The following is a 144,179-nucleotide window of genomic DNA, read 5'->3' as shown; positions in this document are numbered from 1 at the left end:
TTTTTTCCTTCAAACTACAAAATTTTCTTTAACAAGTGAAAAAAATTAATTATGTCTAATAAATTTTCTTGAATTTGTCGAAAAATATTTACTTATTTTTGTGATATCGGCGTGATGGCAGCGTTTGTAATATCCGAAATTTTCTAAAATTAACCAAAAGTTTTCTTCCTGGTTGGTTTACTGTTTTTCAACCTAAAAATGGGTATCTTTACATGAAGGAAAATTTTGTTATGCTAGGGTTAATTCTGAAAAATAATGAAATAGTCTTTAAATTTGTGGAGTTTTTGTATCTTGACCACAAACCAAAAAATAGAAGAGGTTTTTCAACACTTCATTTTAAAGGCGTATTTTACTTGATACATAGAATAATTTCTACTTAAAGTCGAGTCTAAATTTGGAAATGTAAGTTGTCGTTTGCACGTTTTTAACGTTGATGGCTCATGAAGAAAAAGCTGGTACACTGTTAGAAAAATGTGTTTTTCATATGTTACGATATAAACAAAATGTGTTTCGGGCACAATTTTTAAACACAATATATTTAAGTGCAAACATGTAATGTTCCTAAACTAACATTAAATGTTTGGGACACATATGTTAATATGTTAGAATATATTATGTTTGGGGCATGAATGTTTCATGAAAATAATATGTGTGAATGTAGAGAATGAAATAGAGATGGAAACCGGGAGGGTTGACGAAATATATCAGCATAACCCAGCGAGAGAATCAAAAGAGAGCAATTTCTGTGAAACCGCTTGTATGTTTTTTTCGGAAAACTGTTTTATGATAATACCAAAAATTTGATATGCTTAAGTCTAAATATTATTTAATTTGAATATTAGAATGACTATTCGGAGTAAAGAGAATGGACATTCGGAACCAAGAGAATAGACCATTATTTATTCAACCGTCGAACTGAACGGACGTGTTTTTTTAATTGCTTTAAAGCTGCTATGATACAAATTGGTGAAGTTGGGGAGGGAGCCGCTTTGGAGTTAGTCGATAAAAACGACATACCGGCTAAGCCTAGAGCACATGCATGGATACCTGCAAACCCTCCTGATCCTGAGTCAATACTAAACAGAATAAAGGAATGTAACCCAGATCTTCCAACCGCCGATTGGAAGGTTGGTCGTTTGGATGAGGTGGATGGACCCAGGCGACATGCGGTATTTATATTGAACATTGAGTCACTGCCACATCTAGAACACGCCAAGGACGTGTAAGTCATGACTTTCATGATATCCATATGAAGGTATACAAAAGCGATTAGCCAAATGATTCCGAAACGGACAAGCCTCCGGTAGAGTCAGAAGTGAAAAAATCTTGCGAAACCGAAGGAGGCAAAAAAACTGCAGACATTGGCGAACATCGTATGCGGGTAGTTCCTACAGGCTTAACCCTCACCAAAGATGAATCGCGGATTGTTGCGAGAGTCACCGAGATCTGTGAAGTGGAAGCCCTTGATGACTCAATTGAAGCGGCTGATGTTATGGTAGTTGAAAATTTGGATGGTTCTACGGTTCCTCCAGATAAATTTTCACCATTGCACTATGGGGGAAATCACGATTTTGCGGCAAAAAGTCATTTTTTCAACTTTAAATTTTTAAAATTTTCTAGATGCTGTTTACTAGCCAACATATTGATAAGAAAAAATCAAAACAAATTGGTACAGTTGGCAACTCTGTTTGTGTACAAACAGCTGTTAATGTTTGCAAAATTTTTAACAGGTGTAAACAAGATTGAAGCAACGCATTATTTATAAAATTAAATAGGGGTTTTTAACTTAATATTTTTATAAAAAAATCAATGTAAATATGAGTTTTAATTCTCGAGGCATGCATTTTTACTGTATATAAAAAAATTTTGTGAAATGTTTGTATTTCGTACTTATTTTCATGTTTTTTGTGTGTACTTTTTTGTGAAATTTTGAACAGTTTTTCGTGGAGTAAAACTAAAAATGTTTTGAAGTGGCATGGTAAATTGTTACCATCTCACGTTTTATGTCATGGTAAAACTGTCTGCATTTGACTGCTAATGAATGAATTATAAATGTTTTTTCAGAAACACCCAGGTTTAAAAATTCTGAAATATTTGAGTTTTGGTTGGGAAACAACAGAAATGTTGTGAATTACATAAAAGGAAAGATTCCATATGACCTACACACTAATTAAGTACATTAATATGTACTAAAGCTCGGAGCTTATCGAATTTCATTAAAATAAAATGGGAAAAACAATCCAGAAATGAACAAGCATTCAGAAAATATAACGAGGAGTGGTTGAATCTAGGCACAGTTTTTGTTATACCGAAAGTAAGTAACGCTACTGGGAGACCAAAAACAACTTATGTTAACAGCAGAGAAAGAAATAAAAGGTGCTTAGCTTCCGAATTAGCTTCCCAGCAGGGAGGTAATGCACAATTATTGGTTCATGCTGCCTCTACATCGGCCAAAAACTCCAACGAAACGGATTTGAAATTTGTCCTTAACCAAGTTGCTATGTCTCCAAACCGGCCATCTAAAATTTGGAAACTTCTTAATACTAGTTGTAAAGAAGTTACACCAGTTTCACCTGACGAAGCTCTAATGTTTTTGTTAGAAAACGGATTAACTAAACAGCAGTACTGCAATATGCGCCAATTAAACATAAAACACAATAGTGGTATTTTTCCGAGTTATGATAAAGTATATAAGAGAAAATTAAAATGTAGACCGGATGAAATTAAAGCGAATGAAAGTTCTGTCGAAGTATCGTTGCAAAATTTGGTAGACCACACAGCTAAAAGAATTTTTGCATATCAAGACGAAGTATTGTGTACAATGGATATTGAAGAATCAACCCTAATTTTGAGCTATGGGTTTGATGGTTCTACTGGACACAGCTTGTTCAAACAAACATTTGTGGAAAATACCTCAGAAAGTTTCGATCAGTCCCTGTTTGTCACATCAGTCATTCCAATTAAAATAATTTCATCAACTGGTGATAATATTTGGGTAAACCGTACACCTCAATCAGTACGCTTGTGGAGTTTGTTAAAGAAACAAAGGAGCACATTTTAACTGAAAACCCCAACATAAACGAGCAGATTGAGAAGCTGAAATCATTGCAATACACGCTAAGTAATGGGAGACAAATTAGAGTAACATATGATTTATATATGACGTTAATAGATGGTAAAGTGTTAAACGTGTTGACGGAAACTAAAAGTGCACAGCAATGTCCCATCTGTCACTCTAGTCCAAATCAATTTCGAACTATAATAAACTTTGATTCTCCTCAGTTTGAAGCAAAATCTGACGCCTTGAAGTTTGGAATAAGCCCTTTGCATGTGTGGATTCGTAGTTTTGAGTTTGTTTTAAAAGTATCATATAAGCTAGACTTAAAAAAATGGCAAGTTCGAGGAAAAGAAGAGAAAGAAGTTTTAGCGGAAAAGAAACAACAAATTCAGAAACAGTTTTTGCTTCAAATGGGCCTCCATGTCGATAAGCCTAAAGCAAATGGCAGCGGCAACACTAATGATGAGAACACAGCGAGAAGAGCATTTTCTCGGGCAGAACTTTTAGCATCTATTACTTCTGTAAATATTGACTTTTTGAAACATTTACACACAATTTTAATTGCTCTATCTTCCGAATTCGAAATCGATGCTCAAAGGTTTCGTGCTCATTGCATTAAAACCAGTAAAATATATTTCAAATACTACGAATGGTACCCGATGTCTGCCACAATGCATTCAAGATACTAGATTCAAGACACAAGATACTAGTGCATTCATCTCAAATAATTGAGGTTTCTATCGTACCCGTGTGTTGTCTTGCAGAAAATGCATCTGAGGCCCGAAACAAATATTATAAAAAAGATCGAATAGGACACGCTCGAAAGGATTCAAGAGTGCATAATATACTTGACATGTATCATAGGGCTATGGAAAGCTCTGATCGATATATATCACGTTTTTGTTTGCGAGAACGTACAAATAATTCAAAAAAACTTCCATTTCCTCGAGAAGTCATACACCTTTTCAAAATGCCTGAACTCCCACCAAAATTATTACAACCTTCAACATCTAAAGAAGCCTCCAATTGTAACTATAGCTCTGATTCTGATTATAGTCTAGAGTCTTTAAATAATTATTCACTGGAGCTAGAAGCAGATGAAAACGAAGAAATATAATGTGATTAATTAAATCTTTTATATAGATTAGTAACGTTTTTCTTTTATTTAAATTAATAACTTCTTTAAAAATATTTATAAATTATCTAAAAATAAATTAATTTGTTTGTAGAACTCAATATTTTTTATAGTGCGCGTGGTCCGCCCACTTTTCTTAATTAGCTTTTCACATTTTAGTAAGCCTAACTAGCTAAAACGTATTTCAGCCATTACTTTAAAAAAAGTGGGCGTGGCCCGCCCATTTTTTCTGAAATCTTTTTTTTGTAACTACAACCATACTCACCAAATTTTGTGAAGTTAGCTTGTTGGGAAGTACCTTTTGCCGCTAAAATCGTGATTTCGCCCATAGTGCATTGTAAGGCCGCTTGTGCTGCCTTAAAAGTTCTTCTGATGAAAGGAGACATAAATATAGTTCTTATTCAAGAAACATACATATATAAGAACAAGATCTGTAAATTAAGCACTCTGGGTTTCAAACTTTTGCATAATACCGATAAAGATATAAATCGAGCATGTATAATTGCTAAAAACGAAAAAAAACTTGTTTCTGCTTCCTTCATTGAGCAATGCAGACACTGTCGTAGCCAGTCTAGAGATATCTAAATCTTCGGTCTACATGGGACATGATAGAGAGATGCCTCCATGTGTCGTTAAGACCTTAGTTGAGGAGTCACTGAAAACAAAGACAAAACTCATTATGGGATGCGATGCAAATGCACATCATAGTATTTGGGGAAGTAGTGATACTAATGCAAGAAGAGAGTCGCTAATAGTTTATTTTGCGTACTAACCTGGTAGTTTGAAATAAAACAGGCAAGAGGTTTTGGACGTCATATTGGCCTCTCCGGAACTGAATGATAAGATATCTAAGTGGCAAGTTTTGAGGGAACATAGCTTCTCAGATCATCGCTACATGAGTTTCAGATTGGCTGTTCGTACTTCAAAGACCACATTTCCTCCAAATGTTAGGAAAGCTAATTGGAATAGGTATAGGAAATCGTTCAATATGATGATACCGGAAATACCAGAGGCAAATATGAGCACTGTGCAAGATATCGAACACGCACTGGAGCGGATTATTAAGGACTTCAACATCTCACTGAAAGATGCATGCCCTAGAGAAAAGCGAAGAGAAAAAAAAATCGACCGCCATGGCGGTCTACGGAGTTAAGTAATATGAGGAAATCCTGCAGGAAGCCCTTTAACAAAGCAAAGTCCACAAGAGCTCCGGAGGATTGGGACACTTACAAGATGAATCTTAGAGAATATAAACGAGAACTGAGAAGGGCTCAACATAACTCTTGGAATGATTACTGTAGCAGTATTGAGAATACGTCAGAGGCTTCCAGACTACGGAAGGTACTAGCATCCACTAACTCGGCTCTAGGTTTCAGTAAAACATCTGAGGGCAATTGGACAACGTCCAGTGAGGAGACGCTGGAGGTACTATTGGAGACACATTTTCCTGGAAATCAGACGATTGAACAAAGTTCTGGCGGTGCCACATTTCCTATCGAGGAAATTGCATCGGAATCTAGAATAAAATGGGCGTTAAATAGCTTTGGGCCATTAATATCCCCCCGGACTTGATGGAATTACTCCGGCGGAGTTACAAGCAGTGACTGAAAAAATTATCCCCTGGTTGACGGTGATATATAAAGGATGTACAAACTTAGCATATTTTCCGGAAAAGTTGAGGGAAACAAAAGTCGTTTTCATACGTTTGCTCTCGAAACGACAGCATGCGTACTCGAAGGGCAGGTCTACTGAGACCGCATTGCATGAACTAGTCAGCTTTATTGAAAGCTCACAATCTGTCAATGAATACACAATCGAGGCATTTACAGATATCGAAGGGGCATTCAATAGCGTCCATCCGAGCTCGGTATTAAATGGCAACTCTGAATGTTGATCCAGGTATACTTAGGCTGTTAGACGAACTTCTAATGAGGACACGTATTTCAGCCACACTAGGACAAGCAAACATACAAAGTTATGTGAACAGAGGCACTCCCCAAGGAGGAGTTATATCACCTCTTCTTTGGAATGTTGCTATAAACAACCTTCTGGTTTCCCTAGAAAAAGAAAGGATAAAAGTGGTGGCATACTCAGACGATGTGGCTCTAGCAGTCGGGGGAAAATTCCCATCCACATCAGAGATGTTATACAGAGAGCCCTCCGTATGGCTGAGAAATGGGAGAAAGAGAATGGTCTTGGAGTAAATCCTGCAAAGACAGAATTAGTCATGTACAAAGATCGAAGAACTCCCACTTAAGCCCATATCCTTAGGGGGGTTTTGAAGTGTGCAAGACAGGAACAGATTCCCTTAATGTCATGCTGCATCTATTGCCTTTAGACATTTTGGCCAAACAGTCTGCTGCAACAACGGTTGTGCGGTTGAGCGAGCTATCGCAGTGGTCGGAAAAAATATACGGTTACAGTTCGGTCCTCAAAATAATGCCAGATGTGGCTAACATAGTGAATTACACTCTGGCGAAACCACTTTTCGACAAAAAGTTTGAAACTCTAAATCCCAACAGTGAGGCGTTGTGTACACAGATCCCGGGGAATAAAAGATATATAGATTTCTACACTGATGGCTCCAAACTGGATGCAAGGCCGTATTCAGGGGGGGGGGGGGATGAGGGGTATCAAACCCCCCCGAAATGAATGAATATTTTTATATAAATAAATATATATTTTTAGCTGCATAGAAAAATCTTAACGAAGATGTTGAAGAAAAGCTGGAGGTTTTATTTTGAAAAAACGCTTACCTATAAAACTTGCACAAATCATAGAATATTTGTTGAAAAGCCCGTCAAACGACGGTCGAAAAAAAAAACAACTTGTTTTTGTTCTCGCACCACAAATTTCATTTTTGGAAAATGCATTTCTGCTTTTTATGTGTGTTTGTTGTTCTTGTTGTGAACATGACTTACTATGTTTGGCCATAGCAACAACAACGAAACAGCCAAACACACATGTGTAAATGAAATGGCGCAAAACCTGCGAAGAGAACCTGCATAATTCAGCGATGGAAGCAATAAAGAGATATTTCCAAACGTGCATATTCTTTTAAAAATGTTGGTCACTTTGCCAGTTACTCAGGGATTAAGAAAGTACAAAAATGGTATTTTTTGAGCGGAAAGGTACATTTTACTAAATTTCAACAAAAATTTCACTGGAAAATTATTGTCAAGAGACTGAATTTTAAAGAAAATAAAATTTTGACAAAATTTTCTATATAAATAAAATTTTGCAAAAATGTTCTATAGAAAAAAAATTTTGCAAAATTTTTTCTATATAAATAAAATTTTGCAAAAATTTCCTATAGAAATAAAATTTTTACAAAATTTTCAATTGAAATAAAATTTGACAAAATTTTCTATAAAAATAAAATTTTGCAAAAATTCTATATAGAAATAAAATTTTGACATTTTCTACCGAAATAAAAAATCGATTGACTATGTCTTTTACAAAATCGAGATTTTCTTCCCACATGAACATGTCTGTTTTGCCATATTTGTAAAAGACTATTAGCAAATAAGGTTGATAAAGACTTTCTCAAAATATTAAAATATTTTGTCAAAGCTATTGTAGCATAAATCTGATATCGACTCAAAAATGTATACAAAAAAGGTACTAAATCATTCGCGGGGGTACTACGGTACTGACCGGGGTGAAAACGTTTTGAAAAAAGTACTATAGTACTGCATTTTCCATCCCTGCAGTTACTACGTGCTCATCCGAACGTTCATTTTCAACAATGAAGAGATTAAAGACGTATCTTAGAAATTCGACTAGCGAGAGTAGACAAAAGGATTGGCATTAATGTCGGTTCATCGCCGAATAAATGTGCCGACTGAAGAAGTCATTGATTTATTTGCTGCCCAAAAAGCCCGTCGGCTCAATTTAATATTATAAAAATATTGTATACATACCTATGCATAAATAAAATTTTCTACACATGAGATTATATGAATATTTTTTTTTAAAGTTGAACCACCCCCCCCCCCCCCCCCCACCGAATTAAAATCCTGGCTACGGCCTTGACTGGATGGACGAGTGGGTGTAGGAGTATATTCTAAAGATCTGGAACTTCGAATAGCGAAAAGATTACCAAATCACTGTAGTGTTTTCAGGCTGAAATATTAGCAATAAGAGAGGTGGCGAATTGGCTGAGAAGTAATATTCCAAAAAATGTTGGCATTAATATATACTCAGACAGGCAACCTGCAATAAAATCCTTGGGCTCTGTGTTCCTTAACTGGAAAACGGCCATCGACTGCCGCAAATCTCTCAACGAGATGGCTGTGCAGTAGAATATTCGTCTAATATGGGTGCCAAAGGAACATACCGGGGAACTGCGAAGCAGATGAGTTAGCAAGGCTAGGAACTACCTTACACACAGATAAAAATAAGTTTGAGAACCAATAACTTTTGTTGGAAAACCAATAACAAAATTTGTTAATTTTCCCGCAACAAACTAATTTGCACTTTTAATAACCATTATTACAAAAAAGTTGTTAGCAATCGTCACCATCAGAAGGCAACAAATAATTTGTGTTCTCAATAACATAATTTGTAAGTAATTTGTTGAGCATCCAACAGTACAAAATATTTGTTGTTGAACGTTACGTTTAATCCTCAACAAATATTTTTGAATTTGAACGAAAAAATTTGATTGTGGTTTGTTGGAGTTTATCAATGACCTGTAACAAATTTATTGGTGTATTGATAAAAAATTAAATTGAAATTAAAATTGACAGAATTTTGCTATGAATTGCACCAAAATTGCAAAATTGCCGGAACAATTTTTGAGATATTTTGTTAAGTACACACAGAGAAGGAATATGACCAAAATGTTATTTTTGGACGGGGAACATGTAACATTTTTGTGTCGAAAATCCTATACTCAGTTTTGTAAATGTTTGACAATTTTAAATTTGAGTAGTCCCGGGTCTAGCAAGCATTTTGACAAATTTTTTCCCAGTGCTATATATTCTAGTTAATTAGAATTGTAATAACTCTAATCCCGATATTAATATGGTTTTATTATTTATCTCATACAAAAACACATTTAAGAAACTACCATATTGAAAAATATACAAATAATATATAAAATATATAAATATAGCTTTCGTACATATTCTCAGCGATGTGTGCGTAACCTGTCTTGTATTTTTGTTTTCATATCGATAGCAGTCAACTATTTTCGCAACAAAGCAATTTGTTGAAAATTCAGAATATTTCTATTATTTCCTCTGTGAAGCATCTACAAACACATTTCAACAACAAATGCCTCATGTTCAATAGACAAATTTGTTGAGCATAAGGAGATTCTACATACAAATAAAGTTGTTAATATTTATTTGCAGTTATTTTTTTGTGTGCATATTCCAGGGGAACTAGAAACTGTTTGTATGTCTCTGGCTACCTGCAAACGCTTGAGAAGGCTGTCATGATGTTCGATGGGAGAATTGCAAGGGTTGTAACGACACCAAGCAAATATGGCCCCATTTAAACTTGAACCGCACACTAGATATTTGCTAGTGTTCTCAAGACGTCAGATATCACTCCTGATATCTGCTATAACGGGTCGCTGCCTGATAGGCGAATTTGCAAAAACTATTTGTGCGAAGTATAATGACTACTGTATGAGCTGTCATTATGCGGGGGGAAAAGAAATCAGGACACTCACACCTCTTGTGTGAGTGTCCTGCATTTTGTGTAAGGCGTAAGCGAATTTTAGGGGCATATAGCTTTAGATTACTGCGGATATGGAAAACGTTAACTTAACAATTTGGTTGGTTCAACAAAAGAAAATAATAGAGAAGGTTCAGTGGTTAAAACTAGAAGTGCCCATATGTAATAGGTACTTTTAGTTAATGTGGTATCACAATGGACTGAATAGTCTAAGCGAGCCTGAAACTTAATCGGGCTGCCACTTTAACCTAACCTAAGAGAATAGGTTAGGTTAGGTTAGGTTAAAGTGGCAGCCCGATTAAGATTCAGGCTCACTTAGACTATTCAGTCCATTGTGATACCACATTAACTAAAAGTACCTATTACATATGGGCACTTCTAGTTTTAACCGCTGAACCTTCTTGATTATTTTTCTTTGTTGAACCAACCAGATTGTTCCAAAAATATTAGCAGACTGCTTAAGTTAACGTTTTCCAGATCCGCCAGTAATCTGAAGCTATATGCTCCTAAAAGTTGCTTGCGCTTTACACAAAATGCAGGACACTCACACAAGAGGTGTTTAATTGATTCTTTTTCCTCCGCATCATGACAGCTCATACAATAGTCATTATACTTCGCGCCAATAGTTTTTGCAAAATCTCCTATCAGGCAGCGACCCGTTATAGCAGATATCAGGAGTGATACCTGACGTCTCGAGAACATTAGCATATCTAGTGTGCGGTTTAAGTTGAAATGGGGCCATATTTGCTTGGTGTCGTTACAACCCTTGCAATTCTCCCATCGAACATTTGCCATCATAACAGCCTTCTCACGCAGCATGAGCTTGCAGGTAGCTAGGGGCATACCAACAAATTCTAGTTCCCCTGGAATATGTAAGGTAGTCCCTAGCCTTGCCAACTCATCCGCTTCGCAGTTCCCCGGTATGTTCCTATGGCCAGGCACCCATATTAGGTGAATATTGTACTGCTCAGCCATCTCATTGAGAGATTTGCGGCAATCGATGGCCGTTTTCGAGTTGAGGAACACAGAGTCCAAGGATTTTATTGCAGGTTGACTGTCTGAGTATATATTAATGCCCACATTTTTTGGAACATTACTTCTCAGCCAATTCGCCACCTCTCTTATTGCTAATATTTCAGCCTGAAAAACACTACAGTGATTAGGTAATCTTTTCGCTATTTGAAGTTCCAGATCATTAGAATATACTCCGAAACCCACTTGTCCATCCAATTTGGAGCCATCAGTGTAGAAATCTATATATTCTTTATTCCCCGGGGTATGTGTGCACCACGCCTCACTGTTGGGGATTAGAGTCTCAAACTTTTTGTCGAAAAGTGGACTCGCCAAAGTGTAATCCACTACGTTAGGCACATCTGACATTATTTTGAGGACAGAACTGTGACCGTAACCATTTTCCGACCACAGCGATAGTTCGCGCAACCGCACAGCCGTTGTTGCAGCTGACTGTTTGGCCAAAATGTCTAAAGGCAATAGATGCATCATGACATTAAGGGAATTTGTTCCTGTCTTGCTGAATGCGCCTGAAATACACAAACACGCCATACGCTGAACTTTATCTAAACCAGTCGGTTTCTGAAGTGCCGGCCACCAGACTACAACACCATATAGCATTATAGGTCTAACCACTGCCGTGTATAGCCAATGCACAATTTTTGGTTTTAGTCCCCACTTTTTTCCTATTGCCTTTTTGCACGAGTACAAAGCTACAGTTGCCTTCCTCGCCCTTTCTTCAATATTAAGCTTAAAGTTCAGCTTCCTGTCCAAAATAACGCCAAGGTATTTTGCACAATCACCAAAGGGAATTTCAATACCTCCTAAGGAAATAGGCCTAACCGTGGGAGTTTTGCGATCTTTGCAGTACATGACTAATTCTGTCTTTGCAGGATTTATCCCAAGACCATTGTCTTTCGCCCATTGTTCAGTCATCCGGAGGGCCCTCTGAATAATATCTCTGATTGTGGATGGGAATTTTCCCCTGACTGCCAGAGCTACATCATCTGCGTATGCCACCACTTTTATCCTTTCTTTTTCTAGAGTAACCAGAAGGCTATTTATAGCAACATTCCAAAGAAGAGGTGATAGAACTCCTCCTTGGGGAGTGCCTCTGTTCACATACTTTTGTATGTTTGCTTGTCCTAGTGTGGCTGAAATACGTCTCTTCATTAGCAGTTCGTCTAACAGCCTGAGTATACATGGATCAACATTCAGAGTTGTCAGTCCATTTAATATCGAGCTCGGATGGACATTATTGAACGCCCCTTCGATGTCTAGAAACGCCACGATTGTGTATTCTTTGACAGATAGTGAGCTTTCAATAAAGCTGACTAGTTCATGTAGTGCGGTCTCAGTAGACCTGCCTTTCGAGTATGCATGCTGTCGTTTCGAGAACAAACTTGAATCGATGCTAGTTCTAAGATAAATATCTATCATCCTCTCCAGAGTCTTAAGTAGGAATGAGGATAAACTGATTGGTCGGAAATCTTTCGCCCTCGAGTGAGAGGCTTTTCCCGCTTTAGGTATGAAAACGACTTTTGTTTCCCTCCACTTTCCTGGGATATATGATAAGTTGATACATCCTTTATATATCACCGACAACCAGGGGATAATTTTGTCAGTTACAGCTTGTAACTCCGCCGGAGTAATTCCATCAGGTCCAGGGGATTTGAATGGTCCAAAGCTATTTAGCGCCCATCTTATTCTAGTTTCCGATACAATGTCCTCGACAGGAAACGACCGCTGAGCAACTGTGGCACCGCCAGTACATGGTTCAACCGTCTGATTTCCAGGAAAATGTGTGTCCAATAGTACCTCCAGCGTCTCCTCACTGGACGTTGTCCAATTGCCCTCCGATGTTTTAATGAAACCTGGAGCGGAGTTGGTGGATGCTAGAACCTTCCGTAGTCTGGAAGCCTCGGACGTATTCTCAATACTGCTGCAGTAAGCATTCCAAGAGTTATGCTGAGCCTTTCTCAGTTCTCGCTTGTATCCTCTCAGATTCTTCTTGTAAGCGTCCCAGTCCTCAGGGGCTCTGGTGGACTTTGCCTTGTTAAAGAGCTTCCTGCAGGATTTCCTCATATTACTTATTTCCGTAGACCACCATGGTGGTCGATGTTTCCCCCTTGGCTTTCCTCTAGGGCATGCAGCTTTCAGTGAGATGTTGAAGGCCTTAGTAATCCGCTCCACTGCGTGTTCGATATCTTGCACATTCCTCATATTTGTCTCTGTTATTTCCGGTATCATCATATTGAACGATTCCCTATACCTATTCCAGTCAGCTTTCCTAACATTTGGCGGAAATATGATCTTGGTGATATGAACATCAAATTTGAAACTGATGTAGCGATGATCTGAGAAGCTGTGTTCACTTAAAACCTGCCACTCAGATATCATTTCATTCAGTTCTTGCGAGGCCAAGGTGATGTCCAAAACCTCTTGCCTGTTTTTAGTGACAAAGGATGGGACATCTCCCTTGTTGCAAACTACCAGATTAGTACGCAAAATAAACTCTATTAGCGACTCTCCCCTTGCATTAGTATCACTACTTCCCCATATACTATGATGTGCATTCGCATCGCATCCCATAATGAGTTTCGTCTTTGTTTTCAGTGACTCCTCCACTAAGGTCTTAACGGCATATGGAGGCATCTCCCTGTCATGTCCCATGTAGACCGAAGATACCCAATATTTGCATTTGGCTATTTCTAAACTTGCAACGACAGTGTCTGTATTGCACATTGAAGGAAGCAGAAACAAGTTGAGCTCGTTTTTAGCAATTATACAGGCTCGATTTACATCATTACCAGTATACTGCAATAGTTTGAACCCCGGAGTACTTAATTCACATATTTTGTTTCTATAAACATATGGTTCTTGAATAAGAACTATGTCTATGTCCTCTTTCATCAGGAGAACTTTTAAGGCAGCACATGCAGCCTTACAATGATGAAGATTTATCTGGAGGATCCGTAGGACCATCGAGATTTTCAACAACCGTCACATCAGCCGTTTCAATCGAGTCATCAAGAATGTCCTCTTCAGAGATATCGGTGACTCTCGCAATAACCATAGGTTCAACTTTGGTGAGTTCTGAGGCAGTAGAAGCCTCCTCACGCATACGGTATCTATCCATGTCTTCAAATGTCTTGGTATCCCCCTCGACTTCGCAAGAGGATCCGCTTACTTCTGATTCAGACAGAGGCTTGTCCATTTCTGAATCCTTTAGCTGATCGTTTTTATACACCTTCATTTGGATATAATGAAAGCCATAACATACACGGCCCTGGGACTTTGCTAGATGTGGCAAAGACTGAGTGTTCAATATAAACACTGCATGCCGTCTTGGCCCATCCACTTCATCCAAACGGCCAACCTTCCAATCAGCTGTTGGAAGATCTGGATTGCATTGTTTCAGTCTATTTAAAATAGATTCAGGGTCAGGAGGGTTTGCAGGTATCCACGCATGTGCTCTTGGTCTAGCCGGTATGTCTTTCTTCTCGACTAACTCTAGAGCAGCTCCTTCCCAAACTTCACCAATTAGTATCAGAGCAGCTTTAAAACATTCTATAGACCTCTGGTCCTCAAATGCGACTAGCTTAAATCGTCCTTGATACCAACCAGCCTCTTGGTGTCGAGGATCTGGGCCGGGAAGCATTCTCAATTTCCCCCCATTTTTGCTTTGGAACCATACCGATGCTCCTTTATTTATGATAGCCATCACAAGGCTGTCTTTAGCAACTGAGGCAAACGATCGTTGATCCCTTTTGGAGGATGGCAGCTCATCCGGTGATCGTTTCCTTTTTCCAGCCTCAAGAATTCCTTGAGCCCATTTTAAGGAATCGCTTTGTTTAGCCGACAACGTGCTTGGGTCGACTGATCCTAATTTCTTTAGGATAAACAAAGCATTTCTGCGTACTTTGAATCTCTTTCGTGAGGGATTACCTGCTTTTGATGCCGTTACCTTGGAAAAGGTCCGACTTGTCAAATTGTCGCCACCTGTCGACCCGTCTACAGGTCGACTAATTGGGCCTAACTCTTGGTCATTGCCCAAATTTATAACTCCAGTCGATACCCGTCCACTGGGCCCTGAAGTTAGCAACCCAGTGGATGTCTTTGAATTTCTCTGCATGGTGGCCTAATGTCCCACCACACTTGAAATTCGTAGTAGGTACTTATTACGATGATTTTATCCGCTATTAAAAAACACGTCCGTTCCGTTCGACGGTTGAAATAAACCTAAGAGAATAGACATTTGAAAAAAAACAGCATGTGTTTTCGCCTTGAGAGTAGCATTTTATGTATGTGTGGACATGTGTTTTGTTTATCATTTTAGCATTATGGGCACAATTTTTTTTCTTGGTTCGTTAAAAGAAACCGGCACGTACGAGAAGTAAGGCACAATATTCAGGCAAAGGAAATAAAAAAAACGGCGGAAAATATACAAAAAATAAAAAGGGATCTTCATAAAAATAACGAAAGGGCACTATACTCTTTTTAGAGTTGCGACAGTAAAATGAAAAAAGGAGGAAATAGTGAAAAATTAAACAGTAAAATATATAAAAAAAAGTTTAGTTCCTCTTTATTAACCCTGGAAAGTCATCCATATTTTTTGTACACTAACGTCATCCTTCGTCATTTTGACTACGGCTTATTTCAAGATGCTATAATTTGCATCGTGAGCAAAAATGAGAACCAAAATTGAGTTTATTTTCATATTCAATTTGTTTTCAATTAATATAAAACTAAAATTCATAAAATGATTGAATTAATATAACTTAAACGATCGAAAATGAAATTACGCGTCGTTATTTTGACGAAGGATGACTGTCTAGGGTTAATAAGTAGTTCAAGAGGGGTTGACGGACACCTTCAAATATAAAAGCGGGCATTAAGTTCGAGTTTTGCAGCTAAAACAATTGAAAAAGTTTATTTTCATTATTGTTGTTTTTGATCTCAGCTTAAAACATAAAACCTTAAACTACAAGTGTGGCTTAACCAACAGAGGAAAAGTATGCTTGTCAAATTTATTTGGGCAAAGCCTTATAGACTGCAAGATGGTTGGATGTATTTTCTTTAAAATGAATTATTAAAGAAGTAAAAGGCAAAACAGGGTAATTTTAGAGCGATAATGCCAACTTAATATCGGCCTTAAAGGTAAAAATGAAATTAAGTACAAAACACGATAAGTTTTGAATGCATTTAAAATGGTGTTAAATGCTAGTAAAAAACTTTTCACGCCTAAATAAATGTATGTGTATATTATAAAATTATTCATGTATGTTTATAATCGATTCGACGTTCTTCTTTTGTTAGAGTTTTTGAATTCCAAATTAATGGTTCTTCAAGCTCGAGGTCTTTTTAAAATATTTTATTTATTATTCCCAATATTTCGCGATTACGATATTGAATCGCTTCCTCAGGGGTCTACAATAGATTTATAGAAATTACATTTCATAAATATCACAGTATTAAACATTTAATAATTTAAATAAGTGTAAATCTTAATTACTTTTAGTTAATAATCTCAAATGGTATTATAGGATAATATAATTATACAAAAAATCGGACAGACATATCTTAATCTCATTTTTCAAGTATCAGGCGAACAGAAAAATTAAAACAGCAACACAACCAATGACTTACATGTATAGTATCCACAACACAAAATACTTAAAGCTACTGTAGATTCACTACCCTCGTCAGCTGTCTTTATTGCACTGAGTTGTGTTTACTATTGCACGATGATCACTACCATGTATTTGTTGTTTCCTTTTCCGAAGCAAATGCCTGTAACAGTGAGCGATGTTTTCTGCATCAACTTTGAAGTTCATTCGTTTGCTTGCAGGTACATTGTTTATGTGAAGTGTTTCTAGTGTAAACCTTTTGCTGTAATTATTCTCTCTTTCTAATATTCTTACGTCGTCAAAGTTTGGGGTATGATTGTTTCTCGCACAGTGGTCTGCTAGTGCTGTTTTTGTGGTATTCCTTCCAAAATTTCACACTTTTATAACAAACACAGTTTCTTTGTTACAAAATTGTTATTTTTGCAATAAAAAAATAATATTTTATCCAAAATCTCAATCCATTTCGTTTATATCAAGCACTGTTTCTGACTGTAAATCTTTAATAACCCACGTTTCGAAGTTTCATTATAAAAATTGAAAATAGTATAAATATAAATGTTTAAATTAAAAAAAATTGGTGTTCGGTGGGAGCAGGGATTGAACGGACATTCTAACCATTGCTCCACGTGACAAACAAATGTATATTTCTGTTAAATAATGTTTCGTTTGCATCGGCTCGTGGGCGCCGCAGACTATGTTATATAAATATAACATATAACGATAATTGTCTATTGATGACCATAACAGCTACGTAACCCAGTGGATAGTGTGTGGGCTTACAAACTGTATGGTCCTCGGTTCTATTCTCCGTCCAGGCGAAAGGTAAAATTTAAAAAAAAAATATAAAGTTGAATAATTTCTTCATTATTTGTATTACAGATAATGATGCCAAGAACTAAAACATTTCGTGGAAGTGAAAATTATGTGAGGGAATGAGCATAATCTTCTTTGGGGAAAATGCTTCCAAGCATATAATATTTTTGGGCTCTAATTGCTTCCAAACAAATAATATGTTCACATAAAACAAACATATTAACGCTTCGGCAGTATCCAATAATATATGTGCTTCCCTCAAAATATGTTTGGAACATATGTTAGAGAAGTCTATTCTCTTTACACAGAATACTTATTATAATGTCCAAATTATATAATATTTAGACTTACGCATACCATTTGTTTTTTGCGAAGCCTCATTAACTTGCACCCAGAGAAGGAATATGATCACCTCAAACATGTTTTGAGAGCAAAATGTTATTTTTGGGTGGTGACCGTGTAACATGGTTTTCGCAACTATATTATTTTCTCGGAAATCATATATCTGATTCCGGCAAGCAGGTTATATTTGACGAGAAAATAACATTTTAGTGACAAACATGTTACATGGTCACCATACAAAACCGAAAACAGTTATGTTAGTATGGCTTTACCGATTCGAGTTTTGCCCCTAAAATGAGAAATAATTTTAGTGGCAAAACTCGAACTCAATGTCCGCTTTTATTTTCGAAAGTATCCATCAACTCCTCTTGGACTACTTATTAATAAAGAGGAACTAAACTTTGTTTTTATAGATCTTACTGTTTAATTTTTCACTGTTTCCCTATGTTTTCATTTTACTGTCACAACTCTTAAAAGAGTACACTGAAGAAAATATTGTCGTGAGGCCAAAGATTTCATGTCCTTAAAATAAGAATACAAGTTTTGCTTAGCTTAGAAGACGCATTTCTCTAATACAAAGTTTTTTTCCATGCTCAAAAGTTGATAAACTTTTCAATGAAGTCGTGTTGTCCTTATAATTAAGTGATTTCACTTGAAAATGGATATCATAACATGAAAGAAAAAATTTTTGGGTATCATAACATGAAAGAAAAAATGCATTTTTGCATCTTGATTACAAAGCAAAATTTGTTAAAAAATAAAACAAGTTTTTCAACACTTTATTTTAATGACGTTTTTTACTTGAAACAAAGCATATTTTCTAGTGGGAGTCTTGTTTTTAACGGACTTTTTATAGCATATGAAAAAAGCTGAAAAAGCGAAAAATTAAAATTTGCTTCATAGAGTCAAATACACAAAACCCACATTTAAAAGAGAATTTTGTCTTAAAAGTATCCTTACTTGAATTCTCCGCTTCATTGGCTCGGAATCAATACCAAAATTGTTAAAGTAGAGACACAATCTTTGGAACCGGACAAGCTTTTTTTCAGTGTATAGTGCACTTTCGTTAGTTTTTATGAAGATCCCTTTAATTACCTTTGTTTGAATATTTTGACTTACTCGTCCTACGTTCCGATTTGTTTTGACGAAACAAAAAAAAATTGTGCCCCTAATGCGAAAATGATAAACAAAACTCTTGCTCTTTTTTCAAATGTCTTTTCTCTTGCTTCCGAATGAATTTTCTCTCCGAATACTCATTTTAATATTTTTACTTAAGCATATACAATTTTTGACGAAGTCTTATATCACAACATATATATGTTTACTCCAAATTTGTAAATTTATACTTTTTGTGAATATAAAAAAGTATAAATTTACAAATTTGTAATAGTATTTTCCAATCGTTAATGAAATTTTCTCTGTGTATATATATTTTTAAGGCGTCAATTGGTTACTTTCATTATTTTACTTCCAGCATACACTTTATGTCTCTCTTTCTATATATATGTTTATAGTATATTTCTAAATTAATATATGTTTGCATCCAAGCATATTAAATTTACAAACATTTTATGTCCCAAACATAATATGTTCTAACATATTAACATATAGGTCCCAAGCATGTTATGCTAGTTTATGAACATTATATGCTTGCACTTAAAAATATTGTGTTTAAAAATTTGAGTTCCAAACATATAATTTTTACACCCAAACATATGAAAAACAGTATTTTTGGTCCGTGTATTTAGAATGGTATTTTTCCAAACAGTTTTTTTTTGCCAAACAAAGGGCTACTTGACACTTCTTACACCTTCCTCGCGATCGGCTTCTACAATTATTACATCCTTGTGGACCATCAGAAAATTCGGGCCAAATTGGCCAAACCTTATGTCATCAGGGGCATCATGAGGCTGATATTTAGTACCGTAAAAGTCTTCTGTAAGCTGACTTTTTCCTTCAAATTTAGGGGGTTTAAATGAAGCAGCTAAAACAGTATTAAGCTCCATTTTAAAAGCTAAAAGGGACTTCGTTTTCTCGTTATGCGTCGTACGTACTATAAGTTATTTCGGACGGGATGTCTGTTTTTGAAAATAATCTTACAGTGTGGCCAATCGATACGAATTGTCGGTCGATTTCATCGATCTCATAAACAAGCAGCAGTGTCGATTATACCTTCGGACTTTACTTATAATCAGGCCTGTTCCCATAATCATAATCGCAAAAAATTTGCGATTTCTCCAATTAGACTTGTTCCGGTCATCGCAAATCGCAAAAATTTTCCGATTTCAAATCGATGAGACTTGCCTCTGCGAATTCAAAATAAATTGATCATTTTTCAAAGATATTGTGAAGCTTGTATAGAACATGCTTAACAATAAATTGATATATGTCTTGGCAGAAAATCTAAAATATCGAAATAATGTACTTGTAAAGTAATAATCGCGTATATTTTGGAGCGACCCCATTTTGACACAATCTGCTTAAGGGAAGTTTTGCGATTCGCATATCGTGTTCCAAATATTACGATTTTATTTAGAAACTGGTGGGAGCTGAGTAGCGTGGCGCCATAATTATTTTGTAATTTTCGCTAATTTTGCGGCGTCGATGTATTTCGAAACAGACAATTGCATTCAAAAAAGCCATTCGTTGTAACTTACAGATTCATTTATTGTTTTCGGGACAAGCACGATTTTATTTTCGATATAAATCGCAAAATTTTGTGAAATTGGGAACAGGCCTGAATGTGTCCAATATATGGGATATGTTCGACACGAGCACTATCGTCCGGACGGCACATTAGGCAGTTTTGCAAATTCTGCACCCATTCTATATTCCATGCGACAATTATATATCCAGATCGAGAAAGTGAAAGAATACTTTGACAATCCACTTTTTCGTTTTCGTTTTAATTCTGTAATATTCTAACATTTGGTCACGGAAATCAATGCCACACCCATGCAGGAATTGTAGCCTTGTATAACTGCAGGCACTTCTACCGAACAACGACGTTTCAAATTTCTATTCCATCTGTCAATTTCACCTACAGGATCTTTTCCACGAACAATGGAAGCGACGACAACAGCTTTTGTTTCTTTCCATTTAACAATTGATACAATTTTCGTATTATATTTTCATCTAGGGGAAACTTAACGCTTTTTGATATTCGGTTTGCCATTATCGTGCCTGATAAGAAGTCCATTTCATATAGGCGTTCCATCAATGAAGTTGTGGTAACAAATCTGTCGAAATATATATATGATTGCCGTTTGCAATATTTGTTAAAAGTCTTATTACTATAGATGGTCAATGTCCTAGACCACAATCCATATATGTTCTAGCTCCTTGGAATAGTTCAAAATCTACTACTAAACCTCGAGAAGTCATTTGTTCGTCAAATGGATATTGCTGGTTGTGCTGCTAAAGAAGTCGATGGACCAATATTTCCATCATTTACTTTAAAAGCTGTCCATGATTCATCAAAATCTTCGTCATCACTAAAGTCGACATCAAAGTGTTCTAGCAGGCCCAGAACTGCTTCTAAGTTTGTGTTACTTCGGAGATCAAACAATTTTCCTGCAATAATCGACAAATATCACAAACGTGAGAATGAAAAAGAATTACATTTACTGAATTACATTTACAATTACTGATCAACACAATTGTGATAACTGTGTTTTTAGCACTCAGATAATTGCTGATTTTCAAAAAAATGCTTGATTTTACTGCAAAATATTTAGTATCATACACCCTATAGTTGGTATCATATGATACAATTATTTTTAAATATATATTTAGTTCAAAATAGCCAGATCGCACAATTGATATGGCTAGGTCTGAAAGGGATATAATCCTATGTAGGAACAATATAGTAATAATATTATTGTAAACAATATTCAATTTCCGCTTGCTTTCAGCATCGCATCTGGCAAAAAGTTCGCAAACATATAGTAAACCTGGTATTAAAGCATTCTTCGCTAAGAGTGTACGTATACTAAGACGAGTAAGATGCTGTGTATACCACAGAGTCCTTAATGTTAAAACCACGTCTGCATAAGAGTAAGCATTTCGTTTTCGCCGGATTCAGGATTAGACCATTCGCCGTCACCCAATCTTGGATTATTGAGTCTCTCCATATTTTCTTTAAGTGTCCCCAAATCACTACTTAGGTAAATTTGGACATCGTCTGCATACATGTGGATATTAAATTCAGGTAGAAAACGAGGGAGATCATTTATGTATAAAGAAAACAGCAATGGACCGAGAACGGATCACTTGCGGCACTCCCTTGCAACATCGAAGTACATTGGAGATATTTGCACTACTATGAACAGATTGTGTCCGACCATTTAGATACGACGGACCGAAGTAGAAGAAAAACCATAAATATTCCCTAGTTTGTAGCACAACAGCGAGTGATCAAATGCCTGTGAATGATCCAAGAGTACCAAGAAACTAACAGGTTGGCTGATAAGTCCCCGGTGTGACACATAGATGGCGTCGCTAGTATTAAATGCATATTATTTTTATATAGTACCAACCTTCAAATGATTCGTGTCAAAATTTGACGTCTGTAAGTCAATTAGCTTGTGAGATAGAGCGTCTTTTATTATTGCGAAAAAATGGAAAAAAAGGAAGGAATGTTTTGATAAAATACTGTTTTCTGAAGGGGAAAAAAGCGGTGGAAGCAAAAACTTGGCTTGATAATGAGTTTCCGGACTCTGCCCCAGGGAAATCAACAATAATTGATTGGTATGCAAAATTCAAGCGTGGTGAAATGATCACGGAGGACGCCCGAAAGAGGTGGTTACCGACGAAAACATCAAAAAATCCACAAAATGATTTTGAATGACCGTAAAATGAAGTTGATCGAGATAGCAGAGGCCTTAAAGATATCAAAGGAACGTGTTAGGTTAGGTTAGTGTGGCAGCCCGATGTATCAGGCTCACTTAGACTATTCAGTCCATTGTGATACCACAGTGGTGAACTTCTCTCTTATCACTGAGTGCTGCCCGATTCCATGTTAAGCTCAATGACAAAGGAACGTGTTGGTCATATCATTCATCAATATTTGGATATGCGGAAGCTCTGTGCAAAATGGGTGCCGCGCGAGCTCACACTTGACCAAAAACAACAACGTGTTGATGATTCTGAGCGGTGTTTGCAGCTGTTAACTCGTAATACACCCGAGTTTTTCCGTCGATATGTGACAATGGATGAAACATGGCTCCATCACTACACTCCTGAGTCCAATCGACAGTCGGCTGAGTGGACAGCGACCGGTGAACCGTCTCCGAAGCGTGAAAAGACTCAAAAGTCCGCTGGCAAAGTAATGGCCTCTGTGTTTTGGGATGCGCATGGAATAATTTTTATCGATTATCTTGAGAAGGGAAAAACCATCAACAGTGACTATGGCTATGGCGTTTGAAGGTCGAAATAGCTGCAAGAAGAAAAAAGTGTTGTTCCACCAAGACAACGCACCGTGCCACAAGTCATTGAGAACGATGGCAAAAATTCATGAATTGGGCTTCGAATTGCTTCCCCACCCACCGCATTCTCCAGATCTGGCCCCAGCGACTTTTTCTTGTTCTCAGACCTCAAAAGGATGCTCGCAGGGAAAAAATTTGGCTGCAATGAAGAGGTGATCGCCGAAACTGAGGCCTATTTTGAGGCAAAACGGAAGGAGTACTACCCAAATGGTATCAAAATATTGGAAGGTCGTTATAATCGTTGTATCGCTCTTGAAGGGAACTATGTTGAATAATAAAAACGAATTTTGACAAAAAAAATGTGTTTTTCTTTGTTAGACCGGGGACTTATCAGCCCACCTCTTAAGTGAATGATCCAAGAGTACCAAGAAACTAAGTTTCTCATCGTCTAATTCTTCCCAAATCCTCACAGATGTCAGTTAAGGCAGTAATGCAACCATGACCTGGAAATCAAGGAAAAATTAGGAAAGTACTTTGACATCTGTTTATACATCACCTTCTCAAAGACCTTCGAAAGAAAAGGTAGAATCGCGATAGGCCTGTCTGTCTGTCTGTCTGTCTGGCTGTCTATCCGTCTGTCTGTTGTAATCACGCTACAGTCTTCAATCATGAAGCAATCGTGCTGAAATAAAATGTTGACAAATTTTTCTACAGGAATAAAGTCTACCACACATTGTTAAAGATCAAGCCTTGTCGGATTCTAATTTCATCTTCTAGAGCAACCAAAATGTAAAAATTATTACAAATTGTGTTGAGTGAAAATGTCCTACATTGTGGCCCTACGTCCCTACAAGACGCTTAATATTAGAAAAACCCTACATATAGGGAATTTCCCCTACTTCTAGCAACACTGGCTGTGTTGATATTGCACCTACGGAGTTAGTATGCCACTAATATTGAGCCCATTATTAAAAAAGAGAAAATCGTTAAATTAGTGTGGGTAATAAATACAAATTTGTAAAAATCGAGCAATATTCTTATGTAAGAGCTACAAGTACGTATAGGTACGATCGGCTAGTACATCAAAATTTGAAATTTGAGTAACATTGGTTAATAAATATGAGTACTATGGCCAAATTTGGGAAAATCGAGCGATGCATATATATGGAAGCTATATCTAAATCTGAACCAATTTGCATAATATTTTGCGGGTTTGATTAATACCTCAAAAGGTTACCTTGTGCAAGATTTGAGTAAGATCAGTTAAGAAATTAGGCCTGTATGGTCAAACATAAGGTTATTAGGGGCGAATTTTTCAAAATCGGGTGATACATATATGGGAGCTATATCTACATCTGAACAGATTTCGATGAAATTTTGCACATATAGTTAGTACTATAGAGGACTGGATCTAGCCAACTTTTAGTAAGATCGGTTAATAAATTAGGGTTCTATGGCCAAATTTGGGAAAATCGGGCTATACATATATATGGGAGCTATATCTAAATCTGAACCGATTTCGATGTTTTTTGCACATATAGTTAGTGCTATAGAAGACTACTTTTAGCCAAACTTGAGTAAGATCGGTTGATAAATAAGGGTTTTATGGCCAAATTTAGAAAAATCGGGTGGTACATATATATGGGAGCTATAGCTAAATCTGAACCGATTTCGATGATTTTTTGCACATATAGTTAGTGCTATAGAAGATTATATTTAGCCCACTTTGAGTAAGATCGGTTGATAAATAAAGGTTTTGTGGCCAATTTTGGGAAAATCGGGCGATACATATATATGAGAGCTATATCTAAATCTGAACTGATTTGGATGAAATTTTGGAGACTTGAAGGGCGATGGAAAAGATTACCTTTTGCCAAATTTGGTGACGATCCGTTTGAAAAAAAGCGCAACGTAACCCGATTTGTCGAAATCGCGCGATACATATATATGGGAGCTATATCTAAATTTGATCCGATTTCTTCCAAATTCAATAGCGTTCGTCCTTGTGCCCAAAAAACTCCCTGTACCAAATTTCATCAAAATCGGTTAATAATTGCGACCGGAATCCTGTGAACAACAAATACATGGACAGACGGACGACGGACACCAAGCGCTAGATCGACTCAGGAGGTGATTCTGATCGGTATATATTTTATAGTATATATTTTATAGGGTCTAAAATCAATATTTCTGGTAGGCACATTTTTTGGCCGATCAAACTTATTATACCCTGACCACTATGTGGTTTAGGGTATAAAAATTGGAAGGTCGTTATAATCGTTGTATCGCTCTTGAAGGGAACTATGTTGAATAATAAAAACGAATTTTGACAAAAAATGTGTTTTTCTTTGTTAGACCAGGGACTTATCAGCCCACCTCTTATGTGAATGATCCAAGAGTACCAAGAAACTAAGTTTCTCATCGCCTAATTCTTCCCAAATCCTCACAGATGTCAGTTAAGGCAGTAATGCAACCATGACCTGGAAATCAAGGAAAAATCAGGAAAGTACTTTGACATCTGTTTATACATCACCTTCTCAAAGACCTTCGAAAGAAAAGGTAGAATCGCGATAGGCCTGTCTGTCTTTCTGGCTGTCTATCCGTCTGTCTGTTGTAATCACGCTATAGTCTTCAATCATGAAGCAATCGTGCTGAAATTTTGCACAAACTCCTCTTTTGTCTGCAGGCAGGTCAAGTTCGAAGATGGGCTATATCGGGTCAGGCTTTAATACAGTCCCCGTATAAACCGACCTCCCGATTTGGGATCTCGGGCTTATAGAAATCGTAGTTTTTATCCAATTTGCCTGAAATTGGAAATCTAGAGGTATTTTAGGACCATAAAGAGGTGTGCCGAAAATGGTGAGTATCGGTCCATGTTTTCGTATAGCCCCCATATAGACCGATTTCCCGATTTTACTTCTTGGGCTTCTAGAAATCGTAGTTTTTATCTAATTTGCCTGAAATTTAAATTTAAAATCTAGAGGTATTTTCGGGCCATAAAGAGGTGTCCTAAAACGGTGAGTATGGGTCCATATTTTAGTATAGCTCCCGATTTAATTCCTTGGGTTTCTAGAAACCGTAGTTTTTATCCGATTTACCTGAAATGGTAAATAGTCTGATATTTTAGGTTCACAAAAACGTGTATGTGATTAAGTTTTTATCGGTCCATTTCGTAATGCCTCCATATAGACCTATATTTAAACTTAAACCGCACACTAGATATGCTAGTGTTCTCGAGACGTCAGATACCACTCCTGATATCTGCTATAACGGGTCGCTGCCTGATAGGCGATTTTGCAAAAACTATTGGTGCGAAGTATAATGACTATTGTATGAGCTGTCATGATGCGGAGGAAAAGGAATCAATAAAACACCTCTTGTGTGAGTGTCCTGCATTTTGTGTAAATCGCAAGCAACTTTTAGGAGCATATAGCTTCAGATTACTGGCGGATCTGGAAAACGTTAACTTAAGCAGTCTGCTAATGTTTATGGAACAATCTGGTTGGTTCAACAAAGAAAAATAATCAAGAAGGTTCAGCGGTTAAAACTAGAAGTGCCCATATGTAATACGTACTTTTAGTTAATGTGGTATCACAATGGACTGAATAGTCTAAGTGAGCCTGAATCTTAATCGGGCTGCCACTTTAACCTAACCTAACCTAACCTTAATAAATATTCATATTTATTTGTATTTCTAAATACGATAAATTTTAAATGGTAGTAAAAAGTAGTTCACGCCTAAATAAATTTATGTTTATATTGTAAAACTATTTATGTTTAAAAGTGGGGTTTCTTCTTTTGTTAGAGTGTTTGAAAAACATTTCCTGTTACAAAATTGTTATTCGTACAATAAAAAAACAATATTTTTATGCAAAAGCTCAGTCAATTTCGTTTATATCAAGCACTGTTCTTTTCTGACTGTAAATCTTTAATAACATACATTTCGAAAATATAAATATATAAATTAAAACAAGTATATACGACCGTAAGTTCGGCCAGGCCGAAGCTTATGTACCCTCCACCATGGATTGCGTAGAAACTTCTACTGAAGCCGATAGCAAGGTATCTTAAAACTTCCTAATACCGTAATATATACCACATAGTCCATACGTGGTATATATTAAACTAGAAAAGGCCGATTAAATACGTATATAATTAAGTTTAAAGTTTCTATAAAAATAAAATTTTGACAAAATAAAATTTTGACAACATTTTCTATAGAAGTAAAATTTGGAAAAAAAATCTATAGAAATAAATTTTCTATAGAAATAAAATTTTGATAAAATTTTCTATAGAAATAAAATTTTGGCAAAATTTTGTATAGAAATAAAATTTTGACAAAATTTTCTATACAAATAAAATTTTGACAACATTTTCTATAGAAGTAAAATTTTGACAAAATTTTCTATAGAAATAAAATTTGGAAAAAAATTTCTATAGAAATAAAATTTTGACAAAATTTTCTATTGAAATAAAATTTTGACAAAATTTTCTATAGAAATAAAATTTTGACAAAATTTTCTATAAAAATAACATTTTGACAATGTTTTCTATAAAAATAAAATTTTGGTAGATTATTTTTGACTCGAGTGGCAACCATGATTATGAACCGATATGGACCAATTTTTGTGTGATTGGGGATCGGCTATATATAACTATAGACCGATATGGACCAATTTTGGCATGGTTATTAGCGGCCTTATACTAACACCACGTTGCAAATTTCAACCGGATCGGATGAATTTTGCTCCTCCAAGAGGCTCCGGAGATCAAAACTGGGGAACGGTTTATATGGGGGCTATATATAATTATGGACCGATATCGACCAATTCTTATATGGGGGCTATATATAGTTATGGGTTGATGTGGACCAATTTTTGCATGGTCATTAGAGAACATATACCAACACCATGTACCAAATTTCAGCCGGATCGGATGAAATTTGCTTCTCTTAGAGGCTCCGCAAGCCAAATCGGGGGATCGGTTTATATGGGGGTTATATATAATTATGGACCGATGTGGACCATTTTTTGCATGGTTGTTAGAGACCATATACTTACACCATGTACCAAATTTCAGCCTGATCGGATGAAATGTGCTTCTCTTAGAGCAATCGCCAAGTTTCAAGTCGATAGCTTGTTTCGTTCGGAAGTTAGCGTGATTTCAACAGACGGACGGACGGACATGCTCAGATCGACTCAGAATTTCACCACGACCCAGAATATATATACTTTATGGGGTCTTAGAGCAATATTTCGATGTGTTACAAACGGAATGACAAAGTTAATATACCCCCATCCTATGGTGGAGGGTATAAAAATGGTGTTCGGTCGGAGCAGGGATTGAACCCAGGACCCTTTGCATGCAAGGCGGACATGCTAACCATTGCTCCACGTGGCCAACAAATATATCTTTCTGTTTACTAATGTTTTGTTTGCATTGGCTCGTGGGCGCTGCTTTATAAATGTAACATATAACGATGATTGTCTATTGAGGACAATGACAGCTACGTAGCCCAGTGGATAGTGTGTTGGCTTACAAACTGTATGGTCCTCGGTTCGATTATCCGTCCAGGCGAAAGGTAAAATTTGACAAATTTATAAAATTGAATAATTTCTTCAGCATTGTTTGCATTACAGAACCTTTTCTGTCCTAAGAAAAAAATCTTGTGGAAGTGAGAAAGATATGCAATTAATGTTTATGCTTCCTGCTATATATATGTTAGAGAAGCATTTTTTTTAGGGTGTATAAACCATAAATTGAAATGTCACTGTGACGTGTCAGTTGTCATACGATCGGTTTAGAAATATTAGCAACCTGAAGTTGGTTGCAATACATATCAGCAACACCGTATATATCCCAAACAGTCTATACTACGTTAGAATATTATATGCTTGAACTTAAAAAATAATGTGCTAAAAATTTAACTCTCAAATATATTTTTATTACACCGAAACATATAAAATACATTGTTCTTTGTCCGTGTAGAATTAAAGCTAGTTAGCACCAGTGATGCCAAGTTGGTGCGTTTAGCACCAAATTTAGTGCTTTTTGATTTAAAGGGTGATTCTTTTGAGGTTAGGATTTTCATGCATTAGTATTTGACAGATCACGTGGGATTTCAGACATGGTGTCAAAGAGAAAGATGCTCAGTATGCTTTGACATTTCATCATGAATAGACTTACTAACGAGCCACAACGTCGAATTTTCAGTGAATGGGCCCTAGAAAAGTTGGCAGAAAATCCGCTTTTTTTATCGACAAATTTTGTTCAGCGATGAGGCTCATTTCTGGTTGAATGGCTACGTAAATAAGCAAAATTGCCGCATTTGGAGTGAAGAGCAACCAGAAGCCGTTCAAGAACTGCCCATGCATCCCGAAAAATGCACTGTTTGGTGTGGTTTGTACGCTGGTGGAATCATTGGACCGTATTTTTTCAAAGATGCTGTTGGACGCAACGTTACGGTGAATGGCGATCGCTATCGTTCGATGCTAACAAACTTTTTGTTGCCAAAAATGGAAGAACTGAACTTGGTTGACATGTGGTTTCAACAAGATGGCGCTACATGCCACACAGCTCGCGATTCTATGGCCATTTTGAAGGAAAACTTCGGAGAACAATTCATCTCAAGAAATGGACCGGTAAGTTGGCCACCAAGATCATGCGATTTGACGCCTTTAGACTATTTTTTGTGGGGCTACGTCAAGTCTAAAGTCTACAGAAATAAGCCAGCAACTATTCCAGCTTTGGAAGACAACATTTCCGAAGAAATTCGGGCTATTCCGGCCGAAATGCTCGAAAAAGTTGCCCAAAATTGGACTTTCCGAATGGACCACCTAAGACGCAGCCGCGGTCAACATTTAAATGAAATTATCTTCAAAAAGTAAATGTCATGGACCAATCTAACGTTTCAAATAAAGAACCGATGAGATTTTGCAAATTTTATGCGTTTTTTTAAAAAAAAAAAGTTATCAAGCTCTTAACAAATCACCCTTTACAAACAGCACCAATTTGGATTTTTAGTGTATTTTCAATAAAAGCACAAACGTGGTGCTTTCGGGCGTTTTCTTTTAGTGCTTTGGTGCTTTTTTAATTTGAGACCATTAAATGGTCGGGAAAATCATATACCTGACCATTCAATTTTTTGACTTTTTTGCAGGGAAAAAAGTGTTTCATAGATTACGTATAGACATGTCTAGAACCATTACATGGCCATAAAGACCATTTGCATTTTTTTCCTGACCATTTAATTTTATAACTTTTTTTGCAGCGAAAAGAATTTTATAAAAACATTGAACAGGTACACACGATTTTCATTTTGCGCGTCAGTTGTGTGTTGATTGTTGCTTGGAATGGACTGAGAATACGGAATTACAGTTTTGAGTTCATTTATTTATTCAGAAGTGGCACGTGGTTTTATGTGCACACAAAAAAGGGAAGTGTAATTGAAAAACGCACCTGTTTTTTTGTTCTGCATTTTGCTATATGGTATCATTTATTTTTATTTGCAGTTACATGATGTCTGCGTTTGTACATGACTTCTTGTTGAAATTGTACAAAAATAGAGTGTTAGAAATATGTAATGTTTATTTGCACAACATTATAAATACAAATAGACAATGAATTAGGTTATAAATAAAGTTAATTTTTATCTTTTCTTTTTCGACGACAAAAAAAGTGTTTTTCATAAAGATCAAAACATTTCAAGTGGAAGAAACACATTTTTGACGAATACCATAACATTTTAGAGCGTGACCATTGATTTTTGATTCAAACAAAATTCTTTTTATCAATATAATAACATTTTAGATGAGAACAATTTTATTTTTCTTAGAACTAGTTCACTGAGCCAACATGTTTGCATGCGAATAGCTCCTATCATATTATGTTGCTCTTCGAATATGATTGTGACAATCATGTTTCTTCTCTGCGTGTAATACAAAAAGATGTATATCATATAATTATTAGAATCGTTATTGTTACACAAGTAAGCAAAAAGTTAATTCTAACATAAAAATAGACAAATTGTGAATTTTATCGAATAAAGGTAATAGTGTGAACATTATATAAAAATATATAAAATTAAGAATACATACATTACGGTATTAAATAATTTTTTTATTAAATTGTTAGATTTGGATAGGTAATTATTTGGAGTTCATTTGGATGCTGATTCCAGAGACGAATCCATAAATAGAAAATTGCCGCTTTGATAACAGACTTTCTGTGCGTAACTTGTATTAAATTGTTACCTCGGTTGGATCTCTAGAAAATTAAAGCGTTCTTGAAAAAATATCAGAGTTTTGTGAAGTACGTATTTGTCAAACGTCTTGTGAACTTTGTATTGGGAATAGGATTTGTTTGCTTGCAGCAAAATGTGTTAAGTATAAAACAAATGAAAACATATGTTAGTACACTGACGAAAAATACTATATGTTTGGGTGTAAACATTATATGTTTGGAACTCAAATTTTTTAACACAATATTTATAGTGCAAGCACACGCACCGAAAAACATGCCGCAAACGTGTTCTACTATTTAAATGATAGAATTTGAGACCATTACATGGTTAGGAAAATCATGTAACTGTCCACTCAATTTTTCGACTTTTTTGCAGGGTCAAAAATAATTTTTTTAGGTTAGGTATAGACATGTCTAGCATACAACGTTCATAAACTAGCATAACATATTTGGGACATAGATGTTAATATGTTGGAACATATTATGTTTGGGACCAGGGCTGTGGATTCGAGTCAATTTTGCTCGACTCCAGCATTTCTTATTAGCCTCGACTCCAGGTGGTGTACCTAAATCTCATTTTAACAGTATTCCAATTGTAATTTTAAGTTGTAGTGTTCCAACAATAGGCCGATATAAGTATTCTATTTTGCCATATGTGTTTATATGTGCAAAAAAACTCTAATTTTAATCTTTGATCCGACTCGACGACAAATCTCAGCATTTTAGGGATGTAAAGAACTCTACATCTTAATTTCAGGCCAATAAATTAAAATACGACACAATACTATATAGAGACCACATAAAAATATTTGTAGATAACAACAATCTCCAGCATATGAATTTATAAAAACACAAAATTTTAAAAAATAATTAGTCTTCCAGAAGTAAAATCGTGGTATTGGTCTATATAGGCATTTTATAAAAATTAAATCTACACAGTCTCACATAAGTTTACATACCCTTGAGGCTTTTACCTTATAACTAAACATGTTTCTTGTTGTTGTTTATAATCCAGACTAAAAAAATCTTCTTGAAAATTGACAAATACTTTGTTTTTTAAATTAATTTACAAAATCTAAAGCATATATATGCATATTTTATTATATTTTATTAATTAAAGAAAGTACAATTTCTTAAGTCGTATGTAAACTTGTGTAAGACTGTGTATATAAAAAAGAAAAATACACAAAAATCAAAATATCGGGCTAATCAGATAGAAAGTTTAGATGTTAAAAATGTAATGTGTCGGATATATAAAACAAACATAAACTGCCATAAATTAGGACGGGCGAAATTTTAAATAACCACTATCATACAACAGATGACAGGATTAGCTGGAGAGTTACGAATATTGTTTCTATAGAAGTAAAATGGTGAAACATCAATTTATAAATGGTCTATCAGTTATGGACATTAGAGGCCATTAATTTAACGTAAAGAATTTCGAGTGGCTTTGATGAAACAAACTTTCTCCCGAAAGACCCCCTCAGATGGTACGTTGGCCGAGGTTTAATTTAAAATTCAGCTTCCAAGGACATCGGGTGTATATGGAGATTTCTCAAGTAATTATCTCAATATACAAAATCTGGGCCGACGGGAAATTTCCGAATTTATTTATGGATCTCAAATAACTCAAAATTTCTGACAAATCATATGAAAATTTTAGACTGGGAGAAATTTCTCAAAACAAATCGGAGATGGGTTTATATGTAGGTGCTATATCACAAAATTGTTCGGTATGACCCATTTTCGTACTCGACATGCCTGCCAAAAATTCAGAACGTTATGTTCTACCGCTATAATGCCTTAAAATTGTACCTTTATCAAGAGCATATATACACCCTCAAAAATAATCGCTTCTTTAACATATGTTCCAAACATATTTTGCAGGAAGCACATATATTATTGGATACTGCCGAAACATTAATATGATTGTTTTATGTGAACATATTATATGTTTCGAAGCATTTTGAGCCGAAAAATATTATATGCTTGGAAGAATTTTTCCCAAAGACGATTGTGCTCATTCCCTAACATACTCGGTATTTTCACTTCCACGAAATATTTTAATTCTTGGAACCTTTTTCTGTAATACAAATAATGTTGAATAAATTATTCACTTTTATAAATTGTTTAAATTTTACCTTTCGCCTGCACGGAGAATCGAACCGAGGACCATACAGTTTGTAAGCCAACACACTATCCACTGGGCTACGTAGCTGTTATGGTCACCAACAGATAATTATCGTTATAAGCTACAATTATATAGCATAGTTTGCAGCGCCCACGAGCCCATGCAAACATAACATTATTGAACAGAAACATACATTTGTTTGCCACGTGGAGCAGTGGTTAGCATGTCTGCCTTGCATGCAAAGGGTCGTGGGTTCAATCCCTGATCCGACCGAACCATTTTTATACCCTCCATCAAAGGATGGGGGTATATTAACTTTGTCATTCCGTTTGTAACACATCGAAATATTGGTCTAAGACCACAGAAAGTATATATATTCTTGGTCGTGGTGAAATTCTGAGTCGATCTAAGCATGTCCGTCTGTCCGTCCGTCTGTTGAAATCACGCTAACTTCCGAACGAAACAAGCTATCGACTTGAAACTTGGCACAAGTAGTTGCTATTGATGTAGGTCGGATGGTATTGAAAATGGGCCATATCGGTCCACTTTTACGTATAGCCCCCATATAAAGGGACCCTCAGAATTGGCTTGTGGAGCCTCTAACAGAAGCATATTTCATCCGATCCGGCTGAAATTTGGTATATGGTGTTGGTATATGGTCTCTAACAACCATGCAAAAATTGGTCCACATCGGTCCATAATTATATATAGCCCCCATATAAACCGATCCCCCGATTTGGCTTGTGGACCCTCTAAGAGAAGCATATTTCATCCAATCCGGCTGAAATTTGGTACATGGTGTTGGTATATGGTATCTAACAATCGTGCAAAAATTGGTCCACATCGGTCCATAATTATATATAGCCCCCATATAAACCGATCCCCAGATTTTGCTTGCGGAGCCTCAAAGAGAAGCAAATTTCATCCGATCCGGCTGAAATTTGGTACATGATGTTGGTATATGGTCTCTAACAACCATGCAAAAATTGGTCCACATCGGTCCATAATTATATATAGCCCCCATATAAACCGATCCCCAGATTTGGCTTGCGAAGTCTCCAAGAGAAGCAAATTTCATCCAATCCGGTTGTAATTTGGAACATGGTGTTAGTATATGATTTTTAACAACCGTGCCAGAATTGGTCCATATCGGTCCATAATTATATATAGTCCCCATATAAAACGTTCTCCAGATTTGACCTCCGGAGCCTCTTGGAGGAGCAAAATTCATCCGATCCGGTTCAAATTAGGAACGTGGTGTTAGTATATGGTCGCTAACAACCATACCAAAATTGGTCCAATCACTCAAAAATTGGTCCATATCTGTTCATAATCATGGTTGCCACTAGAGCCAAAAATAATATACCAAAAGTTTATTTCTATAGAAAATTTTGTTAAAATTTTATTTCTATAGAAAATTTTGTCAAAATTTTATTTCTAGAGAAAATTTTGTTAAAATTTTATTCGGTTCATAATAAAATTTTCATCATTGTCAAAATTTTATTTCTATAGAAAATTTTGTCAAAATTTTATTTCTATAGAAAATTGTGTTCAAATTTTATTCGGTTCATAATCATGATTGCCACTCGAGCCAAAAATAATCTACCACGATTTTATTTCTATAGAAAAGTGTATTTCTATAGAAAATTTTGTTAAAATTTTATTTCTGTAGAAATTTTTGTCAAAATTTTTTTTCTATAGAAAATTTTGTCAAAATTTTTATTTCTATAGAAAATTTTGTGAAAATTTTATTTCTATAGAAAATTTTGTTAAAATTTTATTTCTGTAAAAAATTTTGTCAAAATGTTATGTCTACTTTGTCAAACTGAATTATATACGTATTGGATCGATCTTTTCTGATTTAATATATACCACGTATGGACTTACATACAATTTAGAAGATGGTGTTAGGAAGTTTTAAGATACACAGAAAAAAAAGTGTCTCGTAAATTTAAGAAGATTTTTACAATAATTTATTACAAGAATTTTCCAGAATTTTAGTTCATTTTTCGTATCTTCAACGAAAATTAACTACTCTAACCTAACAATCGTTTAGTTCATGGCCTACAAAATACGATGGAAATTTCCTTAAAAAATTTCTTAACTGGTAGTTAAAAATTCGTTTGTCATGCTATAAAACTACTTGTGAAATGTAAAGTATTTTCTAAATAATAAGTGCAATTTACTATAAGATTTTTTTGTACAAGAAAATATTTTTTTACGAAAAATTAACTTGAAAGTGGATAGAAATTTCTTACTGACAATTCCTATAGTTAATAATTGTTGGTAAAAAATTACCCAATGAAATATTTTTAGTTCACATGTAATTAAATTTATAGACATTTTCGTCAAAAATGGTAGATAACATTTCATGAAAATTTTGCAAATTTTAAGTTAAACGTTTCATCGTTCATAAACTGGTGTGCCTTTACGAATATTATTCTTAGAGTAAATTGTCAGCAGATGCGATGAACTAATGCATAGTACGGAGATCTTTATCGACATAGTGGAATGTTATTAATGTAAAGATGATGTTACTTGAGTTTTGTTGTGTATACATGAGCGTGGGGTTGTTTTTATTTTTGTTCATTTAGTGGTTTGTGTGTGTGTGTTTGTTATTCGTGGATGGTTTATTTGGCTGGATGAGGTGTTGTTTTCAATAAAGGCACATGTGTTTTTGTTGTTGTAGGAATGTTTTGGCTTTGCTTGGTTTTGTTTGGCATGCTTCAGTTGTATAGTTGGCGTTGGCGTGGGCTGTTGCACCTTTAAAGCATGTATGCAACAGGGGAATATAAAGGCATGGAATATTTTGGATTTTTGAGACATATATTGGTGTTTGTTTATTAAACCTTTTATAATATTTTATCGGTAGTTTAAAAAAAAGTTATTAAGAATATTTAGGAAAATATGTTGAAATTGAAAGTGTATTGAAATTTTTATTATTCTATGTAAAAAATTAATATTCAATTCCAGATGAATTTGGAAAATTTTTGTTATATTTTATCGTATAGATATTCATAAATTGGTAAGTATTGTTTTTTTTAATATGGCTTTCTTTTAAAAATAATATTTTTTATGTATATTATTATTTGTTAATTAATTTTTTTGGAAACCAGTTTAATTTTTTCTTTGTTGTAAAAACAATATTTAATTTCAGAGCAACTCCAGATGGATTCGAACAAATTTAAAAAATAGAGAATTGGTATATGTTAATCATTGAAAGAACATATAATATTTCGAAATATTGTTTTATTTTCGTTAAATACAATGTTTACTAGTCAACAATATAATAATGATACAAAAAACCATTTTTTTACAGAAAAAATATTAATGTAAAAGAGGGGGTAAAATTTACCACACGTCGCAAATTACGCAAAAAAATTTCACCTCACCGGTTAAAGGTTAAACCTTTTATAATATTTTATCGGTAGTTTAAAAAAAAAGTTATTAAGAATATTTAGGAAAATATGTTGAAATTGAAAGTGTATTGAAATTTTTATTATTCTATGTAAAAAAATAATATTCAATTCCAGATGAATTTGGAAAATTTTTGTTATATTTTATCGTATAGATATTCATAAATTGGTAAGTATTTTTTTAATATGGCTTTCTTTTAAAAATAGTATTTTTTATGTATATTATTATTTGTTAATTAATTTTTTTGGAAACCAGTTTAATTTTTTCTTTGTTGTAAAAACAATATTTAATTTCAGAGCAACTCCAGATGGATTCGAACAAATTTAAAAAATAGAGAATTGGTAAGTTTTTTTTTTTTAAATTGGCTTTATTTCAACTAGAATATTTACGTTTTTGTGACCTTTTTATCATCAAAATTACAGGTTTTTAATACCTTATTTTAGTATTTCTTTAATCAAATGTTTTGGAAACCTATGTAATATTTTTAATGTAAAAACAAATATTTAATTTCAGAATAACCTTTAAAAATTTTGACATATTTTTAGTACTCCTTTGCCTGTAATTTAATAGTGAATTGGTAAGGATTCTTTAACTTTCTTTTAACCCTCGACAGTCATCCTTATTTTTTGTACATTAACGTCATCCTTTGTCATTTTGACTACGGCTGATTTCAAGACGCTATAATTTTCATCGTGAGCGAAAAAGAGAACCAAACTTGAATTTATTTTCTTATTCAATTTGGTTTTAAGTAGTACAAAACAAAAATTCATAAAACGAATTAGTATAACTTAAATTTACCATTTCCCAATAGACTAAAATGCATTTTAAATCGAAAATGAAATTACGTGTCGTCATTTTGACGAATGATGACTGTCTAGGGATATCAAGAATATTTGGTTTTTATGCATATTATTATTTTTTTCATTAGATTTTTTGAAAACTTATTTAATAATTTTATTTAATGTAAAAAATAAATATTTAATTTCAGAGTAACCCAAATAAATTTGGACAACTTTTTATATTTCCCTCAGCGTACAATTTAATAGAGAATTGGTAAGTTTCATATTAAAACTTTGGCTTTCTTTCAACTAGAATATTTATTTTATTATATCTTTCACATCGATAACAACACAGTTTTATGAGTTTATTTAGAATACTTCATTATTTCTCTAATTGTTTCAGGTACAATTTTTATGAGATACGTTTTCCAAAGAAAATTTAAATTCCTTACACCATTTGATAAAATGCCCCAAATATTGTAAATTACAAGCTAAAATGAAGAATTAAAAATTATATTTCATTACATGGTGTTAATTTTTAACAATTTTCATTATTGTTTCCATTTTTTCCAGCAAGATATGTGAAAAAATTACCTACGATAAATAAAAGAAGGATAAGTCAAAATGTCCAAACAGCGAGTTCAAATGAACTACTCTCTGTTCCACGTGGTCATAATTTTTATTCACAAAAAACATTGTATTAAGAACTTTCATCATACGTTTTTATAATAAAGTACTTTTGCTTAAAGAAAGTTTAATTTTAATGTATGAAAATTTTCATAATAGTAAAACGGTTTGTTGTTCCTCTAATTATTTAATTTCTCTGTACTGTGGAATGATTGATTTAAAAATAGTTTAGTCGTCGACATTTTAAAGAGACTGTTAACCAATTTTTATTATCGGGTTTCCCAAAAAATAAGCAAGTAAACCAAAATAATACTGACTTGTTAACTTGGTAGGAGTATATAAATCTTATGGCGTTGTAAAAATGAACTAAAATACAATGTTACAGATGAACTAAAATTTAAGAGAATTATAAACTAGACAAGTTGAAAAAATCTTAAGGGCTAAATCATGGTCAATATTACTACAGTTTAGTTCATTTTGCAATGGAAAAGGGTTCACTGTTTTTTCAGTGTACCTTGCCATCGGCTAGCGTTACCGCAACTTAAGTAATTCGATTGTGGATGGCAGTGTTTAGAAGAAGTTTCTACGCAATCCATGATGGAGGGTACATAAGCTTCGGCCTGGCCGAACTTACGGCCGTATATACTTGTTTTTTTTTTTAATTTACACATTTATATTTATACTATATTAAATTTTTATAATGAAACTTCGAAATGTGGGTTATTAAAGATTTATAGTCAGTAACATTGCTTGATATAAACGAAATTTACTGATTTTTGGATAAAATATTATTTTTTTATTGCAAAAATAACAATTTTGTAACAAAAAACTGTTTTTGGTACAAAACTTTAAAATTTGGAAGGATTTCAAAAACTCTAACAAAAGAAGAACGTGGAGTCGAGTATAAACATACATAAATAATTTTATAATATAAACATAAATTTATTTAGGTGTGAACAGTTTTTTACTAGCATTTAACAACACATTTAACACATCGGTCTAAAATGCCTTTAATTTTTCTTTAATAATTCATTTTAAGGAAAATAAACTTTTTGAACTGTTTTAGCTGCAAAACTCGAATTTAATACCCGCTTTTATATTTGAAGGTGTCCGTTAACTCCTCTTGGACTACTTATTAATAAAGGGGAACTAAACTTTGTTTTTATACAGTTTACTGTGTAATTGTTCACTATTTCCTCCTTATTTCATTTTACTGTCTCAACTCTAAGAAAGAGTGATTTCTTTTAACGAACTAAGAAAAAAATTGTGCCATAATGCCAAAATGATAAACAAAACACATGTCCACACATACATAAAATGTTGCTCTCAAGGCGAAAACATATGTTGTATGTTTTTCAAATGTCTATTCTCTTGGTTCCGAATGTCTATTCTCTTTATTCAAATTAAATAATATTTAGACTTAAGCATATCAAATTTTTGGCCTTATCATAAAACAGTTTTCCGAAACAACATACCAGCGGTTTCACAGAAATTGTTCTCTTCTGATTCTTTCGCTGTGTTATGATGATATCTTTCGTCAACTCTCCCGGTTTCCATCTTTATTTCTTTCTCTCTGTTGCTTTGAATAAAATATCACAACATATGTATGTTTAGTCGAAATTTGTAAATTTATATATGTTTACATTCACACATATGATTTTTATGAAACATTCATGCCCCACACATAATATATTCTAACATATTAACATAGATGTCCCAAACATTTAGTGTTAGTTTAGGAACATTACATGTTTGCACTTAAATATATTGTATTTAAAAATTGTGCCCGAAACACATTTTGTTTATATCGGAACATATGAAAAACATATTTTTATAACAGTGTAGGTTAAAAATCTATAATTTAATATGTTCAAAATGGACTATATATAAGTGATCAATTCAGTCCATATTCTTGTAAAACCTACTTGTTAAATCACCGTGAAATTTCACCCATATAAATACACTTTGAATGGTCTGAAATCCAGTACTTCGTTTTTTGTTGTTCGATTAAAAATCCCAATAGAATCTAATTTGTCGAAATATTTCTTTAGTTACAAAGATATGAAGTGTTTTTCAAATTTGGTTTCGCCGGAGTCGGAGTCGAAAAAAATTTATACGACCCCGCTCCGACTACAGAAAAATCTTCAAACTCCGGCTCCGACTCCACAGCCCTGTTTGGGACATACAATTTTTGTAATAATAATATGCTTGGATGCAAATATATATTAATTTAGAAATAGCCTATAAAGCCACATATGTATTTCGAAAGAGAGACCTAAAGAGTATGCTGCAAGTAAAAGAATGGAAACCAATTGGCGTCTTAAAAATATATATACACAAAGAAAATGTCATTAAAATTTTTTCTACCATTGTATGTCTAATGTGAAACATAATAAGTTTGAACAATGCAAACAATATTTTGTTTGGACCAATCCTGAAAATATATATGCTTGAAGCAAAATGTTTTTGGGGTATATGTTACAGAAGATATTTTTCTTTTTTTGGAGGGTGTAATATATTTGAATATTACACCCTAAATATTTATTCATATACAAAATATTTAAGTTGATATGCAATCATGAACGTTCACTCAGCAACCTAAATTTATATTTGCTGTAATTAAACTTACACGGAGACCTTCCAACATGTTCTGGGGTACACACGTACAATTTCCAAATGTTTTCGTAGCATCTCTCGATGTGACAAACGCACATTTCAGTTGTAGACAAAGAAACAATATTTAGTCGGTGCTCTGCGACTAAACTGAATTTTCGTTATCTTTGGCATTGCAGCTAAAGAAAAATAGATGAAAACACTGCCGCAGAGGTGAGAGGCGAATCTTGTAAAGGATACTGGTATGTTTAAACATTTCTTTTGATATGTGACTGTTAATGTTGATGTCTGGTAGCTAAGTTACAAATGCATAATGAAATATTTCAATATTTATGATAAAGTCACGACACAAACTATCCAAAGTGTCCATTAGCCACATCGTTGGAAATTTTTTGTTTCCTTAATCAAGCAATGGACTGAATTGGGTTTAGGCGAGTGAGTGAGTGAGTGTGTGTGTGTGTGTGTGTATGGTGCACTCAGGCCATAATTATGGAAACTACTCTCTTCCATACCGAATTCATTTTATGACCCCATCGATTGATAATCCCCCTCTTTCACCCACAACCCGCATATTTGCACATATACAAATGTATGCATTTGTTCATGTACGGGTATGTTGCTGAAGTGAATCCGCCAGTGGCAGTGGCATCATTCGCCATTTTCAGTATTCGCTGCAGTCCATTGGGGGGATACTACTGGCTGCTGTTCAATATCAATTTTGGGATAATGTACAATCGTGCATTGTTGCACTTTGGTGGATTTGAGCCATAGTTACTTATGCTCTGTCGGAGTACCTTATTAAGGATGTGGCATAAATGCATTGCCTCCAAGAGAACTCGTGCAATGCCTGAGGTCGCATATTACTGCTGCTTATTTCGAACACGAACGGTTTGAAATGAGTGCTTTGGGTTTTGTCTTGTAATTGTTTTATTTCAATCTCAGTGTTTGGTTCTGTATATTCGCATTTCTTCCTTGGTTGGATGGATGTAAGGATGCAATCAGTCTTTCGTTTGGAATGGACATTTTGCGCAAGTTTCCATTTGAAAAAGGTTTTAAACTTTAGTTATTGCGAAATAGCCGACGCTGCATCCAGTTCAAGATTTTGCATAAAGTAAGTCAACATTTGCATCTCTCTCTCTTTGCGTAACTACTTCAACAAAAAGGGAAGAACTCATATTAAATGCTCCCAAATGATTCAACTAATTTCTCCCGCGTTTCAATTGATACCACAGTTGAGGATATTGACTTTAGTATTAAAACTAATCTTGAACAAAAAAATTAACTCAATTCTGTATTATCTGTGGGATAGGTAAGTCTAGGTAAGGTATAGTGACAGCCCGATACACTCTCAAACAAAATCGCATCTGCAACAACCAGCGTTCATGATCTAAAAACTTAATAGCTATAAAAAATTTGCTATCGTGATTCGAACCTGGATTGTCTACTTCATTCGCGTCGTCTTAGCACATTGTAGCACTGACGAAGTTGCCATAAGGACGTCTAACGAATATTTTAAACGAAACGAAACCGTTAATGAAATCATGAACGCCGGTGTACATTTTGATTTTTCGTGAACGTTTCAGTTTCATTTTTTTGCGGTCCGTTCATGTTTTTGGAATGTGTTTGTTTCTACTAGTGTGCGTAAATAAAAGTGAAGTGAAAATTAAGTCCGCGTATGCTGCAAACAAATTTCATTTGTTTTCAGTGTAAAAATATCGCCAATGGTGGGTTTACGAGGATTACCTTTTATACTTCGGAATTAAGGAGAAAACAACAAATCATCGCAAAACGCTTTATACTTTTTCAAAATATTCCCCATTAAGATATCCCAATGCACTGAATAGTCTAAGTGAGTCTGATACATCGGGCTGCCACCTTACCTTACCCCATTAAGATCAATACAGTTGTCTTTGTACTAGTGGTGCAATTGCGACATGTCCAGTTTTCCGAAAAAATAGGAGACCATTTGCTTGCTTTGTGCGAACTACTTTTATTGGATGTGGCTCATCTTTAAACACCCATATAGTCGATCGCTGTTTACTTTCGGGCTCATAGACATAAATCCACGATTAATTACCTCTCACTATATGAAAAACGAGTTTCGAAGACACTATATGTTATACTTTTAACGACTTTCTGCCACTTTTCCAATAATGCGTGCCACTTTTCCAAAAGTGTAAATTTAATGAAGAGTTAGCGTCATAAGAAGATACGTTTTTCTGAAAACTGATTATTGTTCATCAACGATAATACCAATAGTCCAAATTTAATCTGTAAGTTGTCCTAAAGTTAGACTTCATTGGAACCAACGAATTGCAAAAGAAGTCACATGTAATTTCCCAAATGGATAAGTAAGTGAAGCGTTATTAAATATCATTTCTATGATAATGATGAACATTTTTTAGATTTTGATCCCTTGGAGGATAGTTTAAGAAAAAAACGTTGAAATCACTCTTGAAGACTGATAGTACCAGTTCGACAGACTATAATTCTTAAACTAATGAAAGCACATAAAAGCGAGCTCCAAAGGTAGGAAATGTCCTTGATACTACATTAAAGAATGGGGTTGTGGTACAAATTGGTTGGTAAAAACAAGGAGACAAAAAGGCCTACTTCCATTGATTTAATAAATCTAATTTTAAATACATAATTTAATAAAAAGAATATGCCACTTTTTTGTGCAACTTTTAAAGAATAATTGTACCACTATTTGAAAATTCCTAACGGTAACGCTGGTGGTATCCAACGCGAATAATTTTTTTAATGGCTAATCCACGTCGAAAGTTGTAAAACATGATCACGAAAATGTTCACGATTTAATTCCACTTTTTGGGCATGATGTATTTTGTAAGCGTTTGTATGTCTAAACGTTCTGAGTACGTACACTGTTAGAAAAATATGTTTTTCATATGTTCCGATGTAAACAAAATGTGTTTCGGGCACAATTTTAAAACACAATATATTTAAGTGCAAACATGTAATGTTCCTAAACTAACACTAAATGTTTGGGACATCTATGTTAATATGTTAGAATATATTATGTGTGGGGCATGAATGTTTCATAAAAATCATATGTGTGAATGCAAACATATATAAATTTACAAATTTCGACTAAACATACATATGTTGTGATATTTTATTCAAAGCGACAGAGAGAGTATAGAGAAAGAAATAGAGATAGAAACCGGGAGAGTTGACGAAAGATATCAACATAACACAGCGAAAGAATCAAAAGAGAACAATTTCTGTGAAACGGCTTGTATGTTGTTTCGGAAATCTCTTTTATGATAAGGCAAAAAATTTGATATGCTTAAGTCTAAATATTATTTAATTTGAATAAAGAGAATAGACATTCGGAACCAAGAGAATAGACATTTGAAAAACAAACAGCATATGTTTTCTCCTTGAGAGCAGCATTTTATGTATGTGTGGACATGTGTTTTGTTTATCATTTTGGCATTATGGGCACAATTTTTTTCTTGGTTCATTAAAAGAAATCAGGGGTCTTCATAAAAATAACGAAAGGGCACTATACTCTTTTTAGAGTTGGGACAGTAAAATTAAATAAGGAGGAAATAGTGAAAAATTACACAGTAAAATTTATAAAAACAAAGTTTAGTTTCTCTTTATTAATAAGTAGTCCACGAGGAGTTGACGGACACCTTCAAATATAAAAGCGGGCATTAAGTTCGAGTTTTGCAGATAAAACAATTTAAAAAGTTTATTTTCTTTAAAATGAATTATTAAAGAAAAACAAAAGGCATTTTAGAGAGATGGTGTCAAATGCTAGTGAAAAACTGTTCACGCCTAAATAAATTTATGTGTATATTATAAAATTATTTATGTATGTTTATACTCGACTCCACGTTCTTCTTTTGTTAGAGTTTTTGAATTCCTTCCAAATTTTAAAGTTTTGTACCAAAAACAGTTTTTTGTTACAAAATTGTTATTTTTGCAATAAAAAAATACTATTTTATCAAAAAATCAGTCAATTTCGTTTATATCAAGCACTGTTACTGACTATAAATCTTTAATAACCCACATTTCGACGTTTCATTATAAAAATTTAATATAGTATAAATATAAATGTGTAAATTAAAAAAAAAGTGTTCGGTCCGAGCCGGGATTGAACCCACGACCCTTTGCATGCAAGGCAGACATGCTAACCACTGCTCCACGTGGCAAACAAATGTATGTTTCTTTTAAATAATGTTATGTTTGCATGGGCTCGTGGGCGCTGCAAACTATGCTATATAAATGTAACTTATAACGATAATTATCTACAGGTGACTATAGCAGCTACGTAGCCCAGTGTATAGTGTGTTGGCTTACAAACTGTATGGTCCTCGGTTCGATTCTCCGTGCAGGCGAAAGGTAAAATTTAAAAAAAATTATAAAAGTGAATAATTTCTTCAACATTATTTGTATTACAGAAAATGGTGCCAAGAACTGAAATATTTCGTGGAAGTGAAAATTACGAGTATGTTAGGGAATGAGCACAATGGTCTTTGGGAAAAATTCTTCCAAGCATATAATATTTTTGGGCTCAAACTGCTTCCAAACATATAACATATTCACATAAAACAAACATATTAATATTTCGGCAGTATCCAATAATATATGTGCTTCCTGCAAAATATGTTTGGATCATATGTTAAAGAAGCGATTTTGTTTGAGGGTGTATATTCTAAAAAATTCCAAGCTTTACGATAGGGCTGTCAGTTGGCAGATTACAACACTAATGTTGCCCAATTCTGAAATAACCTACATTAACATTTGGCCCTTTCACCACTTTCGTTTCCTTGCCCTTTCCGTGTATTGCTTTTGGAATCGCTTTGTTCTTAATTCTATCTTTCCTTGTGAATGGTTAAAATGCTCTAAACAAAACAGTTTGCTAATATAATCTGGAATTATAAAGTACACTTTGATAGGATAATAGGTAATGAAGAGCAAATAATAGCATGACCATTTCTTGTCTCTTAATTAGCACAATCATATTTAGAGGTAGAACAAATAGCATTGCTATAATTAATTTAGAGGATTGTAGCCTTAAAATGGATGTCTAGCCTTCAATATTCGTTCGCTAACGAATTGACAACCTGTCGGTTCCCAGGGCCACCCACACAGCAGATGAAATTTGAATTTCCCTATGGCACTGTAGAGGCGGCAATTTCCATAGGTTGTCCCCTTCTCACGTAATTCAATTGTTTACCAGATAATTCCATAAAAAGTCGCACAAACCGCATTTGAACTAACAATTCCAAATTGGATAATTGAATTCCTTTGTCCACCTTGGCCCTGTGTATGTTAGCTTTTAAAACAAGCGACCATGGTATTATTTACATAATTCGTAGTTAAATATTTGAATATCACAAACGTCTAAGTTTGGAGAAGACTTAATAGAAGATTCGAAAATAGGGATTAACATATAATTCAATTGAAATCTATGTTAAATTCAAAGTTAAAGAGTAGCATTAACAAATCAAGGCGATTCAAATTGGTTGTAGAATTTTCATAGCGACTGTGAAGGGGAATGTAACGTATTTATCATTCTCTTTGTATGACATCGAATTATCGATTACTCGATCCTATAGACGATATGGTGCACGGACGAAAAATACTGTATGTTTGGATGTAAAAATTATATGTTTGGAACTCAAATTTTTAGCACATTATTTTTAAGTGCAGACATACAATGTTCATAAACTAATATAATATGTTTGGGACATGTATGTTAATATGTTAGAACATATTATGTTTTTGACATTATATATAATATCTCTGGATGGAAACATATATAAGTTTGGAAATTTCGTATAAAGATATATATGTTTGGAAACGTTAGAGAGAGACTAGTTTAGAAAGTTAAGTTAAAGTGGCAGCAGGATTTATTTTCAGGTTCACTTAGACTATTCTGTCCATTGTGATACGTACATAAAAATGCAAATTTAATTATAACATAAGTGTTGCTGAGTACTCGTTCATGATTGCTTATCGACTTACATCTTTTAAGCAATTACAAACATACGTGCTTATTTGTATTCTAACACAATTATATTTAACACAATTTGCTGCAAGAAAACAAATGTTTAGAAACTGGAATTTGGAGCCTTAAACAAAGATATGCTTAGGGTGACACATAACATGTTTGCGTAGTACAAACATTTGTTTGTTTGAACAAATTCTGAATATATATATATATATAAAGGGTGATTTGTTAAGAGCTTGATAACTTTAAAAAAAAAAAAACGCATAAAATTTGCAAAATCTCATCGGTTCTTTATTTGAAACGTTAGATTGGTCCATGACATTTACTTTTTGAAGATAATTTCATTTAAATGTTGACCGCGGCTGCGTCTTAGGTGGTCCATTCGGAAAGTCCAATTTTGGGCAACTTTTTCGAGCATTTCGGCCGGAATAGCCCGAATTTCTTCGGAAATGTTGTCTTCCAAAGCTGGAATAGTTGCTGGCTTATTTCTGTAGACTTTAGACTTGACGTAGCCCCACAAAAAATAGTCTAAAGGCGTCAAATCGCATGATCTTGGTGGCCAACTTACCGGTCCATTTCTTGAGATGAATTGTTCTCCGAAGTTTTCCCTCAAAATGGCCATAGAATCGCGAGCTGTGTGGCATGTAGCGCCATCTTGTTGAAACCACATGTCAACCAAGTTCAGTTCTTCCATTTTTGGCAACAAAAAGTTTGTTAGCATCGAACGATAGCGATCGCCATTCACCGTAACGTTGTGTCCAACAGCATCTTTGAAAAAATACGGTCCAATGATTCCACCAGCGTACAAACCACACCAAACAGTGCATTTTTCGGGATGCATGGGCAGTTCTTGAACGGCTTCTGGTTGCTCTTCACTCCAAATGCGGCAATTTTGCTTATTTACGTAGCCATTCAACCAGAAATGAGCCTCATCGCTGAACAAAATTTGTCGATAAAAAAGCGGATTTTCTGCCACTGATTTTGGTAATAAAATTCAATGATTTGCAAGCGTTGCTCGTTAGTAAGTCTATTCATGATGAAATGTCAAAGCATACTGAGCATCTTTCTCTTTGACACCATGTCTGAAATCCCACGTGATCTGTCAAATACTAATGCATGAAAATCCTAACCTCAAAAGAATCACCCTTTACAAGGATGCTTCTTCTTTTGAGAGGCATGTTCGAACAAAACATTTATCTAATAAAGAAGAAGCGCCTGCGTTACAAGAAAAAATAGAAAATTAATTCGTTACTATTTTGAAGAACACAATGGAGTGTTCTAGCGAAGATAACAAGTGCAATTTTAAATTTATTTCGAACAATTTATTGTTTTACAAACATTTATATGTTATTTGTTTATGGAAGTATTTCTAAATTTACAGATAATTGCCGCAACATTTTTCGTTCTGTGAAAACCGAATATGGGTTTAAACTGAAATTAAAGGAGAAAGACGAATTGAGTGAACAAAAAATTCAAAAGGAAAAGGGTGTGTTAAATTTTGTTCAAAATTCTACTAGCATCGAAAATATTTTACAATAATTCAAAATATCAATTTCTAAATTCTTCTTTATTAATTTTTTACTCCACAGGCTGAACCCAAAAAACTTTTCATCCTTGCTATTGGTGATCTAAACACTATTAAGGAAACGGCATGTTTGTGTATCTTGATGGTCAATTTATCAAAATCAACAGCTTTCGAAGAAAAGATGATATTTGCATTTATATGATACATTGTATGAACAAACATATTTATTTCGTTAGTTGTACCTTATTTCAAATAAATAAAATTTAAATTTAATAAAAAAAAAACAATATGGTTGCTTATTAAGTGTCGTAGAAAATATTTCTGATAATCCATTTATTAATTTAAAGTAATCTATTCACCATATAAGTCAACTTTGTGATAAGGACGGAAATTATCCAGTGGACGAATATAATAATATCCGTCCATTCATTAATATAAATTTCTCCTCCTTACCACAAAATTGACTTATATTGATGAATATGTTACATCAAATTTATGAGCGGTTTACATAATATTGATGAATCGATTACATCAATGGATGAATCGATTACATCATATTGATGAATGGATTACGTCAAATTTAGGAAAAGCATTCATCGCTGTGACGATCGCGTTTGTATCGACGACGAAGAGAATCGTACTTTTGAAGAATTACATCATCGCATGGATGAACGAGAATAATCGCAGATACGAAAAACATAATCGCATAGATGAAATATTTTCATCACCTGGACGTAATATGGTGATCTATGGGATGTCAATGTGTTCATCACAGTGATAAATTACAATTCATCAATGACGAAAAATTCATCACCGGGATGAAATGTTACGTTAGCACATTTTCTTAAATATAATATTTCTTAATGCAAACATATACCTAGAAAAAAAAGCGCCACCAAAAAAGTAGTGGAAATGTTTTTTTTTTTTTATACCCTCCACCATAGGATGGGGGTATATTAACTTTGTCATTCCGTTTGTAACACATCGAAATATTGCTCTAAGACCCCATAAAGTATATATATTCTGGGTCGTGGTGAAATTCTGAGTCGATCTGAGCATGTCCGTCCGTCCGTCCGTCCGTCTGTTGAAATCACGCTAACTTCCGAACGAAACAAACTATCGACTTGAAACTTGGCACAAGTAGTTGTTATTGATGTAGGTCGGATGGTATTGCAAATGGGCCATATCGGTCCACTTTTACGTATAGCCCCCATATAAACCGATCCCCTGATTTGGCTTGCGGAGCCTCTAAGAGAAGCAAATTTCATCCGATCCGGCTGAAATTTGGTACATGGTGTTGGTATATGTTCTCTAATGACCATGCAAAAATTGGTCCACATCGACCCATAATTATATATAGCCCCCATATAAGCCAATCCCCAGATTTGACCTTCGGAGCCTCTTAAAGGAGCAAAATTCATCCGATCCGGTTGAAATTTGGAACATGGTGTTAGAATGTGGTCTCTAACAAACACCCAAGAATTGGTGCATATCGGTCCATAATTATATATAGCCCCCATATAAACCGTTCCCCAGATTTGATCTCCGGAGCCTCTTGGAGGAGCAAAATTCATCCGATCCGGTTGAAATTTGCAACGTGGTGTTAGTATAAGGCCGCTAATAACCATGCCAAAATTGGTCCATATCGGTCTATAGTTATATATAGCCGATCCCCAATCACACAAAAATTGGTCCATATCGGTTCATAATCATGGTTGCCACTCGAGCCAAAAATAATCTACCAAAATTTTATTTTTATAGAAAACATTGTCAAAATGTTATTTCTATAGAAAATTTTATCAAAATTTTCTTTCTATAGAAAATTTTGTCCAAATTTTATTTCTATAGAAAATTTTGTCAAAATTTTATTTCTATAGAAAATTTTTTCCAAATTTTATTTCTATGGAAACTTTAAACTTAATTATATACGTATTTAATCGGTCTTTTGTAGTTTAATATATACCACGTATGGACTATGTGGTATATTTTACGGTGGTAGGAAGTTTTAAGATACCTTGCCATCGGCTTCAGTAGAAGTTTCTATGCAATCCATGGTGGAGGGTACATAAGCTTCGGCCTGGCCGAACTTACGGCCGTATATACTTGTTTTTTGTTTTTTTTTTTTTTTTGGATCCGGAAGCGACGAATTTAACATGGGCTTGTCATAGGATGGATGTCCACCATTTCAATAGTCGTTGCACTGAATTTGCATCATTTCTTAAGGTGTGATTTCGAATTCAGTGTTTTGGATGTGAATTAAAAATTTTTATAATATTTTTCCAAATAAGTAATTTTCATATTTTCTTTTATGATTTTAATGCTTTCTAATGCTTGTCTAAAGCGTTTGACCTGAAATAGACTGGATCTGGATTAACCTTTTTTTGACAAAATTTTAATAATTTGTGCCATTTTATTAATTCGTAACCTATTTAACCTATTTGAGACAAAAAAGGTTAAAATTACTCATTAAAAATATGAAAAAAGCGAGTTATAAAAATTAAATTATAACAACTTCCTGTGTAGTTAAAATAAAGAACATCAATTCACAATTCTTTTTAATTCACATCCAAAGCACTGATTTCGGATCACACCTTAAGAAATGATGCAAATTCAGTGCAACGATTGTAGAAATGGTGAACATCTGTCCTATGGCAAGCCCGTTCATCGCTTCTGCGCCAGTTTTGCACCACTTCCGCATCCAGAACATTTGCACTACTTGTTTGTCTATTTAGAGCCTTAAAAAAGATATGCTTAGTGTAGATGATATTCCAAAGGAACCAATTCGGTCCACTTTTGGGCCCAAAGGCTGAAATGCCACGCATAAACACAATTTTTGGAGTTGTGAAAGTTAAACGTTTGGGGATAAAAAAAAGTTGACAAAAAACCGTAAAACCATATGGCAACCCGTTTGGCCGTTTCAGTCGGCCAACGTGGCAATCACAATGGACTGAATAGTCTAAGTGAGCCTGATACATCGGGCTGCCACATAACCTAACCATAACGTGGCAACTCTTTGTTATTGATTTTTTATTGAATTAACAGTTTAGCGACCCAGCAAAAAAGCGTCGCCAAAAAAGTAATGAAAATGTTCTTTTTGGATCCGGAAGTGGTGCAAAATTGACGCAGAAGCGATGAATTTTAAAGGGTGATTTGTTAAGAGCTTGATAACTTTTTTTTTTAAAAAAACGCATAAAATTTGCAAAATCTCATCGGTTCTTTATTTGAAACGTTAGATTGGTCCATGACATTTACTTTTTGAAGATAATTTCATTTAAATGTTGACCGCGGCTGCGTCTTAGGTGGTCCATTCGGAAAGTCCAATTTTGGGCAACTTTTTCGAGCATTTCGGCCGGAATAGCCCGAATTTCTTCGGAAATGTTGTCTTCCAAAGCTGGAATAGTTGCTGGCTTATTTCTGTAGACTTTAGACTTGACGTAGCCCCACAAAAAATAGTCTAAAGGCGTCAAATCGCATGATCTTGGTGGCCAACTTACCGGTCCATTTCTTGAGATGAATTGTTCTCCGAAGTTTTCCCTCAAAATGGCCATAGAATCGCGAGCTGTGTGGCATGTAGCGCCATCTTGTTGAAACCACATGTCAACCAAGTTCAGTTCTTCCATTTTTGGCAACAAAAAGTTTGTTAGCATCGAACGATAGCGATCGCCATTCACCGTAACGTTGCGTCCAACAGCATCTTTGAAAAAATACGGTCCAATGATTCCACCAGCGTACAAATCACACCAAACAGTGCATTTTCGGGATGCATGGGCAGTTCTTGAACGGCTTCTGGTTGCTCTTCACTCCAAATGCGGCAATTTTGCTTATTTACGTAGCCATTCAACCAGAAATGAGCCTCATCGCTGAACAAAATTTGTCGATAAAAAAGCGGATTTTCTGCCACTGATTTTGGTAATAAAATTCAATGATTTGCAAGCGTTGCTCGTTAGTAAGTCTATTCATGATGAAATGTCAAAGCATACTGAGCATCTTTCTCTTTGACACCATGTCTGAAATCCCACGTGATCTGTCAAATACTAATGCATGAAAATCCTAACCTCAAAAGAATCACCCTTTACATGGGCTTGTCATAGGACGGAAGTCCTCCATTTCAACAGCCGTTGCACTGTATTTGCATCACTTCTATAGGTGTGATCCGAATTCAATGTTTTGGATGTAAATTAAAAAATTCTGTGATATTTTGTCAAATAAATAATTTTTATAATTTTCAATGGATTCTAATGCTTGTCGGAAAGGTTTGACCTCAAATATTTTCAAAAATTCAAAATTTTTTCAGATTGGATTTAGCATTTTTTTTCAACAAAATTTAAATGATTTGTACCATTTTATGAATTCTTACTGTGTTTTTAACCTATTTGAAACAAAAAAAGTTAAAATTACCCATTAAAAGTATGAACAAGTTATAAAGAAATGAATTAAAAGAACTCCCTGGGTAGTTAAAATAAAGAACATCGTTGGGAGTGCATCTTCTGGAAGTGCTTTTAAAGTTGTGCCTTTTGAAGAACTTCCAAATTATTTTGCTGGGGAAGCGCTTTAGAGATTGTGGTCGTAAAAACATAGTTGTAAAGTTATAAACTTTATTAACAATGAAAAATTCAAGGCAAGATATGAACTTTTAGTAAAAATTAACAGAGATTGTAAATACTTTTTTTGACAAAAATTAATATAAGTTGTTGTCGTAAATCCGTCTACTTATACGTGCTATTGTAATTATTGCCCTACAATCGAATCGTAGAAATTTTTAAATATTGCATAGAAAACAAGTCCATGTGCGGTACATTAAATAATACACGCAGAGAAGGAATATGAATACCCCAAACAAGTTTCAAGAACAAAATGTTATTTTCGGATGGTGACAATGGTTAGGTTAGGTCGATAACATAACGCGATTGCGAAAAATATTAAACAAGAAATATTCACCGTCCAAAAATAAATTTTTTCACTTAAAACATGCTTGGGGTGATCACATTCCTTCTCTGGGTGTATGAAAAAATATTAAAAAGAGCGAAGATTTAATGGAAGACATAAGGAAAAGAGTAAACACCGAAAATGAAAAAATTGAATAGAAACAAAAAATGAAGATATGTTGTGATATTTTATTCAGAGAGCGACAGAGAGAGAGAGAGTATAGAAAAAAAAATAGATATGGAAAGCGGGAGCAGTGGTGCCAACTGTTTTGGGCTGAAAATCGTCAATTTCTAAAATATTTTTCGTCAAAATCGTCAATTTGTCCCAAAAAATTCGTCAAAAAATCGTCACCCATAAAATAGCTGAAAAAGGAACAAATTAAAAGTTTTATTAAAAAAACATTAATAATTCCGTTTAACCCTCTAATTAAGTCATCTAGTTTCCAGTTTTTTAAACGAAGATTAATTAAATTAAATTTTTAATTAATTAAAAGTAATATTTCTGATTGTGACTACATGTACTACATTGTTTAACAAAATTTTCTTGACAGAAAAATGTCCTATTCTCCAAGCGAATTTAAATCCTTATTACTGGCTTGTGTATAATTTTTATTATTTTTATTATCGGTAATGAATAAAGTGAATTTAACTAAACCAAGACAAAAGAATACCTTGCAATGTTTAAGTTTCAAAGTAATTCTGCATTTTAGGTTTATTTATATTGATTGCTTTGAAATTTCTTTCTACATTGGAGACGGTTGGGAGCAAGCTACATATAAATTGTCATATTTTGAGATTAAAAAAGCTTGTTTACATTACACCTTATGAAATTCGTCAACTTATAACTACATCACTTTGAAAAATCATCAAATCGTCATAAAACCGTTAAAAAGAAACACTTGTGTCGAAAATTTTAAAAAATCGTCAACTCATAACTACGTTGTTTAAAATCGTCGTCAAATCGTCAAAGGCAAAATTTACCATCAAAAATCGTCAAAATGACGAAAAATCGTCAGAGTTGGCACCGCTGAGCGGGAGGGTTGAACAAAGATATCAACATAACCAACAGAGAGAGAGAGAATAAAAAGAGAGTAATTTCTGTGAAACTGCTTTTATGTCGTTTCGGAAAACTGCTTTAAGAGTTCATGCGCTTGGTATAATAATAAGGCTTCACCAAAAATTTGATATGCTTAAGTCTAAATATTATTTATTTGAATATTAAAATGAGTATTCGGAGTAAAGAGAATAAAGAATAGGAACCAAGAGAATAGACATTTCAAAAAACGTGATGTGTTTTTGCCTTGAGAGCAGCATTTTATGTATTGTGGACATGTGTTTTGTTTATCATTTTGGCATTATGGGCACTTTTTTTTCTCGGTTTCTCAAAAGAAATCGGAACGTACGACTAGTAAGTCAAAACATTCACAACAAAGGAAATTAAAAAAAAAAAAACAAAAAAAGAAAAAAACAGGGGAAAATATATAAAACTTACAATGGGATTTTCATAAAAAACAACGAATGGGCACTATACGAGTACTCGTTTTAGTGTTGGGACAGTACAAGCAGAGAAGGAATATGATCACCTCAAACATGTTTCAAGAGCAAAATGTTATTTTTGTATGGTGACCATGTAATATGTTTGTCACTAAAATGTTATTTTCTCGTCAAATATAACCTGTTTGCCGAAATCAGATACACCCGAGAAAAAATTGAGAGATCTAATTTGATACAATTAGATATGAGTAGATCCGAAAAATGGTAAGATCTAATCATATCTAATTAGTATGGAATTAGATCTGATCACATCTCAAAATTGACCTAGATCTAATGTCTTAGATGTAATTATATCTGTCCCTATATATGATTGGATCTGATGTTAGATCTGGTCATATATGGAATGATATACATTTATATCTAATTTATATCTATATTGGTATATCTGCTTATATCTAAAGGGGCCAATTTTGAGATCTAATCATATCTGATTAGATCCCTCAATTTTTACATGATTTCCGAGAAAATAACATGGTTTCGAAACCCCAAAAATAACATTTTGCTCTTAAAACATGTTTGAGGTGATCATATTCCTTCTCAGGGTGTAAAATGAAAAATGGGGGACACAGCGAAAAAGTAAACAGTAAAATATATATAAACAAAGTTTAGTTTCTCTTTTTTTAATAAGTAGTTCAAGAAGTTGACGGACACTTTCAAAAACAAAAAAGCGGGCATTAAGTTCGACTTTTACCGGAGAAATTATTTTTCATTTTAGCGGCAAAACTCGAATCTCTAAATGCAGGATAACATTATAATTTGTTTGCAAATTGTATTATAACTTGGTGGGGAATGATCCAAAGCATCAATTGAAAAAGTTTATTTTCTTTAAAATAAATGAAATTATTCGCAAACAAAAATTCATATTAGTTGTATTTCTAAATACGATAAATTTTAAATGCATTTAAAATGGTGTTAAATGCTAGTAAAAAACTGTTCACGCCTAAATAAATTTAAAATTATTTATCTTCATACTCGACTTCACGTTCTTCTTTGGTTACAGTTTTTGAATTTCTTCGAAAATTTCAAACTTTTATACCAAAAACTGTTTTTTGTTACAAAATTGTTATTTTTGCAATAAAAAAATAATATTTTATCCAAAAGCTCAGTCCATTTCGTTTATATCAGGCACTGTTACTGGCTGTAAATGTTTAATAACCCACATTTCAAAGTTTCAATATAAAAATTGAAAAATTGAAAATAGTATAAATATAAATGTGTAAATTAAAAAAATGGTGTTCGGTGGGAGTGTGGATTGAACGGACATTCTACCCATTGCTCCACGTTACAAACAAATGTATGTTTCTGTTAAATAATGTTTTGTTTGCATCGGCTCGTGGGCGCCGCAGACTATGCTATATAAATGTAACTTATAACGATAATTGTCTACTGGTGACTATAACAGCTACGTAGCCCAGTGGATAGTGTGTTGGCTTACAAACTGTGTGGTCCTCGGTTCGATTCTCCGTCGAGGCGAAAGGTAAAATTTAAATAATTTATAAAATTGAATAATTTCAACATTATTTGTATTACAGAAAAAGGTGCCAAGAACTAAACAATTTCGTGGAAGTGAAAATTATTTGTGGGAATGAGCACAATCTTCTTTGGGGAAAATTCTTCCAAGCATATAGTATTTTTGGGCTCAAAATGCTTTGGTAAAATTTTATCTCGATTTGACGTAAATGACAAAAATTTGAATAATAGAAGATTCTTATTTTATGTTTGGAAGCATTCCCAACATAAAAAGTATCCCAACATTAAAAAGTATAGTGCCCTTTCGCAATTTTTATGAAGATTCCTTTGTAACTTTTGTATATTTTCCACCGTTTTTTTAATTTCCTTTGCCTGCATATTTTGACTTACTCCTTGTACGTTCCGATTTCTTTTAACGAACCAGAAAAAAATTGTGCCCATAATGCCAAAATGATAAACAAAACACATGTCCACACATACATCCACCATAGGGGGTATATTAACTTTGTCATTCCGTTTGTAACACATCGAAATATTGCTCTAAGACGCCATAAAGTATATATATTCTGGGTCGTGGTGAAATTCTGAGTCGATCTGAGCATGTCCGTCCGTCCGTCCGTCTGTTGAAATCACGCTAAGTTCCGAACGAAACTAGCTATCGACTTGAAACTTGGCACAAGTAGTTGTTATTGATGTAGGTCGGATGGTATTGCAAATGGGCCATATCGGTCCACTTTTACGTATAGCCCCCATATAAACGGACCCCCATATTTGGCTTGAGATTGCTCTAAGAGAAGCAAATTTCATCCGATCCGGCTGAAATTTGGTAAATGGTGTAAGTATATGGTCTCTAGCAACCATGCAAAAATTGGTTCATATCGGTTCATAATTATATATAGCCCCCATATAAACCGATCCCCTGATTTGGCTTGCGGAGCCCCTAAGAGAAGCAAATTTCATCCGATCCGGCTGAAATTTGGCACATGGTGTTAGTATATGGTCTCTAACAACCATGCAAAAATTGGTCCACATCGTTACATAATTATATATAGCCCCCATATAAACCGATCCCCCGATTTGGCTTGAAGAGCCCCTAAGAGAAGCAAAGTTCATCCGATCCGGCTGAAATTTGGTACATAGTGTTAGTATATGGTCTCTAACAACAATGCAAAAATTGGTCCATATCGGTCCATAATTATATATAGCCCCCATATAAACCGGTCACCAGATTTGACCTCCGGAGCCTCTTGGAAGACCAAAATTCATCTGATTCAGTTGCAATTTGGTACGTGATTTTAATATATGGCCTCAAACACCCGTGCAAAAATTGGTCGATATCGGTCCATAATAATATATAGGCCCCATATAAACCGATCCCCAGATTTGACCTCCGGAGCACCTTGGAAGAGCAAAATTCTTCACATTCGGTTGAAATTTGGTACGTGATGTTAGTATAGGGCATCCAGCAACCATGCAGGAATTGGTTCCTATCAGCCCATAATTATATAGAGCTCCCATATAAACCGATCTCCAGATTTGACCTCCGGTGCCTTTTCGAGAAGCAAAATTCATCCGATCTGGTTGAAATTTGGTACGTGGTGGTAGTATATGATATTTAACAACCATGTGAGTTGAAATTTGTGGATGACAGTCTTTCGTAGAAGTTTCTACGCAATCCATGGAGGAGGGTACATAAGATTCGGCCTGGCCGAACTTACGTCCGTATATACTTGTTTTTCAAATGTCTTATCTCTTGGTTCCAATTGTCAATTCTCTTTACTCCGAATACTCATTCTAATAATCAAATTAAATAATATTTAGGTGTTTTCTTTTCCGAAAAAGTGCTTTGCCTTCATTTTGTCTGTACAGAATGCGCATTTTTAAAATGTTGCCAGCAACCTAAAAAATGCTGTCGTTTCAACGGGCAGAAAAGAATTCAAAAAGTGAAACAGGGCAATCGCAGCACTCTCGTTTGTCGGCAGTGCTGAAAATGCCCGCACTTTGCCTCTATGTGTGGCGTTATTTTAACAAAAGAATTCGAAGCCTTTTCGCACTTTTGCCTGTTTTTTTAGAAAAGAACCTAAAAAGTACATTTTCCGGGCAAAATGCAAAAAAAGTGCGCATTTTATACAAGAACAGAAAACGCCATTAGACTTAAGCATAACCATTTTTTGGCCTTATCATAAAACAGTTTTCCGAAACAACATACAACCGTTTCACAGAAATTGTAAACATATATATGTTTACTCGAAATTTGTAAATTTATATATGTTTACATTCACACATATTATGTTTATGAAACATTCATGCCCCAAACATAATATATTTTAACATATTAACATATGTGTCCCAAACATTTAGTGTTAGTTTAGGAATATTACATGTTGGCGCTTAAATATATTGTGTTTAAAAATTGTACCCGAAAAACATTTTGTTTATATCGGAACATATGAAAAACATATTTTTCTAACAGTGTGCATAATTTGTCAAAATGTATGAACCGATTTATTAAAACCCGCATTAAAATCCAGCCAGCAAAGAACATAGTTTTATATTATTTTATATTATTAATAAACATGAGCACCAACGCTTCCAGTTAATATTGTTTTTTCGTCAATTTTTTCTAAAGCAATAAAAAATCTTCGAATCGCGACGGCGACTCAAACTGTACTGAAAAACTCAAACACAACAAAATCACCGAAACGTTACGTTTCGGTTTTTGTCTCGTATTATATGATTGTATTGTGTACATATGAGAGTAACTCTATGTTGTGGCTCTCTCACGCTAAGAGAAAACCAGTATTTTTGATATATTAAGTAAAATTTCATTAATTTTATGAAACCGTCTCTACATATTATTAAAAAAATCATAATTTCATAACAAGTATTTATGAAAACAATATATTATGTAAGTGTACACATTTTTTTTTGAAAAATTCCATAAATTTATAAAAATGTACAAATTTATGTACAATTTTTTTTTTTTTTTTGTGTGCAAACATAATATATTCTAACATATTCCCAAACATTTAGTGTTAGTTTAGGAACATTATATGTTTGCACTGAAATATATTGTGTTTAAATATTGTGCCCGAAACACATTTCGTTTATATCGGAACATATGAAAAACATATTTTTCTAACAGAGCACAAATCAACGATGATATAAATTATTTTGATATCGTAAATAATCTTAAATATATAATTAATAGGCCCGATGATTTTATAAACACTCAAAAAATAATTTTAAACAGCATTTGTTTTCCAATTTGTATGAACTCGCCAAATATATTTTAACTTAATACTGCTATGAGGATTTATTTTTAAAGCTTTTTTATAAGTTAATAAAAAGAGTGCTAATTTTATCGATGTTTGCCGCTTTTTTTGTAAAGTCCAAGACAATTATAGTCTGAGAAGGAATATGGTCATCTCAAACACGTTTCAAGAGAAAATGTTATTTTTGGACCGGGAACGTGGAATATTTTTGTCGCAAAAATGTTGTTTTTTCTGTTTACCGAAAGTTGAAAACTTTTGATAAATTGTTCTCATTTCAACATATTGTTGCCAGAAATATTGTTAACCCTTCCACTACCGATGTCCACTGCAGAGGACATTCCAAACTCAAACTCCCCACTTAGTTTCGAATTATTTCTCGATGATATTTTAAAGCAGAGGATCTTATCTAAATAAGCTATAATTATTTTCCATATTGCTGGGCACTAAGTTGTATTTTCATAACATTGCTGGACAATAAACGAAAAATGCACAATTTTGAGACAATTTTTCTACTGTACGTCTCTATTATTCTTTTTGATTTTTTTCCAACACTTCAACAGATATTACAGGCCAAATAGCGTGTAGTTTCCTATGACCATTTGGTCACAATTCAAGAATTAAATTTTCAGAACAAACACATATAACTTTACAAATAGTTGAGGTAGGCCTTCCAAATTGCAATATTTTTTCTATATGCTGGTAGTACAAGTGGAAACAGAGGAAAAATTAAAGTTTTTAACATTAGGTTTAATTCGGTAGTGAAAGGGTTAATAAAAAATTTAACCTAGAATATGAGAATAAGAGATTGGATTTATCCTGATTGAACACACTGTTACTCCAACTTGTGATCAAGTTGGGTTAACAGAGTACATCAGTTCTAATCGAGAATTTTACATAAGCGTAGGAAGGCCTCTGGGGAGGGGGCTTAGACCCCCCCAGAAAAAGTTTAGCCACCCCCCCAGAATTTGAAACTCTATTTATGATTTTCCATATTTCAATAAATGTCAATAGTTTTTTTAATTTTTATAAAAATTAAACAAGTATATACGATCGCACAAAGTTCCGCTAAAGACTTTCATGAACAATCGAATTACTTGGGTTGTGGTAGCAGTTGCCGATGGCAATGTTTGAAGTCAGATATTTATGAAATAAAGCTGTGGCTGAACTTATGATTGATTTTGTTTAATCAATTTAATTAAAAAAATAGTAATTGATATTAAAACTATTCTTTCATAAAGTAATATCTTAATAATTCTGCGAAAAAGCATTGCCAAAAAAGGAGTGAAAATGTTCTTTTTGGGTCTACACGCACAGAAAAACCATGGTTGGAAATGGTTGCCGCATCCATTTAATGCTTATCTAGAGCATGTAATTGCCGCGAAAACCATGTATTTTGTCTTTGTAAAAATAGTTTTCGAGCGGAGAAAAATGTATGGTGGCAATAAGCATTTGAATGGTTCTCAAATACCGCAAACATGTTCTACCATTTAAATTATAGAATTTGAGACCATTAAATGGTCGGGAAAATCATGTAACTGACCATTCAATTTTCTTTACTTTTTTACAGGGAAAAAAGTATTTTTATAGGTTAAGTATAGATATGTCTAGAACCATTACATGGCCATAAAGACCATTTACATTTTTTTCGTGACCATTTAATTTTTTAACTTTTTTTCAGCGAAAAGAATTTTATAAAAACATTGAGCAGGTACACGATTTTCATTTTGCGCGTCAGTCATGTGTTGATTGTTTCTTGGAATGGACGGAGAATACGGATTTACTGTGTTTTGTGTTAATTTATTTATTCATAAGTGGCACGTGGTTTTATGTGAACACAGAAAAGGAAAGTGTAATTGAAAAATATACCTGTTTTTTGTTCTGAATTTTGCTATATGGATCATTTATTTTTATTTGCAGTTACATGATGTCTGCGTTTGTACATTTGATGGACACACGATGTAAATATGGATGATTACTTATTGTTGAAATTGAAATAAAATAGTGTGTGTAAAAATATGTGATGTTTGCTTGCACGACATTATAAATACAAACAAACAATGAATTAGTTTATAAATAAATAAAAACAAATAAATTAAGTTAATTTTGTGTTTTCTTTTCTCAAGTGGCGTCCTTTTTTCGACGATGAAAAAAGTTTTTTTCATAAAGATCAAAACATTTTAGGTTGTGACCACGTTCTTTTAACTAGAAGAAAAACATTTTGAATGAATACCATAACATTTTAAATCGTGACCATTGTCTTTTCATTCAAACAAAATTCTTTTTATCAATATAATAACATTTTAGATGAGGACAATTATATTTTTCTTAGAACCATGTTCACTGATCCAACATGGTTGCAGGTTAAAATGTTACATGGTCGCCGCAAAAATAGCTCCTATCATATTATTTTGCTCTTCGAATATGATTGTGACAATCATGTTTCTTCTCTGCGTGTAGAAGTGGTGCAAAATTGGCGGAGAAGCTATGAATGTAATATGAGCTTGTCATAGGACAAATGTCCACCGTTTCAACAGCCGTTGCAATGAATTTGCATCACTTCTTAAGGTGAGATCCGAATTCAGTGTTTTGAATGTGAATTAAAAAATTTTGTGATATTTTCCCAAATAAATAATTTTTATATTGTTTTTATGATTTTTAATGCATTTCGACGCTTGTTTGAAACGTTTTTCCTCGAATAATTTCCAAAATTATCAATTTTTCTATAATGGATTTAGCAGTTTTGTGGCAAAATTTGAATAATTTATACCAATTTATTTAGTCTTACTCTTTTTTTAAACTATTTAAAAAAAAAGAAAACAAAAAATTACACATTAAAATATGAAAAAAAAGTAAAAAAAACTTCCTGTGTAGTTAAAATAATTGAGGCCATTTTTTGAAGTACTTTTAAAGTTGTGCCTTTAGAACAACTCACAATTTTTTTGCTGGGAAAAGTGTGGAACTACTTTTAGTTGCTTTATTCGTTTTGTTTGTTATTGTTGGCTTCTCTTCAATCGTTATTGTTGTTTTTGATCTCAGCTTAAAGTCATGCATTGACTAAACTACAAGTGTAGCTTAACCAACAGAGGAAAAAGTATGCTTGTCAAATTTATTTGGGCAAAGCCCTATAGAGTTATTTTGATGTCTAATTTTTTATTCAATTTTATGAAATAAAACATTAATTGAACCTATAAGTTCAGTCTATAAATTTTTAGCTAGGGGGGCTATAGCCCCCCCTAGGAAAATTGTCTAGCTACGCTAATGGAATTTTAACAGTTTCCAATATTACTAAATACTGATAAATATATTTAATTTGGTAACGGTAAGTGTAAGATATACCCTCCGTTAGCAAGTGGGCGGTTTGGTCCAAAATCATATTTATATATCATATTTATATATATTTTTTGATCATATTTTATTCGCATCCCCAGTGGTAGATTTACAAAATTCAGAGCTTTGGGCCCATAGTGCACTGTTAGGAATAGCCCCATATAATCCGATCCCCAGATTTTTCTGGAGCCTCCTGGAGGAGATAACTACATCAGATCCGGTTAAAATTTGGTACCTGATATAAGTGTATGCCTTCTATCAAACATTGACAAATTGGTCAATATTGGTTCCTAGCAGGTTTGCCATTTTCCACCAAATTTACGTTTATGAATTTCGAAAAGAATTACACACTCATATATATTGACCGTCCTGTATATTGAGCTTTGTATTTGCGGAATATTTAATGCATACCAAGACAATTCAAATGGGCTATGCATTTATGCAAGCTGCAGTATTATTGTCTTCTAATGAGTTGTTGCGAACAAAAGAAAACTGTAGTGATTTTTTGATTCAATTGTGCAATCAATCCCGTCAATTTCTTCTGGAAAGCCTTAATTTTGTTATTTTCGCCTGATAGTGTCAAAAAATCGAATCGAAGCAATTTAATGTAACTGAAGTAGTCGTTCACTTTAAAACTAGAGTCAATGTCATTAAAGAGACTGGAGTGAGCCGTGAAAGCCTTAATTTCATTATTTTCGTCTGATGGTGTCAAAAGAATCGAAGCAATTTTAAACCCTCAAAAAAAAAAATCGCTTCTGTAACATATTTTGCTTCAAGCATATACATTTTTGGGTATTGCCCAAATATTTATATGTTTGATTTCTTCCAATATATAATATGTTTGAAAGCATATTGGTCTAAACAATATAATATGTTTGGGTAGTCTAAGTTCCAAACATTTTGTATTTTTCCATCCAAATTCAATAATGTTGTCTCCCAAAAAACTATATGTTATTATGTGAACATATAATATGTTTGGAGGCATTTTGCACCCAAAAATATTATATGCTGAGAAGAATTTTCTCCCAAAGAATATTGTGCTCAAAATTTTTTTCTGCCTAATTGTATATTACCTCACATTTTTTTTCACTTCCATGTGTTTTTTAGTTCTTAGCACCTTTTTCTGTAATACAAATATTGTAGAAGAAATTATTATATTTTATATTTTATATTTTTTTTTTAATTTTACCTTTTGCCGGACGGGGATTCGAACAGCGGACCACACAGTTTGTAAGCCAGCACACTAACCACTGGCCTACGTAGCTGTTATGGTCATCAAGAGATAATTATCGTAATAAGTTATATTTATATAGCATAGCTTGCGGCGCCCACGAGCCGATGCAAACATAACATTGTTTAACAACATAACATTGTTAAACATACATTTGTTGGCAGCGTGGAGCAGTGGTTGGTACGTCCGCCTTGTATGCCAAGGGTCCTGGGTTCGATCCCTGCTTCGACCGACACCATTTTTTAAGAATACAAATTTTGCTTAGCTTAGAAGACGCATTTCTTTAATATAAAGTTTTTTCTATGTTCAAAAGTCCATAAACTTTTCAATGGAGCCGTGTTGTCCTTATAATTAAGTGATTTGGGTAACATAACATGAAAGAAAAAATTTTTGGACTAAGGTCAACTTGACTTTTGTAATTCAGAAAAATTCTTTAAAATTAATGAAATTGTCTTTAAATTTGTTGCATTTTTGCATCTTGACTACAAAGCAAAAATCGTTAAAAATAGGACATGTTTTTCAACACTTTATTTTAAAGACGTTTTTTACTTGAAACATAGCATAAATTCATATAATTGGAAGTCTTGTTTTTAACGGACTTTTTATAGCATATGAAAAAAGCTGAAAAGGCGAAAAATTAAAATTTGCTTCATAGAGTCAAATACTCAAAACCCACAGTTAAAAGAGAATTGGGCCTTAAAAATATCCTTACTTGGATTATCCGCTTCATTGGCTCGGAATCAATACAAAAATTGTTAAAAAAGAGACACAATCTTTGGAACCGGACATGCTTTTTTCAGTGTATAGTGCCCTTTCGTTAGTTTTTATGAAGATCCCTTTAATTACCTTTGTTTGAATATTTTGACTTACTCGTCCTACGTTCCGATTTGTTTTGACGAAACAAAAAAATTGTGCCCGTAATGCGAAAATGATAAACAAAACTCATGCTCTTTTTCAAATATATTTTATCTTGGTTCCGAATGAATTTTCTCTCCGAATACTCATTTTAATATTTTACTTAAGCATATACAATTTTTGGCGAAGTCTTATATCATACTTGTTTATATTCACACATAGTATTTTTCCTATATTTAATGAAATTTTCTTTGTGTATATATATATTTGTAATGCGCCAATTGGTTACTTTCATTATTTTACTTCCAGCATACACCTTGTCTCTCTTTGTAAACACGTATATGTTTATGGGTTATTTCTAAATTAATATATGTTTGCATCCAAGCATATTATATTTACAAACATTTTATGTCCCAAACATAATATGTTCTAACATATTAACATATATGTCCCAAACATATTATGCTAGTTTATGAGCATTATATGTTTGCACTCAAAAATATTGTGTTTAACAATTTGAATTCCAAACATATAATGTTTATACCCAAACATATGAAAAACAGTCTTTTTCGTCCGTGTATATAACTGAAGTTGCCGTTCACTTTAAAACTGTAGTCAACGTCATTGAAGAGACTGGAGTGAGCGGATCTAAATTCACCATATAAAGTGCAACATGTCACAACGAAATTCTGACATGAAGTTGGAGACAAAAAATGCGGGAGGTCATCTTTTTTGTCTCCATTAGCATCGCGATGTTTCCGCGGATAGGACATATTCCGTGTTCAACACAGTTTGAAATAAATGAAAAAATCGTATGTTAACTTTAACATCTGAAAGAATCTTAACCCGTACACTGAAAAAAATGCATGCCCGGTTCCAAAGATTTCGTCTTTACTTTAAAAATTTTGGTATTGATTCCGAGCCAAAGAAGCGGAGAATACAAGTAAGGATACTTTTAAGACACAATTCTCTTTTAAATTTGGGTTTTGTGTTCTTGCTTCTAGGAAGCAAATTTTATTTTTTTCGCATTTTCAGCATTTTTTCTTCATATGCTATCGAAGTCCTTTAAAAACGAGTTAACGACAACTTTATTTTCCAAATTAAGACTTGAATTCCAGTAGAAATTATGGCATGTTTCAAGTAAAGAACGTCTTTAAAATAAAGTGTTGGAAAACATGTCCTATATTTGAACGATTTTTTGCTTTGTAGTCAAGATACAAAAAGACAACAAATTTAAAGACAATTTCATTAAATTTAAAGAATTTTTCTGAATTATTAAAGTCACGTTGACCTTATCCCAAACATTTTTTCTTTCATGTTATAATACCCAATTTCAAGTGAAATCACTTAATTATAAGGACAATACGACTTCATTGAAAAGTTTATCGGCTTTTGGACAAGGAAAAAAACTTTATATTAGAGAAATGCGTCTTCTATGATAAGCAAAATTTGCATTCGTATTTCAAAGACATGAAATCTTTGACTTCACGACAATATTTTTTTCAGTGTACCAAGCAGTGACTTTGGAAATTATTACCTGGAAATGATACGAAAAGGGATTTGTTTCCTTCATATGTCTTTAAACTTGAATTGTCTCTTTAATTTACCTCATAATAACTAAAATATTAACAGTGACTTATAGGTACAGCATGGTTCTTAACGGTACACATGTAGGCTGGTACAAATAGGTTTACATTAAATTGTTTACTTCCACCAGTTTGTACACCACAACTTGAGAGGATTTAGAATTCTTTGGATTTTTTTGGCGAATAATGTATATATTTATATATAATGTATAATTATATATAGCTCCAATATAAACCGATCCACGGATTTGACGACTGAAGCCTCTTAGAGGAGCAACCGATCCGGTTGAAATTTGCAATGTTGTGTCAGTATATGCCTCATAACAACCATACCACCATCAAAAGATTCAATACTTCAGTTTGTTTAAGGACGATTTCTTTAAATCAAGAAAGGGTTTCTTCACTTTAAAAAAATTTTGCATTAGTTCAAAGACATACGGCTTTAATGGAGGGACGCAAATTTTCAAAATGTTTGTTGTTAGTTTAATAAAAGGTTTTTTTGAAGTAAAGATTATAAACTTTATTTTAATTAAAATTTCATAATTTAAAACAAGTATATACGTCCGTAAGTTCGGCCAGGCCGAAGCTTATGTACCCTCCATCATGGATTGCGTAGAAACTTCTTCTAAACACTGCCATCCACAATCGGATTACTTAAGTTGAGGTAACGCTTGCCGATGGCAAGGTATCTTAAAACCTCCTAACACCATCTTCTAAATTGTATGTAAGTCCATACGTGGTATATATTAAATCGAAAAAGATCGATCCAATACGTACATAATTCAGTTTGACAAATTAGACATAAAATTTTGACAAAATTTTCTACAGAAATAAAATTTTAACAAAATTTTCTATAGAAATAAAATTTTCACAAAATTTTCTCTAGAAATAAAATTTTGACAAAATTTGCTATAGAAATAAAATTTTGGTAGACTATTTTTGGCTCTAGGGGCTCGGTTTATATGGGGGCTATATATAATTATGAACCGATGTGAACCAATTTTTGCATGGTTGGTAGAGGCCATATACCAACATCATGTACCGAATTTCAGCCGGATCGGATGAAATTTGCTTCTCTTTGAGGCTCCGCAAGCCAAATCTGGGGATCGGTTTATATGGGTGCTATATATAATTATGGACCGATGTGGACCAATTTTTGCCTGATTGGTAGAGACCATATACCAACACCATGTACCAAATTTCAGCCGGATCGGATGAAATATGCTTCTTTTAGAGGCTCCACAAGCCAAATCTGGGGATCGGTTTATATGGGGGCTATATATAATTAAGGACCGATATGGACCAATTTTTGCATGATTGTTAGAGATCATATGCCAACATCATGTACCAAATTTCAACCGGATCGGATGAAATTTTCTTTTCTTTGAGGCTCCGCAAGCCAAATCTGGGGATCGGTTTATATGGGGGCTATATATAATTATGGACCGATGTGAACCACTTTTTGCATGGTTGTTAGAGACCATATACCAACACCATGTACCAAATTTCAGCCGGATCGGATGAAATATGCTTCTGTTAGAGGTTCCACATGCCAAATCTGAGGGTCCCTTTATATGGGGGCTATACGTAAAAGTAGACCGATATGGCCCATTTTCAATACCATCCGACCTACATCGATAGCAACTACTTGTGCCAAGTTTCAAGTCGATAGCTTGTTTCGTTCGGAAGTTAGCGTGATTTCAACAGACGGACGGACGGACGGACATGCTTAGATCGACTCAGAATTTCACCACGACCCAGAATATATATACTTTATGGGGTCTTAGAGCAATATTTCGATGTGTTACAAACGGAATGACAAAGTTAATATACCCCCATCCTACTCCAATTAAAATATTCAGTTAAATAAATAACTGAATTGAGCTTCATAATTCTATCATTATACCCTTCACCACTACTGTGGTACAGGGTGTAATAAGTTTGTGCATTTGTATGTAACGCCAAGAAGGAAAAGTCGGAGACCCATCGTTTAGTATACCGATCTTCTTAGAATTGAATTCCGAGTCGAATGTCTGTCTATTCATGTATTTTTGTGTGCAAAGTACAGGTAGCAGTTTAAGTCGATTTTCCTTAAATTTGGCATAGAGTCGTTCGATCTGGTGATAATTGGGGATCTTCTTCAAATTCCGTACATCCGAATATTTCATGAGTCTCGAAAAACTTGCAAAATATCAGTCAAATCGGTTCAGATTTAAATATAGCTCCCATATATATCTTTCGTCCAATTTAGACTCATACTAGCGCAACCCGGCCCGCTTCGCTGCGCCTTCCGAAGCGTATTTGGAGGAACATTTTGCGTTAACTTAGTCAACTATATCCTTCGTGCTGAAAACAAATTCGAAAAGATTTGAATTCTTTTAAACAAATCGGACTACTTGATTTTTCGTTTACAGGTACAAATACGGCGGGAATGCATATGTAAAACGGTTCGTCTTAAAAAATGTCGGGGAGAGGTTTTACCCTTTCCTCCAAAATTTTTAAATAATGTTCTGTATTCAAGTAGTTGAACAATCTTCTATATTTCTTGTGAATTTAAGTGTGGTTTGTCAAGGAAAGGTATCCTTCTCCTCAACATATCTGAAAATTAAGCACTATATTATAATAACATACAAAGAATTACTGTTTCCCATCCAATAAATCGGAAAAGGCAAAAGTAGTAAAAAATTTTACCACATTAACATTTGCTAAAATGTTGGAAAATGATGCACCCTCAGATATCGAAAAATCATATACTAATTTAATAATCATGTATAAATTTAATCACCTCCTCCCACGTCCCTGTAAATTTCAAGGAGATCGGCGATGTTTAAATTTTGCTCTATTGTGTTAAAGGGACGTCACTTTCCCCCGATACAATATCGACAAACACCGTAGTGAATAGCACCCCTAACCTTCCCTGAAAATTCTTGAAACTTTCCTTCAAGTGTGGGGCAAGGAAGGTTGCCTCTTCGTTCATAACCTTCCCCCACTGCCTATGTAAATTTCAAGAAAACTTAAGAATTGTTGTTTTTTTTGCAGTTTTAGAGGAGGACCTCCTCCCCGACTAAATATCGAAAAGTGATGTAGCGTATCTTTTGTAAACGTCCCAGAAAATGTCAAGCAAATGATAAGCCTAAAGGGGCGGCCTCTCTTCCGTCCAAATATCACAAAATCAGGTATCAACTATTAATATCGTAACCTCTCCCCAGTCCCCTGTAAATTTCAAGTAACTCGGTAAAGTTTAATTGTTTCTCTGTATGTACTTAAGAGAAGCGGATGTCTCCCTATGCCCTTTTATTTTTATTAAAAAATCAGGAACCTGATATAAATTTCATAACCCATTTTTTCCGTAAAATTTCAGTCGGGGGAGTTTTGTTTTCACTGTACTTTAAAAAAAAAGTCGGGCAAAGGGGTGGTCCCCCTCCCCGACCAAATATCGAAAAATAATGTAGCGGATTTTTGTCCAGATGCCAACCCCAACATTCAATGAAAATTTCAAGCAAATCGCATAATTTTGTTGCAAGTTTAAAAAAGTAGGGCAAGGGGGAGGTCCCCCTCCTCGTCCACATATGAAACCATCAGGTACCCCATATTAATTCCATAACCTCACCGCATGTTCTCTGTAAATCTCAGATAATTTAGAGAATTTTAGTTTTTTCACCGTACTTTAAAAAAGTCGATCAAAGGGGAGGCCCCCCTCCGCCTCCAAATATCGAAATATAAAGTAGCGGATCTTTGTCTAGATACCAAACCCAACCTTCAATGAAAATTTCAAGCAAATTGGTCAACTTTGCTCCAATTTTCAAAAAGTCCGACAAAGGGGAGGTCCCCCTCCGCGACCAGGTGTCAAAAAATGAGGTACCCTATTTTCACCACATGAACGCCCCCTACGATCTCTGAAAGTTTCAAGTAAATCGGTTCAGCCGTTTCGGAGCCAACTCGGAACATACAAACAAACAAATAAACAAACATAGATTGAATTTTATATAAAGGGTGATTTGCTAAGAGCTTGATAACTTTTTTTTAAAAAAAAACGCATAAAATTTGCAAAATCTCATCGGTTCTTTATTTGAAACGTTAGATTGGTCCATGACATTTACTTTTTGAAGATAATTTCATTTAAATGTTGACCGCGGCTGCGTCTTAGGTGGTCCATTCGGAAAGTCCAATTTTGGGCAACTTTTTCGAGCATTTCGGCCGGAATAGCCCGAATTTCTTCGGAAATGTTGTCTTCCAAAGCTGGAATAGTTGCTGGCTTATTTCTGTAGACTTTAGACTTGACGTAGCCCCACAAAAAATAGTCTAAAGGCGTCAAATCGCATGATCTTGGTGGCCAACTTACCGGTCCATTTCTTGAGATGAATTGTTCTCCGAAGTTTTCCCTCAAAATGGCCATAGAATCGCGAGCTGTGTGGCATGTAGCGCCATCTTGTTGAAACCACATGTCAACCAAGTTCAGTTCTTCCATTTTTGGCAACAAAAAGTTTGTTAGCATCGAACGATAGCGATCGCCATTCACCGTAACGTTGCGTCCAACAGCATCTTTGAAAAAATACGGTCCAATGATTCCACCAGCGTACAAACCACACCAAACAGTGCATTTTTCGGGATGCATGGGCAGTTCTTGAACGGCTTCTGGTTGCTCTTCACTCCAAATGCGGCAATTTTGCTTATTTACGTAGCCATTCAACCAGAAATGAGCCTCATCGCTGAACAAAATTTGTCGATAAAAAAGCGGATTTTCTGCCAACTTTTCTAAGGCCCATTCACTGAAAATTCGACGTTGTGGCTCGTTAGTAAGTCTATTCATGATGAAATGTCAAAGCATACTGAGCATCTTTCTCTTTGACACCATGTCTGAAATCCCACGTGATCTGTCAAATACTAATGCATGAAAATCCTAACCTCAAAAGAATCACCCTTTATATAGATGAGCGTAGAAGCAAAATTTTAACACCGATTTACGTAAAATTTTGCATAGAGAGTAAAATTGGTATTTTACACTGTTAGAAAAATATGTTTTTTTTATATGTTCCGATATAAACAAAAAGTGTTTAAGGCACAATTTTTAAACACAATATATTTAAGTGCAAACATGTGATGTTCCTAGAGTAACACTAAATGTTTGGGACACATATGTTAATATGTTAGAATATATTATGTTTGGGGCACGAATGTTTCATAAAAATAATATGTGTGAATGTAAACATATATAAATTTACAAATTTCGAGTAAACATATATATGTTGTGATATTTTATTCAGAGAGTGACAGAGAGAGAGAGTATAGAAAAAGAAATAGAGATTGAAATCGGGAGGGTTGACGAAAGATAACACAGCAAGAGAATCAAAAGAGAACAATTTCTGTGAAACCGCTTGTATGTTGTTTCGGAAAACTGTTTTATGATAAGGCCAAAAATTGTATATGCTTAAGTCTAAAATTATTTAATTTGAATATTAGAATGAGTATTTGGAGTAAAGAGAATAGACATTCGGAACAAGGGGAACAGACATTTGAAAAAAAAAACAGCATGTGTTTTCGCCTTGAGAGCGGCACTTTATGTATGTGTGGACATGTGTTTTGTTTATCATTTTGGCAATATGGACACACATTTTTTTCTTGGTTCGTTAAAAGAAATCGGAACATACGAGGAATAAGTCAAAATATTCAGGCAAAGGAAATTAAAAAAAAAAAAAACGGTGGAAAATATACAAAAATTACAACGGGATCTTCATAAAAATAATGAAAGGGGACTATACTCTTTTTAGAGTTGGGACAGTAAAATAAAAAAGGAGGAAATAGTGAAAAATTAAACAGTAAAATGTTTAAAAACAAAGTTTAGTTTCTCTTTATTAATAAGAAGCCCAAGAGGCGTTGACGAACACAGTAAAATGTATAAAAACAAAGTTTAGTTCCTCATTATTAATAAGTAGTCCAAGAGGAGTTGACGGACACCTTCAAATATAAAACGGGCATTAAGTTCGAGTTTTGAAACTAAAACAATTGAAAAAGTTTATTTTCTTTAAAATGAATTATTATAGAAAAGTAAAAGGCAAAACTGGGCAATTTTAGAGCGATAATGCCAACTTAACACCGGCCTTAAACGTAAAAATGAAATTAAGTGCAACACATGATAAGTTTTAAATGTATTTAAAATGGTGTTAAATGCTAGTAAAAAACTGTTCTCCATGTTCTTCTTTTGTTAGAGTTTTTGAATTTCTTCCAAAATTTCAAACTTTTATACCAAAAACAGTTTTTGTTACAAAATTATTATTTTTGCAATAAAAAAATAATATTTAATTCAAAAGCTCAATCTATTTCGTTTATATCAAGCACTGTTTCTGACTGCACCCTCAAAAAACATCGCTTCTGTAACATATACTCCCAAACACATTTTGCTTCAAGCATATACATTTTTGCGTGTTGCCCAAACATTTGTATATAGTTGATTTATTCCAATATATAATATGTTTGAAAGCATATTGGACTAAACCATATAATATGTTTGGGTAGTCTAAGTTCCAAACATTGTGTATTTTTGCATCCAAATTCAATAATGTTGTCTTCCAAAAAAACTATATGTTATTATGTGAACATATAATATGTTTGGAAACATTTTGAACCCAAAAATATTATATGCTTAGACGAATTTTCTCCCAAAAAAGATTGTGCTCAAAAATTTTTTCTGCCTAATTGTATATTCCCTCACATTTTTCTCACTTCCACGATTTTTTTAGTTCTTAGCACCTTTTTCTGTAATACAAACATTGTACAAGAAATTATTCAATTTTATATATATTTTTTTTAAATTTTACCTTTTGCCGGACGGGGATTCGAACAGCGAACCACACAGTTTGTAAGCCAGCACACTATCCAGTGGGCTACGTAGCTGTTATGGTCATCAAGAGATAATTATCGTTATAAGTTATATTTATATAGCATAGCTTGCGGCGCCCACGAGCCGATGCAAACATAACATTGTTTAACAACATAACATTGTTAAACATACATTTGTTGGCGACGTGGATCAGTGGTTGGTACTTCCGCCTTGCATGCCAAGGGTCCTGGGTTCGATCCCTGCTTCGACCGACACCAATTTTTTTATTTTTTTTTTACATATATTTTTATACATATATCCCAGATACGTTCGGAATATCCCGAAAAGGTGTTCAACTTTACATACTACTATATTAAATTTTTACTACGAAACTGTAAAGTGTGTCTTATAAAAGACTTAAAGTCAGAAAATAACAGTGTTTGATATAAACGAAATGGACTGAGTTCAAATCATATATTATTTTTTTATTGCAAAAATAAAAATTTTGTAACAAAAGGGTTTATGTATACAAGTTTGAAATTTTCGAAGAAATTCAAAAACTCTTACAAAAGAAGAAAGAAAATATATAACTATTTTTCCATCGAATCCTAAGGTTAACGATAACCATTCCAAAGCACATTATATTTAAATTCTAAACAGTAATTTTAATTTAGAAATACAAATAAATATGAATTTGTATTAACGAATAATTTTGTACTTAATTTAATTCTTAAGGCCGGTATAAAGTTGGCATTGTCGCGTTAAAATGGCCATGTTTACCCTTTTACTTTTCTTTAATAATTTATTTTAAAGAAATAAACTTATTCAATTGTTGCTTTGGACCATTCCCCACCATGTTATTATACAATTTACCGAGAAAAGTTATAATGTTATTCTGGTTTCGAGTTTTGCCGCTACATGTTTTTCAACACTTTATTTTAAAGACGTTTTTACTTGAAACATAACATAATTTCTACTGGAGGTCTTGTTTTTAACGGACTTTTTATAGCATATGAAAAATGCTGGAAGAGCGAAACATTAAAATTTGCTTCATAGAGTCAAATACACAAAACCCACATTTAAAAGAGAATTGTGTCTTAAAAGTATCCTTACTTGAATTCTCCGCTCCATTGGCTCGGAATCAATACCAAAATTGTTAAAGAAGAAACACAATCTTTGGAACCGGGCATGCTTTTTTTCAGTGTATAGTGCCCTTTCGTTAGTTTTTATGAAGATCCCTTTAATTACCTTTGTTTGAATATTTTGACTTACTCGTCCTACGTTCCGATTTGTTTTGACGAAACAAAAAAAAATTGTGCCCGTAAAGCGAAAATGATAAACAAAACTCATGCTCTTTTTTCAAATGTCTTTTCTCTTGGTTCCGAATGAATTTTCTCTCGGAATACCCATTTTAATATTTTTACTTAAGCATATACAATTTTTGGCGAAGTCTTATATCACCACATATATATGTTTACTCCAAATTTATAAATTTATACTTGTTTATATCCACACATAGTATTTTTCAAATCTTTAATGAAATTTTCTTTGTGTACACTTTATGTCTCTCTTTCTAAATACATATATGTTTGTAGTCTATTTATAAATTAATATACGTTTGTATCCAAGCATACATTTTATGCCTCAAACATAATATGTTCTAACATATTAACATATATGTCCCAAACATGTTATGCTAGTTTATGAACATTATATGCTTGCACTTAAAAATATTGTGTTTTAAAATTTGAGTTCCAAACATATAATTTTTACACCCAAACATATCGGAGCAGGGATTGAGGTAAAATTTAAAAAAATTATAAAGTTGAATAATTTATTGTTGTTTTTTGTTTTTTGATCTCAGCTTAAAGCCATGCATTGACTAAACTACAAGTGTAGCTTAACCAACAGAGGGAAAGTATGCTTGTCAAATTTATTTGGGCAAAGCCCTATAGACTGCAAGATGGTTGGATGTACAGCTGTTTCGGAATTACCACATTCCTCATCAGCATCCTCTACTTGCAGAAAAACTATCAACCAATTATCAGAATAAATTTGGGTAATTCACTCAACCCAACGTGAACTACACTTGAACCTCCCGAAAAAGGGTTTGATAGTCGGCTACTGCCTAAACAAATTTGCCAGCATATCTCTTTTCCTTTTTCGGGAGGTTCAAGTGTAGTTCACGTTGGGTTGAGTGAATTACCCGAATTTATTCTGATAATTGGTTGATAGTTTTGCTGCAAGTAGAGGATGCTGATGAGGAATGTGGTAATTCCGAAACAGCTGTACATCCAACCATCTTGCAGTCTATAGGGCTTTGTCCAAATAAATTTGACAAGCATACTTTCCCTCTGTTGGTTAAGCTACACTTGTAGTTTAGTCAATGCATGGCTTTAAGCTGAGATCAAAAAACAAAAAACAACAATAACGATTGAAGAGAAGCCAACAATAACAATCAAAAGTTGAATAATTTCTTCATTATTTGTATTACAGAAAATGATGCCAAGAACTACAAAATTTCGTGGAAGTGAAAATTATGAGAGGGAATGAGCACAATGTTCTTTGGGGAAAATTGTTCCAAGCATATAATATTTTTGGGCTCAAAATATTTTTGGGCTCAAAATGCTTCCAAACATATAATATGTTCACATAAAACAAACATACTAATGTTTCGTCAGTATCCAATAATATATGTGCTTCCTGCAAAATATGTTTGGAACATATGTTAGAGAAGCGATTTATTTTTGAGGGTGTACCAATCCTTGCTAAACGTGGTTGAAATCGGTTCAGATTTAGATATAGCTCTTAAATATATTTTTCGTTCGATGTAGAGCCATATGACCATAGAGGCCAAAGTTTACTACCAATTTGCACAGAGAGTAGAATTGAAATTCAGCCAATGCTTGCTAAATTTAATTGAAATCGGTTCAGATTTAGATATAGCTCTTAAATATATATTTCACCCGATTTAGACTCATATGACCGCAGAGGCCAAAATTTACTGCCGATTTTCGTGAAATTTAGCACAGAGAGTAGAAATGACATTCTTCCAATGCTTGCTAAATTTAATTGGAGTCGGTTCAGATTTAGATATAGCTCCTATATATAAAACTTTGAACCGATTTAGACAGAGAATTAATTTTATAGCTATTCATGCCAAATTTGGTTAAAACCGGTTTAGATTTAGATATAGCTCCAATATATACCTTTCGCCCGATTTAGATTCATACAACATCCGGAGACCAAATGTTTATTTCGATTTACTTGAAATTTTGCCCTGAGAGTAGAAGATTTGGCATTGTGTACCAAATTTAGTTCACATTGGTATAGATTTCGATATAGATCCCATATTTATACCCCCATTTCAACGGAATTATACTGCAGTTGATTTTATTTTACACAGAAAAAAGATTTAGCATTCTAAAGGGTGGTTAAAATTTCAAGGGCCGATGTTGATTTTGAATAAAACACAATTTTATTTTATTATGATATAACAGGTTGGCTGATAAGTCCCCGGTCTGACACATAGATGGTGTCGCTTGTATTAAATGCATATTATTTTTATATAGTACCAACCTTCAAATGATTCGTGTCAAAATTTGACGTCTGTAAGTCAATTAGTTTGTGAGATAGAGCGTCTTTTGTGAAGCAACTTTTGTTATTGTGAAAAAAATGGAAAAAAAGGATTTCGTGTTTTGATAAAATACTGTTTTCTGAAGGGAAAAAATACGGTGGAAGCAAAAACTTGGCTTGATAATGAGTTTCCGGACTCTGCCCCAGGGAAATCAACAATAATTGATTGGTATGCAAAATTCAAGCGTGGTGAAATGAGCACGTAGGACAGTGAACGCAGTGGACGCCCGAAAGAGGTGGTTACCGACGAAAACATCAAAAAAATCCACAAAATGATTTTGAATGACTGTAAAATGAAGTTGATCGAGATAGCAGAGGCTTTAGATATCAAAGGAACGTGTTGGTCATATCATTCATCAATATTTGGATATGCGGAAGCTCTGTGCAAAATGGGTGCCGCGCGAGCTCACATTTGACCAAAAACAACAACGTGTTGATGATTCTGAGCGGTGTTTGCAGCTGTTAACTCGTAATAAACCCGAGTTTTTCCGTCGATATGTGACAATGGATGAAATATGGCTCCATCACTACACTCCTGAGTCCAATCGACAGTCGGCTGAGTGGACAGCGACCGGTGAACTGTCTCCGAAGCGTGGAAAGACTCAAAAGTCCGATGGCAAAGTAATGACCTCTGTTTTTTTGGATGCGCATGGAATAATTTTTATCGATTATCGCGGCAAAACGGCCCCATATGAAGAAGAAAAAAGTGTTGTTGCACCAAGACAACGCGCCGTGCCACAAGTCTTTGAGAACGATGGCAAAAATTCATGAATTGGGCTTCGAATTGCTTCCCCACCCACCGTATTCTCCAGATTTGGCCTCCAGCGACTTTTTCTTGTTCTCAGACCTCAAAAGGATGTCGCAGGGAAAAAAATTTGGCTGCAATGAAGAGGTGATCGCCGAAACTGAGGCCTATTTTGAGGCAAGGAGTACTACCAAAATGGTATCAAAAAATTGGAAGGTCGTTATAATCGTTGTATCGCTCTTTAAGGTAACTATGTTGAATAATAAAAACGAATTTTGGCAAAAAAAAAAATGTGTTTTTCTTTGTTAGACCGGGGACTTATCAGCCAACCTGTTATTGATATTATTCAATTATGTATGGAACAAAATATCGGACAAATGGGCGCCGCGACCTCGGTGGCACACCTTCATCGGATGGTCCAAATTTTCGATGACGCTGAGGCATAATGGAGGTTCTATGCCGTTAATGTGCCGAATTATCTCATCCTTTAGCTCTTGAATTGTTGCTGGCTTATCGACGTACACCTTTTTGTTCAAATAACCCCAAAGAAAAAAGTGCAACGATGTCAAATCACATGATCTTGGCGGCCAATTGACATCGCCATTACGTGAGATAACACGGCCATTGAATTTGTTTCGCAAAAGAGCCATTGTTTCGTTAGCTGTGTGGCAAGTGGCACCGTCCTGCTGAAACCACATATCGTCCACATCCATATCTTCCAATTCGGGTCATAAAAAGTTCGTTATCATCTCACGATAGCGAACACCATTAACAGTAACTGCCTGACCGGCCTCATTTTGGAAAAAATACGGCCCGATGATGCCGCCAGCCCATAAACCGCACCAAACTCTTTGTGGGTGCATTGGTTTTTCGACAATCACTCTTGGATTCTCATTCGCCCAAATGCGGCAATTCTGTTTATTGACGCATCCACTGAGGTGAAAATGTGCCTCATCATTGAAGATGATTTTCTTCGCCATTTCTTGGAACCATTCTGCCCATTCACGACGTCCATGGTTCAAATTGAGTACGTCTGAAATAGAGAAATGTCAAATAAAATTCCGAAAAAAACTTGGCGTTTAGGTGTGGTTCACATTCAACATCGGCCCTTACAATTTAACCACCCTTTATCTAACTGTGTCGAATTTTATGCAAATCGAATCTGATTTAGATAAAGCGCCTTATATTGAAAAATGGCACAACGTTAGCGAAGATGTCCCCATTCTTTACACAGAAGATTTAAATAAGGGTCCGGCTGTGTAAATGTCGCTCGATGTGGCCAAATAAAATTTCTCAAATTCGAATATACATGTGTATCGCCGGATAAATCATAAATGGAAATTTTGTAGAAGTTTAAAAATGTTTCTCTAAACCTGTTCTGATTTAAATATTTGTATATGGGTATATAAACCTTCATAATAACTCCCAAAAAAAATTGGAAAGAGTAGAGATGGTATCAAAAGTTTTTGTCTATATAGTGGTGAAGGGTATAATATAGTCGGCCCCGCCCGACTTTAGACTTTACAGACTTGTTTTTTAATGGCTCAGGTTAGTACTGAGAGTGATAGATATTTGGGGTAGGAAGCCAATATTTCGATGTGTTATAAACGGAATGATAAATTTATTAAATTGTAAATATTCACTTTAGTTGCACGAGAACTCATTTCTATTTCATCTGAATACATCGAAAGCATTACATGTATGGTTTTATATGGATTTATCAGAAATTTCTATTAGTGTATGCCTAAAATTTGCGAACCAAGAAGTGAACCAAATGACTGACAACCTGGATAAGTCTGTCCATTATTTCAGGGATTAACAAGTTTTGTATGTGTGGGTATTGCTGTCCGATGATTGTGTTTTTTTATTTCGAAATTGCAACAAAACCTTAAGGTAAAAATTTTAGAATATTCAAATGGAGTAATGCTTGCAAATGTCCCCGGGCCTTGCTCATATTCGTTAAGTTTGCAGATGCAGACAGATTTTAAATCTAGAGCTTCTTCGCCATTATGTAGTCTAACCGGTCGCATGTTCCATGCGTGAAGTGCTGCCATATACGAATGGATGCAGATTTCATACCGCATTGGAAGGAGTTGCTATTTTAGCTTCCCTCTTCGATGCGCTCTTTGTTACTTGGATATCGATCGTTTTGTCGATATGCAGTAAGCAATAACAGACATTCCCCCATACTTGTACGCAAAAAAAAGTACTCTCTCATCGCATTGCCGCAGGGAATGTGTCCTCATAGTTGCTGGTCGATATTTTAGGCAGTTGCAGCAGGCGGATGTTTACAGTACGCTTAATTTTATTTTGTACATTTTGGATCGCTTGCATTGTTTTTGCTGTATTTTGCACCTTTAATCCGCTCGTTGATGATTTAAGGGAATGGTAAAGGGGTGTTTTTGGATTTGTAAGTAGAAATAAACCATTAATGGGTTTGTATGTGCGTATACGCATTCAATATTCACGCTTATGGACCCAGTGGCAAATTTGTTTATGCCTGCTAAAATCAGGCTCGTTTTCTATTATAAGTCTATTATCTGGAGGCATGATTTCATATCATCCCGTTAATGGTATCCCGTTAATGGTATGTAAGGCATTGTATCATCTTTAGTGCTTTTGCATACAGAGGGAGGCCTTCCTTCCGAAGAAAGGTAATACATATTCGTCAATACCACGAATGGGTAGGGCCGATAGAACCCCACTATAATCTATAACACACGGTTTAATAACAAGTGTGCTTGTTTGATGAGTGTTAGCCTTTTTTTCTTTTGTTGTCGCAATGTTAATCATTAATGAGTTCTGTGTGTGATTGTTTGATGATCGCTTTTTCAAACTAACTGGGAATGAAAATCAATCATATGTATGAGTTTTTAATAATTATTTTAGGCGTCGTGCATATGAACATCAGCAAATTGAAACAAAAATGATTAAGAATAAATCATTTAATGAGTCTCATCACACCCTCAAAAAAAATCGCCTCTCTAACATATGTTCCAAACATATTTTGCAGGAAGCACATATATTATTGAATACTGCCGAAACATTAATATGTTTGTTTTATGTGAACATATTATATGTTTGGAAGCATTTTGAGCCAAAAATATTATATGCTTGGAAGAATTTTCCCCAAAGAAGATTGTGCTCATTCCCTAACATAATTTTCACTTCCACGAAATTTTTTAGTTCTTGACACCTTTTTCTGTAATACAAATAATGTTGAAGAAATTATTCAATTTTATAATTTTTTTTAATTTTACCTTTCGCCTGGACGAAGAATCGAACCGAGGACCATACAGTTTGTAAGCCAACACACTACCACTGAGCTACGTAGCTGTTATAGTCACCAGTAGACAATTATCGTTATAAGTTACATTTATATAGCATAGTTTGCAGCGCCCACGAGCCCATGCAAGCATAACATTATTTAACAGAAACATACATGTGTTGGCAACGTGGAGCAGTGGTCTGCCGGGTTCAATCCCAGCTCCGACCAAACACCAATTGTTTTTTTTTTTTTAATTTACACATTTATATTTATACTATATTAAATTTTTATAATGAAACTTCGAAATGTGGGTTATTAAAGATTTACAGTCAGAAACAGTGCTTGATATAAACGAAATGGACTGAGCTTTTGGATAAAATATTATTTTTTATTGCAAAAATAACAATTTTGTAATAAAAAACTGGTTTTGGTATAAAAGTTTGAAATTTTGGAAGGAATTCAAAAACTCTAACAAAGGAAGAACGTGGGGTCGAGTATAAACATACATAAATAATTTTATAATATACACAAATTAAATAATATTTAGACTTAAATTAAATAATATTTAGACTTAAATTAAATAATATTTAGACTTAAGCATATACAATTTTTGGCCTTATCATAAAGCAGTTTCCGAAACAACATATAAGCGGTTTCACAGAAATTGCTCTCTTTTGATTCTCTCGCTGTGTTGATTTGATATCTTTCGTCAACCCTCCCGGTTTTTATCTCTATTTGTTCCTCTCTCTCTCTCTCTGTCGCTCTCTGAATAAAATATCACAACATATATATGTTTACTCGAAATTTGTAAATGTATATATGTTTACATTCACACATATAATTTTTATGAAACATGCATGCCCAAACATAATATATTCTAACATATTAACATATGTGTTCCAAACATTTAGTGTTAGTGTGAGAACATTACATGTTTGCACTTAAATATATTGTGTTTAAAAATTGTGCCCGAAACACATTTTGTTTATATCGAAACATATGAAAAACATATTTTTCTAACAGTGCACGCAATCATTAATGGTTAAGAACGTATTCTCCAAATGAGGTATAAAACACAGAACATCACATTTTGGCCTAACAAAGGAGTCAATAATTACTCATGGTTATAATTATTCCATAATTGAACATCAGACGGAGTCATAAAATAGTCATTCCAATGATCAATCATCCTAACACTCGCTGAATGTTTGGAGGGATAAGTTTCTTTAAACATACACTGATATTAAATATTATGCAACCTATATTTTAGGATGAGAAATTTACAAAATATTAAGGACAAATTTCTTTAAAATAATGAAATTTTAATTAAAATAAAGTTTATAATCTTTGCTTCAAAAAATTTTTCATTAAACTTAGGACACAAATTTTGTAAATTTGTAAAGAAATTGTCCTTAAATTAACTGAAATATTCAAACTTTACGCGCAAAAAAATAATTCTTTCCTCCCTCTGGGTGTTTGCAACACCCAGAAGGAGACGAGATAGACACATGGTGTCTTTAGCAAAAATGCTCAGGGTGGGCTCCTGAGTCGATATAGCCATGTCCGTCTGTCCGTGAACACATTTTTGTAATCAAAGTCTAGGTCGCAGTTTTAGTCCAATCGACTTCAAATTTGGCACAAGTATGTGTTTTGGCTCAGAATAGATCCCTATTGATTTTGGAACAAATCGGTTCAGATTTAGATATAGCTCCCATATATATATTTCGCCCGATATGGTCTTATATGGTCCCAGAAGCCAGAGTTTTACCCTAATTTACTTAAAATTTTGCACAAGAAGAACAATTAGTACTATAGTCAAGTGTGCCAAATTTTTTTGAAATCGGTTCAGATTTAGATATAACTCCCATATATATCTTTCGCCCGATATGGACTAATACGGTCCCGGAAGCCAGAGTTTTACCCCAATTTGGTTGAAATTTTGCACAGGGAGTAGAATTAGCATTGTAGCTATGCGTGCCAAATTTGGTTGAAATCGGTTCAGATTTAGATATAGCTAAAATATATAGCTTTCGTCCGATTTACACTAATATGACCACAGAGGCCAATTTTTTGGTCCGATTTAGTTGAAATTTTGCACAGGGAGTAGAATTAGCATTGTTGCTATGCGTGCCAAATTTGGTTGAAATCGGTTCAGATTTAGATATAGCTCCCATATATAGCTTTCACCCGATTTACACTCATATGACCACAGAGGCCAATTTTTAACTCCGATTTAGATGAAATTTTGCACAGGGAGTAGAATAAGCATTGTTGCTATGCGTGCCAAATTTAGTTGAAATCGGTTCAGATTTAGATATAGCTCCCATAGGGTAAGTGCAGCAAATGTGGTATACCCATTTGTTTTTCGAAAGCCAATTTTTTTGTTTTTCTTCGACAAGGCTGAGATTTTACCACATTCATTTTTCTAGTGTTAGCCATCGACGCAACTGTGAACGAAAAATAAGAAACCCATAATTTCGGATATATTTGCGAATTTATTAAAAAACACATTAAGCACGAATTCATAAAATGTGCAGGTAATGTGGTACACCATAATGTAAATTTTTTTGTAAAAAAAAATAAATGCAATATGTGTATCGCAATTGCATACATTTTATGCTTATTTAGTACTCGTCAGTTATTTACATCCGAAATTTAATAAATTTAAAATATATCTTCACAAAAACGAAATGATTAAGATTCACCTAAAAGAAAACCTTCGAGCACAGGTAAATGTGAATTCTTTCAACTGGCACAAAGAAAGAGTTGCAAAAATCAAATTGATCTTTGATTGCTTCATTTTCTGACAGCCACAATCTATTCAGCTTGGTTTAATGATTCGTATGTTGTTAGATAGAGAAAAAAGCTACTATACCACATTACCAGCCTATACCACATTTGCTGCACTTACCCTATATATGTTTTTCTGATTTCGACAAAAATGGTCAAAATACCAACATTTTCCTTGTAAAATCGCCACTGCTTAGTCGAAAAGTTGTAAAAATGACTCTAATTTTCCTAAACTTCTAATACATATATATCGAGCGATAAATCATAAATAAACTTTTTCGAAGTTTCCTTAAAATTGCTTCAGATTTAAACGTTTCCCATATTTTTTTACTAACATTGTGTTCCACCCTAGTGCATTAGCCGACTTAAATTTTGAGTCTATAGATGTTGTAGAAGTCTATCAAATTCTGTCCAGATCGAGCGATATTTAAATGTATGTATTTGGGACAAACCTTTACATATAGCCCCCAACACATTTGACGGATGTGATATGGTATCGAAAATTTAGATCTACAAAGTGGTGCATAATCAGTAGTTTGCTTGGTGTCGTTACAACCCTTGCAATTCTCTCATCGGACATTGGCCATCATAACCAAAGATTATAGATTGTAGGAAGATAGGAAATTAGCTACTGAGGAGATCGAACCATTTACCAGATTAGTTTAATACTCGAACCAAACGCGTATACGACAAGTATTGGCATGGCATTAAAATGCAAATAAAAAGAAACGCAATCAATTTCCATAAAGGGGACAATGTATTTTTTTTTGTTGTTGCCTAAAATTTAATGTAAGGTAGTTCCTAGCCTTGCTAACTCATCTGCTTCGCAATTCCCCGATATGTTTCTATGGCCAGGTACCCACATTAGGTGAATATTATACTGCTCAACCATCTCGTGGAGAGATTTGCTGCAGTCGATGGCCACGCCTCACTGTTGGGAATTAGAGTTTCACACTTTTTGTCGAAAAGTGGTTTAGCCGGAGTGTAATCCACTACCTTAGGCACATCTGGCATTATTTTGAGGACCGAAATTTTTTCCCACCACAGCGATAGCTCGCGCAACCGCACATTCGTTGTTACAGCTGACTGTTTGGCCAAAATGTCTAATGACAATAAATGCAGCATGATATTAAGGGAATTTGTTCCTCTCTTACTGAATGCGCCTGAGATACACAAGCACGCCATACGCTGAACTTTATCTAAACCTGTCGGTTGCTGAAGTGCCGGCCACAAGACTACAACACCATATATCATTATAGGTCTAACCACTGCCGTGTATCGCCAATGCACAATTTTCGGTTTTAGTCCCCACTTTTTTCCTATTGTATTTTTGCACGAGTACAAAGCTACCGTTGCTTTTCTCGCCCTTTCTTCAATATGAAGCCTAAAGTTCAGTTTCCTATCCAAAAGAACGCCAATGTATTGTGCACACTCACCAAAAGGAATTTCAATACCCCCTAAGGATATGGGCTTAACCGTGGGAGCTTTTCGATCTTTGCAGTACATGACTAATTCTGTCTTTGCAGGATTTACTCCAAGTAAATCAGGATTTACTCTCTTTCGCCCATTTCTCAGTCATACAGAGGGCTCTCTGTATAACAACTCTGATTATGGGTAGGAATTTTTCCCTGACTGCTAGAGCTACATCATCTGCGTATGCCACCACTTTTATCCTTTCTTTTTCTAGGGAAACCAGAAGGTTGTTTATAGCAACATTCCGAAGAAGAGATGATAGAACTTCTCCTTGGGGAGTGCCTCTGTTCACATACCTTTGTATGTTTGTTTGTCCTAGTGTGGCTGAAATACGTCCCTTCATTAGAAGTTCGTCTAACAGCCTAAGTATACCAACATTCGAGCTCGGATGGACGTTATTGAATGCCCCTTCGATGTCTACGATTATGTATTCGCCACGATTATGTATTCATTGACAGATAGTGAGCTTTCAATAAAGCTGACTAGTTCATGTAGTGCGGTCTCAGTAGTGCTGCCCTTCGAATATGCATGCTGTCGTTTCGAGAGCAAACTTGAATCGACGCTAGTTCTAAGATAAATATCTATCATCCTCTCCAGAGTCTTAAGCAGGATAAGCTGATTGGTCAGAAATCCTTCGCACTCGAGTGAGAGGCTTTTCCCACTTTAGGTATGAAAACGACTTTTGTTTCCCTCCACTTTCCTGGAATATATGCTAAGTTGATACATCCTGTATATATCGCCGACAACCAAGGGATAATTCTTTCAGTCACTGCTTGTAACTCCGCCGGAGTAATTCCATCAGGTCCGGTGGATTTGAATGGTCCAAAGCTATTTAAAGCCCATTTAATACTAGATTCCGATACAATTTCCTCGATAAGAAATGACCGCTGAGCCTCTGTTACACCGCCAGAACATGGATCAACCGTCTGAATTCCAGGAAAGTGTGTGTCCAAAATTACCTCCAATGTCTCCTCACTGGACGTTGTACAATGTCCCAATCCTCCGGAGCTCTTGTGGACTTTGCCTTGTTAAAGAGTTTCCTGCAGGATTTCCTTATATTACTTAACTCCGTAAACCCCCATGGCGGTCGATTTTTTCAACTTGGCTTTCTTCTAGGGCATGCTGTTTTCAGTGAGATGTTGAAGGCCTTAGTAATCCGCTCCACTGCGTGTTCGATATCTTGCACAGTGCTCATATTTGTCTCTGGTATTTCCGATGTCATCATATTGAAGATTCCCTATACGTATTCCAAGCAGCTTTCCTAACATTTGGCGGAAATATGGTCTTTGAGTACGAAGCGAAAAGGAATGCAGCCGATTGTATTAACTGACATGATGCTAACAATACATACCCTTGTTGTTCCAAGTTGCGAAATTACCTCTTTGAATAGATCCTGGCGTCTTACAGATTTTCAAAGGCAAATTGTATCATAAATATAAATACGAGGGCGATTCGGACTCTTTTTAGCCTATCAATGAAAGAGAATAGTTACACGCAAAAAATAATTCTTTCCTCCCAAACGAAATTTTAGATAAACAAAGTTCGTTTCTCATTTGCTTTTCGCTGTAAGGAAGTGTATTTGGAAGAAAAGTATATACTTTTTGTGATAAACGTTTATTCTTTTCCAGGATGTAAAAAAAATTTCATAAAGACAAACTCAAAAAAAAAAACATTGTTTTCTTGCTAATTGCATTTTCCCTCACATCTTTCTCACATCCACGAGGGTTTTTAGTTCTTAACACCTTTTCCTGTAATACCAACAATGTAGAAGAAATTATACGATTTTATAATTTTTTTAATATTTTTAACCTTTCGCCTGGACGAAGAATCGAACCGCGGACCATGCACTTTGTAAGCCAACACACTAACCACTGAGCTATGTACCTGTTATGGTCATCAATAGATAAATATCCATATAAGTTATATTTATATAGCATAGCTTGCGGCGCCCACGAACCGAATAAACAAAGTTTATTTAACAGAAACAAACATTTAGTTTGGCACCGTGGAGCAGTGCTTGCTACGTCCGACTTGCATGCCAAGGGCCGTGGGTTCGATCCCTGCTTCGACCAAAGTTTTTTTTTACATATATTCCAGATATGTTCGGAAGATTCCGAAAAAATTTTCAACATTACATTGTAGTATATTAAATTTTGAACTGTAAAATGTGTCTTATTAAAGACCTAAAGTCAGAAAAGGACAGTGTTTGATATAAACGAAATGGTCTGTGTTGTCGTTTTAAAAAAACTTTTTTTATTGAAAAAATAAACATTTTGTAACAAACGAATTTTTTTTGGTGATTAAACTTTTAATTTTTTTTTTTGGATTTAAACTTTAACTTTTTAAAAGTTTAAAATTCAAAAAACTTTTTCGGTACTCGTTTTCCAAACGTTTTTTTTCTTTGCGTGTAGTTTCAAAAATATAATCTCCTGAAACTTCAATATACTTAGTCCAATGCTTTTCTAGCAATTCTATCCCTTGATTAAAAAAGTTTTCCTCAAGGTCTTAAAAAAAGTGGTTTACAACTGTAATTGCAACTTCATTTGAGGTAAAACGCTTGCCAGCAAGGATTTTTTATACCCTGCGCCACACTGCATGGTGTCTTTGGCAAAAATGCTCGGGGTATGCTCCTGAGTCGATATAACCATGTCCGTCTGTCCGTGAACACATTTTTGTAATCAAAGTCTAGGTCGCAGTTTTAGTCCTATCGACTTCAAATTTGGCACAAGTATGTGTTTTGGCTCAGAATAGAATTGATTTAGGAAGAAATCGGTTCAGATTTAGATATAGCTCCCATATATATATTTCGCCCGATATGGACTTATATGGCCCCAGAAGCCAGAGTTTTACCTTAATTTGCTTAAAATTTTGCACAAGAAGAACAATTAGTACTATAGTCAAGTGTGCCAAATTTTATTGAAATCGGTTCAGATTTAGATATAGCTCCCATATATATATCTTTCGCCCGATATGGACTAACACGATCCCAGAAGCCAGAGTTTTTCTCCAATTTGGTAGTATAGTCAAGTGTGCCAAATTTTATTGAAATCGGTTCAGATTTAGATGTAGCTCCCACTCATATGACCACAGAGGCCAATTTTTAACTCCGATTTAGTTGAAAATTTGCACAGGGAGTTGAATTAGCATTGTAGCTATGCGTGCCAAATTTGGTTAAAATCGGTTCAGATTTAGATATAGCTCCCATATATATGTTTTTCTGATTTCGACGAAAATGGTCAAAATACCAACATTTTCCTAGTAAAATCGCCACTGCTTAGTCGAAAAGTTGTAAAAATGACTCTAATTTTCCTAAACTTCTAATACATATATATCGAGCGATAAATCATAAATACACTTTTGCAAAGTTTCCTTAGAATTGCTTCAGATTTAAATGTTTCCCATATTTTTTACTAACATTGTGTTCCACCCTAGTGCATTAGTCGACTTAAATTTTGAGTCTATAAATTTTGTAGAAGTCTATCAAATTCTGTCCAGATCGAGTGATATTTAAATGTATGTATTTAGGACAAACCTTTATATATAGCCCCCAACACATTTGACGGATGTGATGTGGTATCGAAAATTTAGATCTGCAAAGTGGTGCAGGGTATAATATAGTCGGCCCCGCCAGACTTTTAACTGGGAGCTAAATCGGGAGAATAAGGTGGGTGGTCAAGCAAATCGTACTTCAATTTGTTGATTTTAGCCATTGTTAACCCTCTAATGCCCCAATTTTTTTGCCATCTGATTAAATTTTCAATGTTAACGACACAAATGTTAGAGAAGCAATTTTTTTGAGGATGTACAAACCATTAAACCATCAACGCACAAGCAATGCATATAGTCAAGTAGTTCTATTTATAGACCGCATTGTTAGGAGCCCACAAGCCGATGTAAAGAAACTTTCTTTAAAGGAAACAAAACACTTTTGGAAATGGAAATAATGTAACTTTATGGTATTGTCTTTTGTAACAAACATGATTTGCCTTCATTTGGTCATTTTTAAAATGCTGCCTGCAACCTAAAAAATGCTATCATTTATATAATGCAAAGCAGGATGAACGTAAAATGAACACAAATAAAATATTGACAACATTCTCGTGTGGTCCTTATTTCTGGGAGAAAAGAAAACGCCATTACCTATATTCCAAAAATGTTCGTAAGTATCAGGTTTATATATTAACTTTTTACTACGAAATCTCAAAATTTGTCTTAGTGGTTCATATGAACGAAATACACGCACAGAAAAAAACATGTTTGGACATGGTTGCAGCATTTATTTAATGCTTATCCAGAGCATGTAATTGTCTTGAAAACCATATATTTTGTCTTTGTAAAAATAATTTTCGAGCTGAGAAAATGTATGCTGAAAATAAGCATTTAAATGGTTCTCAAATGCCGCAAACATGTTCTATTATTTAAATGATAGAATTTGAGACCATTACATGGTCGGGAAAATCATGTACCTGATCATTCAGTTTTTGACTTTTTTGCTGGGAATAAAAGTATTTTTACAGGTTACGTATAGACATGTCTAGAATCATTACATGGCCATAAAGACCATGCACATTTTTTCGTGACCATTTAATTTTTTAACTTTTTTGCAGCGAAGAGAATTTTACGAAAACATTGAACAGCTACACACGATTTTCATTTTGCGCGTCAGTCGTGTGCTGATTGTTGTTTGGAATGGAGTAAGAATACGGAATTGCAATGTTTTGCGTTAATTTATTTATATGAATTTATTAATTTATTAATTAATAATTTATGGTTTTATGCGAACACAAAAAAGGGAAATGTAATTGAAAAAATTTACCTTTTTTGTTGTGCATTTTGCTATAAGGTATCTTTTACTTCTGTTTGCAGTTACATGATGTATGCGTTTGTACATTTGATGGGCACGAAGTAAATATGGAATGATTAATTATTGTTGAAATTGAACGAAAATAGAGTGTGTAAAAATATGTGATGTTTGCTTGCACGATATTATAAATACAAGTAAACAATGAATTATTTTAGAAATACATAAAAACAAATAAATAAAGTTAATTTTGTGTTTCTTTTCTCAAGTGGCGTCCTTTTTCGACGACGAAAAAAGTTTTTTCATAAAGATCAAAACATTTTAGGTTGTGACCATGTTCTTTTAACTGGAAGAAAACCATTTTTGACGAATACCATAACATCTTTTTATCAATATAATAACATATTAGATGAGGGCAATTTTATTTTTCTTAGAACCATGTTCACTGAGCCAACATGGTTGCAGGTGAAAATGTTACACGCACGCAAAGAAAATTTTTCATTGATATGACGAAACATTTTTATTAATACAATGAAAATATTCGTTAATATTTAGTACGAAACGCTACGTTGATGGACAGTAAATTCGTCATAATAACGAAAATTTTTATTGTATTAACAAATTTGCTTCATTGGCTCACTTTTTATGACACATTTCGTTAATATAACGAAACTTTTTCTATTAGTCCGGTTGCAGGAAAAATAGCTCCTATCACAGTATTTTGCTCTTCGAATATGATCATGACAATCATGTTTCTTCTCTGCTTGTAGATTGTGATTTTTTAATAAAGAATAACGTACTTTTTATTGCAAAAATAATAATTTTATAATAATTGTATTTTTATACCCACCACCATAGGATGGGGGGTATATTAACTTTGTCATTCCGTTTGTAACACATCGAAATATTGCTCTAAGACCCCATAAAGTATATATATTCTGGGTCGTGGTGAAATTCTGAGTCGATCTGAGCATGTCCGTCCGTCCGTCCGTCCGTCCGTCTGTTGAAATCACGCTAACTTCCGAACGAAACAAGCTATCGACTTGAAACTTGGCACAAGTAGTTGTTATTGATGTAGGTCGGATGGTATTGCAAATGGGCCATATCGGTCCACTTTTACGTATAGCCCCCATATAAACGGACCCCAAAATTTGGCTTGCGAGGCCTCTAAGAGAAGCAAATGTCATCCGATCCGGCTGAAATTTGGTACATGGTGTTAGTATATGGTTTCTAACAACCATGCAAAAATTGGTCCACATCGGTCCATAATTATATATAGCCCCCATATAAACCGATCCCCCGATTTGGCTTGCGAGGCCCCTAAGAGAAGCAAATTTCATCCGATCCGGCTGAAATTTGGTACATGGTGTCAATATATGGTCTCTAACAACCATGCAAAAATTGGTCCACATCGGTCCATAATTATATATAGCCCCCATATAAACCGATCCCCCGATTTGGCTTGCGAGGCCTCTAAGAGAAGCAAATTTCATGCGATCCGGCTGAAATTTGGTACATGGTGTTAGTATATGGTCTCTAACAACCATGCAAAAATTGGTCGACATCGGTCCATAATTATATATAGCCCCCATATAAACCGATCCCCCGATTTGGCTTGCGAGGCCGCTAAGAGAAGCAAATTTCATCCGATCCGGCTGAAATTTTGTACGTGATGTTAGTATATGGTCTATAACAACCATGCAAAAATTGGTCCACATCGGTTCATAATTATATATAGCCCCCATATAAACCGATCACCAGATTTGACCTCCGGAACCTCTTGGAAGACCAAAATTCATCTGATTCAGTTGAAATTTGGTATGTGGTGTTAATATATGGCCTCAAACTCCCATGCAAAAATTGGTCGATATCGGTCCACAATTATATATAGGCCCCATATAAACCGATCCCCAGATTTGACCTCCAGAGCCCCTTGGAAGAGCAAAATTCTTGCCATTCGGTTGAAATTTGGTACGTGATGTTAGTATATGGTATCCAACAACCATGCAGGAATTGGTTCCTATCAGTCCATAATTATATATAGCTCCCATATAAACCGATCCCCAGATTTGACCTCCGGTGCCTTTTGGAGATGCAAAATTCATCCGATCTGCTTGAAATTTGGTACGTGGTGGTAGTATATATTTAACAACCATGCCAAAAGTGGTCCATATCAGTCCATAATCGTACATAGCCCCATATAAATCTATCCCGAGATTTGGTTTTGGAACCTCTTGGAGGAGCAAATTTCATCCGAGTGAGTTGAAATTTGGTACATTGTGCTAGTATATGGTCGTTAACAACCATGCCTAACTAGGTCCATATCGGTCTATAGTTATATATGGCCCTCAGATAAATCGATCCCCAATCACACAAAAATTGGTTCATATCAAGTTCATAATTGTATACAGCCCCCATATAAGCGACCCCCATATTTCAATTCTGGCTCTCTACGTACAAAAAGTCCATATCGATTCGTAATTATTTGTAGACTTAACTATACATAACTTTTTTGTCTAATATATACCATGTATGGACTAAATCACAGTCTTTCGTAGAAGTTTCTACGCAATCCATGGTGGTGGGTACATAAGATTCGGCCTGGCCGAACTTGCGGCCGTATGTACTTGTTTTTTTCGTTTTTGATAAACGTTTGAACCTTTCTGATAAGCTTTCAAAAAACTGTAACAAAATAACAACATTTGCCATACCCGTTTTCCAGACGTTTCTTTTTTCTTTAGGTGTGATTATTAGCTCATAATGAATGACATTTGTGCCTCAATGCATTTAGGAACTCTATTGTGCGGCTGATATTATCTCAAACAAAACAATAAGGCATTCTGGCATGTCTTCTTACTCCTATTTCATGCTACTGGGCACTTATACACGATTTGAGGGTCTGTATTCAACGCTAAATATTGCATAAGCGTTTCTAGTGGTCTACTTACTATCGAAGGAACAGGCGCATCGAAAACATCTGCAACATTGATGCAAAAAATTTCATTCTACATTCACCCAAAAACAAAAAAAAAAAACACATACATTTGTATAAAAATTCAAATAATCCATCCAAAATGATGAGTGTTATTCTACGAACCCATTTACTATTTAACTTTGTCTGTAATCAAATACAGTAAAAGTACGTTAGGTTATTTATTTACGTTTTTGTCAAAAATATTTAAATTTTAAACCCACAGTATTTATTAAAAACTAAATACAGCGTCAATTGGCTGTGGATTTAGTCACTGCCGTTCGTGTATTGCTTACAGATTGTGGACAATTTTAGGACACGCAATCACATTAACGACAAATTTGTTTAAAATACAGAATTTTTAAGTAAAATGCCACTATTGCGGATAACAACTTTACGGGCGAAAAATACTGTTTTTTCATATGTTTCGTTGCAAAAATTATAGGTTTCGTACTCAATATTTTTGAACATTATCGCATGCACTTAAGCATATAATGTTCTTAAACTGGCATAAAATTTGAAGGACATATGTGTTAATATGTTAGAACATATTACGTTTGGGGCATAAATTTTTATATATACTTTGTATGGGTGCAAACATATATTAATTTAGAAATTGCCTACACGCACAGAAAACCCATGTTTGGACATGGTTGCCGCATCCATTTTATGCTTCTCTAGAGCATGTAATTGCCGCGAAAACCATGTATTTTGTCGTTGTAAAAATAGTTTTCTAGCGGAGAAAAATGTATGGTGGCAATAAGCATTTGAATGGTTCTCAAATGCCGCAAAAATGTTCTATTATTTAAATGATAGAAATTGAGAACATTAAATGGTCGCGAAAATCATGTACCTGACCATTCAATTTTTTTTAACTTTTTTTTACGGGGGAAAAAAGTAGTTTTATAGGTTAAGTATAGACATGTCTAAAACCATTACATGGCCATAAAGACCATTTACATTTTTTTCGTGACCATTTAGTTTTTTAACTTTTTTGCCGCGAAAAGAATTTTATAAAAACATTGAACAGGTACACTGTTAGAAAAATATGTTTTTCATATGTTCCGATATAAACAAAATGTGTTTCGGGCACGATTTTAAACCACAATATATTTAAGTGCGAACATGTAATTTTCCTAAACTAACACTAAATGTTTGGGACATCTATGTTAATATGTTAGAATATATTATGTTTGGGGCATGAATGTTTCATAAAAATCATATGTGTGAATACAAACATATATAAATTTACAAATTTCAACTAAACATACATATGTTGTGATATTTTATTCAAAGCGACAGAGAGAGTATAGAGAGAAATAGAAATGGAAACTGGGAGAGTTGACGAAAGATATCAATATAACACAGCAAAAGAGTCAAAAGAGAACAATTGCTGTGAAACCGCTTGTATGTTGTTTCGGAAAACTGTTTTATGATAAGGCCAAAAATTTGATATGTTTAAGTCTAAATATTATTTAATTTGAATAAAGAGAATATACATTCTGAACCAAGAGAATAGACATTTGAAAAACAAACAGCTTATGTTTTCGCCTTGAGAGCAGCATTTTATGTATGTGTGGACATGTGTTTTGTTTATCATTTTGGCATTATTTTTTTCTTGGTTCGTTAAAAGAAATCAGGGGTCTTCATAAAAATAACGAGTATAGTGCCCACTCTTTTTAGAGTTGGGACGGTAAAATGAAATAAGGAGGAAATAGTGAAAAATTACACAGTAAAATGTAAAAAAACAAAGTTTAGTTTCTCTTTATTAAAAAGTAGTCCACGAGGAGTTGACGGACACCATCAAATATAAAAGCGGACATTAAGTTCGACTTTTACAGCTAAAACAATTTAAAAAGTTTATTTTCTTTAAAATGAATTATTAAAGAAAAATAAAAGGAATTTTAGAGCGATGGTGTTAAATGCTAGTAAAAAACTGTTCACTCCTAAATAAATTTATGTTTATATTATAAAATTATGTATGTATGTTTATACTCGACTCCACGTTCTTCTTTTGTTAGTTTTTGAATTCCTTCCAAATTTTAAAGTTTTGTACAAAAACAGTTTTTTATTACAAGATTGTTATTTTTGCAATAAAAAATAATATTTTATCCAAAAATCATTCAATTTCGTTTATATCAAGCACTGTTACTGACTATAAATCTTTAATAACGCACATTTCGATGTTTCATTTAAAAAAATTAATACAGTATAAATATAAATGTGTAAATTAAAAAAAAAAAACAAAAAAAAAATGTTCGGTCGGAGCAGGGATTGAACCCACGACCCTTTGCATGCAAGGCAGACATGCTAACCACTGCTCCACGTGGCAAACAAATGTATGTTTCTGTTAAATAATGTTATGTTTGCATGGGCTCGTGGGCGCTGCAAACTATGCTATATAAATGTAACTTAAACCGATAATTATCTACTGGTGACTATAACATCTACGTAGCCCAGTGGATAGTGTGTTGGCTTACAAACTGTATGGTCCTCGGTTCGATTCTCCGTGCAGGCGAAAGGTAAAATTTAAAAAATTTATAAAAGTGAATAATTTCTTCAACATTATTTGTATTACAGAGAAAGGTGCCAATAACTAAAAAATTTCGTGGAAGTGAAAATTACGAGTATGTTAGGGAATGAGCACAATCGTGTTTGGGAAAAATTCTTCCAAGCATATAATATTTTTGGCTCAAAATGCTTCCAAACATATAATATGTTCACATAAAACAAACATATTAGTGTTTCGGCAGTATGCAATAATATATGTGCTTCCTGCAAAATATGTTTGGAACATATGTTAAAGAAGCGATTTTTTTTGAGGGTGTACACACGATTTCCATTTTGCGCGTCAGTCGTGTGTTGATTGTTTCTTGGAATGGACGGAGAATACGGATTTACTGTGTTTTGTGTTAATTCATTTATTCAGTAGTGGCACGTGGTTTTATGTGAAGAAAAAAAGGAAAGTGTAGTTAAAAAAATGTACTTGTTTTTTGTTCTGCATTTTGGTATATATTTATATTTATTTCTATTTGCAGTTATACGATGTCTGCGTTTGCACATTTGATGTAAATATGAAATAATTACTAATTGTTGAAATTAAAATAAAATAGAGTGTGTAAAAATGTATGATGTTTGCTTGAACGGCATTATAAATACAAATAAACAATGAATTAGTTTATAAATAAATAAAAGCAAACAAATAAAGTTAACTTTGTGTTTTCTTTTCACAAGTGGCGTCCTTTTTCCGACCATGAAAAAAGTTTTTTCATAAAGATCAAAACATTTTAGGTTGTGACCATGTTCTTTTAACTACACGGACAAAAAAAGACTGTTTTTCATATGTTTGGGTATAAACATTATATGTTTGGAACTCAAATATTTAAACACAATATTTTTGAGTGCAAACATATAATGTTCATAAACTAGCATAATATGTTTGGGACATAAAATGTTTGTAAATATAATATGCTTGGATTCAAACATATATTTATTTAGAAATAGCCCATAAACATATATGTGTTTACAAAGAGAGACAAAGTGTATGCTGGAAGTAAAATAATGAAAGTAACCAATTGGCGCATTACAAATATATATACACAAAAAAATTTCATTAAATATAGGAAAAATACTACGTGTGAATATAAACAAGTATAAATTTACATATTATGAGTAAACATATATATGTTGTGATATAAGACTTCGCCAAAAATTTTATATGCTTATGTAAAATATTAAAATGAGTATTCGGAGAGAAAATTCATTCGGAACCCAGATAAAATATATTTGAAAAAGGAGCATGATTTTTGTTTATCATTTTCGCATAACGGGCAAAATTTTTTGTTTCGTCAAAACAAATCGGAACGTGGGACGAGTAAGTCAAAATATTCAAACAAAGGTAATTAAAGGGATCTTCATAAAAACTAACGAAAGGGCACTATACACTGAACAAAAAGCATGTTAGGTTCCAAAGATTGTGTCTCCACTTTAACAATTTTGATATTGATTCCGAACCAAAGAAGCGGAGAATACAAGTAAGGATGCTTTTAAGACACAATTCTCTTTTAATTGGGGGTTTGTGTACTTGACTCTACGAAGCACATTTCAATTTTTCGCTTTTTCAGCTTTTTTTCATATGCTATAAAATGTCCGTTAAAAACAAGACTTCCAGTAGAAATTATGCTATGTTTCAAGTAAAAAATGTCTTTAAAATAAAGTATTGAAAAACATATCCTATTTTTTAATGATTTTTGCCTTGTAGTCAAGATGCAAAAATGCAACAAATTTAAAGACAGTTTCATTAATTTTAAAGAATTTTTCTGAATTATTAAAGTAAAGTTGACCTTAGTCCAAAAATTTGTTCTTTCATGTTATGATACCCATTTTTAAGTCAAATCACTTAATTATAACGACAACACGACTTCATTGAAAGTATCGACCTTTGAACATGGAAAAAACTTTATATTAGAGAAATGCGTCTTCTAAGCTAAGCAAAAGTTGTATTCTTATTTTAAGGACATGAACTCTTTGGCCTCACGACAATATTTTTTCAGTGCACTCTTTTTAGAGTTGTGAAAGTAAAATGAAAACAGCGCAAAACAGTGAAAAATTAAACAGTAAGATCTATAAAAGCAAAGATTAGTTCCTCTTTATTAATGAGTAGTCCAAGAGGAGTTGACGGATTTTTTTTCGAAAATAAAAGCGGGCATTGAGTTCGAAATTATTTCTCATTTTAGCGGCAAAACCAGAATAACATTACAACTTTTTCCGGTAAATTGTATTATAACATGCACTGTTAGAAAAATATGTTTTTCATATGTTCCGATATAAACAAAATGTGTTTCGGACACAATTTTTAAACACAATATATTTAAGTGCCAACATGTAATGTTCCTAAACTAACACTAAATGTTTGGGACACATATGTTAATATGTTAAAATATATTATGTTTGGGGTATGAATGTTTCATAAAAATAATATGTGTGAATGTAAACATATATAAATTTACAAATTTCGAGCAAACATATATATGTTTACAATTTCTGTGAAACGGTTGTATGTTGTTTCGAAAAACTGATTTATGATAAGGCCAAAAATTTTATATGCTTAAGTCTAAATATTATTTAATTTGAATATTAGAATAAGTATTCGGAGTAAAGAGAATAGACATTCGGATCCAAGAGCATAGAGATTTGAAAAAAAAAACAGCATGTGTTTTCACCTTGAGAGGAGAATTTTATGTATGTGGGGACTGTAAATTTTTAATAACCCACATTTCGAAGTTTCATTATAAAAATTTAATATAGTATAAATGACTAAATTGCAAAAAAAAAAATTGGTTCGGAGCAGGAATTGAACCCACGACCCTTTGCATGCAAGGCAGACATGCTAACCACTGCTCCACGTGGCCAACAAATGTATGTTTCTTTTAAATAATGTTATGTTTGCATGGGCTCGTGGGCGCTGCAAAGTATGCTATATAAATGTAACTTGTAACGATAATTGTCTACTGGTGACTATAACTACTACATAGCCCAGTGGATAGTGTGTTGGCTTACAAACTGTATGGGCCTCGGTTCGATTCTCCGTCCAGGCGAAAGGTAAAATTAAAAAAAAATTATAAAATTGAATAATTTCTTCAACATTATTTGTATTACAGAAAAAGGTGCCAAGAACTAAAAATTTCGTGGAAGTGAAAATTATTTGAGGGAATGATCACAATCTTCTTTGGGGAAAATTCTTCCAAGCATATAATTTTTTGGGCTCAAAATGCTTCCAAACATATAATATGTTCACATAAAACAAACATATTAATATTTCGGCAGTATCCAATAATATATGTGCTTCCTGCAAAATATGTTTGGAACATATGTTAAAGAACCGATTTTTTTTGAGGGTGTGGTGGGGAAAGATCCAAAGCAACAATTGAATAAGTTTATTTTCTTTAAAAGAAATTATTAAAGAAAAGTAAAAGGGTAAACATGGCCATTTTAACGCGATAATACCAATTTATACCGGCCTTAAGAATTAAATTAAGTACAAAATTATTCGTTAATAAAAATTCATATTTATTTTTATATCTAAATTATTGGGGTTACATGCTAGCAAATAATTGTTCACACCAAAATAAATGTATGTGCTGTTGTAAAATTACTGTTTAGAATTTAAATATAATGTGCTTTTGAATGGTTATCGTTAACCTTAGGATTCGATGGAAAAATATTTTTATATACTCGAATTCACGTTCTTCTTTTGTAAGAGTTTTTGAATTTCTTCGAAAATTTTAAACTTGTATACAAAAACCTTTATTTGTTACACAATTTTTATTTTTGCAATAAAAAAAAAATAATATTTGATTTGAACTCAGTCCATTTCGTTTATATCAAGCATTTTTCTTTTCTGACTTTAAGTCTTTTATAAAACACACTTTACAATTTCGTAGTAAAAATTTTATATAATAATATGTAATGCTGAACATATTTTCGGGAACTTCCGAACGAATCTGGAATATATGTTAAAAAATATATTTAAAAAAAAATGGTGTTGGTCGAAGCAGGGATCGAACCCAGGACCCCTGTCATGCAAGGCGGACGACCAAGCACTGCTCCACGCTGCCAACAAATGTATGTTAAACAATGTTATGTTTGCATCGGCTCGTGGGCGCCGCAAGCTATGCTATATAAATATAACTTATAACGATAATTATCTCTTGATGACCATAACAGCTACGTAGCCCAGTGGTTAGTGTGCTGGCTTAAAACTGTGTGGTCCGCTGTTCGAATCCCCGTCCGGCAAAAGGTAAAATTGAAAAAAAATTATAAAATTTAATAATTTCTTCTACAATGTTTGTATTACAGAAAAAGGTGCTAAGAACTAAAAAAACTCATGGAAGTAAAACAAATGTGAGGCAATATACAATTAGGCAGAAAAAAAAATTTTGAGCACAATATTCTTTGGGAGAAAATTCTTATCAGCATATAATATTTTTGGGTCCAAAATGCCTCCAAACATATTATATGTTCACATAATAACATATAGTTTTTTGGAAGACAACATTATTGAATTTGGATGGAAAAATACAAAATGTTTGGAACTTAGACTACCTAAACATATTATATTGTTTAGACCAATATGCTTTCAAACATATTATATATTGGAAGAAATCAAACATATAAATATAAATAATTGTTACAGAAGCGATTTTTTTGAGGGTGTAGAAGAAAACATTTTTAATGAATACATAACATTTTAAATCGTTACCATTGTCTTTTCATTCAAACAAAATTCTTTTTATTAATATAATAACATTTTAGATGAGGACAATTATATTTTTCTTAGAACCATGTTCACTGAGCCAACATGGTTGCAGGTTAAAATGTTACATGGTCGCCGCAAAAATAGCTCCTATCATATTATTTTGCTCTTCGAATATGATTGTGACAATCATGTTTCTTCTCTGCGTGTATACACATATATGTGTTTAGAAAGAGAGACAGAGAGAGTATAAAGAAAAAGTAACGATAGCGAATGGGAGAAATAACAAAAGACGTCAACACAACATAGTGATAGAATATGCAAAACGTAAATGTTCGTGATTGCTGTCGACTTTTATATTTTGTTTATAAATAACTCGACATTTGTAATCCGACACAAGTATGTTTATGGCATTTTGCTGCAGATTCTAGCTAAGGAGGAATTTGAACCTCTATGTTACGCAGACGATGTTATAATACAAACAGACTGTGCAGGAGGACAGAAAGGCTGAGGATGACATATGACTGAACAAGACCCAGGGGCCTAAATGTTAACCTGGAACTACACAGAAGTACTCCTCACACCCCATAGAGCATGAATATAAAATTGGTTAAAACCCGGTTCAATAGATTTTGTTAGTTTACCGATCACTAACATACACGTATTTATACCCTTCACCGCTACTGCGGTACAGGGTATAATAAGTTTGTGCATTTGTATGTAACGCCAAGAAGGAGTAATCATAGACCAACCTTTTAATATACGGATCGGCTTAGAATTAAATTCTGAGTCGATTTAGCGATGTCCGTCTGTCTGTCTATCCGCACGGATGAAAAAGGCTGTTTTTCATATGTTTGGCTATAAACATTATATGTTTGGAACACAAATTTTTAAACACAATATTTTTGAGTGCAAGCATATAATGTTCATAAACTAGCATAACATGTTTGGGACATATATGTTAATATGTTAGAACATATTATGTTTGGGACATAAAATGTTTGTAAATATAATATGCTTGGATGCAAACATATATTAACTTAGAAATAGCCTATAAACATATATGTGTTTAGTAGCTTGGAGCGCTATTTAACAGGGAGCGATATTGAATTAAGTTGGTGGTTGTTGCTTGTTATTACAAAATTAACATTTTATTTTTCCTTGGGCAATTGATCAGCTACTTCTTTGATCCTTACAAACTGTGTGGTCCGCTGTTCGAATCCCCGTCCGGCAAAAGGTAAAATTAAAATAAAAAAAAATCATACAATTGAATAATTTCTTCTACAATGTTTGTATTACAGAAAAAGGTGCTAAGAACTAAAAACTCTCGTGGAAGTGAGAAAGATGTGGGGGAATATACAATTGGGCAGAAACAAAAATTTTGTTTCAGGTCGAAAACCTATGTTGTTAGCACCTATATTACCTGTTTTTTTTTCATAATTCGATATGATTGTAAATATATAAATAAATAAAATTTTGAGCACAATATTGTTTGGGAGAATTTTTTTTAAGCATATAATATTTTTGGGTGCAAAATGCTTCCAAACATATTATATGTTCACATAATAACATATTGTTTTTTGGAAGGCAACATTATTGAATTTGGATGCAAAAATACAAAATGTTTGGAACTTAGACTACCCAAACATATATTGTTTAGACTAATATGCTTTCAAACATATTATATATTGGAAGAGATCAAACATATAAATGTTTGGGCAATACCCAAAAATGTATATGCTTGAAGCAAAATATGTTTGGGAGTATATGTTACAGAAGCGATTTTGTATGAGCGTGCGTCTGTCTGTTATGTATGTATTTTTGTGTGAAAAGTACAACTCGCAGTTTTAGTCCGATTGTTCTAAAATTTGGTATAGGGTCCTGTTTCGGCTCAAAGACGATCCCTATTGATTTTGGAAAAAATCGGTTCAGATTTACATATACACTGTTAGAAAAATATGTTTTTCATATGTTCCGATATAAACAAAATGTGTTTCGGGCACGATTTTAAACCACAATATATTTAAGTGCGAACATGTAATTTTCCTAAACTAACACTAAATGTTTGGGACATCTATGTTAATATGTTAGAATATATTATGTTTGCGGCATGAATGTTTCATAAAAATCATATGTGTGAATACAAACATATATAAATTTACAAATTTCAACTAAACATACATATGTTGTGATATTTTATTCAAAGCGACAGAGAGAGTATAGAGAGAAATAGAGATGGAAACCGGGAGAGTTGACGAAATATATCAATATAACACAGCAAAAGAGTCAAAAGAGAACAATTTCTGTGAAACCGCTTGTATGTTGTTTCGGAAAACTGTTTTATGATAAGGCCAAAAATTTGATATGCTTAAGTCTAAATATTATTTAATTTGAATAAAGAGAATAGACATTCGGAACCAAGAGAATAGACATTTGAAAAACAAACAGCATATGTTTTCGCCTTGAGAGCAGCATTTTATGTATGTGTGAACATGTGTTTTGTTTATCATTTTGGCATTATGGGCACAATTTTTTTCTTGGTTCGTTAAAAGAAATCAGGGGTCTTCATAAAAATAGCGAAAGGGCACTATACACTTTTTAGAGTTGGGACAGTAAAATGAAATAAGGAGGAAATAGTGAAAAATTACACAGTAAAATGTAAAAAAACAAACTTTAGTTCCTCTTTAGTAGTCCACGAGGAGTTGACGGACACCATCAAATATAAAAGCGGGCATTAAGTTCGAGTTTTACAGCTAAAACAATTTAAAAAGTTTATTTTCTTTAAAATGAATTATTAAAGAAAAATAAAAGGAATTTTAGAGCGATGGTGTTAAATGCTAGTAAAAAACTGTTCACTCCTAAATAAATTTATGTTTATATTATAAAATTATGTATGTATGTTTATACTCGACTCCATGTTCTTCTTTTGTTAGTTTTAGAATTCCTTCCAAATTTTAAAGTTTTGTACAAAAAGAGTTTTTTATTACAAGATTGTTATTTTTGCAATAAAAAATAATATTTTATCCAAAAATCAGTCAATTTCGTTTATATCAAGCACTGTTACTGACTATAAATCTTTAATAACGCACATTTCGAAGTTTCATTTAAAATAAATTAATATAGTATAAATATAAATGTGTAAATTAAAAAAAAAAAAAAAAAAAAATAACAAAAAAAATGTTCGGTCGGAGCAGGGATTGAACCCACGACCCTTTGCATGCAAGGCAGACATGCTAACCACTGCTCCACGTGGCAAACAAATGTATGTTTCTGTTAAATAATGTTATGTTTGCATGGGCTCGTGGGAGCTGCAAACTATGCTATATAAATGTAACTTAAAACGATAATTATCTACTGGTGACTATAACAGCTACGTAGCCCAGTGGATAGTGTGTTGGCTTACAAACTGTATGGTCCTCGGTTCGATTCTCCGTGCAGGCGAAAGGTAAAATTTAAAAAATTTATAAAAGTGAATAATTTCTTCAACATTATTTGTATTACAGAGAAAGGTGCCAATAACTAAAAAATTTCGTGGAAGTGAAAATTACGAGTATGTTAGGGAATGAGCATAATCGTGTTTGGGAAAAATTCTTCCAAGCATATAATATTTTTGGCTCAAAATGCTTCCAAACATATAATATGTTCACATAAAACAAACATATTAATGTTTCGGCAGTATGCAATAATATATGTGCTTCCTGCAAAATATGTTTGGAACATATGTTAAAGAAGCGATTTTTTTTGAGGGTGTAGCTGCCATATATATTTTTCACCGTTCTGGTCATAATTGGCGTGTATATCAACCGATCTTCCTCAAATTCCGTACATCCGAATATTTTATGAGTCTCGAAAAACTTGCAAAATATCAGCCACATCGGTTCAGATTTAGATATAGCTCCCATATATAGCTTTCGCCCGATTTACACTCATTTGCCCACAGAGGCCAATTTTTTGCTCCGATTTAGTTGAAATTTTGCATAGGGAGTAGAATTAGCATTGTAACTATGCGTGCCAAATTTGGTTGAAATCGGTTCAGATTTAGATATATCTCCCATATATAGCTTTCGCCCGATTTACACTCATGTGACCACAGAGGCCAATTTTTAACTCCGATTTAGTTGAAGTTTTGCATAGAGAGTAGATTAGCATTGTAGCTATGCGTGCCAAATTTTGTTGAAATCGGTTCAAATTTAGATATATCTCCCATATATAGCTTTCGCCCGATTTACACTCATATGCTCACAGAGGCCAATTTTTTGCTCCGATTTAGTTGGAATTTTGCACAGGGAGTAGAATTAGCATTGTAGCTATGCGTGCCAAATTTGGTTGAAATCGGTTCAGATTTAGATATAGCTCCCATTTATAGCTTTCGCCCGATTTACACTCATTTGCCCACAGAGGCCAATTTTTTGCTCCAATTTAGTTGAAATTTTGCACAGGGCGTAGAATTAGCATTGTAGCTGTGCTTGCCAAATTTGGTTGACATCGGTTCAGATTTAGATATAGCTCCTATATATATGTTTTTCTGATTTCGACACAAATGGTCAAAATACCAACATTTTCCTTGTTAAATCGCCACTGCTTAGTCGAAAAGTTGTAAAAATGACTCTAATTTTCCTAAACTTCTAATACATATATATCGAGCGATAAATCATCAATAAACTTTTGCGAAGTTTCCTTAAAATTGCTTCAGATTTAAATGTTTCCCATATTTTTTTAATAAAATTGTGTTTCCACCCTAGTGAACAGTTTTTTACTAGCATTTAACACCATCGCTCTAAACTGCCTTTTATTTTTCTTTAATAATTCATTTTAAAGAAAATAAACTTTTTAAATTGTTTTAGCTGCAAAACTCGAACTTAATGCCCGCTTTTATATTTGAAGGTGTCCGTCAACTCCTCGTAGACTACTCATTAATAAAGAGGAACTAAACTTTGTTTTTATACATTGTACTGTATAATTTTTCACTATTTCCTCCTTATTTCATTTTACTGTCCCAACTCTAAAAAGAGTATAGTGCCCTTTCCTTATTTTTATGAATACCCTTGATTTCTTTTAACGAACCAAGAAAAAAATTGTGCCCATAATGCCAAAATGATAAACAAAACACATGTCCACACATACATAAAATGCTGCTCTCACGGTGAAAACATATGCTGTTTTTTTTCAAATGTCTATTCTCTTGGTTCCGAATGTCTATTCTCTTTACTCAGAATACTCATTCTAATATTCACATTAAATAATATTTAGACTTAAGCATATCAAATTTTTGGCCTTACATTAAAACAGTTTTCCGAAACAACATACAAGCGGTTTCACAGAAATTGTTCTCTTTTGATTCTTTCGCTGTGTTATGTTGATATCTTTCGTCAACTCTCCCGGTTTCCATCTCTATTTCTTTCTCTATACTCTCCCTGTCGCTTTGAATAAAATATCACAACATATGTATGTTTAGTCGAAATTTGTAAATTTATATATGTTTGCATTCACACATATGATTTTTATGAAATATTCATGCCCCAAACATAATATATTTTAACATATTAACATAGATGTCCCAAACATTTAGTGTTAGTTTAGGAACATTACATGTTTGCTCTTAAATATATTGTGTTTTAAAATTGTGCCCGAAACACATTTTGTTTATATCGGAACATATGAAAAAGATATTTTTCTAACAGTGCGACTTAAATTTTGAGTCTATAGATTTTGTAGAAGTCTATCAAATTCTGTCCAGATCGAGTGATATTTAAATGTATGTATTTGGGACAAACCTTTATATATAGCCCCCAACACGGATGTGATATGGCATCGAAAATTTAGATCTACAAAGTGGTGCAGGGTATAATATAGTCGGCCCCGCCCAACTTTAGACTTTTCTTACTTGTTTTTATATATATTAGAGGAGTGCACGCGAGTAATATATTATTCGAGCTCAAACACGAAAATGCCGTCACTCGCGAAAAATACCGTGACTTATGAAGAATATCGTGACTGTCGAAAAATGTACTGACGAATAATTTTGTGAGTAATTTATTATTATTTATTTCAGACACCTCCCTAACTCTGACAAAATGAGCATGACTAAAATCGAGAGCGTTATTAAACTTCTAACATCCCAGGTGTCACGAAAATTGTAAAAGTGGGATTATTTTCGTGAGCGTATTTTACTGAAATTCGTTACACACGCAAACTCATGAAGAAATTTTTTTCGTGACTCACGCACATTCACACCGTAACGACAATTCAGCGCAACTCACGACAATTTCGTGTCACGTGCACAACTCTAATATATAGGGTTTCATATTATGGCTACAGGACGAAAAAAAAATACTTTTTTTGTTTTATATGTTTGTAACTCAAATTTTTAGAATATTAGTTTTATGAGCTAGCATATAATGTTCATAAACAAATATAACATGCTTAAGACATATATGTTAGAACATGTTGTGTTCGGGTTATTCCATTGTCTTAAATATAACGTTTCTGGATGCAAACATATATTAATTTAGCATTTTGCTGCTAAAAAATAAATGTTTAGAAACTGCAATTTATTATTTGTGGCCTTAACAAAATATATGCTTAGGGTGAAACATAATTTGTTTGCTCAGTGCCAACAATTTTTTGTTTGAACACATTCTAAAAATATATATATTATGCTTGAAGCAGAATATGTTTGGGAGTATATGTTACAGAGAAGACTTTTTTGAGAATGTATTCACATCAGTTTTACCTCACTTTATATGACCCAATGGGCAAGGATATATAAGTAACAAGTAAGGAAAGTCTAAAGTCGGGCGGGGCCGACTATATATTATACCCTGCACAACTTTGTAAATCCACATTTTCGATACTATATCAAATCCGTCAAATGTGTTGGGTGCTATATATAAAGGTTTTTGTCCCAAATACATACATTTAAATCTGATTCCATCTGAACAAAATGTATAATCTATAGACTTAAAATTTAAGTCGGCTAATGCCCTGGGATGGTACACTATGTTAGTAAAAAATATGGGAAACATTTTAATCTGTACCAATTTGGAGGCAACTTCGCAAAAGTGTGTTTATGATTTATCGGTTGATAGATATGTATTAGAAATAAAGGAAAGGAAAATTTGAGTCACTTTTACAAGTTTTCGACTTAACAGTGGCGATTTTATAAGCAAAATGTGGGTATTTTGGCCATTTTGCCCTAATCGGAAAAACATATATATGGAAGCTATATAGAAATCTGAACCGATTTCAACCAAATTTGACATGCTTACTTGGTATTTTAATTCTACTCCCTGTGCAAAATTTCACGTAAATCGAACTACAACTTTGACCTCTGTGGTGATATATGTGGGAGCTATATATAAATCTGAACCGATTTCAATAACATTTGGCACCTGAATATAGTACTTATTGTCCTCCTGATTCAAAATTTCAAGCACAAAATTTAGCACACTTGACTACACTACTAATTGTACTCCTAGTGCAAAATTTCAACCAAATTGGGCTAAAACTCTGGCTTCTGGGGCCATAGAAGTCTATATCGGGCGAAAGATATATATGAGTGCTATATCTCAATCTGAACCGATTTCAATAACATTTGGCACCTGAATATAGTACTTATTGTCCTCCTGGTTCAAAATTTCAAGCAAATTAGGGTAAAACTCGGGCTTCTGGGGCCATATAAGTCCATATCGGGCGAAAGATATATATGGAAGCTATATCTAAATCTGAACCGATTTCTTCCAAAATCAATAGAGTTCTATTCTGACTCAAAGAAGAAACTTGTGCCAAATTTGAAGGCGATTTGACTTAAACTGCGACCTAGACTTTGATCACAAAAATGTGTTCACAGACAGACGGACGGACGGACAGACGGACATGGCTAGATCGACTCAGGGACCCACCCTGAGCATTATTGCCAAAGACACCATGTGTCTATCTCGTCTCCTTCTGGGTGTTGCAAACATAGGCACTAACTTATAATACCCTGTTCCACAGTGTGGCACAGGGTATAAAATTTATCAGTTAAAAAATATATGAGTTAAAATTCTCAGCACATCGTGAATAAACTTTTCCATTACTTCCGTTATAGCTTCTGACAATACTTCTGAGTTTCTATTATGAATTTGTAATAATTTTTTCGATCACAATCAAAACATTGCAGATATTTTTGAGGACAATCGAAGGCCTGTGGAACAATTTCATTTGTATTACAAATTTCACACTTTATTGTTGAACAGAGAACTGATAATAAAAGGACAAAAACAGCGGCCCAAAAATTCTCAATTAAATATGGAAGAGATTTTTCCCCAGCCATATTTAAGACCAACAAACGCTGTTTGCCATTTTGTCGTAATTTGTGGGCACTAAAATTCTATGAAAAAGAGATTGGTTGGAAATCGGTTGCAATAATGAACATTCCAGTTATAGAAAACAAAATTCATTTATATCTATAAATATTCTGTATTTACTTCATACATACATTCTATTCTTAAAACCTTTTGGGAATGATTTAAATAAAATGTTATTTATGATAACAGACAAATTATTGGGTTACCAAATGCTTCTCCAATGAAAATTTTATTGGGAGTCGGTTGACAGAACCTACAAAGAAAAATTTGTGCAACCTTCATTCTGTACTCGTCTTAACCATATGGTTGTACAAAATGTACAAATGTTTATTGATTGTCATTTTAATTATTTTCAATTTATCAATGGAAAACCAAAACGTCATTATGTTAAAGACAAATAAAAATGATTTTGTGTAAGAAATAATATTTTATTTATATATGCGGTGAGTGAAATGCTTATCTACTTTTCTTTTGAGCAAGGTCAAGATTTGGCCATCTAAGGAAAATTTTCATCAGCAAAATATTGATATTTCAAATGATACTTATTCATTTCCTTTACAGGTTTGGAATTTCCCTTTCAAGGAAGATACTCTTTGCATTTCAAAACATTGAAGGTACGCTTTATGAATCTTTCGTAAAAGTTAGAAAATTTTTATAAAACTTCCATCATAATAATTGCAATTTGGAATAGTATGTTTGTACGAAAGGTATTGACAATCAGATGTGCCAGGGTCGGTGTCGGTCCAGTTTGGTCGAACTTAAAGTGATATCAACAGATTTTAGTTTTCGAGAAAACTGAATAATCAATATAACGGTACGCCAAATGAGTCAATAATAAATGATTTGTAGTCCAAGTATCGACTCACTTTTGACGCGTAAGCTATTGTGTTTTTTACAAATGTTTTTATGAAAGAATTTTGCAAAGTTGCTGTTGTTGTTTTACTTCTATTTTCATACGGTTGGATAAAACTTTATATTTGTTTGAATAAAACCTATATACATATGTATGTTTTATGATTTTTGAATAATCTTACGAAAAGCAAAATGTTTTTGGGTGTTGACACACTTTTGACGCTCATAGTATTTTTTCGTCCTAAATATCACTAGGTTTTAAATTTTTAGGAAAATCGGATGAAAATTGCAGTTTTTAGATTGTTCTATATGGAGGCTATATTAAAACCTGGATCGATATAGCCCATCTTCGAACTTGACCTGCATGCAAACAAAAAAATCTGTGCCGAATTTCAGGACGACACTGCCATTATTAAAGGTTGTAGCGTGATTACAACATACATACGAACAGACATGGTTATATTGTTTTACAAATTCCTCCCTGGTCAAGAATATATGTTTTATATAGTCGTAAATATACATTTTGTTGTGTTATGAGCGGAATGACAAATTTGTATACCCTTATCACCATTCTATGGTAGCAGGTTTAAAAACCATACAGTGTAACAAATTTTAACTAGCCACAGAAAAAATTTCACGAAAAATTTTCCAATTAAAATTTTAATTGAGTTTTAAAAATATTCAATTAAAAATTTGATTGAAATAAAAATCAATCACAAAAATAGTATCAATTAATTTTTTAATTGAATAAATCAATTTTTTAATTGACTTTCAATTAATTTTTTAATTGATACTCTCATTTCTGTGATTGAAGACATTTCAATTTAAAATTAATTGGATCACTTTATTTCGTGATTGAATCAGAAAAAAAATTGTGTGAACGGTAAGACAATAACCCGTTGAACAAACATTGTTCATGTAATTTTTAACTATTGTAGATTTTTATTAATTTAGTAAATTTTTAACCGATTTGAAGTAGTACCATGAACTTCAACTCGATCAAAAATAATTAAAAAATAATTATCAAAAATAATTTTTTGGGACTTTTACTTTATTTCAGCAAATGTTAACGGTTGTTACGACGATTAGATAAACTTCAGCTGATATTTTAATACAAATTACAAACAAGATTTTGTTCTGTGTAGTATATTAGCACGTATACTACTCCAAGTGCTTATGAACTCGTGCAGGAACACACTTTTACAAGTTGATATATTACATTTATTTGCACAAGCCATGCCTTCCATAGCTCATCATTGCCAAAATCACAATTTTAGTGCATAATTATTGACATGCATCCACAATTACCGATGCTGTGGAAACAATGCATAGTCCATATAAAAAATTTAATGCGAAAAACGTCCATATGGTCATAAAGGACTCATTGCGTGAGGCGCCTCCTACACCAGTTTATAAGTGCAAGCCCTTGACGAAAATATCATGAATGTGTTGGAATTGAATTTGTGTCGATTAAATGCCAGTTCGCTTTACGACAACGCATCACCTTAAAAAACAAATGCCACGCACATCTGTGTCTGTTGTATTATTGTGTGAGTCTTAGCTGGCGTTTTTCTCAAAAATTACCCCCAATAAGAATCATCTAGGCCTATAATGCACGAGAGATCTTCTTTCATGAGAGATCGTTAAAATCGACGTTAATTGTTGCCTTCAATTTGCTTTCCTGTTGAAATGCTCATTTAATAATGCCGGTGTAATGGGCACCAGTCGTGTCCTGGGTTTACGATCAATTAGCTCTTCCTACAAAAATACCTACACTGTTAGAAAAATATGTTTTTCATATGTTCCGATATAAACAAAATGTGTTTCGGGCACAATTTTTAAACACAATATATTTAAGTGCAAACATGTAATGTTCCTAAACTAACACTAAATGTTTGGGATACATATGTTAATATGTTAGAATATATTATGTTTGGGGCATGAATGTTTCATAAAAATAATATGTGTGAATGTAAACATATATAAATTTACAAATTTCGACTAAACATATATAAGTTGTGATATTTTATTCAGAGAGCGACAGAGAGAGTATAGAGAAAGAAATAGAGATGGAATCCGGGAGGGTTGACGAAAGATATCAACATAACACAGCGAGAGAATCAAAAGAGAGCAATTTCTGTGAAACTGCTTGTATGTTGTTTCGGAAAACTGTTTTATAATAAGTCCAAAAATTTGATATGCTTAAGTCTAAATATTATTTAATTTGAATACTCATGTAAAGAGAATAGACATTCGGAAGCGGACATTAAGTTCGAGTTTTGCTAAAAAATTGAAAAAGTTTATTTTCTTTAAAATGAATTATGAATTAAGAAAAGTAAAAGGCAAAACAGGGTCATTTTAGAACGATACCGGCCTTATGGGTAAAAATGAAATTAAGTACAAAACACCATAAGTTTTAAATGCATTTAAAATGGTGTTAAATGCTAGTAAAAAACTGTTCACGCCTAACTAAATTTATGTGTATATTATAAAATTATTTATGTATGTTTATACTCGACTCCACGTTCTTCTTTTGTTAGAGTTTTTTGAATTCGTTCCAAAATTTCAAGCTTTTATACCAAAAACAGTTTTTTGTCACAAAATTGTTATTTTTGCAATAAAAAAATATATTTTATCCAAAAGCTCAGTCCATTTCGTTTATATCAACCACTGTTCTTTTCTGATTGTACATCTTTAATAACACATATTTCGAAGTTTCATTTTAAAAAATTAATTTAATAATATAATAACAAATATAAATACAAAAATTAAAAAAAAAATGGTGTTCGGTCTGAGTAGGGATTGAACCCAGGACCCTTTGCATGCAAGGCGGACATTCTAACCACTGCTCCACGTGGCCAACAAATATATGTTTCTGTTGAATAATGTTTTGTTTGCATCGGCTCGTGGGCGCTTCAAACTATGCTATATAAATGTAACTTATAACGATAATTGTCTATTGGTAACTATAACAGCTACGTAGCCTAGTGGTAGTGTGTTGGCTTACAAATTGCATGGTTCCCGGTTCGATTCTCAGTCCAGACGAAAGGTAAAATTAAAAAAAAATATAAAATTGAATAATTTCTTCAACATTATTTGTATTACAGAAAAAGGAGAACTAAAAAATAAATTATGTGAGGGAATGAGCCAATCTTCTTTGGGGAAAATTCTTCCAAGTATATAATATTTTTGGGCTCGAAATGCTTCCAAACATATAATATGGTCACATAAAACAAACATATTAATGTTTCGGCAGTATCCAATAATATATGTGCTTCCTGCAAAATATGTTTGGAACATATGTTAGAGAAGCGATTTTTTCTGAGGGTGTAAATACCTAAACGATAGCAGCTCCCCTCTTCGCTCCTCAAAGGATTGTACTATTGAAAAGAAAGTTCAGAGATTTTAAACAGCTTGGATAGAATCGTCAATGATTCTAATGATTTCAAAACAAAACAAAACACCAACGTTGTGCTTTCTGGCGTTTTCATTTAGTGGGTTTTTCTATTTGAACAGTATTTTCAAACAAAAATTCTGATTAGACTGTCAAAAGCTTAAGAAACTCAACCATATTGCCAAATATAGAATTTAATTGTTATGAAGGTATTGATCCTCTTTTTAATCAATATTGTTATTTATGGTATTTTTTGAAAAGTCTAGCATAATTTATGAACTTGATAAAGATGTCATTAAAAACGTTTGTATTAAATTCACAAAAGCACTCATAATTGAAGTATAAAAATAACTTCAAATATAAAAATACTATTCTTTTTCCAAATCTAATGTCGAAAAATTCAAATAAATCAATACCCAAAAGTTCTACAATACATCTATGCAACCCAGCAAAAACTGGATAAGCTTTAGTGATTCTTCCAGTAACATAATACCGGTAATCATAAACTTACTACTTGTAGCATTTCCTGGGATTTAAAAATAATAGCTTACCTGTGATGAACAAAAGTGATTTATTTTATTAAAACCAGTAATTAAAATCATATCTTGAGTTCCGGGTTCGAGTCCTGCTACCATTTTTAAAATAATTTTTTGTTGTTGTTGTTTTTATTCTTATTAAATATAAAGTAATTACATTTTTTAAATAGAACAACCACTACAGCGATTTTGGGCACCGTTAAAAGTTGCGAAAAGTAACGTCAAATTACATTTCAGAAAAACTTGCAATTGGTAATGCCAATAAGGGTATGTTTTATGCGCCACACTGTGGAACAGGGTATTATAAGTTAGTGCATATGTTTGCAACACCCAGAAGGAGACGAGATAGACACATGGTGTGTTTGGCAATAATGCTCAGGGTGGGTCCCTGGGTCGATCTAGCCATGTCCGTCCGTCCGTCTGTCTGTGAACACATTTTTGTGATCAACGTCTAGGTCGCAGTGTAAGTCCAATCGCCTTCAAATTTGGCACAAGTTCCTGCTTTGGGTCAGAATAAACCCCTATTCATTTTGGAATAAATCGGTTCAGATTTAGATATAGCTTCTATATATATCTTCCGCCCGATTTGGACTTATATGGCCCCAGAAGCCCGAGTTTTACCCTAATTTGCTTGAAATTTTGAACCAGGAGGACAATAAGTTCTATACACACAAACAAATTTTTTTCTGATTCAATCACGAAATTAATTGATCCAATTAATTTTTTAATTGAAATGTCTTCAATCACGAATATGATAGTATCAATCACAGTTTTAATTGGGCATAGAAAAAATTCTTGATTAAAATATTAATTGATGTCATTAGCAATTTTCAATTAATTTTTTAATTGATTCAATTAAAAATTTAATTGATTTTGAATGCAAACCCCAATTATTTTTTTATTTAAAAAGGTAACTATTTTCAATTACTTTCTGAATTGGTTTAGAGTTTTTATTTGGATTAAGAAATGTTCATCACTTTTTATACCCACCACCATAGAATGGTGACGGGGGTATAATAAGTTTGTCATTCCGTTTGTAACACATCGAAATATCGATTTCCGACTATATAAAGTATATATATTCTTGATCAGGGAGAAATTCTAAGACGATATAACGATGTCCGTCTGTCCGTCTGTCTGTCTGTCTGTTGTAATCACGCTACAGTCTTCAATAATGAAGCAATCGTGCTGAAATTTTGCACAAACTCATCTTTTGTCTGCAGGCAGGTCAAGTTCGAAGATGGGCTATATCGGTCCAGGTTTTGCTATAGTCCCCATATAAACCGACTTCCCGATTTGGGGTCTTGGGCTTATAGAAATCGTAGTTTTTATCCAATTTGCCAGAAATTTGAAATCTAGAAGTATTTTATGACCATAAAGAGGTGTGCCAAAAATGGTGAGTATCGGTCCATGTTTTGGTATAGCCCCCATATAGACCGATCTCCCGATTTTACTTCTTGGGCTTATAGAAACCGCAGTTTTTATTCAATTTACCTGAAATTGGAAATCTAGAGGTATTGTAGTACCACAAATATATGTGCCAAAAGTTGTGAGTATCGGTCCATGTTTTGGTATGGTCCCCATTTAAAACGACCTCCCGATTTGGGGTCTTGGGCTTATAGAAACCGTAGTTTTTATTCAATTTACCTGAAATTGGAAATCTAGAGGTATTGTATGACCACAAATACGTGTGTCAAAAATTGTCAGTATCGGTCCATATTTTGGTATGGCCCCCATATAGACCGATCTCCCGATTTGGGGTCTTGGGCTTATAGAAACCGTATTTTTTATCCAATTTGTCTGAAATTGGAAATCTGGAGGTATTTTAGGACCATAAAGAGGTGTACTGAAAATGGTGAGTATCGGTCCATATTTTGGTATAGCCCCCATATAGACCGATTTCCCGATTTTACTTCTTGGGCTTCTAGAATCCGAAGTTTTTATCCTATTTGTCTGAAATTGGAAATCTAGAGGTATTTTCGGGTCATAAAGAGGTGTGCCGAAAACGGTGAGTATCGGTCCATATTTTAGTATAGCCCCCATAAGAACGATTTCCCGATTTAAATCCTTGGGTTTCTAGAAACCGTAGTTTTTATCTGATTTGCCAAAAATTGTAAATATTCTGGTATTTAGACCGACTGCACTTCTTGAGGGTGTAGAAGGCGCACTGATCATGAAAATTGCTTGAAATTCAATGTAAAATTTCCAGATTCCTCTAAAACTCAAACAAAAATGGTTCTTATAAATCCAGAATCTGATATAGTCCTCATAGGTGAAATCTTTAAATTTATCTTCGGAAAGTGTTCTCAAGTCCTCAAGCCCTCCTGAAATTTCAAAGGAAACCCTAATATTTGGCTCATGGTGGTGGGTATTTAAGATTCGGCCCGGCCGAACTTAGTGCTGTATATACTTGTTTTAACTGACTTAGTCTTCCGAATTTGATTAAAAAGTTAATTGTATCAATTAATTTTTTAATTAAAAATTTTAAAATTTTCAATCATTGACCTTGTCATTGAGCTTAACATAGAATCGGGCAGCACTCAGTGATCAGACGGCGTTCCACATTGCAGTGAAACCACTTAGAGAAGCTTTGAAACCCTCAGAAATGTCACCAACATTACTGAGGTGGGATAATCCACCGCTGCAAAACTTTTTGGAATCGGACCCTAGACCTTTTATTATTATTTAATTTTTGGAATCGGACCCTAGACCTTTTATTATTATTTAATTAATAAAATAAATTTAATAAAATGACAACTGGGTTTTACTATTTACATCAAGTTCTGAGGATAAGGTGCTTTCTTAATGAGGAAAATAAGCAAGTATAAATTAAAGTCCATATTATTGTGTTACGTCTTCAAGGTACTTTATTACAATGATCAAACTCGTTACAAAGATATTCAAGTAGAAGTATCATATTACATTGCAAGAGTACTCATGTAGCAAGGTGTTTCAGATACATTAAAAAGAAAAGTATACACAGAAAAAAAGTGTCTTGTAAATTTAAGGAACATTTTAACTTTCACATAGTTCAACAAATTTACTGTAATATAGTTCATTTTTCGTAACCACAACGAAAATTAACTTAGCTAAAAGAAAACTTATAAAAATTCAGTAAATGATTTTTAGTTCAATAACTACGAAATGGGAAGGATTTTTTCTTAAATAAATTTCCATCACAGTAGTTAATGCATCGCTGATTCTATTATAAAAATACATGGGCAATATAAAAATCTTACTACGAAATGTGGACAATTTACTAAGAAAAAATTTTTTATGGAAAAAAATTTTTGTAGTAAAAATTAACTTAACGACATTACCGATTCGTACGATGGCTACCTACAGATTATATCCCTTTTTATTGTATGTTGGAGTGTTTTTACTCACATTGAACATTTTAGATAAAGTAGAATAAAAAGTAGTTAATATAATCCTTGACGGGTGTATATAATTTTTTATAGATTCCTCATAGATTTGGTATATATTTTACCTTAACTTATAGATAGAATTCCAACTAATCAATAAACGTGCTACTGGAGTGTGAGAGAGTTTTTAGAGACATTTTGTGTATATCTCGTATGATTGTTTGTGTTTGTTATTGCGTCATTTATGCTGTTGTTGGTTGTTTTGATTCTAGAGACAATGGAATGTTCCTTGTGTGTTGTTGGTATCTTTTGTGGTGAGAGTTGTTTTCTTGCAAAGCCAGATCTGAAAGGGATCGTATGTGTGTGTGGAGTTGTTTTTCTTTACGGCAGGTATGTATCCTTTATGACTATTTGTGTCTTTGAGTTTTATTGCTGCATTCACTTCTGTTGATGAATTTATGAAGTGCACACGTGGTTTTAATTTTGCAAAATTGTACGTGCGGTATTGGTGTTTATTAATGAAAACGCATTTATTTCGAAGCATTTTAGAAACTGAGAAGTGAATGATGTGATGTTAGAGAAATCAAAAACGCTTTTTATTGATAAAAACAAATAACAGATTAAGGAACTGTATATTTCTGTTAACAGTTTAAAATTAGAGCGGATTTTTAATTGATTTACATAAAAAATATACAACATGAGTGGTAATAGGATGATCTATATTTATTCTACATCTGGACCACAGGTTGGAGATGCAACCAGTTTTTTGAATGTATATTTTTTATGTTACGGCAATTCCTACAGGTGTTTAAGTTCGAGTTTAGTCGCTAAAATTAAAAATAAATCACTAAGAAAAATATAAAATTATACGTCTTCGATACAAATTTAAATATAACTTGATGGAGAATAGCCCAAACAAAGTTTTTTTATAAAGATTATTTTTGTATAATGGATTATTAAAGAAAGCTTATCATGAAAATTGCGATTTTAGCCTCTAAACTCGAACTTAAAATCCTCCTTAAATACTAAATGCTATACTGACAATTTAATATAACTTGATGGAGAATAGCCCAAACAAAGTTTTTTTATAAAGATTATTTTTGTATAATGGATTATTAAAGAAAGCTTATCATGAAAATTGCGATTTTAGCCTTCAAACTCGAACTTAAAATCCTCCTTAAATACTAAATGCTATACTGACAATTGGAAATTATGTCTAATTTTATAATATTTTTTATTTCAAATATATTCTGAGAATAATTTCAAAAACGTCCCATTAGTCCATGGATATGATTCCAATAACGCACGTACTGGATGGATTTTTCAATGTGGTAAGTTTTTCTATAAACCGTATTTTGTCCGTTTTTAATAAAACCAAAATTTCAATTTATTAAAAATAATTATTTTCACTTGCAGGTAGACAGGTCTTGCAATGGTAATTTTTTTTTTTGAATATTCTTACTGTTTAATGCTAACTAAGCTGATATCCTTATTGGCTCTAGGAAATACTCTTGAAAACCGTAAGTTCAAAATCAATATGAACGATAGAATTTGATAATATTTTCTTATATTTTATATAACTTTGCATTTTCAGATGCTTATAAGACAAATCCGCCCAACAAAAGTTAGCCAAAATCGATGAAATTAGACAACAATTCAATGAATGTAGCAATTTATGCCTCACGTATCTATCATATGGATAGAAAATATGGAAATTTTAATTAATTAGTTTAGTCCTAATAACAAAGAATATTACTCTTTTGAAGAAGCAATTACTAACTACCGACATGTAACTGCATCCAACGTACGAATAAAAATATTTCCTTTATTGTATATCATAAGCCATAGTTTTATGTAATATAATAATAATTTTTTGAAATAAAATACTGGTGGTTATAGAAAATTGACTTGTTTTGTACGAAAAATTTCTTAGTCGTATACAGGCTTGTTGTACCTTTGATTCCTCAATTTCTCTACTTTTTTGAAAATTATACTGACAAACAGTTTATTTAAAACCAATTTCTTAATACAGGTTTCCCAAAAAATTGTTCATTTTTCCGGATAGCAGGAATATTTTGAATGAGTTTAAGTATATTCTTCCCACAGCATAGTAATAATGAACTAAAATACGATGCAATACACGAACTAATTTATAAGAAAATCATGAACTTATCTAGATGAAAAAAATCTTTGGCGCCAAATCATGGTCATTCTTACTATGGGTTAGTTCATTTTTCATAAAAAATAGTAAACTTTTTTTTCGGTGTAGAAATATGTTTATATTGAAAATTCATGGTGTACAAGACATTTCTAGGTACAAACTAAAGACTTTGTTTTATAAGTTATTTAAATCCAAATCATACCTCTTATTTTCTATTAATTATTATAAAAGTCTGGCAGGCGTTTTAACAATTCTGCCACTTCGAGTCACATATTTAGTGTTTTGATCTCTTAAAGGAGTGTTCGATTCAGCAGATTGTTTTTCTTCATCAGCTTTATCAAAATTGGTATTATTTCCTGAATTCTCATTTACATTTTTTATATGTTCTTGATTCCTCCCAAAAAGTGATCCATTGTTGTCTAATATGACAAAAGATCGAGGTTTCGAGCAAATGTTCACAATTTCTCCAGGAGACCAACAACTATCAGGTGTCTTTTTAACCCTTTCGACCCTGAATTTTTATAGGTATCGCTAAATTTTTTTTTTTACTTTTAATCATGTTGAAGTCATTTAAGAAGCGTCTAGCCAAAATTTCGGGTCGCCACGCCCATTCGTTTAGGCGGTAGAGAATGTTGCCTGTGGGCAACTTTGGGCAATTGTGACTACAAACTATTTTGTTTTGTAATGATAGACGTATTACGTTTTAGTGGAATTTTGTTAAGTTTTTTGTTATTTTACAGTAAATATATACTTAGATGCGCGGGTGAGTGGAATTTCAATCACGCTCAAACACATTCACGAAGAAATATTTGTACTCACGCACGCCATGTGGGTAGGAATTCACGGTCACGAAATTAATTCACGAAATGAAAAGTCATACTCACGCACGATCACACATGAACAACGTTTATGTCTCACGCTTTCGCACGATTCACGACAATTTTCGTAATTCACGACAAATCTCGTGAGTCACGAATATTTTCGCAACACGACAATTTTCGTGGCTCAATAAAATTCTGGTAATTAACGAAATTTCTCGTGATTCACGCTATTGAGTTGGATCGTGAGGGTGGGTTAGATCGTGAAAGTAAATTTTTATCGGGAGCGTGTTTTCGGAGAAAGTTTACTGACTCACAATCACGAACACAATTTGATTTTAACTCACGCTCACGCGCCACACATTTTTCTTTAATCCCGTTCACGCATATTCACGAGATTTCGTTTAAATTTCATTCACGGCTTCGCGTGAATCACGCGTGACTCACGAAAATGTTTTGTTTTTTTGTTTGTTTTTAACCCATGTCAATTTAACTGGCGTTGTAAAAAACCAAAGTATTATAAAGCGTCAATATTCGTGCTAATCCACTAGTATGTTGCCAAGAAGTGGCTTCCTCCCTTTTTACGATTCCTTCCAAATTCCCCACTGCACTGCAGATATGTTTTCCACATCATCGCCGCATTTCTCGTCACTGGGACATCCCAATTGAAGTTCAAAATTTTTTCAAAATCATTGTTTTTCAAGCCTTTTTTCTCCAGGCCTTATGTTCAAAAATATGTAATTTTACTACCACAATTGCCTAAAGTTGCCCACAGGCAACTTTTCAATTTTAAAAATTTCTCATCTGTTGTTTTTTCGCAATTCTAAGATTTGACTTCCAGAAATATTTTATTTGACATGTACTACAATAAATTTAATAAAAACTTTCAACATTTTAGTTGTAATTTTTGAAAAAAGTCACATGTATAAAAACCTCTTTTTAAATTCGCAAATATTTTTTTCTTGAGGTACGGGCGTATTAACGAAATTTTTTTTGCTAATTGACAACCAAATTAGCTGATTTTTCATTCAACTTGAAGAAAACACTTGTAGCTTTCGATACCGTTACAGTTTTATGAACAAAAACAAAAACAACGCTGACAGTGAGTCTCAAAACACAAAAAGTTGCCCACAGGCAACTTTAGGGTCGAAAGGGTTAAACATGATTTTTTCACCCTTTCTTAAATCCTTCAATTTCCTTGACTTCTTATTGTAATATTTAGATGTTTTTTCCATATTAAATTTCAACGTTTGTTTATATTTTCCTAATTCAACCATTTGTGGTTTAAAATTTTCCAGAATTGAAGGTATCTTAGTCCGAAGATATCTTGAAATGAGCAACTCAGATGGGCTAGGCAAATTGCCTTTTGGAGTGGTTCTGTAAAGGAGCAAAGCAATGAAGGGATCAGAATTACTTTCATTACATTTAGTCAGTAACTTTTTTATACCCTCCATCATAGGATGGGGGTATATTAACTTTGTCATTCCGTTTGTAACACATCGAAATATTGGTCTAAGACCCCATAAAGTATATATATTCTGGGTCGTGGTGAAATTCTGAGTCGATCTAAGCATGTCCGTCCGTCCGTCCGTCTGTTGAAATCACGCTAACTTCCGAACAAAACAAGCTATCGACTTGAAACTTGGCAAAAGTAGTTGTTATCGATGTAGGTCGGATGGTATTAAAAATGGGCCATATCGGTCCACTTTTACGTATAGCCCCCATATAAAGGGACCCCCAAATTTGGCTTGTGGAGCCTCTAACAGAAGCATATTTCATCCGATCCGGCTGAAATTTGGTACATGGTATTGGTATATGGTCTCTAACAACCATGCAAAAATTGGTCCATATCGGTCCTTAATTATATATAGCCCCCATATAAACCGATCCCCAGATTTGGCTTGTGGAGCCTCTAAGAGAAGCGTATTTCATCCGATCCGGCTGAAATTTGGTACATGGTGTTGGTATATGGTCTCTAAGAATCATGCAAAAATTGGTCCACATCGGTCCATAATTATATATAGCCCCCATATAAACCGATCCCCAGATTTGGCTTGCGGAGCCTCAAAGAGAAGCAAATTTCATCCGATCCGGCTGAAATTTGGTACATGATGTTGGTATATGGTCTCTAACAACCATACAAAAATTGGTCCACATCGGCCCATAATTATATATAGACCCCATATAAACCGATCTCCAGATTTGGCTTGCGAAGCCTCAAAGAGAAGCAAATTGCATCCGATCCGGCTGAAATTTGGTACATGGTATTGGTATATGGTCTCTAACAACCATTCAAAAATTGGTCCACATCGGTCCATAATTATATATAGCGTCCATATAAACCGATCCCCAGATTTGGGTTGCGGAGCCTCAAAGAGAAGCAAATTTCATCCGATCCGCCTAAAAGTTGGTACATGATATTGGTATATGGTCTCTAACAACTATGCAAAAATTGGTCCACATCGGTTCATAATTATATATAGCCCCCATATAAACCGATCCCCAGATTTGGCTTGCGAAGTTTCCAAGAGAAGCAAATTTCATCCAATCCGGTTGTAATTTGGAACATGGTGTTAGTATATGATCTTTAACAACCGTGCCAGAATTGGTCCATATCGGTCCATAATTATATATAGTCCCCATATAAAACGTTCTCCAGATTTGACCTCCGGAGCCTCTTGGAGGAGCAAAATTCATCCGATCCGGTTCAAATTAGGAACGTGGTGTTAGTATATGGTCGCTAACAACCATACCAAAATTGGTCCAATCACACAAAAATTGGTCCATATCGGTTCATAATCATGGTTGCCACTAGAGCCAAAAATAATCTACCAAAATTTTATTTCTATAGAAAATTTTGTCAAAATTTTATTTCTAGAGAAAATTTTGTTAAAATTTCATAATAAAATTTTCATCATTGTCAAAATTTTATTTCTATAGAAAATTTTGTCAAAATTTTATTTCTATAGAAAATTTTGTTCAAATTTTATTCGGTTCATAATCATGGTGGCCACTCGAGCCAAAAATAATCTCTAATCTAAGATTTTATTTCTATAGAAAATTTTGTCAAAAGTTTATTCTATAAAAAATTTTGTTAAAATTTTATTTCTGTAGAAATTTTTGTCAAAATTTTCTTTCTATAGAAAATTTTGTCAAAATTTTTATTTCTATAGAAAATTTTGTGAAAATTTTATTTCTATAGAAAATTTTGTTAAAATTTTATTTCTGTAGAAAATTTTGTCAAAATTTTATGTATACTTTGTCGATCTTTTTTGATTTAATGTATAGCACGTATGGACTTACATACAATTTAAAAGATGGTGTTAGGAGGTTTTAATATACCTTGCCATCGGCAAGCGTTACCGCAACTTAAGTAATTCGATTCTGGATGGCAGTGTTTAGAAGAAGTTTCTACGCAATCCATGATGGAGGGTACATAAGCTTCGGCCTGGCCGAACTTACGGCCGTATATACTTGTTATAGTTTGTATTGACCTTTCGGCCAATCCATTCGACCTTGGAAGATAGGGGCTTGAAGTTACATGTTGTATCTCCCACTCATTACAGAAATTTCTAAACTCCTTTGAATTAAAAGGTGGGCCATTATCGGAAATGAACGTGTTGGGTATACCATGTATAGAAAAAATAGATTTCAACTTTGAAATTACAAAAGTACTGCTATTGTCACTGTTAAGAGCTTCTAGCTCAATGTATTTCGAAAAGTAATCCACTACCAACAAATATTTTTTATTCCCGAACTCAAAAATATCGCAACCGACTTTATAACATGGTAAATCCACAATTTCATGTGGCAACAATTCAGCCCTTGGGTTACTGTTCTGATATCTTAAACACGTTTCACAATTAGAAATAACATTTTCTATGTCATAGATGTTCGGCCAATAAACTGTCTGACGAGCTAAATTCTTGCATCTCACCATTCCTAAATGACCCTCATGAAGCCTTCGTAATATCATTTGGCGCAAACTGCCTGGAATCAAAATTTGCCTATTTTTCAATAAGACCCCATTCAGGACGTTGAGCTCATCCTTCATTCTGAAATATGGCGCAATACTACCCTCCACAGATTTTTTACACTAGGCCAACCGTCTTGAATATAATTTTTTATTTTTGTAAAAATTTCATCCCTCAATGTATGCTGTCTTATCAATTCGAAACTAGCAAATGGAGTTTCTAAACATGATGCAATAAAATTGCAATGTAGAGAAATATCCTCATCCATTTCAGTCATCGTAACATCTTCTAAAGGGGCCCTGGACAATGTGTCTGCAATTTTCAAATCTTTACCCGGTCTATATACAACACACAAATCATAACACTGCAATCTAAGCATGAATCTCTGCAGACGGGGAGGAATTTTGTGTAGTGGTTTGTCGAATAAACTAATTAAGGGCTTATGGTCAGTCTCCACGATAATTTTGGATCCATAGACATATTGATGGAATCGGACACATCCGAAAAGTAAGGCGAAAAGTTCTTTCTCAATCTGCGCATAACATCTTTGGGATTCAGTCAGAGACACAGATGCATATGCAATTGGATGTTTTTCTTGCATAATTGTAGCACCCAAGGCAAAACTTGATGCATCCACAGACAGAACAATTTCTTTGCAAGGGTCAAAGTATGCTACAACAGGCGAAGCTGTTATCTCTCTTTTCAAATTATTAAATTCCGATTCATGCAAATGCGACCAATGCCATATGACATCCTTCTGTAACAGTTCCCTTAGATGTTTGTTCTTAGCCGATAAGTTTTCTATAAAAGGCCCCAAATAATTAACCATACCCAGAAAGCGCAGTAAATCTTTCTCATTATTCGGTCTAGGCATCTTTATAATCGACTTAATTTTCTCATCATCCGGTCGCACACCGGATCTATCAAAAATATGACCCAAGAATCTCATCTTCCTTCTGAAAAACTTACATTTCAATTTATTAAATTTTAAACCAACCTCCTTAGCCCTTCCCATAACTTTTTCCAAAATCCTCATGTGCTCCTCGAGTGTGGTGGAATAAATCAGAAAATCATCGATGCAAATTATCAATCCTGGTCCTGGTCTCCAAATAGTTTAACCATTTGTGAGTGAAAGATTTCTGGTGCAGCACTTATACCAAAGGGTAATCTCAAAAAACGATATCTCCCGAATGGAGTGTTAAATGTACACAACTTGGACGATTGCTCATCCAGGGGTACCATCCAAAACCCACTTGTATCATCCAATGAGGTAAAATATTCAGACCCGTTTAGTTTAGCCTTGCAATCCTCTATGCTAGGAAAGGGGTAATAAGGTCTTAAAATTGCCCTGTTCAAATGCCTAGGATCTAAACAAACTCTAATACTCCCATCGCGTTTAGTTACTAAAACAATTGAGTTTACCCACAGAGTTGGCTCACTAATCGGTGCAATAACCTTCAAGTCCGTCATACGATTTAATTCTTTTTTTAAACCATCGTACAATTTAAATGGTATTTTGCGTGGTGGCTCCACAACAGGAGTGACGTTTTCGTCAATAATCAATTTGCATTCATTTTGCAATAACCCAAGTCCACTAAAAACATCTGAATGTGTTTCAGTTAACCTCTCTGCAGAAATTGTGTTAACTTTAGTTATTAAATTCATATCAATAGCGCTTTCTATACCAACAATGTTCTTGCAATTCAGATGCACAACAAAGAAATTCAGAATATATTGTTTAGAATTGTATATTACTTTTAAATTTACCCTACCAAGAACTGGAATATTTTCCTTACTTATTGTAAAAATACGAATAGCTGTCTTTCTTATGTTATCAATAATATTCAGTTTTTTGGCTGTCCCATATGACAATATATTAGCCTGAGCACCGGTGTCTATTTGCAACGTTATGTTCATATCACTAATCTTTACCTCCACATTCCATTCCGCTGGGCTTCTTTCCTCCTTATAGACCATTCCAACGAACAAGTCATCACCACCGTCATCAAGTTCTTCATCGGCATTTATCTGCTTTACAATCTTGTTGTTGGCAGAACACACTTTTGCAAAATGGTTAAATATTCCGCACTTATGGCACCGCGCACCATCCGCCGCACATTTATATCCATGCCATCGTCCACACTTGTTACAATTTTCAGCCTTCATATTTCCTTTCCACCCATTTTGACGCCTGACGCCGTCGCTCCGATTGTATTCACCATCTCCAGTGTTTCTCTTCTGTAATTGCCTTTTATCTCCCCTTCTTTGGACAACGTTTATAGAACTTTCTTCCACGTGCTCAGACTGCAACAACAAAGCGCTTTCTTTTGCCATTGCAATGCTTTTCGCTATTTTTATAGCCTTTTCCAAGTTTAAGTCTCCTTCCGACAAAAGCCTCTCTTTATATATTTAGATGAAAGACCACAAATAAATATATCTCGAACAAGGGATTCACGAAGCTGTCCAAACTCGCAATTTGCGCATAAATTTTTAAGCTGTGTTATGTAATCTTCTATAGTTTGCAGATCCTCTTGTTTACAAGTAAAAAATGTATGTCGCTCCATCACTATATTTACTTGTGGTATAAAATACAGCTCATTTTTTTTTAATAATTCTTCATACTTCACTGTATCCACATCCATATCAAATGAATTGAAAATGTCCAGTGTTTGACTACCAATATGATGAAGGAGCAAGGCAACTTTCCTTTGATGAGAATAGTATTCCAATTGGAATTAAAATTTCGACCCTTCTATAGTAACGCACCTGGAATAAGGGGGATTGGATCCCCTTTTATTGGTAACATTTCATTTTGATAAGAAATGTCGATATACAATGTTTGAAGATACTAGATTGATTGTAAATAATTTTTGCCGCAAATTTCAAAAAAAAACTGACAATGTGTTTTTGCCTTGAGAGCAGCATTTTATGTACGTGTGGGCATGTGTTTTCTTTACCTGCATCAGCATTTGAGGAGTGCGTGTTAGTGAAATTTCACTGACGCACATTCACGAAGCAAAATGTTTATTTACGCACGCTCACGCACGATACGAGTGGTAGCCACTCACATTCACGAAATGAACAGCAGTACTCACGCACGCTCACGCAAGAACTACTTTTAAAGTCTCACGCTCACGCATGATTCACGAAAACTCACGTGACTCACGACAAATTCACGAGACTTACGACACTTTCCAACCGGGCATGAGCAAAGGTAACAAAAGTCACGGATAGAATATAGTTCGACAGATAAATTAACTTCAGTTAACATACGACTAAGAATTAAATCTTGATTTTTTCGTGAGCGTGATTTTGCAGAAATTTTATTCACGCACATTCACGAACCGATTTTATTTCTCACGCACGACATATTTGTTTTAGCCCCATTCACGCCCATTCACGAAAATTGCTTCAGATTTTGTTCACGACTTACATGATTCACGCGTGAATCATACGTGTCACGACCATTTCGTATCACGCGCACACCTTTAATCGGCATCATTTTTCGTCCTTGTGGGGTCAAAATAAACTGAGACGTCTGAAGAGCAAGTCAAATTTAAAAAATTAAGACAGTGAAAAATACATAAAATTTCCAAAAGGATCTTCATAAAAATAACGAAAGGACACTTACTCTTTTTAGAGCATATAAACGGACATTATTTTTAAGTACAAACATATAGGGTTTATAAACTAGCATACCACGTTTGCCACATATATGTTAATATGTTAGAAAATATTATATTTGGGACATAATATATTTTTAAATATAATATGTGTGGATCTAAACATATATTTATTTCGACATTGCCTAGAAACATACACTGAAAAAACAGTGAACCCTTTTCCATTGCAAAATGAACTAAACTGTAGTAATATTAACCATGATTTAGCCCTTAAGATTTTTTCTGCTTGTCTAATTTAAAATTCTCTTAAATTTTAGTTCATCTATGGCATTGTATTTTAGTTCAATTTTACACCACCCTAAGATATACATATATACCCCTACCAAGTTAAAAAATCTGTATTAATTTGGTTAACTTGACTATTTTTTGGGAAACCCCATAATAAAAATTCGTTAACATTCTCTTTAAAATGTCGACGGATGAACTATGCACATCCAAAATCCACTTTAACTAGATTTCAACTGTCATTTGCCTTATAAAGAAGGGATTTAAAATCCACTTTTAATATATTTCAAGCCTAAAGCTGAGTACTATGTTCAGTTTTCAAGCTGAAAACCAGCTTATTTTCACGGTTACTTTTTTTAATCAATTAATTTCGAAATATTAAATGGTTCGCAATCAATACATTGGAACTTTTCCATCCATAATTTGAAGAGACTTGACAAAAATGTTATCGTCTTCATATATATTTTTGAACTTTTAATTTAGTGTTTTGGTGAAAAACTCGAACATAGTACTCACCTTAATGTGTATGGGGCATAAATTTGAAATTAAAGTAACTATCTTAATAAAGGTTGTACTTTTCATATTTCATAAAAACATCCTTACAATAATTATGACATTATGCAATTACAAACGTGGGTTACATAAGGTAAAATGTCCCGTGGTTTATAAAATATTGTAAAGGAAATTTCCCCGCAATTCCCGCACTTCATTCCCAAGAAACCGGGAGCGAAAAAATGTAAAATTCCCGGGATCCAGTTCCCGGGGAAAACCCCTAATTGTAACCAACACAAAAACATAAAGAAGAAGATGGAGAAAAAAATAACTTCTCTACCATGTGCAAAAAAAATATATTTCAGGGAGCGCATATTATAGTGTTTTTTTTTTGTAAGTGAACATATAATATCCCAGCAAAAAAAGCCTCGTCAAAAAAGTTGTGAAAATGTTCTTTTTGGATCCGGAAGTTGTGAAAATTGGCAAAGAATTTAACATAGGCTTGTCATAGGACGGATGTCCACAATTTCAACAGCCCGTATAATTCAAATACAGTGTTTTGGAAGTGAATTAAGAAATTTTGTGATATTTTGTCATACAATAATTTTTAAAATTTTTATGATTTTTAATACATGCTAATGCTTGTCTGGAACATTTCACTTCAAATATTTTCAAAAATGCGCAATTTTTCTAGAATATATTTAGCATTTTTTTTCGGAAAAATTTAAATAATTTGTACCATTTTATTAATTCTTAATCTTATTTTAACCAATTTGAAGCAAAAAATATTTATATTTTCTACTAAAAATATGAAAACAAAACGAGCTATAAACAAGTAAATAAAGTCTAAAGTCGTGCGGGGCCGACTATATTATACCACTATATTATACCACCACTATGTAGACCAACATTTGTCAAGTACTTCAAATCTGCTGGGAGCTATATAAAGGTTTGCATTTCCAGATAAAATACTTATAATGGAGACAATTTTTTGTACTTCTGCAAAATCTCTAGAATTAAAATTGAAATCGGCTAACGCCCTGGAATGAAACACAATGTTAGTAAAAAATATGGGAAATATGAAGCAAGAGAAATTTTAAAGCAATTGTACAAAAGAGCATTTATGATTTATCACGCGATACTTATGTATTCGAGATATAGGACATTTTGAGTAACATTTACAATTTTTTGCTACTCGGCAGTGACGATTTTACAAGGATATTGGTTAGATCTAGCCAAGATATGTGGTCAAGTGTGGATTGTGATATATTATTTGGTCAAGTCGGGCGAATAGGAGCCTTATATAAAACTCAACCGTTCTGTGGAAAGTCTGGCATTACAGTGTGTAGGATATGACAATGGTATGGGGAAATCATCACAGAATTTTGTGTAAAGTGTGGGAATTTGGCTTTATTTGTATAAACCGGAAGAACGAATATATGAAGGTTTTATCTAAATCTGAACCAAATTAGATCAAACTTGATACACTTAAATATCATATTAAATATATTCTCTGTGGAAACTATCCCGTCAATTGGAGGAAAATCCCATTGACAATGGGTCCAAAATATGAAATAGTCTACCATATTTTCCCACCTCTGGTGTACATATATATGGGAGCCATATCTAAATCTGAACCGATTTAAATAATATTTACCAAGCATTTGGCCAGATTTGGCACACATAACGATATCATTAAACGTACCTCTCGGTCAAAATTTTAAGGAAATCACTGCAAAACTCTGACTTTTGAGGCCATATAAGTGCAAATTTGACGAAAGATGTATATGGGAGCTATACCTAAATCTGAACCGATTTTAACCAAAGTTGGCACACATAACTTACCATTAAACGTACCTCTCGTGCAAAATTGAAACTAAATCACGGCAAAACTCTGGCTTTTGAGGCCATATAAGTTCAAATCGGACGAAAGATATATATGGGAGCTATATCTAAATCTGAACCGATTTAAATAATATTTACCAAGCATTGGTAGAATACCAATACTGCTCTCTACGCAAAATTTCACGAAAATCGTTGGTAAAATTTGGCCTCTGTGGTCATATGAGTATAAATCGGACGAAAGATATATATGGGAGCTATATCTAAATCTGAACCGATTTGGCTGATATTTTGCAAGTTTTTCGAGACTCATAAAATATTCGGATGTACGGAATTTGAAGAACATCGGTTGATAAACACGCCAATTATAACCAGATCGGGTAAAAATATATATGACAGCTATATCTAAATCTGAACCGATTTTTTCCAAAATCAATAGCGATTGTCTTTGTCCCAATAAACGACTCTATGCCAAATTTGAGGACGATCGGATTTAAACTGCGGCCTGTACTTTGCGCACGAAAATGTATGAACAGACAGACAGACAGACAGACGGACATCGCTAAATCGACTCAGAATTTAATTCTAAGACGATCGGTATACTAAACGATGGGTCTCAGACTTTTCCTTCTTGGCGTTACATACAAATGCACAAACTTATTATACCCTGTACCACAGTAGTGGTGAAGGGTATAAAAAATTGGCTCAAATGAACTTCCTGTGCAATTAAAATAAAGAACATTTATGGGAGGACATTTTTGGAAGTGCTTTTAAAGTTGTGCCTATAGAACAACTTCCAAATTTTTTTGTGGGATGTTTGGATGAATTTTAACCCCAGCAATATAATATGTGTGGAAGCATCTTCTCTCAAACGAGATTGCGTTCTTACTGAAACTAAAAATTACTTCTCGCAAGTTTTCCATCGAATCGTATAGTTTATTAAATATAACGATTGTATAATACATTATTTTTAATCCTAAACAATAATTTTTTAAACCCATACATACATTTATTTAGAAGTGAATATTTTTTTTTTTTTTTAATTTAAAAAATTTTATTAGCGAATAATTCTGTACTTAATATCCGTCGAATCCAATTGGCCTCCCTATTAAAAAAAGAGGAACTAAACATTGTATTTGTACTACTGACTGCTTCAATTTTCACAACCTCCACCTTTTTCATTCTACTGTCTCGACTTGTTTTGATGCTAATGTATATAAAAACAACACCAACTTGAAATGAGAATGAACACAATTCAACAAAAAGACATGCTCATTGCTTAATATATATTCTCTTTGTCGCTCTCTTTTCTCCGAATACACATTTTAATGTTCAAATTTAAGAATATTTAGACTTAAGCATATCAAATTTTTAGCGAAACCTCATTAACCTGCAAAACGCATAGCCAAAACAAATGCACTCATGCGAGCACCAGGGATGATAAATGATGTTTACGAAAAAGTACAAAATATATATTAAAAATGTACTTTTCGAAGCTAAAAGCTTCTAAAATTACGTAATATCAAATTTAAAGACTGTTGTAAAATTATACGTATGTATAAATCCAGACCGATTTGGCCAATTTTTGTTTCAGATTTTCTAAACAAATCTTATTTTGCAAAATTTTATTTCTGCGAAAATGTTCATATTTGTAAGAGGAAGCACGCTCAAAATAAACCCTGCCAACTGCACTCAAATCGATGATTTGATGGTGGCAAAGGAAAAGAGAGATGTTTGTATGAATTTATTTCGGCACAAGCCGGCTATCATTTTCGGAGGGTTCAAGTGTGGTTCACTTTGGGTTTAGTGAACTGCCGGAATTTATTCTGAAATTGGATGATAGTTTTGCTGCAAGTAGAGGATGCTGTTTCAGTTTTGCGTCCAAGGTCATTCCAAGATATTTCGCCGAGTTTGCAACCGGTACCTGATTACCATTTATGAAAATAGGTTTGTAATCCATAGTATTGTAAGTGAAGTCCACATGAATTGATTTAGAGTGGTTTAATTTTAGTCCCCATTTCTTTGTCCACTTTTCGATTTTTGTAACAGTATTTTGAAGTTTCCTTGTTGATAATGATGTATCTGTGCCTTTTGACAGGATAACTGTATCATCTGCGAAGGTTCCGAGAAGGCTGTGCTCGTCATTTGGTAGGTCGTATGTGTAACGGAGATATAATATAGGTCCTAGTATGCTACCTTGTGGTACTCCTGAAGATATTGGATATAATTCAGAGAATTCTCCATTGTTCTTAATCCGAAAATATCTGTCAGTTAGGTATGGTTCCAGAAGATTGCAAATATCATTTGGAAGAATGTTATTTATTTTCTTTATTAGGGATGAATGCACTACTCCATCAAAAGCATTCGAGATATCTAAAAATATTGCTGAACATACTTCATTCTGTTCAAAGGCATTCTCTATTACTTGCGTTATTCTGTGAATTTGTTCGATTGTCGAGTGACCTATACGAAAACCGAATTGATTATTTGGAATTAGTTTTCTCTTTTCGACTTGTTTGTTAAGTCTGTTACAGATAATTTTTTCGAACAATTTGCCAATGGCAGGTAAGAGTGATATAGGCCGGTAAGAACTTACGTCATAGGGATCTTTACCATCTTTGGGATCATTAGAACTTCTGCCACTTTCCAATAACTTGGGACATGCTTAAGACGAATAGCTGAGTTGAAGATTTTACACAGTTTTGCTATACCTTTGACCGGTAATTGTTTCAGAATTTCATTATTTATTAGATCAAATCCTGGTGATTTGTTCTTTTTTTTTAATTTTTTTTATCTCTTGAGCTATTTCTTTTGGAGATACGGAAGATATTGGAGATTTATCAGTGTTTCTTATAATTTGCACAGGTTCGTTTAAGTTTGTGAAAAATATTTCCTGAAGATATTTGGCAAAGACATTTGCTTTTTCTATGTCAGACTTCGCCCAGCTTGTTTCGCCGTCTTTAATAGGACATTTCAAAGGTCGGTTGAAGTGTTTCGCTGCTTTCCAGAGAGAAAAATCTGTCTTGCTGTCATAGGTAAGTCCACTTATATATTTGTGAAAATTATCATTATTTATTCTGCGTGTTTCTCTTCGTATATTTTGTGTTAATCTATTTAGTAGATTTTTATCCTGAGGAGACCTCCTATGTTGCCATCTTTTTCTAATTTTACGCTTTTCTTTGACCATTTTTCTAATGTACAACGGGTATGAATGTGCATGATCTTTTATACTAGTTGTTGGAGTGCTGTCCCATCCAGCATTTTGAATTATTCTTGTGAAGAGCGAAACTTCATTTTCTAGATCCTCTACCGTTGAGATAATGGAAAACGAATCAATGTTTTTTGATACTAAGAATTTGAAATACTGCCAATCTGTATTTTTGCTTACTATTTTAGGATTATTCAGTTTTATGTCAAATAAATTTGACAAATATTCTTTTCCTCTGTTGGTTAAGTTACTCTTGTAGTTTAGTCAACACAATGGTTTTAAAGCTGAGATCAAAACAACAAATATGATTGAAGTACAAACCAACGATAAAAACAAAACACGAATGAAGTAAGAAAATTTTGTCAAAGTTTTATTTTTATAGAAAATTTTCTATAGAAAATTTTGTCAAAATTTTATTTTTATATGAAAATTTTGTCAACATTTTACTTCGTTTTGTTTGTTATTGTTGGTTTACTCTTCAATCATTATTGTTGTTTTTGATTTCAGCTTAAAACCATGCATTGACTAAACTACAAATCATCGATTTGAATGCAGTTGGCTGGGTTTGTTTTTAAGCGTGCTTCCTCTATCTTCATTTGTTTTGATTGTTATTGTTGATTCAAATCGTTGATTTGACTTTAGCAAAGGAAAAGAGATATGCTTGCAAATTTGCTTAGGCAGTAGTCGACTATCAAAACCCTTTTTTCGGGAGGTTAAAGTGTAGTTCACTTTGGGTTGAGACCCGAACTTATTCTGATAATTGGTTGATAGTTTTGCTGAAAGTAGAGGATGCTGATGAGGAATGTGGTATTTCCGAATGGCCGTCCATCCAACCATCTTGCAGTCTATCGGGCTTTGCCCAAATAAATTTTACAAGTATAATTTCAAATTTCAAAATTTTATTTCTATAGTAAATTTTGTCAATATTTTATTTCTATATAAAATTTTGTTTCTATTGAAAATTTTGTAAAAAATTTATTTCTATAGAAAATTTTGTCAAAATTTTATATCTATAGAAAAAATTCACATTTCACGTTTAACGTTTGCGGACGAATGTTGTATAGACAATATTCCTCTCAAAAATGTTGAGATCCTGTGCTAAAAACTAAAATATCGTCATTTTGGTATATGTCCCCAGTAATGCTGGTGACATTGCTGAGTGTTTCAAAGCTCCTTTAAGTGGTTTCACTGTAATGTCATTAAGCTTAACATGGAATCGGGCAGCACTCAATGATAAGAGAGAAGTTCCCCAATGTGGTATCACAATGGACTGAATAGTCTAAGTGAGCCAGGTACATTCGGCGGCCACCCAACCTAACCTAATTCTATATACAGTAATTCTGAAGAAGTGGTACTCGCAGTCGTGCCACGGTGCTTTTGGCAGTCGAAATGTATTAAGAACAAGCACAACAGTGTCAACTTTATTATTCGATATTAGGACCCTTGCTCTTATCCCTATACTCTAATGATCTACCTAAGCAGGTGAGACATTGTCGGATGCGAATGTATGCAGTTGACTGCCTTCTCAGTATGCTTATACGACATGACAATCTACTTAACAAGAGTCCTTGTTTTCTTACATAGGGTTATTTATAGTGGTCACCCGGTGCATTTATTTCAACGCCTGCGTTTTTCGAGATTTAATAGAGGAAAAAGATTAATTTTGCTTCGTCATAGCTGTTTGGTCTCTGAGTGGCAATTTTTTATTAACTCCATCCGTCTGTGGAACTCACTTACTTATAATATCCAATGTATAAGTAACGTAGATGCCTTTAAGCAAAATGTTGTCTCGTTTTTTAGTAATAATTAAACTGGTATCTTTATTCTCATTTTTTTACTCTATATTATTTGCGAGCCACTTCTAATTGTTAAAATTTGTTTTCGTTTTTATGCAATATGTACCTTTATTTTTATGCAATATGTACCTTTATTTATACCTTTCCTTTATTTGTTATAAAATTTTCGTTTAATTTTTTTCTTTTTCACTATTTTCAATTTTAATATTCTTTATCCATTATCTGTTATGATAAATTTTATTTTAAGTGTTTTTATACCCTCCACCATAGGATGGGGGTATATTAACTTTATCATTCCGTTTGTAACACATCGAAATATTGCTCTAAGACCCCATAAAGTATATATATTCTGGGTCGTGGTGAAATTCTGAGTCGATCTAAGCATGTCCGTCCGTCCGTCCGTCTGTCCGGCTGTCCGTCCGTCTGTGGAAATCACGCTAACTTCCGAACGAAACAAGCTATCGAATTGAAACTTGGCAAAAGTAGTTGTTATTGATGTAGGTCGGATGGTATTGAAAATCGGCCATATCGGACCACGTTTACGTATAGCCCCCATATAAACCGATCCCCAAATTTGGCTTGGGGAGCCTCCCGGAGCAGCAAAATTCATCCGATCCGGTTGAAATTTGGTACCTGATGTTAGTATACGGCCTCTAACAACCATGCAAAAATTGGTCCATATCGGTCCATAATTATATATAGCTCCCATATAAACCGATCCCCAGATTTGACCTCCGGAGCCTCTTGGAGGAGCAAAATTCATCCGATCCGGTTGAAATTTAGTACGTGGTCTTAGTATACGGTCTCTAACACCCATCCAAAAATTGGTCCATGTCGGTCCATAATTATATATAGCCCCCATATAAACCGATCCCCAGATTTGACCTCCGGAGCCTCTTGGAGGGGCAAAATTCATCCGATCCTGTTGAAATTTGGTACCTGATGTTAGTATACGGCCTCTAACAACCATGCAAAAATTGGTCCATATCGGTTCATAATTATATATAGCTCCCATATAAACCGATCCCCAGATTTGAACTCCGGAGCCTCTTGGAGGAGCAAAATTCATCCGATCCAATTGAAATTTGGTACATGGTGTTAGTATATAGTCTCTAACAACCATTCAAAAATTGGTCCATATCGGTTCATAATTATATATAGCTCCCATATAAACCGATCCCCAGATTTGACCTCAGGAGCCTCTTGGAGGGGCGAAATTCATCCGATCCAGTTGAAATTTGGTACATGGTGTTAGTATATGGTATCTAACAACCATGCAAAAATTGGTCCATATCGGTCCATAATTATATATAGCAAAAGTCATCCGATGCGGTTGAAATTTGGTACATTTTGTCAATATATGGCCTCTAACAGCCATGTAAAAATTGGTCAATATCGGTCTTTAGTTATATATAGCCGATGACTTATTACACAAAAATTGGTCCATATCGCCAAAAATAATCTACCAAAACTTTATTTCCATAGAAAATTTTGTCAAAATTTCATTTCTATAGAAAGTTTTGTCAAACGTTTATTTCTATAGAAATGTTTGTCAAAATTTTATTTCCATAGAAAGTTTTGTCAAGATTTTATTTTTATAGAAAATTTTGTAAAAAATTTATTTCTGTAGAAAATTTTGTCAACATTTTATTTCTATACAAAATTTTGTCAACATTTTACTTCCATAGAAAATTTTGTCAACATTTTATTTCTATAGAAAATTTTGTCAAGTTTTTATTTCTATAGAAAATTTTGTCAAGTTTTCATTTCTATAGAAAATTTTGTCAAACTATATTATATACGTATTTAATCGGCCTTTTTTTGTTTAATTTATACCCCGTATGGGCTAACTTACAATTTAGAAGACAGTGTTAAAAAGTTTTACGATACCTTGCCATCGGCAAGTGTTATCGCAACCCAAGTAATTCGATTGTGGATGACAGCCTTTAGTAGAAGTTCCTACGCAATCCATGGTGGAGGGTACATAAGATTCGGCCTGGCCGAACTTACGGCCGTATATACTTGTTTATTTTCTCCTCTTTTTACAATTGCCAAACTTAAATTTTAATAGTTTTTTTTTCAGTCTATAATCAGTTTTTCAATATAATATATTGTTACGTTTTTATATTTAGGCGTTTTTAATTACCCGACAATTAAAACACAGTTCTTTTAAATAACGACAATCTACAATTTATTTACTATGACTTCACACTTTACAATTCGTTCACACTGAAGTTATTCGTTTGACGCTTTAATTAAGACTGACTCGTTAGCAGCATGCGAGCGCTTTTATATATGACGGTGTGGCAATACGAGAACATTCTGGTAGCACTACAATATTCTGGCAACGCCAAAACATTCTTAGACAATGCTAGAAGGATCTACGACTATTAAGTAATTCGTCTGGTGGCTGCCAAACACATACACACTCACATAGATATATGCTCGCATTACTACAACAACAATGACAATAGACAATGAGATGAAATGAGAAAGCAAAATAACAAAGCAAAGGGGTTGTTATTCTATGAGAGAGTAAGAACTAACATTTCGGTAAGCAAACAAAAGAACATAAAAGAAATTCAGGAAAATACTAGAAAATGAATAGATGATTCCAACAAGTGATAGCGAAATTTTATCGTTACAATTTTAAATTTGAATTAACGGAAACTAATTTAAATAAACTTATATCTATAATTATCAAATTCGTAACACTGCCTCCCGCTTAAGCCTGTTCGTCCCGAACAGGCACAGAACCTGTTCCGTAAGGAGCCAATCGTTCCAGATGTACAACTTTCATCTTTGATCTAGGGCTGTCGTCCTTCTGAATCCGGTATACAACATCATTGATCTTCTTGATGACTTTGTATGGGCCTTCCCACTGTGTTTGCAGTTTAGGACACAATCCTTTCTTTCGTTGCGGGTTAAATAGCAGAACCAATTCTTCTTCTTGGAAGCCTTCAGTATTTACAGCACGATCGTATCTCGCCTTCATTCTGTTGCTGACCATTTTTATTTTGTTGCGCACTGATTCGTGAACTTCACCGAAAGTGTTTGGGATGTCGTTTCTGTTTTCTTCCATGGCGAGCTCATTAGGTTTAGCACCGAATAGCAGATCACCAGGCAACTTCAACTCAGTTCCGAATAGAACATTGGCCGGTGTTCGAGAGGTGGAATCATGAATGGCAGATCTATATGACAGCAAAAACTTTGGTATATGCTCGTCCCAGTCCCTCTGGCCGTTGTCCACTACTTTTCGAAGATGTTCCTCCAGAGTGCGATTAAACCTTTCTACCATGCCATCGGATTGTGGATGTAATGGTGTAGTCCTCGTTTTCTTGATACCAAGGGATTCACACATCTCTTTGAATATGGCCGATTCAAAATTTCTTCCCTGGTCTGAGTGAATCTCGGACGGCACACCGTAGCGACATATCCAGTTTTTGTTGACAACATCCACAATCGTTTTTGCTTCTTGGTTTGGAATTGCATACACCTCCGGCCATTTGCTGAAGTAATCCATGACCACAAGGACATAACGGTTTCCAGAATCACTTACTGGGAAAGGGCCTGCCACGTCCATTGCTATTCTTTCAAACGGGGCTCCTGGTCTATATTCTTGCATAGGACCTCGACTTTTCCTTGTTGGACCTTTCGCCTTCATGCACTTCTCGCAATTGGCTACCCATTCAGCAATTGATTTCTGGCATCCAACCCAGTAGAATCGTTGCTTCACTTTCTCGACGGTTTTGGTTATTCCCAGATGACCTCCACTGGGACCATTATGGAACTCCGCCAAAACATCTCTTATTTTGGAATCTGGAACGATGATCAAATTTCGGCTGCTCTTGCCATCTTCGCTTTCCCATTTACGTTGCAGGGATCCATTAACTAGAACTAAACTATCCCATTGAGCCCAGTATGATTTCATAAGTGGACTTTCTGCTGCGATGTCTTTCTTACTGGGCTTCTTGTTCTCTTCCTTTGCCGAAATAATTTTGATCAAAATGGGATCTTTACGCTGTTCTGTTGGCCAGTCCACTCCAGATTCGACGTGTAACAGCCGAATATCACCAATCTCCTCCTTGTGTTCAGCTTTCGAGCAGTGCTTGCATTCTATACTGCAAGGTCGACGTGACAAGGCGTCAGCGTTACCGTGTTTTCCACCTTTTCTATGCTCGATACTGAAATCATAGCTTTGGAGCCTCTCGATCCAACGTGCCAGTTGAGCTTCCGGATTCTTGAATTGGAGCAACCATCGTAGAGCTGAGTGATCAGTCCTGAGCAAGAAGTGTTGTCCATACAAATATTTATGATAATGTTTTACACTCTCTATGACGGCTAGCAGCTCTCGTCGCGTTACACAGTAGTTCTTTTCGGGCTTGGACAACGTTCGGCTGAAATATCCGATGACCTTCTCCTTGCCGTCTATCTGTTGGGATAGCACACCTCCAATACCATGCGCGCTAGCATCTGTATCCAAAACAAATTTTTCGCCCGGAATAGGATACGCTAGAACAGGAGCTGAACATAAAAGTTCTTTTAAATGTTGGAATGAATCCTCCTGTTCGTCGCTCCACTGGAACTTCTGACCTTTTTGCGTCAATTTATGGAGACTAGCGGCGATGCTGGCGAAGTTTGGGACGAATCGTCGGTAATATGTACATAACCCAAGGAAACTTCTTAATTCGTGGAGATTTCGGGGTCGTGGCCAATCTCTGACAGCTTGGATTTTGTCTTCATCGGTGGATATGCCCTCTGCAGTCACATGATGACCCAGGTATTTAACTTCCCGCTGGAAAAGGGAGCATTTCTTTGCGTTAAGGCGTAGACCAGCGGCTGACAATTGCTGGATAACGTCTTTCAAGTTCTTAAGGTGCTCGTCAAATGTTTTGCCCATCACTATGATGTCGTCCAAGTATATCAAGCACGACTTCCAGTGCAACCCCTTCAGTACCCGCTCCATCAATCTTTCGAAGGTAGCCGGAGCGTTACAGAGCCCGAACGGCATTACATTGAATTGCCAGAGACCGCCATTAACGCCAAAAGCCGTCTTTTCCTTGTCTTTCTCGGCGATCTCTACTTGCCAATATCCACTCTGCAAATCAAGCGTAGAAAACCATGTTGTTCCGGCTAGTGTGTCCAACGTGTCATCAATGCGTGGAAGCGGATAACTGTCCTTTTTGGTGACATCATTCAGTTTTCTGTAGTCCACGCAGAATCGGGTACTTCCATCTTTCTTTTTGACCAGCACAACTGGGGAACACCAAGGACTTGATGATGGCTCGATCACTCCACTCTCCGCCATTTCCTTTATGAGCTTTTGAACTTCGTCTCTTTTTGCCAGGGGAACACTTCGTGGTGCCTGTTTTATGGGCTTTTCTTCTGCGGTTTTAATTTCATGTTTCACTACAGATGTTCTTCCTTGATTTCCCTTTTCAGAAGCAAAAGCACAGGCGTTTTTCCACAACAATTGCTTGGCTTTATTTCTCTCTGACGGCGATAGATGACGTGTCCAAGCCTCGACATACGCTTCTAGATGTTTTCTCACTGCTCCATGTGTCTTTGATGAGTTGCCTTCCAAATTGACTATTGCCTCGGCTGGTGTACATTTGCCAATGTCAGAAAATTTTACAATTTGCTCGTGATTGTCAGACAAGTTCAAGACACGAACTGGTATTAGTCTCTCTTCGTTCGTTGTTACCAGGGCATTTGCTATCAAGATGTTGTTGCTTTTGTTTTCTGCTGGTTCAACAACCCACAATTGGCCGACTTCACAATCTCCATTCATAGGAACCCATATAATTGCTTCGGCATTCGGTGGTATAGACTCTGACTGGCTCGTTGTCAAACGTCTGACGGGTGTATTCTCACTATAGCCCACGTTTACCGTTATTTCGGCATCGCACCATGTCATTACACGACGCTTCATATCCAGATTGATACCAAAAGCAATCATGAAATCCGCTCCAATTATAACTTCGTCTATTATATCGGCCACAATGAAATCATAAGTAACGGATTTGTTAGCAATAGTTAATTTTACGGCGACCTTTCCATATACGGTTGCGGGTTCCCCTGTAGCCGTGCGTAGCTTGACTCCAATCAGTGGTGTAACTTTTCCTTTTACTAAATCAGATCTAATGATAGACTTTGATGCACCAGTATCCAACGTCAAAGTACGCTTGTCGCCATTAATAACACCCGCAATAGTTAAATTGTTATTTTTCTGATGAACTATTGCTATGGAGATGGTGGGGCCATCGTCTGTGGGAGCCAGCTCTTGCCCCGCTGAACTAGCTCGATTTAGTTTAAAGGTGACTCACTTGACTGTGGGGTCACCTTCTTATGGTTATTGTTTAATGGAGATGGTGATGTGGATCTTGACCGTTTGCGTCGTGCTTTGCATTCTCGAGCTAGATGTCCCGTCTTATCACAGTTATAGCATTTGATTCGGGATTTAGTTGCATCCGGTTTCAATTCTTGCATTACCTGCTTCATTGCCTCTTTCATCGAGTCAATGATAGATTTTGATTCTTCACACTCGGTCTCTACTCTGCGTACTTTGTGAATTTGAGGCCGTGCCAGCAATCTCGCAGTTTCTTGTGCAAGTGCAAATGTTACTGTTTCTGCGAATGTAGCCTTTTGTGACACATATGTTGCACATTTTATGTCTGGGTCTCGAATGCCATTCACAAAGGTCTCAATTTTGATGCGGTCCACAAGTGGGTGACTCTCTCCTGGGTATGTCAGTAGCACCAACCGCTCAACTTCTGTTGAAAAGTCTTGTAGAGTCTCGTTTGATTTCTGGACTCTACCTCTTAATTCCATTCTAAAGATGTCTTGCTTGTGCTCTCCACCATACTTGCGTTGAAGCGCCGCTATTACTTCATTATAGTTATTTCTAGAAGCAGCGGGAATGCTTTGTATCACATCAGCAGCATTGCCCTTTAATGCCAATAGAAGTTCAATTGCTTTATCATCGTCATTCCACAAATTTCTAGAAGCAACCATTTCGAATTGGAATTTGAAGACATCAAATGACGTTGAGCCATCGAAAACAGGAGTTTTGATTTTTGAGCCCTCAATGACGCGCACTGGACCACCTTTAATTTCCAGCTCTGACATTTTTTTCTCGATGTGCAGAAACTTCTCATCATGAACCATAATTTTCTCATCCACAGAAAGAACTTTCTTATCCAATTCCACAATTTGATTTTCTATATGGTCCACACGTTTTTCCATGCCTTCAGAAATTTGTTGTAGTTTTTCATTGAGAATTCTAGAATTTTCGTCGAATTTTTCTTCCAATTTTCTTGAACTTGCTTCCATTTGTAGGGCATTTTCTTTCTGCAATCTAGAATTTTCTTCCATTTTTCTAGAATTTTCGTCGAATTTTTCTTCCATTTTTCTAGAATTTGCTTCCATCATTTTGCTCAAAACATTGAGCATTGATGTGTAATCCACAACACTCGAAGCCACAGATGGAGTTTCTACACTGCTTGTATTGACGAGTATTGATTCATCAATGTCTTCCTTATAATCAAACTCATGCGTCGCAATGTCCATATTACGCCGTTCAAACTCTTCCAGTAGACGCTTTTGAAGCTGGGCCTTATTGCCTGTTGTCGGCAGCTCCAGTTTGCTCAATTCCTTTTTTAAGTCTTCCACACGAAGCTCATTAAACTTCATTGTAGATTTTTTTTTCGTTATCCCACTTCTGACACCAATTGTTACGTTTTTATATTTAGGCGTTTTTAATTACCCGACAATTAAAACACAGTTCTTTTAAATAACGACAATCTACAATTTATTTACTATGACTTCACACTTTACAATTCGTTCACACTGAAGTTATTCGTTTGACGCTTTAATTAAGACTGACTCGTTAGCAGCATGCGAGCGCTTTTATATATGACGGTGTGGCAATACGAGAACATTCTGGTAGCACTACAATATTCTGGCAACGCCAAAACATTCTTAGACAATGCTAGAAGGATCTACGACTATTAAGTAATTCGTCTGGTGGCTGCCAAACACATACACATCACATAGATATATGCTCGCATTACTACAACAACAATGACAATAGACAATGAGATGAAATGAGAAAGCAAAATAACAAAGCAAAGGGGTTGTTATTCTATGAGAGAGTAAGAACTAACATTTCGGTAAGCAAACAAAAGAACATAAAAGAAATTCAGGAAAATACTAGAAAATGAATAGATGATTCCAACAAGTGATAGCGAAATTTTATCGTTACAATTTTAAATTTGAATTAACGGAAACTAATTTAAATAAACTTATATCTATAATTATCAAATTCGTAACAATATTAAGGTTATTTGCTTATAGATCTATTTTAATTATTTTTTTTTTTTCATTAAACCTAATATTGTAATTACATAATATTAATTTAATTGTACATTATGATTTTAAACTTCCCATGCTGAAATATGAGGCTTTCGTGGTCTTGTGCATGGGAAAGCCAATAAAGAAAGAAAGGCAGTTTTTTTTAGGTTTTATCGAAGTTAATAGCTCAAAATAATAGTAGTGTTCACAGTATTTATGAATAAACACCTATGTATTACATTTTTCATACACAGTTCAATCGTCAATAGCATTCTAAATTACACTAGTACTTAGTTGCGTGACCTTTGTTTGCAATTTGTTTGCCCAAATCATTATAGAAGCACCACCGTGTTTTTTAGCTTTCTTCGTAAATTTTGGATATTATTCAGTATTTGGAAGTCGTCGAACATATTGGCGGGGTCCCTTTCCACCATAAAGCACTATTTTCGACTAGTCCGTCCATAAAATGTTCCTGCATTTCTCTACTGACCAATGGACATGCTCTTGGGCAATCTTTATTCTTTTGGATAAATGTTATTTTGAAAGAAGAGGGACTTTTCCTGGACTATGGGCAGCTAAATTATTTTCGCACAAGCGTCTTCGAATTGTTTGTAATAGAGCATTGCATCGGTCATATATTTTTGTGTTCGAGAACATCTCGAAGCCCAACAAGTAAGGTAGAGATTTGTAGTACAGGTGTGCACGTGAGTAATGTTTTGCTCACGC

Source organism: Haematobia irritans, chromosome 4, assembly GCF_050003625.1.
Source record: "Haematobia irritans isolate KBUSLIRL chromosome 4, ASM5000362v1, whole genome shotgun sequence".
NCBI lineage: Eukaryota > Metazoa > Arthropoda > Insecta > Diptera > Muscidae > Haematobia > Haematobia irritans.
Note: the sequence above shows the minus strand (reverse complement) of the source record.